Raw genomic sequence first — 144,179 nt, forward strand, 5'->3', positions numbered from 1 at the left:
ATACGGGTTGAGTCAGATACCGGCCGGGTCAAATATATACCGGGTCTTGGGTTAGGTCAGGATCAGAATACGGGTCAAATAAAAGTTTATAACGTCGTTTATTTCACCATTTTCAGCAAAAAAACATGCCTTTTAAAAGTAAATCATATTTAATTTTAATAATATAATTATATTAATTACATATCGTAATTATATCAAAATATTATAAAAATAAAGTTATTTTATTATTAAATGATATAAAAGTTATATAAAATTGATTTTAAAATTTGTTTACGGTCAAGATTTACGGGTCCTAGACCCTGAAAAACCGGGTCGATCTGCATAGATTGGGTCAAGTTACGGGTCAAATTGGATTTACGGATCGGGTCAAGCTTTGACAGGTTTAAATGGACTGATGCAATAACCATTCCCACATATCATTCATGACAAGTAGTATATTTTAAATAAATTGTACGGATTATAATATAATATTTAATAGGGGGTATTTTCTTAAACTCATAAGTTATAACTATAGTATTAAATTTAAACAACAAATATTATATAACACATACCCAACCCTAATTCGTTGTTATTACTTTTCCAATGATTGTTTGTATAAATCATAACTACTAATTTTTGAAATTTATACTAACATGTTATTTATAAACAAATTAAATTGTAATCTCGTGAATTTCACGGATTTAAAACTAGTTAAGTTTAATTTAGTTCAGCTCAGATCTTCAGGTTGTGTCGAGCTTACTATTAAACTGATGATTATATGAAGAACATGATTGAAGAGATTGTATGAATAAAAGTGTGTATATTATTGATCATATAAAAGTAAGTTATATTTGGCGGACTAAGTCAGTATATATACACGAGCATACACCGACCTATTCTAAGCTAACTCTAGTTTACAACTTCTAACCAAAAGTCTAACTAACTAACTAATTCAGTTAGTGATTCTGTAACTAACTCTTTGCTTGGTTAGTTAATAACCGTCTGTCTAACATTCCCCCCTCAAGCTTGATTTAGCAGAGAAGACTAAACTAAGCTTGGTTGCTAGGAAATGATGTTGATCAGACCCCAAAGCTTTGGTCATTATATCTGCAACTTGTAAGCCTGATCTGACATGCTTGGTCAGTAGAAAGCCATCTAACTGTTTTTCTCTCACGTAATGACAATCTATACTCAGATGTTTCGTTCTCTCATGGAACACTGGGTTCTGAGTAAGATGTTCAGCTGCCTTGTTATCACAGAACAAGGTGATTGGTGTTGGGACAGTAACTCTTAAGTCCTACAGTATGTTATCTAACCAGACCATCTCTGAGGCTGTATAAGAAAGACTCCTATATTCAGACTCTGCTGAACTTTTGCTGACCGTGCGCTGCTTCTTAGTCTTCCATGATATTAGGGAGCTACCCAAAAAATATGCAATAGCCACTCAATGACTTACATGTGAAGGCACACTGACCTCAATCTGCATCACTAAATGCTGTGAGATTTAAATCTGATGATGCACTGTAGAAGAGGCATGTGTTGATAGTTCCCTTTAAATACCTTAGGACATGTATGACAGCCTGTAGATGAGGTGCCCTTGGTGTACTTATAAAATGGCTCAAATGCTGAACTGAATATGACAAATCAGGCCTAGAGGAATTTAAATATAGCAATCTGCCAATGAGCCTTCTGTAAACTTCTGGTTGTTCTAGTAATTCCCCTTCATCAATGGACATCTTTAATCCCCTGACCATGGGAAAAGATGATGGCTTGCAATCCTCCATATCCATGTCCCTAAGAATATCTAAGATGTACTTTCGCTGGTTGATCATAATACCTTTGTCATTCCTTGATACTTCTAGACCCAAAAAATACCTCATGTAACCCAAGTCCTTGATAGAAAACTTGTTGTCCAAACCCTTCTTAATCTGATTTATCTCATGGTCACTTGTGCCAGTCAGGAGCACATCATCCACATAAACTAAAGCCACAATGAAAGACTTGCTGTGCTCATTATACCTGGTGAACAATGAATAATCATTTATGGACTGTTGAAAGCCAATGCTGACCAAATACTTACTGAATTCCTTCTTCCATTGTCTACTTGCTTGCTTTAGCCCATACAACGATCTTTTGAGCTTGCACACCTGACCAGGCTTGACTGAATACCCCTCAGGAGGTGTCATGTAAACCTCTTCCTCCAAAAAACCATGGAGAAACGCGTTATTTATATCCAACTGATGCAATTGCCAATTATTTGCTGCTGCAATAGTAAGTAATGCTCTGACAATGGTAAACTTAGCCACTGGTGAAAAAGTGTCTGTGTAATCTTTGTCTTTGATCTGGTTATATCCTTTGGCAATTAATCTTGCCTTATACCTTTCAATGCTGCCATCTGGCTTGTACTTGATCTTGAAAATCCACTTGGAACCAATTGGCTGTTTACCAGTTGGTAAATTCATGACTTCCCATGTGTGATTGTCCTCTAATGCTTTTATCTCTTTTTCCATAGCCTGAACCCAGTTGTTATCAAGACTGGCTTGTTTGAAAGTATATGGCTCATCATGACTCATGGTTGTTGCCAAAGAAGCAACATAATTTGTAGAGAAATCATGGAAGTTCTTCAAACTGGATTGCAGTATTGGAGCTTGCAGGAGTAGAACTTGGCAGCTTGACAGGACAATGATATGGCTGAAGATGAACAGAGAGCTGTCTAGGCCTAGAAGACCTTCTAATCTTGGCTGGAGAATGTCGAAGAGGACCAGATTGAGTCTGTCCAGTATTTGTACTAGTACTACTTGAAATATTATTGTTTGGACTGGTGTTTAAAGAATGCTCATTATCATTTGTGTTCATAATATTTTCAGGTGATGTTGTATCATTAATATTTGGCATAATAATATTGTTTTGAGTTTGTGGTACCAACACAGTGGAAGATGCTGGATTAACCAATAAATGATTGGGTGTATTATTGGATGACTGTTGTTGAAAGGGAAAAATGTCCTCTCTAAACAAGACATCATTAACAAAAATTTTCCTTGACTGTATGTCATATAATCTGTATCCTTTTTGTTGATGAGGGTAGCCAAGAAAAACACATTTCCTGGCTCTAGTCCCTAGCTTATCAGTGTATGTGGGAGGCATTGTTGTATAGCAACAACAGCCAAAAACTCTAAGTGTTTCATAGGGTGGGTCTTTCCCAAAGATCATTTTGTAAGATGTTTGCCAGTTAATAACAGAAGAGGGCATCATATTAATCAAATGTGTAGCAGTGAGCAAGCAATCCCCCCAGAATTTTATTGGCAAATCAGATTGTATCTTAAGAGTCCTAGCAGTCCCAAGGAGGTGCCTATGCTTACGTTCAACCCTCCCATTTTGCTGGGGCCTCCCTACCACACTAGTCTGATGCAACAAACCCATAGTTTTAAATAAATCACTACAGACATGGTAAAGAAACTCAGAGCCATTATCATCTTATGATCTTTAATTTGGCCTGAAATTGAGTAACAAGATAGGCAAAGAAATATTTAATTAATTTAAAAACTTGGTCTTTTGTTTGGAAAAGGACAATTCATGTGTTTCTGGAAAAATCATCCAAAATAATAAGAAAATATTTGGCGCCTGTGACAGTGGGAGTATTATATGGTCCCCATACATCCATATGCAACAATTCAAAAACATAAGAAGCTTTAGAAGAACTAATAGGAAAAGGAAACTGATGATGCTTAGACAAAACACAAATCTCACAAGGCAAATTCTCTTTTATTATCCCATTATTAGTATTTACAAACTTGAGCTTATCATAGCCCATATGACCTAGCCTAGCATGTAATAGTGCTGCAGAAATGCTGCTTGTACTGCTATTTACAGAATGGAAACCATGTTTATTATCTGAACAACTATGACACTCAAAAACTTTTGAAACTAAAGAAACCACTTTATCAACTAGTGCTTGTGTATTAAAATTTTGAAATCTGTAGAGGTCCCCTATCCTTTGTCCAGTAGCTATAACTTTCTTAGTTGAAAGGTCCTGAAATTCACAAGCAGCAGTAGAAAACACAACACATAATTTGTTATTGTCAATCAATTTACTAATAGACAACAAGTTTTGTTTAAAATCTGGTACGAACAGAACATTAAGTAGAACAATATCATCAGTTAAACAAACATCACCTATCTTGGTCACATATTTGACAGTGCCATCTGGTAATCCTATGGATAGTGGCTTGGGTAAGACTCTAACATTGTGTAATAATGCAAAATTAAAGGTCATGTGGCCAGACGCACCAGTGTCAATGATCCAATCATGCAATAAAAAACTATGATGCACAACATTAGCATGAGAGATAGGAAGTATACTTGCAAAGTTGGATGTTGACAAAGAAGTCACGTTATCATTGATTCTCTTGAGGACTTGATCAACAACAGAGGAGACCAAACCATTCATGACATCAGGATCAACAAAAAACCCTTGAGAACTGCTGGCATGGGATGATCCAGTTGCTAAGGGATTATCAGAAACAGGAACTTCTTCTTCCATAACATTAACATTGTTTGCAGATTTCTTGAAACCTTTCTTGCCATCAAAGGTCTTTGGCTTGGCTTTAGAATACTTATTAGAAGTCTTGGTACCTTTATCAGAAGGAAAACCCACAAGTCTATAGCATTTCTCAATCTTATGCCCAGGCTTCCCACAGTATGCACAACCAGTAACCCAGAAACACTCATCTAAATTGTGATTATTCATATTACAGTGACTACAATGTTTCTTTGATTTCTTATCAGTTTGATGAGACTCAGCAGGCTTGTACGCAGCATATGCAGATGTTTCAGCTAAAACCTCAACAGACTCAACAACTTGTTTTTGCTTTTCAATCTTTTGTAACAATCCTAAGGCTCTATTAATGGTGGGTAAAGGATCCATGGACAAAACTTGAGTCCTAACATGATCATAACCACTATTGAGACCCATGAGGAACTGAATCAATCTTGAATTATTTTCACGAGTAATAACTCTCTTCATAAGGGTACAAGTACACAGAGAAATCTTGCCACAAGAACATTGAGGAATTGGGTCTAAACTATTTAAGGTTTCCCAGTAATTCTTCAATTTATTGTAATATTCAACCAGAGATAGATTAGCCTGACTTACAGCATCAAGATCTTTCCTCAGCTGATATACTTCAATGGCATTGGCTTGACCATAGTGCTCAAGCAACTCACCCCATAACTCTGCAGCAGACCTGACATACTTAAGATTATCACGAATAGACTTGTCCAAGGAGTTAAGAATCCACTTCATCACCATCAGATCACAACGAACCCACTGATGATATTTCTTGTCAGTCTTGGGTGGTTATGGCAGTGTCCCATCAATAAAGCAATCTTTGTTTTTAGAAGCAAGAGCCATTAAAACATCTTGTTTCCAACCCAGAAAGTCGTTCCCATCAAACAGTGGTGAAACCAGATGTGAAAAAGGCTGATCAGAAGAAGAAAGGTAAAGTGGATCATCATAGTAATCATAACTATGATTATTGTGATCATCAGAATTCTCAGGCATTTTTGATGTTTATGATGATCAAAATTTGATCAAAAAGATTGTATATTGATGATTCTTGGAAGAAAATTTGATTGCGGAAGCGTTTTGAAGATGAAGATATGAAAGAATGGATCGAAAATTTAACTGGTAACTGATATCATATTAAACTGATGATTATAAGAAGACCATGATTGAAGAGATTGTATGAATAAAAGTGTGTATATTATTGATCATATAAAAGTAAGTTATATTTGATGGACTAAATCAGTATATATACACGAGCATACACCGACCTATTCTAAGCTAACTCTAGTTTACAACTTCTAACCAAGAGTCTAACTAACTAACTAATTCAGTTAGTGATTCTGTAACTAACTCTTTGCTTGGTTAGTTAATAACCGTCTGTCTAACACTTACGATTTGAGGATTCTAACCCATGAACCTGTACTAGAGTTATAGTACCACGTTGACATGATTACAGAAATTAGGGCTGAGCAAAACTGGATATCTAGTACGGTTTTGTATCACATATCCGTTTTCAAAATCTTCATTTTGAGTATCCTTATCCGATACGGGTTTTCCATATATATAGAAAACGTATATCCGGTTTTTCCGTATATCATATCCTATTAGAATATACTTATGTATATTCTCCTTTTGTATTTTAGTAAATATTATTAGGTGCAAATAATTAGGATGTTGTTTCCATATTTGTAGGTTGTGATTGTTGTATTCTGTAACCAACCTCATGTATATATTGAGATGCTAATCAATAGAATAATTCAAGGGAAATACATTTCTTATATGGTATCAACCCTAAATCGATCCCCAACATCTTCCGCTATTCTCTGTCTTCTTCGTTTTCCCTTCACATCGCAACCATGACAAACGATACTGTCTCCAACAAAGCTCCTTTTTACCCGGCCTATTCCGTCTCCAATATCAAAAACTATGTCCAAATAACCCTCGAGTCAGAGAACGTCCACTATGCGTCATGGGTAGAACTTTTCCTCAACAGTGCCCGTGCGTTTGATGTAATCGATCATATCGCTCTTCCTAAGGACGCTGTGATTAACAAAGACGCTCAATGGACACGTCTCGACGCGATCGTTAAACAATGGATCTATAGTACTATCTCACTTGACCTCCTTCACACTATACTTGAACCAGGTGCCACGGTTCAGGCCGCGTGGGACCGTCTCAAGGATATTTTTGTTGATAATCAACATTCTCGAGCCGTGCTATTGGAGCAACAGTTCTCTAGTATCCACATGGATAACTACCCCGGCGTATCGTCTTTTTTTCAGGCCCTCAAGATGATCGCTGACCAACTCGCTAATGTTGGTGCTCCGGTCTCTGACACTCGTCTTGTTCTTCAAATGGTTACCAAGGTTTCCGATGGGTACGATGGGATCGCGTCTATTATTCAACAGTGTGACCCTCTACCATCCTTTTATAAGGATCGCTCCATGCTATCACTCAAGGAGAAACGTCGTGCTAATGTCTCGGGTTCGAATACCACTGCTCTCCATGTCTCTCACACAAACGCCTCCGCCTCCGATTCTGATTCACGATCTAATTCAAACAACCAGGATGGGTCGTCAAATTCGAATAAGGGGAAAGGTGGCCGTAATAATCGCAAGCACAATCGTGGGAAGAATGGCCGTGGTGGGTCCTCGAACAGCCAGCAGTCGGGTGGTAATGGGGCGGCCGTGGAAATCAGCAGCAACCAGGAACGTGGACGTGGGTTCCCCTGTCACCTTGGCAGGCCCCACAGCAGCAGGGGTGGACCGTACCACCCTGCCCATATCCCACAGCCGGCTGGACAACTCCCCCTCCGCCTCGTGCACCAGGTATTCTTGGCCCGCGCCCCAATCGAGCTTTAATTGCGCAACCAGGGACTTCGGGTGCAACTCAGGGAGCATTTGTCCCTACAGATATCGCTGCGGTTATGCAATCCTTATCGCTTCAACAGCCGGACGATACCTATTATATGGACACGGGTGCGTCGTCTTACATGACATCCAATAATGGTAATCTCTCATCTTATTCTAAGTTAAGTAGCAATCGTCACATAGTTGTCGGAAATGGTCATTTGATTCCTATTGTCGGTCGTCGTGCTGTGTCCCTCCCCCCTAACCAATCCCTCACTTTAAATAATGCGCTTCATGTTCCCAACATAATTAAAAACTTGGTATCCGTACAAAAATTTACTACTGATAACCTTGTCTCTGTTGAATTTGACCCCCTCGGTTTTACTGTGAAGGATCTCAAGACGGGGACGCCGATTATGAGAAGTAATAGCACGGGGGACCTATACCCTCTTCACCCTGCGTCACCTTCTCCGTCATCAGCCCACGCCCAAGCCCTCACTGCCATTGACGCCCTCATTTGGCACGGACGCCTAGGACATCCCGGCTCCGACATTTTTAATTCCTTGTGTGCTCACAAAAACATTGCTTGTCGTCCCATTAATAAATTTGTTGTTTGTCATTCTTGTCAATTAGGAAAACACATTAAACTACCGTTTCATGATTCTTTATCCAGTACTTTGTTACCTTTTGATATTATGCATACAGATTTATGGACGTCACCTGTTTTGAGTACGCTTAATCACCGCGACTATATTTTATTCCTTGACGATTATACTTATTTTTTATGGACCTTCCCTCTCACAAATAAATCCCAAGTCACACAACTATTTTCCACATTTTATGAAATGATTAAAACCCAATTTAATCTACCCATAAAAATATTACAATGTGACAATGGTCGTGAGTTCAATAATTCCCCTCTCCACAAATTTTTTGCGTCTCGTGTTCTTTTATTTCGGTTTTCATGTCCCCATACTTCTCCTCAAAATGGGAAGGCGGAACGCAAAATCCGAACCATAAATAACACTATTCGCACCCTCCTTATTCATTGCTCACATGCCCCCCCTGTGGACAATGGGCCCACGGGGGCGCTTGGGAGAGAGAACAAGCGTTTGCATTTTGTGGAGTCGCCACCAATTTTTATGGGAAATTGGAACCATTCGAATACCTCGTGCCATGTCAAGACACAAAGTAGAGACATGAACACCAAGCAATCGTTATCCTTAGCATTCTATGTCTAGAATGACTCTCGTGGATGCCAATGAACACGGATGTTCACAGAGATCTGGAGTAAGGGGTGAGGGTACGTATTAGGAAGCTCTTTTGATCGAACACCTAATCCCGTCCGCCTCGATAGCGGCCTCTAATAATGATTAGGGACATCATCTATACTCGATATATCGTCGATTATATGCACGCAATGCAACATCCAACGTTTTAATCCTAACATGTGAAAATTAGCTAAGTCGGTGAACAATTAATTTAGCATACAATTAATGTCGAGGTAGGATTTAATGTTCAATTACATGTGAAGACATACAAATGATACAAGAAATATGATAAATACAATAAAATAAAATTACAATAATGAAAATTACAATAATTACATTGGGTTTATTGATTTATGTCGAAAATACCTTTAAAATGGATAATTTGAGAAAAAAGAATAAAAGAAAGAATTAACGAACAAATCAGTAGGCGATAATACGGATAATAGTCAATCATACGTAAGCTAATTAAACTAGGTCAAGCAACAACGGAGTTCAGAGGCAGAAATCATCCTGGAACAGGCGCAGCAGAGCTGCGCCCTCTGGAAGAGGCGCAGCAGTTGCTGCGTCTGTTCCAAGGGTGAGTTCTGGCTGTGAAGCCGAAACTGCAAATCGTTAATGTTCGTTGGTGAATTTAAGGATTAAAAACGATATTTACTCGGATGGAAGTGATTAACAGGTTAATTACATGCAATTAAGGTCATAAAAGCAATAAAACATGGATGAGACGGAATTAAGACGAATTAATTACAAGATTAAAGAGAGATTAGTGACATGGGTGAACAAAATAGGTTAAACATGATGAATTAATGACAAGTTAATGACGAAAGACAGATGGAAATATATCAAAGATCGAATTCCAGAAACCCGATATGAACAAATCGAATTTCTACAACCCGGATTAATTTAATGACAAAAACCCGCAAATATGAGATTATAAGGGATTTAAGTCGGATTTAATGATGAATTATACGTGTTAATGAATGATAAATTATATACATGAAATTATTAGACTATTGTATCGAAGAATTAAAGAAAACAAACGAAACAAATAAAAGTTTGACGAATTACAGAGGACGAAGGAAGAAGAAAGGAAGTAGGAACTGCGGCAGCCTCACGAAGAGGCGCAGCAGGTACTGCGCTCCTTTGAAGAGGCGCAGCAGTTGCTACGTCCTTTCTCGACGGTTATCTTCTGGTAATCCGTTAAAAGGATTTTAAAGCACGGTTTTAGAAATCGGTTTTAAGAGATGTTTTCGACATAAACCTTACATTAATGATACAAAAAGTAAATAACAATAAATAAAAGAGAGATTATACACCCTCAGACTTACATGTTTGACGAAACGAGATGAACTAAGTTTACAATTAGTGATGCTCGACTCGAACGTAACGAAAGTGCCCTCGTAAGAGGAAAACGATTAAGATTAGTTAAGTTGATTGATTGTGGAGTTGGTCAAATTGGTCGGTCATGAAAACGAGGCTGGTACTCAGAAGGATTCGAGCTTACGTGTGTAGATACCTCATTTCTGCACCTCTCGCAAACCACCCGGTGATGATTGGGCCGCATGTTTGGTACGCGGAACGATTTCTGACAATTCGTAAGATTATCGTCAAGTAATTGCTCAAATATTAATATTTACCTCTTAGTTGTCATCTACGTCCCGATACGGTCGTTTTGACAGTAATTAGAGTACATTCGGAGTCCGGGCCTAAAACCGTCTCCATTTTCTGATAACCGTTAAATCCCGAGTCAGAATGTTCTGGAATGTTCCGGATATTTCTATTCCATATTTCATAATTTTTGTCTTTTGGTAAACAATTTCCCGTAATATTCACATAAGATATTAAGGAAAACCGAATTATTTCCGTCCTACCATAACTCAAACACAGAAATCTTTCTTCCGCAGGAGGAAACCCCTTGGGAACAGACGCAGCAGGTGCTGCGCCTCTTCCAAGAGACGCGGTGGCTGCTGCGCCTCTTCCCAGGCCCTTTTTTGCGTATTTCTCGTATCTTTTTCATATCTTTCCGAGATTCACTTCCAAAGAGTCTCCGAAACCCTAATTCCTCCACGTGATTAGTATAAATAGGAGCCTTCGCTCCTCATATTTCTGACGCGAGTGTCCGCCCTTCTCTTCTCCCTTTGCATTCTAGACCTTTGTTCTTACTTTTTGGCGTCTACGTGCTTGAACATTCGACCACGTAAGCTCGGATCCTTCTGAGTACCAGCCTCGTTTGCATGACCGACCAATTTGACCAACTCCACATCAATTAACTTAATTAATCTAATCGTTTTCCTCTTACGAGGGCACTTTCTTTGTATCCGCGTCGAGCATCACTAATTGATATCTTAGTCCTTCTCGTTTCGTCAACATGTAAGTCTGAAGGTGTATAATCTCTCTTTTATTTATTGTATTTATTTCTTGTATCATCAATTGTAAGGTTTATGTCGAAAATACCTCATTAAAACCGATTTCTAAACCGTGCTTTAAAACCTCTTTTTACGGATTTCCAGTAGACAAACTGTCGAGAAAGGACGCAGCAACTGCTGCGCCTCTTCGAAGGAGCGCAGTTCCTGCTGCGACTCTTCGTGTGGCTGCCGCAGTTCCTGCTTCCTTTCTTCTTCGTTCGTCCTCTGTTATTCGTCAAAATTCTTTTACTTGTTTCGTTTGTTTGTTAATTCTTCATCGTGATAGCACATTAATTTCACATGTATATCATTAATCATCATCATTAATATGTTTTAATCATCACAAATCCGACTTAAATCCCAAATAATCCAATATTTGCGGGTTTTCGTCATTAAATTCAATTCCGGGTTATAGAGATTCAATTCATCAATATTGGGTTTCTGGAATTCGTCTTTGATATAGTTTTCATCTGTCTTTTGTCGTATTTATCACATATTCGTCATTAATCCATTGTGTTTAACCTAATTAATTGATTTAATTTGTTTAGCTTGTTAATATCTTTCACTCCTGTAATTAATCCATCTTATATTAATTCGTTTAATTCCGTCTTATTCATGTTTTATCGTTTCTATGACCCATTCATATGTAAATAACCCATTAATCACTTTCATCCGAGTAAATAATTTTAATCAATCATTAAATTCATCAATGAATATTAACAATACGCAATTCCGGCTTCACAGCCAGAATTCAGGTCAGGAACAGACGCAGCGCCTGCTGCGCCTATTCCAAAGGACGCAGCTCTGCTGCGCCTGTTCCGGGATGAATTCTGTCCCTGAACTCCGTTTTTGCCTTGACCTAGTTTATTTAGTTTACGTATTAATTGACTATTAATCGTATTATCACCTTCTGATTTGTTCGTAATTTTATTCTTTTCCTCAAATTATACGTTTTAAAGGTATTTTCGACATAAATCGCCTAATCCGTTGTACTTATTGTAATTTTCATTATTGTAATTTGTAATTATTGTGTTTCTTCTATTGCTTGAATGTTTTCACATGTAATTGAGCATTAAATCCCTAATTCGACCCAACTGTATGTTAAATTACGTGTTTACCGACTTAATTAAATCTTCACATGCTAGGATTAAAACTTGGATGTTGCATTGCATGCATACAATCGACGATATATCAAGTACGAATAACTTCCCTAATCATTAGTAGAGGCCGCTATCGAGGCGGGCGGGATTAGGTGTTCGATCAAAAGAGCTTCCTAATACGTACCCTCACCCCTTACTCCAGATATCTGAAGGAAATGTAGATTCATATACAAACTTAACATACTCATATATGTCTAAATAATTTGTCATAAAATTAAAACGGATTTTATGCATGCAAACAATAATAAAATAGAGGAGAAATCATGTCCTTACATTGAAGATTTCGGTTATATTGGGCACAAGAGAGATCACCTTTCTCTCTTGTTCTTGAGCTTTCCCTTATGGATGAACAAGATCTAAGTATAAGATCTCTCCCTAAGCTTTATACCCAAGGCTTCTCTTAATTTAATTAATATTACAAATACTAGTATAATATTAATCAAGGTAGAAAATTGAACCAAAATAATATTTAACACTTGAACATTTCGGTTTTTATGAGAGAGGAAGAGGAGGATTTTTCTTCTCACTAGAACTCTAATTTTTGGATGAGTAAAAGAATGAATCCTCACTAACACATTTTAGTGTAATATTAGGTAAAATTGGATGAAAAACCAATGATGGTTTTTTCATCAAAAACCGGGTGGAGGGGGGTTTATTGGGTAGCCAATGCATGCATACATTTGTCTTCACAATGTTTAGTAGGCTTGCATGGCTACTAAAGCATGTAATGATTGTGTTTACCACTTAATAAAACAACCACAATATTAGCTAAAACCTCCTCTTATTTTCGGCACATATGTTAATATGGTATCCATATTATTTTTGTCAATTGTCAATATGTCACATGTCATATGTGATATAAATTTGTTATGTATTTTTAACATATTAAAAATCAACGTATTAAAAAACATACGTCACAAACAAAAATCGACTTAGTAATTTCATAATTACTTGTGCAAAAATATTTTACCATTTATAAATTACAACCGATTGTATTTATAACAATTCATTCAAATTTTAATTGTTACATTAAACAATTATTTCATCCGAGTAATGATACAATTCATTACTCAGACCGTATCTCATTTAATCATATTTCAATTTGATACGTAAATTTTACTTCCAAAATCGTCCGTCAATTTTCAAGTAATTCAATTAACTCGCAACATTATACGATTAATTAAATAATCAATTAAGAGTATTGCCCTTTAGGTATGACCTAGGGGGTCAACTGATCACCACCGTCACACGACAGTAATGTCAAACTCTAGTCAGCCAATCATTACCGATATATGTTGACCAGTTGACAGTAACAATATTACTTCCCAATTGTATTCTTAAAATGAGATTTAATAATGATATTTAAATCATGTGATCGCACTATTGTTGAGGACACATTTCCCAACAATCTCCCACTTGTCCTCGACAAGTGTGCGTCACCAATTCTCTTGTCCTATTACTATCTCCCACTCAATGCAAGGTGTTTTTCAGGTCGTACTTGCAAGTGATCATATCAAGAATGGTTTCCTCGATCTGGAGAATAACTGATTGACCGGATTTATCCACTCTGGATACCTTACGAGCGTGGCCACGCATTTCCAGTTCATTACTCCTCGAGTGGCCCTGAGATATTGTTATAACCCTGACAAGGGGATGGACAATTCCTATCGCACTCATTCCCTTCGACTAGCCACAGCCATCATAACCCAAAATATGCCCATTTGACCCCATTTACGAAGGTCGTAGTAACACAAATCAAAGTTAATCAAACCGAGCCATCTTAGGTGAATAGTCTTTAGTCAAAAGAATCGACTCATTTGAATACTATAGTAGCTCTCGCCACGACCAGGCTATATAAATTTGCCAAACTCTATAAGCGGTCATAAGGCCCGACAAAATGTTCCTAACAGATCGCCTATGTGATCGACTAGTCATCTCACATGACTCTATGGCATTTGAACTTGCCATCAATCGCCTCACACTCTAGTCACTTCGAGACGTCACCTCATACAAGTGACTATGGGCAAATACTATGTTAATCCGTGTTCACTTTAACGGGGTTCAATTGTCTCTACAACCCGTTTGGATGTAACAAGGTATAATAAAAGAGTTTTAAAGTAAAACTCGAACGACAAATGCGATTATCATATGTGAATAGTCAATGCTTGATTACTATTTCATGTTCTATAATCTAATTTGATCTTGTATGTAGTTGTTCATTTCAATTCAATTGAAATGACATGACTCATCATGTTTAGCCTTTGAGAAGGCTTTGGTTAGTAGGTTTTATCAACTTCTTGTACCTTACTCAACCTTACTACATACTCGTTTTCCTTGGTAATGTATACATTTGCATCACAAAACTTTCTGAGTACGTGTCGAGATCCAATCAAGACATAGGCCCTCTTAGCCTAAGAATAGCTCCCACTGGTTTCACAGTGTGCGGGACTCATCCTCTTGCACATCTCATGATTGCAAGTGTACTCAATTTCCGTTATAAATATCTCTCATTGTTCTTTATTGCCTAGAACGATTCTAGAAAATCTACTTCTTAATTATCATAGCAACAATGGTATCTTAACCATCCTAATGTGTTTTGATTATGGTTTTGTCGGAAACCATGCGCAACCTCAATTGTCAATTGTCACTTGTGTAACACCCTTACACAATATTGCATCATAAACACTTTGCTTTACTTCCTTAATGCTTCTGCAAGCACTTAAGGGTAATCTTTATAGCTTACTTGGTAAAGATTACTTAAATTCGATTTTTGAAAAACAATTCATCATACTCAAAGCATATGAAGTGTTATACATCATTTCTTTTTAATTGATTCGGCAGCGGAAGCAAATGAAATCAATCAAATATGTTCAATTTAATTGAACTAGTCATGAATCTTATCAACATAAGACTTCTTACTGACGCTAATATCATGTGGATTTATCTTCATAAATCCGGATATTCAAGATGTATTATAATACTCCAAAAGTCTTAAATCATTCGCAATGATCAATATGTCATCCACATATCGGACTAATTAAAATTTCCGTAACTCCCACTAAACTCCATGTATAAACACAACTTCTCGACTTATCGAGAAATGTTTTATCACATGATCCAAAATGTTGATTCCAACTCATTGATGTCCTACTTAAGACCCTCTCTTAAGTTTCACATTATCTTAGGATTGCAAGAATCTTCAAAACTCAAGACATGTATTGAATACATTCCTTCTAAATGAAGAAGTGGGTTTTAGATTCACTTGCTATGTATTTCATAATAATCACTAGTAGAAAAAGTCTCATTGACATCGGTTATTTTACCCTATTTACATCGCTTTTGTTGCGATGTTTCTGGGGGCGACGTATTTAGTATTTTTAGCTAAACATCGGTTTCAGAACCGATGTAAATAGTATAAAATTAACATCGATTATGGGTAAAAAGCGATGTTACTAGTGTTTAATTACATCGGTTTTGGTCTAAAACCGATGTAAATAGTATATTATTAACATCGGTTATAGGTGAAAAGCGATGTTAATAGTGTCTCAATTACATCGGTTTTGGTCTAAAACCGATGTAAATAGTATATTATTAACATCGGTTATAGGCAAAAAGCGATGTTAATAGTGTCTCAATTACATCGGTTTTTGTTTGAAACTGATGTAATATAAATGGCATTTTACATCGTTTTGTCTGAAACTGATGTATGAAACTGATGTAGTATGATTCGAATGAGGATTTACTCTTAAGCTATTTGTGAATTTTTACCTTTGTTAGGGGCCTGCAAAATGAATCAATATAAAAATAACAACCTTGCATATCATTCCTTCCAACAATTTTAAACACAACTACATATTTATTATACCAAAAAAATATCATAGCGTATACAATTCCGTCCATTCAAAATAATTTAAAATGTACACTACAAGCTTCTACGACGCAAAATGTGTATTTTCAATTACAATTTCTAGAAATCTAAATCATACATACTCTAGACGTTCTTTCCACAATAAAGCGACCAAAGCTCTCGAACCTCGTTCATATGTTCAATTGTCATTTGCAAACCTGAAACACACTACATACAAAAACAAGTATTATTAGGCCACACTTAGAAAATACGAACAATATCTATACATGGACATTCTATACGAACAATATCTATACACTAGCCTCTACGACAAAAAACAATATATTACATTCGATGTTTTTTTCCCACTAAAGTGATCCAAGTTAATAGATATAAGATCAGTCCATAGTTATTTGAAATCCATCATATATAACAGATATAACTCCAGTTACGAAATTGTCTTCATCACAACACTAAATAAATTCACACAGCCAGAGATATTACGTTCTACCAAAGCAATTCTCGATTTTAATTCATGATGCAACTAATATTATTAAAAAATATGCTCAACAATAAACCATCGAGTACTCAAATCTCGATATCATTAGAGAAATAGCGCGGACACTGGTGCTAGCTCGATGCTCACTTGAAACCGGCAGGACTCCCATCTCCCATCACCAATACAAGCCCCTTCGAAAACATCATCAAGCACAAAATTAATTGATCAAAAGCAAAAAAAAATGTTTTGAACAATGAAAAGGATGTCAAAGAAATAGAACAAAAGTAATAGATTTCAGGAGTATAATCAAGATAGCATTAGAATTAAGATTAATTGGGGGGTATTGTATTCACGAAAGGAATAACAGGTGATTATAAATTATAATAAAACTATACAAACCCCAATCTTGCAGAACTGGAGTAAAGCTAATATGCTCAACAATAAACCATCGAGTACTCAAATCTCGATATCATTAGAGAAATAGCGCCAGACCTGGTGCTAGCTCGATGCTCAGCTTGAAACCGGCAGGGACTCCCATCTCCCATCACCAATACAAGCCCCTTCTAAAACATCATCAAGCACAAAATTAATTGATCAAAAGCAAAAAAAAAATGTTTTGAACAATGAAAAGGATGTCAAAGAAATAGAACAAAAGTAATAGATTTCAGGAGTATAATCAAGATAGCATTAGAATTAAGATTAATTGGGGGGTATTGTATTCACGAAAGGACTAACAGGTGATTATAAATTATAATAAAACTATACAAACCCCAATCTTGCAGAACTGGAGTAAAGCTACACACTCTTGAAATCATTTGGGAGTTTGCTAGTTTGCTACTATATCCTAAAGTGATTAAAAATCCATCCATGGTCAATTAAGTTATGATTAGAAATTGATGATTCCATTACAAAGGATATACACATTAGTAGTTAGTCTCCTTCAGTGGAGAAGCACATGACACTTGATGTCATAAACAAAGTTAAGGCAAAATAACTAAGGCTATATGACTACAATACTTTTCAAGCAGTTACGTAACACTGCTGACATTGTTATCTGCGTGCTTATCTCCATTATAAATTTCACTAGAATGCTGAACTGAACAAAAAAAAACGAATTAATAAAGCCTAAACAAAAAAATGTACAGAGGTGTTACTCTTTACTTATTAAACAATTTATATAACTTTCTCATTAACACAAACATAAAACAATGGTATTCAAACTCTGTGATGAACATGTAACACTACATATACCCAAGTCAGATGCCTAATTTATTTATCAAAAATAAACATTGTGCTTAACCTCGCAGGCCAGCCTTAACATTTGTCCGCCTCTCAAATTTTATCAATTCAATTTCACTATAACAAGGAAAGTCATATTTATGGAGTAATAATAAAAAAAAAAACTACATAATCAAATATTTTAAAGAAAAATGCCACCCTATCACCAAACTATTCTAAAACTTTAATGGTTTAGTATACTGTCATATTAGTAACCATTGCTAATCTTAGCATAACTTTAAGAGAGACAACAAATTCGACTAAACAGTTAAGTTGTATCAACTTAGGAACAACCCTGCATAATCTAGTTTAAGACAAAACTCCATTAACTGTAGCGAAGTAATAGAAAATACCAATTGTAGACATATGTTGAAGAACGAAACATCACTCCTTACATCGTCCATCAGGCATGCATTGTACCCTGTTATTCATTATGAACAAACCTGCATAATAAAATTTACTTTCATTATTTGTTAATTGCCGAACTGCTGTTTTCACTACCTGAAACTATCACCCCTTACCTTAACCTGCATCCAATTGAATAACTATGGCATCAAACCAAGGGAGCAAAGCAAGGATACAAAAAAACCTAACATGAGACAGTAAAATCATTCTAATTCAAATTCTACATAAACTTATCACACCAACTATACCATAAATTAACCCTAATTCACATTCTACCTAAAATCCCCAAATTAATATAAACCTTAACAACAAAATTCGACATAATTAGTCAAAATAAATTACCAATCCTAATAAATTTTGAAAAACTAAGACGGAAAATTTTTCGTTTCATGTATAATTAACAAGTAACACAAAAAATATTTCCAATAGAAAAAAGGAAGAGGGGAAACACACCTAATTGGGAAGGATAGCAAACTCAGACGATTATAGTTGTTGGCAAACGCGGCGGGTTGTGGCAGTTGGGGCGAAGTTGACGGTGTGGCGAGATGATTGTCGAGGATAAACTAAAATGGGGTGTTAACTGTAAAAGGAGATGGGTAATCTGATTTCTAGGGGTGTTCAATGTTAGGGTTTAGGGAGATGAATGCATATACATCGGTTTAGGGAGATGAATACTAGGGGTCAATTTGTACATAAACCAAATTATTTTACTTCGTTTATGTCAAACCGATGTTAATGAGAATTTTTTACATCGGTTTTTAGTAAAACCGATGTTCAAATCGATGGCACAAATAAAAGTAACAAACAAAAACAAAAAATTGCACCCAATTGACATCGGTTTTTGAAAGAACCGATGTTATTTACGAACATTTACATCGTTTTCACTAAAAGCGATGTTATTATGGCGATGTCAATAGGACTTTTTCTACTAGTGAATGAAACACAATCCCTAAGAAGATCCAAATAGACTTAAGCACTTCAATTGGTGTAAAAACCCTTTGCAACCAATCATCCTTGAAATCTCTCTTTATTAGTGCAAAACCCTTTGCAACTAATCAAGCCTTGAAATCTCTCTTTATTAGTGCAAAACCCTTTGCAACTAATCAAGCCTTGAAATCTCTCTTTATTAGTGCAAAACCCTTTGCAACTAATCAAGCCTTTTTATTTCGGATTTTCATGGCTCTAAGCCTTATATTGAGTTGTGACTTAAACACTCTTATGTAAGTCATATGTTCATTACTTTCTAGAAGTAATCAATTTGAATCAAACGATTTCTTTGTAAGTTATAAGCTCTTTACTTTCTTAAAAGTAGCATGAATCCATCATTTTCAACAATTTGACGAATTTAACCTCCTAGGTTTTAAAGAAACAATATCTTACACAAAACGTCTCATGTAGCCAAGAAAGACCAGTTTCTTGCGACATAACATTCTTTGTGGCTCTTGAATAAATTCTCCCACTCTGTCTTCTAGAAATAAACTTGTATTTTAGAAAGACAGCTTCATGAGCCGCAAAACCGTCGTGCTCGTGATAATTGCAAGGGAAAAATGAGCATTTGTTTCTTGTGAAAACTTACAAACATGGTACCCTTACCATTTCATATCGTCCAAGCCTCAGTCAAAGTGGGGGCTCTGTAGATACCTCATTTCTGCACCTCTCGCAAACCACCCGGTGATGATTGGGCCGCATGTTTGGTACGCGGAACGATTTATGACAGTTCGTAAGTTTATCGTCAAGTTATTGCTCAAACACTAATGTCTACCTCTTAGTTGTCATCTACGTGCCGATACGGTCGTTTTGACAGTAATTAGAGTACATTTGGAGTCCGGGCCTAAAACCGTCTTCATTTTCTGATAACCGTTAAATCCCGAGTCAGAATGTTCTGGAATGTTCCCGATATTTCTATTCCATATTTTATAAATATTTCATAATCTTTATTCTTTTGTAAACAATTTCCCGTAATATTCATACAAATATTAAGGAAAACCAAATTATCCCTTTATTCCATAATTTAAACACGGAAATCTTTCTTCCGCAGGAGGAAACCACTTAGGAACAGACGCAGCAGGTGTTGCGCCTCTTCCAAGAGACGCAGTGACTGCTGCGCCTCTTCCCATGTCCTTTTCTGCGTATTTTTCGTATCTTTTTCATATCTTTCCGATATTCACTTCCAAAGTCTCTCCGAAAACCCTATTCCTTCACGTGATTAGTATAAATAGGAGCCTTCGCTCCTCATATTTCTCACGCGAGTGTCCGCCCTTCTCTTCTCCCTTTGCATTCTAGACCTTTGTTCTTACTTTTTGGCGTGTACGTGCTTGAACATTCGACCACGTTGTGGACAGCGGGGGCCCACGGGGGCGCTTGGGAGGAAAAGAGAAACAAGCGTTTGCATTTTTGTATAGAGTCGCAACCAATTTTTATGGGAAATTGGAACCGTTCGAATACCTCGTGTCATGTCAAGACACAAAGTAGTGACATGAACACTAAGCAATCGTTGCCCTTAGCATTCTATGTCTAGAATGACTCTCGTGGATGCCAATGAACACGGGTGTTCACAGATATCTGGAGTAAGGGGTGAGGGTACGTATTAGGAAGCTCTTTTGATCGAACACCTAATCCCGCCCGCCTCGATAGCGGCCTCTACTAATGATTAGGGAAGTTATTCGTACTTGATATATCGTCGATTGTATGCATGTAATGCAACATCCAAGTTTTAATCCTAGCATGTGAAGATTTAACTAAGTCGGTAAACACGTAATTTAACATACAGTTGGGTCGAATTAGGGATTTAATGCTCAATTACATGTGAAAACATTCAAGCAATAAAAGAAACACAATAATTACAAATTACAATAATGAAAATTACAATAAGTAATACGGATTAGGCGATTTATGTCGAAAATACCTTTAAAACGGATAATTTGAGGAAAAGAATAAAATTACGAACAAATCAGAAGGTGATAATACGATTAATAGTCAATTAATACGTAAACTAAATAAACTAGGTCAGGCAAAAACGGAGTTCAGGGACAGAATTAGACCCGGAACAGGCGCAGCAGAGCTGCGTCCTTTGGAATAGGCGCAGCAGACGCTGCGTCTGTTCCTGACCTGAATTCTGGCTGTGAAGCCGGAATTGCGTGTTGTTAATATTCATTGATGAATTTAATGATTGATTAAAATTATTTACTCGGATGAAAGTGATTAATGGGTTATTTACATATGAATGGGTCATAGAAACGATAAAACATGAATAAGACGGAATTAAACGAATTAATATAAGATGGATTAATTACAGGAGTGAAAGATATTAACAAGCTAAACAAATTAAATCAATTAATTAGGTTAAACACAATGGATTAATGACGAATATGTAATAAATACGACAAAAGACAGATGAAAACTATATCAAAGACGAATTCCATAAACCCAATATTGATGAATTGAATCTCTATAACCCGGAATTGAATTTAATGACGAAAACCCGCAAATATTGGATTATTTGGGATTTAAGTCGGATTTGTGATGATTAAAACATATTAATGATGATGATTAATGATATACATGTGAAATTAATGTGCTATCACGATGAAGAATTAACAAACAAACGAAACAAGTAAAAGAATTTTGACGAATAACAGAGGACGAACGAAGAAGAAAGGAAGCAGGAACTGCGGCAGCCTCACGAAGAGGCGCAGCAGAATCGCGCTCCTTCAAGAGGCGCGCAGCGATTCTTTGCGTCCTTTCTCGACAGTTTGTCTACTGGAAATCCGTAAAAAGAGGTTTTAAAGCACGGTTTAGAAATCGGTTTAATGAGGTATTTTCGACATAAACCTTACAATTGATGATACAAGAAGTAAATACAATAAATAAAAGAGAGATTATACACCCTCAGACTTACATGTTGACGAAACGAGAAGGACTAAGATATCGATTAGTGATGCTCGACGCGGATGCAAAGAAAGTGCCCTCGTAAGAGGAAAACGATTAGATTAATTAAGTTGATTAATGTGGAGTTGGTCAAATTGGTCGGTGATGCAAACGAGGCTGGTACTCAGAAGGATCCGAGCTTACGTGGTCGAATGTTCAAGCACGTAGACGCCAAAAAGTAAGAACAAAGGTCTAGAATGCAAAGGGAGAAGAGAAGGGCGGACACTCGCGTCAGAAATATGAGGAGCGAAGGCTCCTATTTATACTAATCACGTGGAGGAATTAGGGTTTCGGAGACTCTTTGGAAGTGAATCTCGGAAAAATATGAAAAATATACGAGAAATACGCAGAAAAGGGCCTGGGAAGAGGCGCATCAGCCACTGCGTCTCTTGGAAGAGGCGCAACACCTGCTGCGTCTGTTCCCAAGGGGTTTCCTCCTGCGGAAGAAAGATTTCTGTGTTTGAGTTATGGTAGGACGGAAATAATTCGGTTTTCCTTAATATCTTATGTGAATATTACGGGAAATTGTTTACCAAAAGACAGAAATTATGAAATATGGAATAGAAATATCCGGAACATTCCAAAACATTCTGACTCGGGATTTAACGGTTATCAGAAAATGGAGACGGTTTTAGGCCCGGACTCCGAATGTGCTCTAATTACTGTCAAAACGACCGTATCGGGACGTAGATGACAGCTAAGAGGTAGATATTAATATTTGAGCAATCACTTGACGATAATCTTACGAATTGTCACAAATCGTTTCGCGTACCAAACATGCGGCCCAATCATCACCGGGTGGTTTGCGAGAGGTGCAGAAATGAGGTATCTACAGAGCCCCCACTTTGACTGAGGCTTGGACAAGGAGAAAGTCAAAGTATAGCCATCAGGTCAATCGAAGATTACAACCTGACGACTATGGCGACGCGAGGCGGCTCAAGGGGTCTGAGCCAAGGACTTATCGTCGGGAACATTTTAGAGTCTGTCGACTATCGGGGAGGGTCGTTTAAAGTCCATTAGACTACGTAAGGAGGCTCGCCAGCCATAAGAAGAGACCATACCTGAGACTTCTTCTCGAGATGCTTCCGGAGGTGCGTGGGAGCTAAGGTTGAGCATGGGAGCTAAGGTTAAGACCTAAAGGATATATAAGGATCGGTGATAGGGTGTGGGAACTTAAAGGAAAGCATTGACGAGAAGGAGGCCAAATATAAGTTCAACTTAAGGGGTAACTAAAGCTTGGGTATAAGAACTCTATTGGTTTGGGAACATCTGGAGAACGACTCCTTTGTCGAACCCCGCGGGGAAACACGAAATATTGTGAGTAGCAGGACACAGGCGGGAGCTGCTGAGGGGAAATCTGCTTAGGTAGATGTCAATCCTCATGTCTTGAGAGGGACAGTACGTCCGCTTACTCTCGCTGGAGACATGATTGGGAATTATTCTTCTTGTCATGAGAGGGAAAGTGTATCCGCTTACTCTCGCTGGAGACATAATGAAGGTGTGTCGAATTCTGTGAAGGAATAAATGCTCGTTGCGACAGGCAAAAGGTATTGGAAGGAATAAATAACATGCGACAGTTCTCTGCTGGCTGAGGAATGCGGGCCGGAACGAAAGAAAATCGCCAAACGGACCAAGAGAATAAAATAGCATCGGGGAAGAAGCGCACCAAAGATGGGCCCACAAATAACGAATTCATAACGAATTTTTGAAAATCCGTATGGAGGGAACACAAGGAAGAGGCGCAGCAAGAGCTGCGTCTCTTGGAAGAGGCGCAACGCCTGCTGCGTCTATTCCCCAAAGTGTTATTTCTGCGTAAAAACGCGATAATCAGAGGTTTATGTTCATTATTTCGAAACACAAATCACACAATTTCTCTCTCAAATCTTCACCATTTCCGCCAAGGTTTGATCCAAAAGCTTGCATTAATCATGACTAATCGAGGTATGTGTCTCATTCTTGCATTAATCGTCTACATTTACTCAATTTTGAGCCGAAAAAATTAGGGTTTATGACCCATTTGATCGAAATTTTGGGGCTTTTCCCCTAAATGCATTTGCCTTGTCAAATTGACATTAGAAATGGATAATAGGTAATATTAGGAACATAACCATGTATTTGTCTCGAATTTTCGTTGAGTTTTGAGCCTTTGAATGAAATTTGAGACGGTTTTACATCTAAACCGTAAATTGCTTCGAAAATAGCCTAAGGATTGCCCATTTGCGATAAAACTTGATATTTGGGATCCTTGAACGATGGGTAAACTTTCTATCATCTCGGAATTTTGGTTTGTGATGGCTTTTTCAGGACACGTTTCTAGGGCATAACCGCTGTTATAACGAAATGCTGCCGAAATTTTGGCTCGAACCCGGAACTAGGCTTCAGATTAGGCTTGACTTGACCCAAATTACCACATGAGTGATCGGGTTGGTGGGAATATGGCCAAGGATGGCGAGAAAAGGGCGGTTTCAGGGCTTTGAAGGCTCGAAAATCCCTTAAACAAGGCTTGTCGTCACGTGACGCGGCCTAAATTTGCTTTAATGTTGCAGGTGATGAGGCTTCTACTTCTGGGAGAGCTCCCAAGGAGATAGACGCTGCTACTGTCGAGGAGGCTTTAGAGCAGGCCTTTACCGCTGCGGTGATGGCTGTTGGGGACGAGGTTCACGAAGAGGAGGCTGTCGAGGAGGAGGAGGCCCCGAGACGGGCCAACGTCGGGCGAGGAGGTCGTCAGCTGAGAGGAGCTCCTGTGTGGGCTGAGACTTGGGAGTGCAGGCACCTGCTGTGGGCTGCAGAGGGTCACCTGTCCTACAGGACGGTGAAGAGCTTGGTAAATAGGAATTCACTACTCATTACTCATCCTCTTTCATTCATTTGTTCAAATTCCTTTCAAATTTTATTCAAAATTAAAGATAGCTTTTGTTTCAAATCAAAATAGGAGGCCGGGAACATCAGGTCGTTCTCGCGTTACACGACAGCGATGGAGCACTACGAGCGGCTATCGGCGGAGGAGCAGGCCATGATCGAACGTGGAGCGTTCGGCCCTTTGGTGCAGGTCTGGAGGGACATCGCGAAGAGGAAGCTGCGGGCTAACCTTAGCCTGGTCCGCGCTTTCATGGACCGATTCTGGGATACGATTTCCACGTTTCACATGCCTTTCGGTGAGGTGGGAGTCACTCTGGAGGACTACGGCATGATATCTGGTCTGTCGTGCGGGACCGAGGAGGTGTAGTGGCCGAAGACTGCCATGAGGGTGGACTCGGCCGAGGCGAGGAGGTTGATCGGCTGGAACTTGTCGCCGAAGGTGCATTCTGATCTTGCGGGTTTGATACCCAGCTCCTACGTTCGAGACTACTTTGCGGGAAAGATCCCGGCGCTGGTGACGATCGACGGGAGGGAGACGGCTCCTCCTCCCTGTACAGCTGAGTAGAGGGCTCGTTTGTGGCGCTGGTGGTTTCTGTCTTCGATTTACCTCGGAGACAAAGGCGAGAGGCTGTCGACGAAGCTTCTTCCCTTCCTTTCTGACCTGAGTTCCCTAGGGCGTTGGGACTGGGTCACTGCTGGTTTCACGGTCCTCATTCGCTTCATGAGGGCCATGGTTCGTCCGGAGTTGATGGAGAAGGGGACTTCTCCTGGTGCTGTCGGGCCTGGACTACTGCTGGAGGTATGAACCTTCCTTTAGACCAAAGTTATTTCCTTTCTTTATCAAATCACGAAATATCGTCATTGATTATTCCGCTTTACAGGCGTGGGTGTACTCCTACTTCCCGGGCCTCGCGCCCAAGAGGACGGAGCCGCTGGAGAAGGCATATCCCGTAGTGAGGGATTGGGTGATGTGCAGGACGAAGAGCAAGCGTTCTTCTCACAGTGTCTATCGGCGGGACGTGAACGCTCTTCAGCTGGACAGCGTAAGTGTCCTACTTATATTCATTTGCTTCTTATATTGTCTTTCAATGGATCATAGGGATGATCTTTGTTTATCTTGTCACAGTGGGTGCCCAGACCTTGGGCGGAGTACACTGGAGCGCCTCCTTTTGTGGCTGAGGTCCTTCGACCCAGGAGCTCGAGCCGACTACTGTTGAGGACGTCGATGGGTCCTGTGTGGTAATTGGGCGAGCGCTTGGCTCGTCAGTCCTCTCGGGACGTGTTGACGGTTCCCGTCGATCCTCCCAGGACGATGTTTAGGGAGCCTTCTGAGGCCGAGAGGGAGGTGGACTTGGCTGGTGCCAATGGTGACGCCCTTCTTCTTCCTGGCGAGGACTACTCGGCGTTCCTTTACGGGAGGTTGGCGTATTGGCCGGTAGTGGTGAGCATCTTTTATTTTTCCTCCTGATTTAATTTTGAGAATTATGATGAAAGATCAGCGATTAATGAGAACCATTTGACTTTGCAGGAGGTCGAGGCGGCGGGCATCGAGCCCCCAGAGTACCCCGAGACCCTCGAGTACACTGACGCGACCGGGAGGAAGACGATCTCCGAGCTGCGTGACTTTGATGTAGCTGTGACGGATGATGGCCTGGACGACTGGCAGCATCTGATTCGGAGGGTAAACCCTCTAACTTGTATAACTTCTGTGTAAGAACACATTTGATTGAGTTTGTTCAATTGTTGAAAACTTCTTTTTGAAAATGCAGGTTGCGCCGTCTCGGTTTGTGACGTTGTGGAGGGTGGCCAACCGGCTGCGAGCTACTACCGTCGAGGCACTTGTCGGCGCTCGAGGTCGTCAGGTATGAACCTTGCGCCTATTTCATTTTTGATTTTTGATTTTCCGGATTTTGCTTGAATCGATTGACATGAGCCAATTTATTGTTTACAGGGTGACTGCGAGCTGGAGCGAGAGTTGACCCAGTCTCGGGAGGAGACAGCTCGCTTGTTGAGGGAGCTCGAGGTTCGGGACGCCAAGATCGCCGTTCTTGCGGCAAGAGTTGCAGAGTTGGAGGGCGCCCAGCACTAGTTTTGTGTAGCTTTTTGTTTGTTGGCCGTATTTTGTACATTTGTACATTTGGACATTGATTTGGACATTTTTGGACTTTGTTTGGGGCGAGAGCCCCCAGTTTGTTGTATATTTCCTTTGTTTGGTGTATATACGACGGCCTGAGTGCCTTTGTTGCTGGGTTGCGTTGCTTGTATCTGCAGGTTAGTTTTGAACAGGTTTGGTAGATGACGGTTTACGCCGTCATGCTGCCGAAATTTACATAGAAAATACGCAAAGCATACATTTATATATACATATGGCCTTAATTAGCGCAAAACGAGTGACTCAAAAGAATGCAAAGAATGCAAAAATTTTGCCGGAAATGACCGGACGGTAGGGAGGGTTACCCCCTAAAAAAAGAAAAAAAAAAGAAATCTATAAGTTAGAAATTAAATGCAGAAATGAAATTAAGAAATTGAAATTAATATATAAATGTTGAGATTCGGTAAGATAAATGAATTAAATGAGAAATATAAAACTAAAATGAATTCAAACGAAAATTATTCTCTAAAATGATGAATTAAAATGAAAATTTCTTCCTAAAATGAAAATATACAAGTGTGATAAAATGGCAAAAATGTCGATGTCACCTCGAAATGCGTGCCCGCAAAATTAGGAAACCTGAAACATGGTAATCTTCTCGTATTTACCAAAATAATAATCCGTAAGAATAGGAAATTATTCGTCATGGAATTAGGAAAGATCCAACGCGGAAAATCACAGAAGTGAAGCTGAAGAAGAGGCGCAGCATGAGCTGCGTCCCTTTGAAGAGGCGCAGCAGTGCCGCGCTGTTGTTCCAAGGTGTTCTGTTCTGACGGATTTTTGGAAACAGAAATTAGTATAAATAGAAACGTCGATGGAGCTTTTATTCACATAATTCTTCCGTCTCTTCTTCGTCTACTTACATAAAATTCTCAAAATAAATTTTTCATCATGAATACTTTGGAGATCCGCTTGAAGGAATGGACCAACGAATTTTCGAACATGGAGAAACATGATATGGGTGCTTATAATTTTGGGTCACTGTTGAGTTTAAAACTCATCAAGGTTGTTAAACCGTTCTTGGATGCTTGCCTTGACTATTGGGACCCGAATTACCATGTTTTTGCGTTCCCTGGAGGTGATATTTGCCCATTTCCTGAAGAAATTGCCGTTATTGGAGGGTGGGATCCCGAACACTTGCCTGCCATTCTTTCTACTTCGCAAGGGTACAAGAGCAAATTTAGAGACTTGCTTGGATTGACTAGACTTGAGGTGGACCGTCTAGTTACCTCGAAGGGCGTGAGGGTGCTGGACTTCATAAATCGATTCATCAACAAGGCCGACCCCACCGTTTCTCATGTTGCTAGGCGGAGGGCATTTGGCTTTTGCTTATTGGACGTGTATGTCTTCCAAGGGGATGTTGATGAAAACTTGAGAGGTGATCCCCGTCTTCTGGGCTTTGTTGAGCAGATGGAGCTGCGCAGGAGCCCAGCTTGCTTATGCTTAGGAGAGATTTTTTTGGGCTTGGATAGTAGGAAATCCAACCGCGATCTACCGTATTTGGGGAGTCCCGTCATTCTGCAGGTAAAAGACATTTTTCTTTTTCTGTTTTTCTTTTTTTTTCGTTTTTTTTTTTTGTTTTTTCGTTTTTTTTTTTTTTTTTTTTTTTTTTTTTATGTCTAATACCCGCTTTTGGTAGGTTTGGCTTATGGAACGGCTCCGATTGATCGAGCCCCCAGTTCATGTGCTTTCCTATCATGCCCGCTCGATTGCGATGAGGACGAGGTTGTACATGGTGGACTTCACTCGGTCCGTGATTACCGGGAGAACAAGTCTGAAGAGCGACGATGGCCCGCCTGATTAGGTGGGTCGCACCGTGGTGGCACCTCAAACCGTCACCGGAGGGTCTTCTTTGGATCCCACTAGGTCCGTGCGCATTCCTGGATTGGAGTTTATGGTGTGCATCTTCCCGGAAAGGCTGATGAGACAAGTTGGGCTGAAGCAGACGATCTCGAGGCTTGGTACCGTCCCGCAGACTGCTATGGCGCTTACTACGGAGAGCCGAAGAGAGTGGGCCATTAAATGGGCTCAAAGAAACATGTGGTACTTGAATTTCTCCGCCAATGCCTTGTGGGTGTCGAATTCTTATCTGAGATGGAGAAAGGCTACTACTCCGGAAGAGCGCGAGAGACTGAGGAAGCGCGAGCCCGTTGACTACAAGGTGCGCGAGGTAGAGAAAGAGAAGGAGAAGCATCTGACAGAGGGAGAAGAAGAAGTCGGGTTTCAAGTTGCTCATCCTTCGAAGAAATCAAAGACTACTCCTGTCGCGGAAATGGTGATTGGCAAGAATGGAAAAGCTAGGCCTCGAGAAAGACCGTTGGTTATTAGGTCTGAAGTGGCGCAAGAGCGTCCGGCTCGAGGCCGTGACAAGAAATATGATAAGAATGACAAGGGCAAGGGGAAGATGGAGGAATAGCCCGAGTCTTTAATTATTCTTTGATTATTATTATTATTTATTGTTGTAATAAAAAGGTGGGGTTTTTAGAATCCTAGCCTATTTTATTATGTAGCTTACTATTATTATTAGAAAATGGATGAAATAAAAAAGGGTTAAATGGTTATGAAACCGTCGTGATTTTCTATTTATTATTCTTGTCGAATTCCAAATGCAATGCAAATGTCCTTCTATTTACATTTTAGGTATAATGGGTTGAATATTGTGAAGGATTGCCTACGTATTCACTTAAAAAAATGAAATCAAACCCTTGTGCGTAGTTCGAGTAAATGTAAAAGAATAATTGTTCTAAGCAAGAGCTTGTAATGAACTTAGAAAATAAGCATGAGCTTTTGCTTACTCTGAAGGTGCATATTAGTTTATTTGATGATATAAGGATGACGAATTTGTCAAAATGCAAGAGCACAGTGACATTAGCTTATTTCAGCTTGGCCAGGGGCCGTTTATTTAGTGCCACAAGAGCGACACGTGGGATTACGCGAGGCGCGTTTTTGTTCCTATTCTAGGCATAGTATCGTTTTAGTTGGTCGAGGTTTGTTGGGTTTGAAAACTCATTCCCGTCTAGGTCTGTTATTCTAACCGCACCCCCTGGGAGTATGGATTTGACTAGAAATGGTCCGGCCCAATTAGGTTTGAATTTTCCCCGTGGGTCAACAGGTAAAAGAGCTCTAACCGATTTAAGTACTAAGTTTCCTTCTTTCATGTTTCTTGGCCTAACCCTTTTGTTGAAAGCTCGTTTGATACGTGCTTGGTATGTTTGGACATTATGCAAGGCGCGTAGCCTACGTTCATCCAGGAGGATGAGTTCTTCATATCTATCCCTCTTCCAATCGGCTTCCGGGATTTGACTTTCTAGTAAAATACGCAAGGATGGTATTTCTAGCTCGACTGGTTGTACAGCTTCCATGCCGTAGGTCAAATAGAAAGGACTAGCCCCAGTGGGCATCCTAACAGATGTACGATACCCCCACAAAGCAAAGGGTATCTTGCTTGGCCAATCTCTATAGTTGTCAATCATTTTCTTGAGAATCGTGACAACATTCTTGTTTGTCGCCTCTACCGCGTCGTTAGTCTGTGGCCTATATGGCGAAGAGTGGTGGTGCTTAATCTTGTATTTGGCTAGCAATTGCTCGGTCTCAGCTTGGAAATGTGATCTGTTATCACTGATGATCTCATGTGGACAACCATATCGACAGATGATGTTGTTTTGTATGAACTTTGCCACATTTTTAGCTGTAAGACTAGTGTAGGAAGCCGCTTCTACCCATTTGGTGAAATAGTGAATTGCTACTAGGATGAAACAGTGACCTCCTGTTCCGGCCGGGGTTATCTTCCCGATTATGTCAATTCCCCAAGCAGAAAATGGCCAAGGGGATGTCATTGTATAGAGCAATGAAGGAGGGACATGTTGTACATTCCCGAAGATTTGGCAATTGTGGCAATGTCTTACATATTTGATGCAATCGGATTCCATTGTGGTCCAATAATACCCCAAACGTGTGATTTTCTTCGCCATCATGGGCCCACTCATGTGAGGACCGCATTCTCCGTCGTGGACTTCTTCCATCACCTTTCGTGCCTGTGAATGATCAAGGCAACGTAGGACTACACCAAGAGGTGTTCTTTTGTATAATTCCTCTTGCATGAGAACGTATTGGGAAGCGAGTAGGCGTATAGCACATTGTACCCTTTTGTCCATATCCGGTGGATAGGTACCATTAAGCTTAAAATTCAGGATTGCTTGGAACCAGGGTTCCTGCGCGATCTCTTCTTCATCGGTGATTTGGTGGACATAAGCCGGCTCCGACCGTCGTTCGAGGCACAAAGGCATTTCCACCATGTGATCCGGCATGTTAATCAAAGATGCAAGTTTCGCAAGAGCGTCTGCAAATTGATTTTCTTCCCAAAGTAGGTGTAGGTAGGTTACGTGATCAAAGAATTGAGCGACTTAGTCTATTCTAGCCTGATAAGGTGCGAGGCTTTCGCTTCGGATTTTCCAAGATCCTGTAACTTGGTTGATGATCAGTGATGAATCCCCATGTACTCGGAGGTTTTTAATGCCTAAGCTCACTGCCGCTTGTAGTCCAATGAGACAAGCTTTGTATTCTGCAGCATTGTTTGTCACCTCGAAATCGAGTTTGACAGCAATTGGTGTATGCTCGCCTTCAGGAGAAATGAGCAACACTCCTATTCCGAATCCTCTTAAGTTCGATGCTCCATCAAAGTACAGGTCCCAGGAGTCTACATCAGTTTGGAGTATATCCTCGTCTGAAAATGACCAAGTATCTATTGTTCGTGCGTCATTGATAGGATTTTCTGCGAAAAATTCGGCGACGGCGCGACCTTTTATAACTTTCAGTGGCACGTATTTGAGGTCGAATTCTTAGAGCATCAGGGTCCATCTTGCTAGACGTCCGTTGAGGACGGGTTTCTCGAAGAGGTATTTGACTGGATCCATTTTGGAGTATATTTTGACGGAGTAGCTAAGCATGTAATGGCGTAGCTTCTTCGTTGCCCACACAAGAGCGAGGCATGTCTTTTCGAGTTGTGAGTATTTGCACTCGTACTCCAAGAACTTCGTACTAAGATAGTAGATAGCTCTTTCTTCACTTCCTACAGTTTGAGCCAGCATGGCACCCATGGTCTGTTTTTGATTCTTGTGAGATATAAACCAAGAGGTTGATCTCGTTGTGGTGGCATGAGCACTGGTGGTTTAGCCAATATCTCTTTGATTCGATCGAATGCCTTTTGACAATCATCATCCCACATGGTGTGGTCCGTTTTCTTGAGCTTCTTGAAGATAGGCTCACAAATCATCGTGAGTTTCGATATGAATCGACTTATATATTGCACTTTTCCCAAGAATCCTCTGACTTCTTTTTCTGTTTGAGGTTGTGGCATTTCGATCAGAGCTTTGATTTTGGAAGGATCTATTTCTATACCTCGTTGGCTAACAACGTATCCCAGGAGTTTGCCAGATGTTACCCCGAATGTGCATTTCTGAGGATTGAGTCTCATGTTGTACTTTCGTAGCCTTGTGAAGAACTTGCGAAGGTTCGCAATATGCCCCTCTCTTTCCTTGGATTTGACAATCATGTCATCTACGTATACCTCAACTTCTTTGTGCATCATGTCATGTAGGAGTGTAGTTGCGGTGCGTTGATATGTAGCTCCGACGTTGATCAATCCAAACGGCATTACCGTATAGCAATAGGTTCCCCATTGAGTGACGAATGCGGTCTTATGCATATCTTCCATGGCCATCTTGATTTGGTTATAACCCGCATACCCATCCATGAAGGATAGTAACGCGTGGTCAGCGGTATTGTCCACCAATATGTCGATGTGAGGCAGAGGGAAGTCATGTTTTGGACTTGCTTTGTTTAAGTCCCTAAAGTCAACACAAACACGGATTCTCCCATCCTTTTTGGGTACAGGTACTATGTTGGCTACCCAGTCAAAATACTCGGAAACTTTGATGAACCCGGCTTTGAATTGCTTGTCACCTTCTTCCTTAATCTTTAGAGCCCATTCTGTTCTCATTCGTCGAAACTCTACGTCTCTTAGAAGAGGCACAGCGCCTGCTGCGTCTATTCCTGAAGGTGTCTTTTCTGCGTAAAAACGTGATAAACAGAGGGATTTCAATCTTTTGTTCGAAACACAAATTCCTCAAATTTTCTCTCAAATCCTAACCATTTCCGCCAAGATTTGATCCAAAAGATTGCAGTCATCATGACTAATCGAGGTATGTATATCATTCTTGCATTAATCTTCTATATTTGCTTAATTTGGATCGAAAAAATTAGGGTTTTCAACCTAATTAATTCGAAAATTTGGGGCTTTTCCCCCAAATGGATTTGCCTTGTAAAATTGGTATGAGCAACGGATAATTGGTAATACAAGGAGCATAACCATGTATTTGTTTCGAATTTTCGTTGAGTTTTGAGCATTTGAGTGAAATTGAGACGGTTTCACAGCTAAACCGTAAATTGCTTCGAAAATAGCCTTAGGATTGCCCATTTGCGATGATACTTGATATTTGGGATCCTTGGATGATGGGTAAACTTCCTACCATCTCGGAATTTTGGTTTGCGACGGCTTTTTCAAGACACTTTTCTAAGGCATAATCGCCGTTATAACGAAATGCTGCCGAAATTTCGACTCGAATCCATGACCAGGCTTTAACTTAGGCTTGACTTGACCCTAATTACCACATAAGTGATCGGATTTGTGAGAATATGGCCAAAGATGGCGAGAAAAGAGCGATTTCAGGGCTTCCGAAGGCTCGAAAATCCCTTAACTAAGGCTTGTCGTCGCGTGACGCGGCCTAAAATTGTTTTAACGTTGTAGGTGATGAGGCTTCTACTTCTGGGAGAGCTCCCATGGAGATAGACACTGCTGTTATCGAGGAGGATTTGGAGCAGGCTTTCACCACCGCGGTGATGGCTGCTGGGGACGAGGTCCACGAGGAGGAGGATGTTGAGGAGGAGGAGGCCCCGAGGCGGGCCAACGTCGGGCGAGGAGGTCGTCAGCTGAGGGGAGCACCCGCGTGGGCTGAGACCTGGGAGAGTAGGCACCTGTTTTGGGCTGCAGAGGGTCATCTGTCCTACAGGACAGTAAAGAGTTTGGTAATTTTGAATTCATTACTCATCACTCATCTTCTTTCATTTGTTTGCTCATATCCTTTCCAACTTTCTTTCAAAACTAAAGATAGCTTTTGTTTCAAATCACAATAGGAGGCCGGGAACATCAGGTCGTTCTCGGGTTACACGACGGCGATGGAGTGCTACGAGTGGCTGTCGGCGGAGAAGCGCGCCATGATCGAGCGTGGAGCGTTCGGTGCCTTGGTGCAGGCCTGGAGGGATATCGCGAAGAGGGAGCTGCGGGCTAACCTTAGCCTGGTCCGCGCTTTCTTGGACCGATTCTAGGACATGACTTCCACCTTTTACATGCCTTATGGTGAGGTGGGAGTCACGTTGGAGGACTACGACATGATTTCTGGTCTGCCGTGTGGGTCTGAGGCTGTGGAGTGGCCGGAGACTACCATGAGGGTGGACTCGGCCAAGGCTAGGAGGTTGATCGGCTGGAACTTGTCGCCGAAGGCTGTTACAGTGCCTGGTTTGGTGCCCAGTTCCTATGTCCGAGACTACTTTGAGGGGAAGATCCCGGCGCTGGTGACGATTGACGGGAGAGAGACGGCTCCTCCTCCCTATACAGCTGAGCAGAGGGCTCGTTTGTGGCTTTGGTGGTTTCTGTCTTCGATCTACCTCGGAGACAAGGGAGAGAGGCTATCGACGAAGCTTCTTCCCTTCCTTTCTGACCTGAGCTCCCTAGGGCGTTGGGACTGGGTCACTGCTAGTTTTCCTATCCTCATCCGCTTCATGAGGGCCAAGGTTTGTCCGGAGTTGATGGAGAAGGGGACTTCTCCTGGTGCTGTCAGCCCTGGACTGCTGCTGGAGGTATGAACCTTCATTTAGACTAAAATCAATTCTTTTCCTTATCAAATTACGAAAGATTGTCATTGACTATCTCGCTTTACAGGCGTGGGTGTACTCCTTCTTTCCGAGCCTCTCGCCCAAGAGGACGGAGCCGCTGGAGAAGGCCTATCCCGTGGTGAGGGATTGGGTGATGTGCAGCACGAGGAGCAAGCGTTCCTCTCACGCTATTTACCGGCGAGACGTGAACGCTCTTCAGCTGGACAGCGTGAGCATCTCACTTATATTCATTTTGCTTCTACATTGCTTTTAATCGATCATAAGAATAATTCCTTGTTTGTCTTGTCCCAGTGAGTGCCCAGGCCTTGGGCGGAGTACGCTGGAGCGCCTCCTTTTGTGGCTGAGGTCCTTCGACCTAGGAGCTCGAGCCGGCTGCTGTTGAGGACGTCGATGGGTCCTGTGTGGTACTTGGGCGAGCGCTTGGCTCATCAGTGCTCTCGGGACGTGTTGACGGTTCCCATCGATCCTCCTAGGACGATGTTCAGGGAGCCTTCTGAGGCTGAGAGGGAGGCTGACTTGGCTGACATTGGTGGTGACGCCCTCCTTCTTCCTGGCGAGGATTACTCGCCGTTCCTCTACGGGAGGTTGGCGTACTGGCCGGTTGTGGTGAACATATTTTCTCTCCTTTATTCTTGATTTTAAAACTACGATGAAAGATCATCGATTAATGAGAAATATTTGACTTTGCAGGAGGTTGAGGCGGCGGGCATCGAGCCCCCAGAGTACCCCGAGACCCTTGAGTACACTGACGCGACCGGGAGGACGACGATCTCCGAGCTGCGTGACTTTAACGTGGCTGTGACGGATCCGGCCCGGACGATTGGCGCAAGATCGATTCGGAGGGTGAGCCTCTAATTTGCATAATTTTTGTGTAAGAACACATTTGGTTGAACTTATTCAATTATTGAGAACTTCTTTTTGAAAATGCAGGTTGCGCCGTCTCGGTTTGTGGCGTTATGGAGGGTGGCCAACCGGCTGCGAGCTACTGCCGTCGAGGCACTTGTCGGCGGTTGAGGTCGTCAGGTATGAACCTTGTGTCTATTTCATTTTTGAATTTTGATTTTCCAACTTCTCTTGTAATTGCTTGAAATGATTGACATGAGCCAATTTTGTTGTTTACTGGGGGACCGTGAGCTGGAGCGAGAGTTGACTCAGTCTTGGGAGGAGACATCTCGCTTGTTGAGGGAGCTTGAAGTTCGGGACGCCGAGGTTGCTGCTCTCGTGGCAAGAGTTGCGGAGCTAGAGGGCGACCGGCAGTAGTTTTGCTTAGTTTTTGTCTGTATCTTGCACATTTGTACATTTTGGACCTTCATTTTGGACATTTTGGACTTTGCTTGGGGCTCGAGCCCCAAGTTTGTTGTACATTTCCCTTTTTGGCTGTATATATGATGGCCTGAGTGCCTTTGCTGCTGGGTTGCGTTGCTTCTATCTGCAGGTTAGCTTTGAACAAGTTTGGTAGATGACGGTTTATGCCGTCATGCTGCCGAAATTTACATAGAAATCACGCAAAACATACATTTGTATATACATATGGCCTGAATTAGCGCAAAACGAATGACTCAAGAGAATGCAGAAATGCAAAAATGCAAAAATTTTGCCGGAAATGACCGGACGGTAGGGAGTGTTACCCTAAAAAAGAAAAAAATTAGAAACCTATAAGTTAGAAATGAAATGATTAAAAAGGAATAAAAGAAGTATAAATGAAATAAATATATAAATTTTGAAATGAATTAAAATTATTTCCTAAAATGAATTATATTAAAATGAGAATTATTTCCTAAAATGAAAATGTACAAGTGTGATAGAATGACGAAAATGGTGATATTGCCTCGAAGTGCGTGCCCGCGGAATTAGGAAACATGAAATATGGCAATTTCCACGTATTTACCAAAATAATAAACCGTAGGAATAGGAAATTATTCGTCAAGGAATTTAGGAAAGATCCAACGCGGAAAATCACAGAAACCTAGCTGAGGAAGAGGCACAGCATGAGCTGCGTCCCTTTGAAGAAGCGCAGCAGGTGCTGCGCCTGTTCCCAGGTGCGTCGGCTCTGGTAGATTTTAGGAAACAGAAATTAGTATAAATAGAGACGTCGATAGAGCTTTTATTCACATAATTCTTCCGTCTCTTCTTCGTCTTATTACATAAAATTCTTAATATAAGCACTCAACATGAATACTTTGGAGATTTGCCTGAAAGAGTGGACTAATGAGTTTTCCAACACGGAGAAATACGACATGGGCGCCTATAATCTTGGATCTTTGTTGAGTTTGAAGCTTATCAAGGTTGTCAAACCATTCCTAGATGCTTGTCTTGATTATTGGGACCTGAATTATCATGTTTTTGCGTTCACTGGAGGCGTCATTTGCCCATTTCCTGAAGAAATTGCTGCGATTGGTGGGTGGGACCCAGAGCACTTGCCTGCTATTCCTTCTACTTCGCAAGGGTATAAGAGCAAATTTAGAGACTTGCTTGGGTTAACAAGACTTGAGGTGGACCGTTTAGTGACCTCGAAGGGAGTGCGAATGTTGGACTTCATTGATCGATTTATTAACAGGGCCGACCCTACCGTTTCTTATGTTTCTAGGCTAAGGGCATTTGGATTCTGCTTGTTGCATGTGTATGTCTTCCAAGGGCATGTGGATGAAGACTTGAGAGGTGATCCCCGTCTTCTGGGCCTAGTTGAGCAAATGGAGCTGCGCAGGAGCCCAGCTTGTTTATGCTTAGGAGAGATCTTCTTGGGTTTGGATAATAGGAAAGCCAATCGCGACCTACCGTATTCGGGATGTCTAATAGCCGCTTTTGGTAGGTCTGGCTTATGGAACGGCTTCGATTGATCGAGCCCCCAGTTCATGTTCCTTCTTATCATGTTCGTTCGATTGCAATGAGGATCATGCTTTACATGGTGGATTTCACTCGAGTGTGCAATTATTGGGAGAATAAACTGAAGAGTGATGATGGCCCCTTGATTAGGTGGATTGTACCATGGTGGCACCTCAAATCTGTCACTGGAGTGTCTTCCTTGGATCCTACTTGATCTGTGCGCATTCTTGGCTTGGAATTCATGGTGTGCATCTTCCCGGAAAGGCTGATGAGACAGGTTGGACTAAAGCAGACGATCCCGAAGCTTGATACCATCCCGCAGACTGCCGTGGCGCTTACTACTGAGAGTCTAAGGGAGTGGGCCATTAAATGGGCCCAAAGAAACATGTGGTTCTTGAACTCTTCTGCTAATGCCTTATGGGTTTCGGATTCCTATCTGCGATACAGGAAAGCTTCTACACCGGAAGAGCGCGAGAGATTGAGGAAGCGCGAGCCCGTTGAATACAAGGTGCGCGAGGTGGAAAAAGAGAAAGAGAAGCATTTGACTGAGGGAGAGGAAGAAGCCGGGTTTCGAGTTGTTCATCCTTCGAAGAAACCGAAGACTTCTCCTGTCGTGGAGATGGTGATTGGCAAGAATGGTAAGGCTAGGCCTCGAGAAAGACCGTTGGTGATTAGGTTTGAAGTGGCGCAAGAGCGTCCGGCTCGAGGTCGTGACAAGAAATATGACAAGAATGACAAGGGCAAGGGGAAAATGGAGGAATAGCCCTAGTCTTTATTATTATTATTATTTATTATTATTATTATTATTATTATTATTATTATTATTATTATTATTATTATTATTATTGTTGTAATAAAAAGGTGGAGTTTTTAGAATCCTAGCCTATTTTATTTATTTTTATTATGATTTTATTATGTGACGTATTATTATTAGAAAATGAATGAAATAAAAAAGGTTAATTGGTTATGAAACTGTTGTGATTTTCTGTTTATTATTCTTGTCGAATTCTAAGTGCGATGCAAATGTCCTTCTATTTACATTTAAAAATAATGGGTTGTATCCTGTGAAGGATTGCCTACGTATTCATTAAAAAAATGAAATCAAACCCTTGCGCGTAGTTCGAGTAAATGTAAAAGAATAATTGTTCTAAGCAAGAGCTTGTAATGAACTTAGAAAATAAGCATGAGCTTTTGCTTACTCTGAAGGTGCATTTTAGTTTATTCGATGATATCAGGATGACAAATTTGTCAAAATGCAAGAGCAGAGTGACATTAGCTTATTTCAGCTTGGCCAGGGGCCGTTTATTTAGTGTCACAAGAGTGACACGTGAGGTTACGCGAGGCGCGTTTTTGTTCCTATCCTAGGCATAATACCGTTTTAGTTGGTCAAGGTTTGTTGGGTTGGAAAACTCATTCCCATCTAGCTCTGTGATTCTAACCGCACCCCCTGAAAGTATGGACTTGACTAGAAACGGTCCGGCCCAATTAGGTTTGAATTTTCCCCGTGGGTCAACAGGTAAAAGAGCTCTAACCGACTTGAGCACTAAGTCTCCTTCCTTGATGTTTCTTGGCCTAACCCTTTTGTTGAAGGCTCATTTGATACGTGCTTGATATGTTTGGACATTATGCAAGGCGCGTAGCCTACGTTCATCCAGGAGGATGAGTTAATCATATCTATCCCTCTTCCAATCGGCTTCCGGGATTTGACTTTCGAGTAAAATATGCAAGGATGGAATCTCTAGCTCGACTGGTTGTACAGCTTCCATGCCGTAGGTCAGATAGAAAGGTGTGGCCCCAGTGGGTGTCCTAACAGATGTGCGATATCCCCACAAAGCAAAGGGTATCTTGCTTGGCCAATCTCGATAGTTGTCAATCATTTTCTTGAGGATTGTGACAACTTTCTTGTTTGCTGCCTCTACCGTACCATTAGTCTGTGGTCTATAGGGCGAGGAGTGGTGATGCCTAATTTTGTACTTGGCTAGCAATTTCTCAGTCTCAGCTTGGAAATGTGATCCATTATCACTAATGATCTCATGTGGGCAACCGTATCGACAAATGATATTGTTTTGTATGAACTTTGCCACGTTTTTGGCCGTGAGACTAGTGTAGGAAGCCGCTTCTACCCATTTGGTGAAGTAGTCGATTGCCACTAGGATGAAACAGTGACCTCCTATTCCGGCTGGGGTTATCTTCCCGATTATGTCAATTCCCCAGGCAGAAAATGGCCAAGGATATGTCATTGTATAGAGCAATGAGGGAGGGACATGTTGTACATTCCCGAAGATTTGGCAATTGTGGCAATGTCTTACGTATTTGATGCAATCGGATTCCATTGTGGTCCAATAATACCCCAAACGTGTGATTTTCTTTGCCATCATGGGCCCACTCATGTGAGGACCGCATTCTCCATCGTGGACTTCTTCCATCACTTTCCGCGCCTGTGAATGATCAAGGCAACGTAGGATTACACCAAGAGGTGTTCTTTTGTATAACTCTCCTTGCATGAGAACGTATTGGGAAGCTAGTAGGCGTATAGCACGTTGTCCCCTCTTGTCCATATCCGGTGGATAGGTATCGTTGAGCTTGAAATTTAGGATTGCTTAGAACCAAGGTTCATGCGCGATTTCCTCTTAATCTGTGATTTGATGGACATAAGCCGGCTCTGACCGTCGTTCGATACATAAAGGCATTTCCACCATGTCATCTGGCATATTGATCAAAGATGCAAGTTTTGCAAGAGCATCTGCAAATTGATTTTCTTCCCGAGGTAGGTGTAGATAGGTCACGTGATCAAAGAACTGGGCAACTTGGTCTACTCTGGCTTGATAAGGTGCTAGGCTTTCGCTTCGGATTTTCTAAGATCCCGTAACTTGATTGATGATCAGGGATGAATCCCCATGTACTCAGAGGTTTTTAATGCCTAAGCTCACTGCCGCTTGTAGTCCAATGAGACAAGCTTCGTATTCTGCAGCGTTATTTGTCACCTCGAAGTCGAGTTTGACAGAGATTGGTGTATGCTCACCTTCAGGAGAAATGAGCAACACTCCTATTCCAAATCCCCTTAAGTTTGATGCTCCATCAAAGTAAAGGTCCCAAGAGTCTACGTCAGTTTGGAGTATATCCTCGTCTGGAAATGACCAAGTGTCTATCGTTTGTGCAGCATTGATGGGATTCTCTGCGAAGAATTCGGTGACGGCGCGTCCTTTTATTACTTTCAGGGGCACGTACTTGAGATCGAACTCTGAGAGCATCAAAGTCCATCTTGCTAGACGTCCGTTGAGGACGGGTTTCTCGAAGAGGTATTTGACTGGATCCCTTTTGGAGTATATTTTAACGGAGTAGCTAAGCATGTAATGGCGTAGTTTCTTCGTTGCCCACACAGGAGCGAGGCATGTCTTTTCGAGTTGTGAGTATTTGTACTCGTACTCCAAGAACTTCTTACTAAGGTAGTAGATAGCCCTTTCTTCGCTTTCTACAGTTTGAGCTAGCATGGCACCCATGGCTGTTTCGGTTACTGTTATAAACCAAGAGGTTGATCCCATTGAGGTGGCATGAGCACTGGTGGTTTAGCCAATATCTCCTTTATTCGATCAAATTCCTTTTGACAATCATCATCCCACATTGTGTGGTCTGTTTTCCTGAGTTTCTTGAAGATAGGCTCACAAATCATGGTGAGTTTCGATATGAATCGACTTATATATTGCACTTTCCCTAGGAATCCTCTGACTTCTTTTTCTGTTTGAGGTTGTGGTATTTCGATCAGAGCCTTGATCTTGGAAGGGTCTATTTATATACCTCGTTGGCTAACGATGTATCCCAGGAGTTTACCAGATGTTACTCCGAATGCGCACTTCTGAGGATTGAGCCTCATGTTGTACTTTCGTAGCCTTGCGAAAAATTTGCGAAGGTTCGCAATATGCCCCTCTCTATCCTTGGACTTGACAATCATGTCGTCTACGTATACCTCAACTTCTTTGTGCATCATGTCATGTAAGAGTGTAGTTGCGGTGCGTTGATATGTAGCTCCGGCGTTGATTAACCCAAACGGCATGACCGTATAGCAATAGGTTCCCCATTGAGTGACGAAGGCGGTCTTATGCATATCTTCTATGGCCATCTTGATTTGGTTATAACCCGCATACCCATACATGAAGGATAGTAATGCGTGGTCTGCAGTATTGTCCACCAATATGTCGATGTGCGGTAGAGGGAAGTCATCTTTAGGACTTGCTTTGTTTAAGTCCCTGAAATCAACACAAACACGGATTCTCTCATCCTTTTTGGGTACAGGTACTATGTTGGCTACCCAGTTAGAATACTCGGAAACTTTGATGAACCCGGCTTCGAATTTCTTATCGACTTCTTCCTTAATCTTGAGAGCCCATTCCGTTCTCATTCGACGAAGCTTCTGTTTTACGGGCCTGAAACCTGGCTTAATCGGGATTCTATGTTCGGCGATATCCCTGTCAATCCCTGGCATGTCTTTGTAGGACCAAGCGAAGACGTATTTGAACTCGTTTAGGAGGTCTATGAAATCGGCCCTTTCGGTAGAGCTCAAGGTAGTCCCTATCCTAAGTTCTTGGGGTTCTAGTTCGGTTCCTACATTGATGGGTTCGGTGTCCTCTATTACCGGTCCCCCTTCCCCTTCTTGTAGTATTTCTTTGGCTACGTAGGGAGGTATTTCAATTGAGTCTCGGTCTTGGTCATCCTCAGTATCATCGTAAACAGAATTGCACTCAAGATAACACAAAGAGTAAGCAGAACCTGATTTATTCATATTAAAGTTTGAGAAAAGTTGAAACAAAGAAGCCATCTGATTTGTGCTCAGTGGCGGTAAAGGGACAGTGGTTGGGACATTTCCCGAACTACTGTAACTACTCGAGGCTAAGCTAGGAGAAACAAAGGAAATGGGGATGACGACAGGAGGAGACTCCCTAGTGACTTCTCTAGACTCTGACTCTGACTCCGACTCCGACTCTGACTCGAACTCATCGTCTTCTGTTTCTCCCTTGAACATCTATCTTTCTCCAGTGGTGAGCTTGAAGAGTCTTCCTTGATTGTTGGTCCACTTGATTGATTTTCTCCATCCTTTCTGCTGACTCGCGTTTGTTTCTGTGATTAACGCGATAGGGATGAAGTGATCGTCTTGAAGTATCATGGTAATGATCTCATCCTGCGCGGCTCTAACAAATCGATCCTCTCCAAACAATAGACTCATGGTGATGATTAGAGAAATGGTGGAGTAGTTCCCTTCATTCTCGATTGCGTAGATCTCATCTTTAATTGGAGAAATGAGGTGTGAACAATCTAAGGTAGATTCTTCACTTGTGATCACTAGAATCCCAAGAGGGTTCTGAGTGTTGTTGGGTTTACCTCCCGGCGGTATTGGTAGTCGGCCATCTTCAATCATGTCTTGAAGCACATTTTTCAATTTGTAGCATGTTTCTGTGTCATGCCCCTTGCCCCTATGGTATTCACAGTACGAGTTCTCGTCCCAGAATTTGGATTTCTTTTCGGGTTCGGGAGTAGGTCCTATGGGTTGGAGTTTGCCTTGTTTCATTAACCTTTTTAGAGCGTTGGAGTAAGTATCCCCAAGATTTGTGAATTTCCTTGGTGGGGTACTTTTCTTGGATGGCTCTAGAAGGTTAACCTCATCGGTATTTCTAGTGGAGCCGTATGAACGACTCGTTGAGCCTTGATATCCTTGACCTACCGTTTTGGACAAGAGTCCTTTACGGATGTCATCTTCAATCCTTGTTCCTAGTACGGTTAAGTCCTTGAAAGTTTTGATGTTTTGGTATCCCAAATGATTGGCATAGATGGGTTTGAGATTATCCACGAACTTCTCCACAAGGGTAGCCTCATCCGGGCGTTCAACTAGTTGGGTACTAGTCTTCCTCCACCTACTTAGGAAGTCGGTGAATCCTTCTTTGTCATTTTGGTTAAGAACCTCTAGAGTGCGCATGTTAACTTGGATCTCGGCATTATCCACATATTGCTTAGCAAACTTGATCGCGGCATCTTCCCAAGTAGCGATATTCTTGTGTTCTAAAGAGTAGAACCATTGCTTTGGGATGGTGTCAAGAGATGAAGGAAAGATCCTTAAGAACATCTCGGGTTTGATGCCTTTGATAGACATGTAATCTTTGAAGGCACGGATGTGGTTCAAAGGGTTTTCGTGCCCCTTGAATTTAGGGATATCCGTCATATTGAAGTTGGTTGGCAATTTGGAATTTACGGCCTCATACTTGCGGTTGTTCTCTCTATAAATGTCATTCCCTTTAAGGTACATCAATTGCTCCTCTAAGTATTGGAGTCTTTTCTCGGCTACAGTCATTCCCATGGGAGGATTTTCGTCCTTGAATTCACTCGCGAAGTCACCTATTACTTCACTTTCTTGAGGAGGCAACCTCCCCTCTACGGCGTAGATCCGGCCCTCGATGGTGTCAAGGCGATCATACACTTGATCTTAGGTAACTTGGATTTGAGCTAACGCGGCTAGGATTCGATCATTACCATCTTGAAGTTGGTTGAAGTTCACGTCGCTTTCAGGCATCTTGAAAACTGGATAAGAGATCGATGACGAATCAAAATACGATCGACCATTCTAACACACTTGCTAAGAGAAGAAAAGTTTTGACTTATGAAGTGGGTGTGTGCCACTTGTGTTGAGTGAGCTTTGAAGAAAATACAAGATTTTGAAAATGTGTATCCTAGTCAACCATAGTGTAGTTGTAGGAGTAGACTCGAAGTGAGGTTTTGAAATGGGCTTGGGCCTGACATTTGACTCGAAAACGGACAGAATTTTGACTGGGTTTTGCGCTAATCAATGGCCTTTTCGAAATTTTCATTTAAAAAAGGGGTTTTGATTTTTACAAAAATCGTCATGGTTTCGTTTAGAAATGGTGATCACGTAAGGTACAAACATTTATACAAGCATTATAACGGGATGATGAGTGCCATTTCAAAACGAAACCATGATGATTTTTGTAAAAATCAAGCATTATAACGGGATGATGATCGCCTTTTTTAAACAGAAATTTCGAAAAAGGCACTCATCATCCCGTTATAATGCTTGTATAAATGTTTGTACCTTACGTGATCACCATTTCTAAACGAAACCATGACGATTTTTGTAAAAATCAAAACCCCTTTTTTAAATGAAAATTTCGAAAAGGCCATTGATTAGCGCAAAACCCAGTCAAAACTCTGTCCGTTTGTCGAGTCAAAATTCGGGCCCAAGCCCATTTCAAAACCTCACTTCGAATCCACTCCTACAACTACACTATAGTTGACTAGGATACACATTTTCAAAACTTTGTCCTTTCTTCAAAGCCCACTCAACACAAGTGGCACACACCCACTTCAAGAGTCAAAACATTTCTTCTCTTTGCAAGTGTGTTAGAATGGTCGATCGTGTTTTGATTCGTCGTCGATCTCTTATCCAGTTTTCAAGATGCCTGAAAGTGACGCTAACTTCAATCAATTTCAAGATGGTAATGATCGAATCCTTGCCGCATTAACTCAAATCCAAGTTACCCAAGATCAAGTGTATGATCGTCTTGACATCATCGAGGGCCGGATCTACGCCGTAGAGGGGAGGTTGCCTCCTCAAGAAAGTGAAGTAGTAGGTGACTTCGCGAGTGAATCCAAGGACGAAAATCCTCTCATGGGAATGACTGTAGCCGAGAAAAGACTCCAATACTTAGAGGAGCAATTGATGTACCTTAAAGGAGATGACATTTATAGGGAGAACAACCGCAAGTATGAGGCCGTCAATTCCAAATTGCCAACCAACTTCAATATGACGGATATCCCTAAATTCAAGGGGCACGAGAACCCTTTGAACCACATCCGTGCCTTCAAGGATTATATGTCTATCAAAGGCATCAAACCCGAGATGTTCTTAAGGATCTTTCCTTCATCTCTTGACACCATCCCAAAGCAATGGTTCTACTAACACAAGAAGATCGCTACTTGGGAAGATGCCGCGATCGAGTTTGCTAAGCAATATGCGGATAATGTCGAGATCCAAGTTAACATGCGCACTCTAGAGGTTCTTACCCAAAATGACAAAGAAGGATTCACCGACTTCCTAAGTAGGTGGAGGAAGACTAGTACCCAACTAGTTGAACTCCCGGATGAGGCTACCCTTGTGGAGAAGTTCGTGGATAATCTCAAACCCATCTATGCCAATCATTTGAGATACCAAAACATCAAAACTTTCAAGGACTTAACCGTACTAGGAACAAGGATTGAAGATGACATCCGTAAAGGGCTCTTGTCCAAAATGGTAGGTCGAGGATATCAAGGCTCAACAAGTCGTTCATACGGCTCCACTAGCAAGACCGATGAAGTTAACCTTCTTGAGCCATCCAAGAAAAGTACCCCACCAAGGAAATTCACAAATCTTGGGGACACTTACTCCAACGCTCTTAAGAGGTTAATGAAGCAAGGCAAACTCCAACCCATAGGATCTACTCCCGAACCCGAAAAGAAATCCAAGTTCTGGGACGAGAACTCGTACTGTGAATACCATAGGGGCAAGGGGCATGACACAGAAAAATGCTATAAATTGAAAAATGTGCTTCAAGATATGATTGAAGATGGTAGACTACCAATACCGCCGGGAGGTAAACCCAACAACACTCAGAACCCTCTTGGAGAGGAACGATTTGTTAGAGCCGCGCAGGATGAGATCATTACCATGATACTTCAAGACGATCACTTCAACCCTACCACGTTAATCGCAGAAACAAACGCGAATCAGCAGAAAGGATGGAGAAAATCAATCAAGTGGACCAACAATCAAGGAAGACTCTTCAAGCTCACCACTGGAGAAGGAGAGATGTTTAAAGGAGAACCAGAAGACGATGAATTCGAGTTAGAGTCAGAGTCGGAGTCAGAGTCAGAGTCTAGAGAAGTCACTAGGGAGTCCCCTCCTATCGTCATCCCCATTCCCTTTGTTTCTCCTAGCTTAGCCTCGAGTAGTTACAGTAGTTCGGGAAATGTCCCAACCACTGTCCCTTTGCCGCCACTGACCACAGATCAGATGGCTTCTTTGTTTCAACTTTTTTCAAACTTTAATATGAATAAATCAGGTTCTGCTTACTCTTTGTGTTATCTTGAGTGCAATTCTGTTTACGATGATACTGAGGATGACCAAGACCCAGACTCAATTGAAATACCTCCCTACGTAGCCAAAGAAATACTATAGGAAGGGGAAGGGGGACCAGTAATAGAGGACACCGAACCCATCAATGTAGGAACCGAACTAGAACCCCAAGAACTTAGGATAGAGACTACCTTGAGCTCTACCGAAAGGGCCGATTTCATAGACCTCCTAAACGAGTTCAAAGACGTCTTCGCTTAGTCCTACAAAGACATGCCAGGGATCGACATGGATATCGCTGAGCATAGAATTCCGATTAAGCCAGGTTTCAAGCCTGTGAAACAGAAGCTTCGCCGAATGAGACGGAATGGGCTCTCAAGATTAAGGAAGAAGTTGATAAGCAATTCAAAGCCGGAGTTCATCAAAGTTTCCGAGTATTCTGACTGGGTAGCTAACATAGTACCTGTACCCAAAAAGGATTGGAGAATCCGTGTTTGTGTTGATTTTAGAGACTTAAACAAAGCAAGTCCTAAAGATGACTTCCCTCTACCGCACATTGACATATTAGTGGACAATACTGCAGACCACGCATTACTATCCTTCATGGATGGGTATGCGGGTTATAACCAAATCAAGATGGCCATAGAAGACATGCATAAGACCGCTTTTGTCACTCAATGGGGAACCTATTGCTATACGGTAATGCCGATTGGGTTAATCAACGCCGGAGCTACATATCAACGCACCGCAACTACACTCTTACATGACATGATGCACAAAGAAGTTGAGGTATACGTAGACGACATGATTGTCAAGTCCAAGGATAGAGAAACGCATATTGCGAACCTTCGCAAATTTTTCGCAAGGCTACGAAAGTACAACATGAGGCTCAATCCTCAGAACTGAACATTCGGAGTAACATCTGGCAAACTTCTGGGATACGTCGTTAGCCAACGAGGTATATAAATAGACCCTTCCAAGATCAAAGCTCTGATCGAAATGCCACAACCTCAAACTGAAAAAGAAGTTAGAGGATTCCTGGGAAAAGTGCAATATATAAGTCGATTCATATCGAAACTCACCATGATTTGTGAGCCTATCTTCAAGAAGCTCAAGAAAACGGATCACACCATATGGGATGATGATTTTCAAAAGGCATTTGATCGAATAAAGGAGATATTGGCTAAACCACCAGTGCTCATGCCACCTCAATGAGATCAACCTCTTGGTTTATAACAGTAACCGAAACAGCCATGGGTGCCATGCTAGCTCAAACTGTAGGAAGCGAAGAAAGGGCTATCTACTACCTTAGTAAGAAGTTCTTGGAGTACGAGTGCAAATACTCACAACTCGAAAAGACATGCCTCGCTCTTGTGTGGGCAGCAGGACTGCGCCCTCTGGAAGAGGCGCAACAGATGCTGCGTCTGTTCCAAGGGTGAGTTCTTGCTGTGAAGCCGGAACTGCAAATCGTTAATGTAAATTGGTGATTTTAATGGATAATTAATATACTTACTCGGATGAAAGTGATTAATACATTATTTACATGTGATTAAAGATCATAAAAGGAATAAACATGGATGAGACGGATTTAAACAAATTATTTACATGAAAGAATGATTGATTAGTGACATAGGTGAACAAAATAGGTTAAACATGACGAATTAACGACAAATTAATGACGAATACGACAAAAGACAGATGAAAATATATCAAAGATCGAATTCCAGAAACCCGATATGAACAAATCGAATTCCTACAATCCGGGTTGAATTTAATGACGAAAACCCGCAAATATGAGATGATAAGGGATTTAAGTCGGATTTAATGATGAATTATACGTGTGAATGAATGATAAATAATATACATGAAATTATTAGACTATTGTATCGAAGAATTAAAGAAAACAAACGAAACAAATAAAAGTTTGACGAATTACAGAGGACGAAGGAAGAAGAAAGGAAGCAGGAACTGCGGGAGCCTCACGAAGAGGCGCAGCAGGAACTGCGCTCCTTCGAAGAAGCGCAGCAGTTGCTGCGTCCTTTCTCGACGGTTTGTCTTCTGGAAATCCGTAAAAAGGGGTTTTGAAGCACGGTTTTAGATCTCGGTTTTAAGAGGTGTTTTCGACATAAACCTTACATTAATGATGATACAAAAAGTAAATAACAATAAATAAAGAAGGAATTACACCCTCAGACTTACATGTTTGACGAAACGAGAAGAACTAAGTTATCGATTAGTGATGCTCGACTCGAATGTAGACGAAAGTGCCCTCGTAAGAGGAAAAAACGATTAGATTAATTAAGTTGATTGATGTGGAGTTGGTCAAATTGGTCGGTCATGCAAACGAGGCTGGTACTCAGAAGGATACGAGCTTACGTGGTCGAATGTTCAAGCACGTAGACGCCAAAAAGTAAGAACAAAGGTCTAGAATGCAAAGGGAGAAGAGAAGGGTGAACACTCGCATGAGAAATATGAGGAGCGAAGGCTCCTATTTATACTAATCACGTGAAGGAATAGGGTTTTCGGAGAGACTTTGGAAGTGAATCTCGGAAAGATACGAAAAATACGCAGAAAAGGACCTGGGAAGAGGCGCAGCAGTCACTGCGTCTCTTGTAAGAGGCGCAGCACCTGCTGCGTCTGTTCCCAAGTGGTTTCCTCCTGCGGAAGAAAGATTTCCGTGTTTAAGTTATGGAAGGACGGAATAATTTGGTTTTCCTTAATATTTTGTATGAATATTACAAGAAATTGTTTACCAAAGAATAAAGATTATGAAATATTTATAAAATATGGAATAGAAATATCCGGAACATTCCAAAACATTCCGACTCGAGATTAAACGGTTATCAGAAAATGGAGACGGTTTTAGGCCCGGACTCCAAATGTACTCTAATTACTGTCAAAACGACCGTATCGGCGCGTAGATGACAACTAAGAGGTAGAGATTAGTTTTTGAGCAATAACTTGACGATAAACTTACGAACTGTCACAAATCGTTCCGCGTACCAAACATGCGGCCCAATCATCACCGGGTGGTTTGCGAGAGGTGCATAAATGAGGTATCTACAGAGCCCCCACTTTGACTGAGGCTTGGACAAGGCGAAAGTCAAAGTATAGCCATCAGGTCAATCGAAGATTACAACCTGACGACTATGGCGACGCGAGGCGGCTCAAGGGGTCTGAGCCAAGGACCTGTCGTCGGGAACATTTTAGAATCTGTCGACTATCGGGCAGGGTCATTTAAAGTCCATTAGACTACGTAAGGAGGCTCACCAGCCATAAGAAGAGATCATACCTGAGACTTCTGGACGAAACGGGACTGAAGGCGCTTCGACAAAACTCTTGGGGTCTGAATATGACTTTGTGTCTGAAAATACGAAGGCTTATTCTTGAAAAGGGGTATCTGAATGATATGAGGAAACGATGATTCTGAGGAAAGACAGCAGGACACAGTCTGGAACTGCTGGGAGAAATTTGTTTGTGTTCAGCTTCAAACAAACTTTGGAAGAATTCGGGGTCGATGTTGATCTCCATGTCTCGAGAGGAAGTGACTGTCGGTCGTGAACTCTCGTTGGGGAACATAATCTTGAACTAATCTCCATGTCTTGAGAGGGAAAGTCTATCCGTGTACTCTCCCTGGGGATATAATGGAGGCGTGTCGAAACACCTGTGAAGAAATATCTGCTCGTTGTGACAAGCAAGGTCTTGGAAGCGATAAATAACGTGTAATAGTTTGATGTTGGCTCAGAAATGCGAGTCTTAACGAAAGATAATTGTCAAACGGACCAAAAAGATAAAATAGCGTTGGGGAAGAGGCGCACCAAAGATGGGCCCACAAATAAAGAACTCATAACGAATTTTTGAAAACTCGTATGGAGGGAATACCAGGAAGAGGCGCAGCAAGAGCTGCGTCTCTTGGAATAGGTGCAGCGCCTGTTGCGTCTGTTTCTGAGTGTGGCTTTTCTGCGTAAAAACGCGATAAACAGAGGGTTTGCAATTCATTTACTCGAAACACAAATAATCCCTTTCTCTCTCAAATCTCAACCATTTCCGCCAAGATTTGATCCAAAAGCTTGCATTAATCATGACTAATCGAGGTATGCGTCTCATTCTTGCATTAAACTTCTATATTTGCTCAAATTGTATCGAAAAAATTAGGGTTTTCAACCCAATTGATTCGAAAATTTGGGGCTTTTCCCCCAAATGCACTTGCCTTGTAAAATCGATACTAGAAATGGATAATTGGTAATATAAGGAACATAACCATGTATTTGTTTCGAATTTTCGTTGAGTTTTGAGTATTTGAGTGAAATTGAGACGGTTTCACAGCTAGACCGTAAATTGCTTCGAAAATAGCCTTAGGATTGCCCATTTGCGATGAAACTTGATATTTGGGATCCTTGGATGATGGGTAAACTTCCTACCATCTCGGAATTTTGGTTTGTGATGGCTTTTTCAGGACACTTTTCTAGGGCATAATCGCCGTTATAACGAAATGCTGCCGAAATTTTGACTCGAACCCGGAACTAGGCTTCAAATTAGGCTTGACTTGACCCTAATTACCACATGATTGATCGGGTTTATGAGAATATGGCCAAAGATGGCGAGAAAGGAGCGATTTCAGGGCTTCCGATGGCTCGAAAATCCCTTAACTAAGGCTTGTCGTCACGTGACGCGGCCTAAATTTGCTTTAATATCGCAGGTGATGAGGCTTCTACTTCTGGGAGAGCTCCCATGGAGATAGACGCTGTTGTTGTCGAGGTGGCTTTGGAGCAGGCTTTCACCGCCGCGGTGATGGCTGCTGGGGACGAGGTCCACGAGGAGGAGGCTGTTGAGGAGGAAGATGCCCCGAGGCGGGCCAACGTCGGGCGAGGAGGTCGTCAGCTGAGAAGAGCACCCGCGTGGGCTGAGACCTTGGAGAGTAGGGACTTGCTTTGGGCTGCAAAGGGTCACCTGTCCTACAGGACGGTGAAGAGCTTGGTAATTTTGAACTCATTACTCACCTTCTTTCATTTCATTTGCTCATATCTTTTCCTATTTTCATTCAAAACTAAAGATATCTTTTGTTTCAAATCACAATAGGAGGCCGGGAACATCAGGTCGTTCTCAGGTTACACGACAGCGATGGAGTGCTACGAGCGGCTGTCGGCGGAGGAGCGCGCCATGATCGAGCGTGGAGCGTTTGGTGCCTTGGTGCAGGCCTGGAGGGATATCACGAAGAGGAAGTTGCGGGCTAACCTTAGCCTGGTCCGCGCTTTCTTGGACCGATTCTGGACACGACTTCCACTTTTCACATGCCTTTTGGTGAGGTGGGAGTCACTCTGGAGGACTACGGCATGATTTCGGTGCAGGTGTGGGATCGAGGCGGTGGAGTGGCCGGAGATTGCCATGAGGGTGGACTCGGCCGAGGCTAGGAGGTTGATCGGCTGGAACTTGTCGCCGAAGGCTATTATAGTGCCTGGTTTGGTGCCCAGTTTCTATGTCCGAGACTACTTTGCGGGAAAGACCCCGGCGCTGGTGACGATTGACAGGAGAGAGACAGCTCCTCCTCCCTGTACTGCTGAGTAGAGGGCCCGCTTGTGGATTTGGTGGTTTCTGTCATTGATCTACCTTGGAGACAAGGGAGAGAGGCTGTCGACGAAGCTTCTTCCCTTCCTTTTTGACCTGAGCTCCCTAGGGCGTTGGGACTGGGTCACTGCTGGTTTTGCGGTCCTCATCCGCTTCATGAGGGCCATGGTTCGTCCGGAGTTGATAGAGAAGGGGACTTCTCCTGGTGCTGTAGGACCTGGACTACTGGTGGAGGTATGAACCTTCATTTAGACTAAAATCAATTATTTTTCTTATCAAATTACGAAAGATCGTTATTGACTATCTTGCTTTACAGGCGTGGGTGTACTCCTACTTTCCGAGCCTCTCGCCCAAGAGGACGGAGCCGCTGGAGAGGTTCTATCCCGTCGTGAGGGATTGGGTGATGTGCAGGACAAGGAGCAAGCGTTCCTCTCACGGTGTTTACCGGCGCGATGTGGACGCTCTGCAGCTGGACAACGTGAGCATCTCACTTATATTCATTTTGCTTCTTCATTACTTCTAACCGATCATAAGAATGATTCCTTGTTTGTCTTGTCCCAGTGGGTGCCCTGGCCTTGGACGGAGTACGCTGGAGCGCCTCCTTTTGTGGCTGAGGTCCTTCGTCCTAGGAGCTCGAGTCGGCTGCTGTTGAGGACGTCGATGGGTCCTGTGTGGTACTTGGGCGAGCGCTTGGCTCGTCAGTGGTCTCGGGATGTGTTGACGGTTCCCATCGATCCTCCTAGAACAATGTTCAGGGAGCCTTCTGAGGCTGAGAGGGAGGCTGACTTGGCTGGTGTTGGTGGTGACGCCCTCCTTCTTCCTGGCGAGGACTACTCGGCGTTCCTCTACGGGAGGTTGGCGTACTGGCCGGTTGTGGTGAGCATATTTTCTCTCCTTTATTCTTTGATTTTGAGAGTACGATGAAAGATCATCGATTAATGAGAAACATTTGACTTTGCAGGAGGTTGAGGCGGCGGGCATCGAGCCCCCAGAGTACCCCGAGACCCTCGAGTACACTTACGCGAGCGGGAGGATGACGATCTCCGAGCTGCGTAACTTTGACGTGGCTGTGACGGATACTGGCCTGGACGACTGACAGCATTTGATTCGGAGGGTGAGCCTCTAATTTGCATAATTTTTGTGTAAGAACACATTTGATTGAACTTATTCGATTATTGAGAACTTCTCCTTTTTGAAAATGCAGGTCGCGCCGTCTCGGTTCATGGTGTTATGGAGGGTGGCCAACCGGCTGTGAGCTACTGTCGTCGAGGCACTTTTCGGCGGTCGAGGTCATCAGGTATGAACCTTGTGCCTATTTCATTTTTGAATTTTTATTTGTCTTGTAAATTGTTTGAAATGATTGACATGAGCCAATTTTGTTGTTTACAGGGGGACCGTGAGCTGGAGCGTGAGTTGGCCCAGTCTCGGGAGGAGACAACTCGCTTGTTGAGGGAGCTTGAGGTTCGGGACGCCGAGGTTGCTGCTCTCGCGGCAAGAGTTGTGGAGCTAGAGGGAGACCGGCAGCAGTTTTGTTTTGTTTTTGTTTGTATCTTACACATTTGTACATTTTGGACCTCCATTTTGGACTTTGCATGGGGCTCGAGCCCCCAGTTTGTTGTACATTTCCCTTTTTGGTTGTATATATGATGGCCTGAGTGCCTTTGCTGCTGGGTTGCGTTGCTTGTACCTACAGGTTAGCTTTGAACAGGTTTGGTAGATGACGGTTTACGCCGTCATGCTGCCGAAATTTACATAGAAATCAAGTAAAACATACATTTGTATATACATACGGCCTGAATTAGCGCAAAACGAATGACTCAAGAGAAAGAAAATGCAAGAGAAAATGCAAAAATGCAAAAAAATTGCCGGAAATGACCGGACGGTATGGAGGGTTACCCCCTAAAAAAAAAAGAAAAATAGAACCCTATAAGTTAGAAATGAAATGACTAAAAAGACATAAAAGAAATATAAAAATGAAATGAATATATAAATTTTGAAATGAATTAAATTGGAATTGAATATTATTTCCTAAAATGAATTACATTAATAATGAAAATTATTTCCTAAAATGAAAAAGTACAAGTGTGGTAAAATGACGAAAATGTTGATATCGCCTCGAAATATGTGCCCGCGGAATTAGGAAACACTAAATATGGTAATTTCCACGTATTTACCAAAACAATAACCCGTAGGAATATGAAATTATTCGTCACGGAATTTAGGAAATATCCAACGCGGAAAATCACATAAACCATGGTGAGGAAGAGGCGCAGCATGAGCTGCGTCCCTTTGAAGAGGTGCAGCAGGTGCTGCGCCTGTTCTCAGGTATGTCTGCTCTGGCAGATTTTAGGAAACAGAAATTAGTATAAATAGAGACGTCGATAGAGCTTTTATTCTCACAATTCTTCCGTCTCTTCTTCGTCTTATTACATAAAATTCTCAAAACAAGCACTCATCATGAATACTTTGGAGATTCGCCTAAAAGAGTGAACTAACGAGTTTTCCAACATGGAGAAACATGACATGGGCGCCTATAATCTTGGATCATTGTTGAGTTTGAAGCTCGCCAAGTTTGTCAAACCATTCTTGGATGCTTGTCTTGATTACTGGGACCCGAATTATCATGTTTTTGCGTTCCCTGGAGGCGACATTTGCCCATTTCCTGAAGAAATTGATGCGATTGGTGGGTGGGACCCTAAACACTTGCCTGCCATTCCTTCTACTTCACAAGGGTATACAAGCAAATTTAGAGACTTGCTTGGATTGACTAGACTTGAGGTGGACCGTCTAGTGACCTCGAAAGAAGTGCGAATGTTGGACTTCATTGACCGATTTATTAACAGGGCCGACCCCACCGTTTCTTATGTTGCTAGGCGAAGGGCATTTGGGTTTTGCTTGTTGCATGTGTATGTCCTCCAAGGGCATGTTGATGAAGACTTGAGAGGTGATCCCCGTCTTCTGGGCCTAGTTGAGCAAATAGAGCTGCACAAGAGCCCAGCTTGTTTATGCTTAGGAGAGATCCTGTTGGGATTGGATAATAGGAAAGCCAACCGTGACCTACCGTACTTGGGAAGTCCCATTATCTTACAGGTAAAAGAACATTTGCTTCTTCTTTTTTTTTTTTTTTTTTTTTTTTTTTTTTTTTTTTTTTTTTTTTTTTTTTTTTTTTTTTTTTCTTCGATGTCTAATACCCGCTTTTGGTAGGTGTGGCTTATAGAACGGCTTCGATTGATCGAGCCCCCAGTTCATGTTCCTTTCTATCATGCTCGTTCGATTGCAATGAGGACCAGGTTGTACATGGTGGACTTCACTCGAGTCTGCGATTACTGGAAGAATAAACTGAAGAGTGATGTTGGCCCCTTTATTAGGTGGATTGTACCATGGTGGCACCTCAAATCTGTCACTGGAGTGTCTTCTTTGGATCCTACCCGATCTGTGCGCATTCCTGGCTTGGAATTCATGGTGTGCATCTTCCCGGAAAGGCTAATGAGACAGGTTGGACTAAAACAGACGATCCCGAAGCTTGATACCGTCCCGCAGACTGCCATGGCGCTTACTACTGAAAGTCGAAGGGAGTGGGCTATTAAATGGGCCCAAAGAAACATGTGGTTCTTGAACTCTTCTGCTAATGCCTTATGGGTGTCGGATTCTTATCTGCGATGGAGGAAAGCTACTACTCCGGAAGATCGCGAGAGATTGAGGAAGCGTGAGCCTGTTGACTACAAGGTGGGCGCGGTGGAAAAGGAGAAAGGGAAGCATCTGACCGAGGGAGAGGAAGAAGCCGGGTTTCGAGTGGTTCATCCTTCGAAGAAACCGAAGAGTTCTCCTGCCGTGGAGATGGTGATTGGCAAGAATGGTAAGGCTAGGCCTCGAGAAAGACCGTTGGTGATTAGGTCTGAAGTGGCGCAAGAGCGTCCGGCTCGAGGTCGTGACAAGAAGTATGACAAGAATGACAAGGGCAAAGGGAAGATGGAGGAATAGCCCAAGTCTTTATTATTTATTATTATTATTATTATTATTATTATTATTGTTGTAATAAAAAGGTGGGGTTTTAGAATCCTAGCCTATTTTCATTTTTATTATGTGGCGTATTATTATTAGAAAAATAATGAAATAAAAAAGGTTAAATGGTTACGAAACCGTTGTGATTTTCTATTTATAATTCTTGTCGAATTCCAAATGCAATGCAAATGTCCTTCTATTTACATTTTAAAATAATGGGTTGTATCCCGTGAAGGATTGCCTACTTATTCATTTAAAAAAATGAAATCAAACCCTTGCGCGTAGTTCGAGTAAATGTAAAAGAATAATTGTTCTAAGCAAGAGCTTGTAATGAACTTAGAAAATAAGCATGAGCCTTGCTTACTCTGAAGGTGCAGTTTAGTTTATTTGATGATATGAGGATGACAAATTTGTCAAAATGCAAGAGCAGAGTGACATTAGCTTATTTCAGCTTGGCCAGGGGCCGTTTATTTAGTGTCACAAGAGCGACACGTGAGGTTACGCGAGGCGCGTTTTTGTTCCTATTCTAGGCATAGTACCGTTTTAGTTGGTCGAGGTTTGTCGGGTTGGAAAACTCATTCCCATCTAGGTCTGTGATCCTAACCACACCCCCTGGAAGTATGGTTTGACTAGGAATGGCCCGGCCCAATTAGGTTTGAATTTTCCCTGTGGATCGACAAGTAAAAGAGCTCTAACCGATTTGAGTACTAAGTCTCCTTCTTTGATGTTCCCGGGCCTAACCCTTTTGTTGAAAGCGCGTTTGATACGTGCTTGATATGTTTGGACATTGTGCAAGGCGTGTAGCCTACGTTCATCCAGGAGGATGAGTTCTTCATATCTATCCCTCTTGCAGTCGGCTTCTGGGATTTGACTTTCGAGTAAGATACGCAAGGATGGTATTTCTAACTCGACTGGTTGTACAGCTTCCATGCCATAAGTCAAATAGAAAGGGGTGGCCCCAGTAGGCGTCCTAAAAGATGTGCGATATCCCCACAAAGCAAAGGGTATCTTGCTCGGCCAATCTCGATAGTTGTCAATCATTTTGTTGAGAATTGTGACAACATTCTTATTTGCTGCCTCTACCGCGCCATTAGTCTGTAGTCTATATTGCGAAGAGTGGTGATGCCTAATTTTGTACTTGGCTAGCAGTTGCTCCGTCTCAGCTTGGAAATGTGTCCGTTATCACTAATGATCTCATGTGGGCAACCGTATCGACAGATGATGTTGTTTTGTATGAACTTTGCCACGTTTTTAACCGTGAGACTAGTGTAGGAAGCCGCTTCTACCCATTTGGTGAAATAGTCAATTGCCACTAGGATGAAACAGTGACCTCCTGTTCCGGCTGGAGTTATCTTACCGATTATGTCGATTCCCCAGGCAGAAAAAGGCCAAGGACATGTCATTGTGTAGAGCAATGAAGGAGGGACATGTTGTACATTCCCGAAGATTTGGCAATTGTGGCAATGTCTTACGTATTTAATGCAATCGGATTCCATTGTGGTCCAATAATACCCCAAACGTGTGATTTTCTTTGCCATCATGGGCCCACTCATTTGAGGACCGCATTCTCCATCTTGGACTTCTTCCATCACTTTCCGTGCCTGTGAATGATCAAGGCAACGTAGAATTACACCAAGAGGTGTTCTTTTGTATAAATCTCCTTGCATGAGAACGTATTGGGAAGCTAGTAGGCGTATAGCACCTTGTCCCCTCTTATCCATATCCGGTGGATAGGTACCATTGAGCTTGAAATTTAGGATTGCTTGGAACCAGGGTTCCTGTGCGATTTCCTCTTCATCGGTGATTTGATGGACATAAGCCGGCTCTGACCGTCATTCGATGCATAAAGGCATTTCCACCATGTCATCTGGCATATTAATCAAAGATGCAAGTTTTGCAAGAGCATCTGCAAATTGATTTTCCTCCCGAGGTAGGTGTAGATATGTCACGTGATCAAAGAATTGGGCAACTTGGTCTATTCTGGCTTGATAAGGTGCTAGTCTTTCGCTTCGGATTTTCCAAGATCCCGTAACTTGATTGATGATCAGGGATGAATCCCCATGTACTCAGAGATTTTTAATGCCTAAGCTCACTGCCGCTTGTAGTCCAATGAGATAAGCTTCGTATTCTGTAGCGTTATTTGTCACCTCGAAGTCGAGTTTGACAGAGATTGGTGTATGCTCACCTTCAGGAGAAATGAGCAACACTCCTATTCCAAATCCCCTTAAGTTTGATGCTCCATCAAAGTAACGGTCCCAGGAGTCTACGTCGGTTTGGAGTATATCCTCGTCTGGAAATGACCAAGTGTCTATCGTTTGTCCATCATTGATGGGATTCTCTGCGAAGAATTCGGTGACGGCGCGTCCTTTTATTACTTTCAGGGGCACGTACTTGAGATCGAACTCTGAGAGCATCAAAGTCCATCTTGCTAGACGTCCGTTGAGGACGGGTTTCTCGAAGAGGTATTTGACTGGATCCATTTTGGAGTATATTTTGACGGAGTAGCTAAGCATGTAATGGCGTAGCTTCTTCTGTTCGAGGATGAATTCTGTCTCTGAACTCCGTTGTTGCTTGACCTAGTTTAATTAGCTTACGTATAATTGACTATTACTCGTATTATCGCCTACTGATATGTTCGTTAATTCGTTCATTAATTCTTTCTCTTATTCTTTTTCTCAAATTATCCGTTTCAAAGGTATTTTCGACATAAATCAATGAAACCCGATGTAATTATTATAATTTTTATTGTAATTTTCTATCATTGTAATATTTATCGCATTTGTATGATTTGTTTACGTGTTTTCACATGTAATTGAGCATTAAATCCTACTTCGACCCAATTTTATGCTAAATTAATTGTTAACCAACTTAGTCTAATTCTCACATGTTAGGATTAAAACTTGGATGTTGCATTGCATGCATATAATCGACGATATATCGAGTATAGATGATGTCCCTAATCATTAGTAGAGGCCGCTATCGAGGCGGGCGGGATTAGGTGTTCGATCAAAAGAGCTTCCTAATACGTACCCTCACCCCTTACTCCAGATCTTTGTGAACATCCGTGTTCATTGGCATCCACAGTACTGCGCTCCTTTGAAGAGGCGCAGCAGTTGCTGCGTCCTTTCTCGACGGTTATCTTCTGGTAATCCGTAAAAAAGGTTTTAAAGCACGGTTTTAGAAATCGATTTTAAGAGATGTTTTCGACATAAACCTTACATTAATGATACAAAAAGTAAATAACAATAAATAAAAGAGAGATTATACACCCTCAAACTTACATGTTTGACGAAACGAGATGAACTAAGTTTACGATTAGTGATGCTCGACTCGAATGTAACGAAAGTGCCCTCGTAAGAGGAAAACGATTAAGATTAGTTAAGTTGATTGATTGTGGAGTTGGTCAAATTGGTCGGTCATGCAAACGAGGCTGGTACTCAGAAGGATCCGAGCTTACATGGTCGAATGTTCAAGCACGTAGACGCCAAAAGGTAAGAACAAAGGTCTAGAATGCAAAGGGAGAAGAGAAGGGCGGACACTCGCGTGAGAAATATAAGGAGCGAAGGCTCCTATTTATACTAATCACGTGAAGGAATAGGGTTTTCGGAGAGACTTTGGAAGTGAATCTCGGAAATATATGAAAAATATACGAAAAATACGCAGAAAAGGACCTGGGAAGAGGCGCAGCAGTCACTGCGTCTCTTGGAAGAGGCGCAGCACCTGCTGCGTCTGTTCCCAAGTGGTTTCCTCCTGCGGAAGAAAGATTTCCGTGTTTAAATTATGGAATAAAGGGATAATTTGGTTTTCCTTAATATTTGTATGAATATTACGGGAAATTGTTTACCAAAGAATAAAGATTGAAATATTTATAAAATATGGAATAGAAATATCCGGAACATTCCAGAACATTCTGACTCGGGATTTAACGGTTATCAGAAAATGAAGACGGTTTTAGGTCCGGACTACAAATGTACTCTAATTACTGTCAAAACGATCGTATCGGCACGTAGATGACAACTAAGTGGTAGACATTAGTGTTTGAGCAATCACTTGACGGTAAACTTACGAACTGTCATAAATCGTTCCGCGTACCAAACATGCAGCCCAATCATCACCGGATGGTTTGCGAGAGGTGCAGAAATGAGGTATCTACACCCCCCCCCTCCCACTATGTGGCACCACGCCCTTGCCATGGCAACCTACATTCATAATATCCTACCTAGCAAAGCCAACCATTATGAATCGCCCACCTCTAGTCTATACAAACGAGTCTCGTCCTATGATACTCTCCGGACTTTTGGATGTCTTTGTTATCCCCACATAGCCCCCACTACTATACACAAATTGGCCCCCCGTGCTACTCCTTGTGTATTTATCGGCTATCCGTCAAATCATCGTGGATATAAGTGTTTGGACCTGGTTACTCGTAAGATTATTATTTCCCGTCATGCAACGTTTTATGAAACGGTGTTCCCCTTTGCTACCACACAACCGAACTCGGCCTCATCTTACCAATTTCTTGACCCGGACCCCAATCCTTACACACAGCTCCAGCTTCTCCAAACATCATCCCACGCCCACGAAGAAGACGACCCAGCCTCCCCTCCTCATGACAACCCTGGCCCAGCTTCCCCCGGCCCAACTTCCCCTCACCATGACACCCCTCCGTCGACTGCCAGTACCCAGTCGACGCCCGCTTCCCCTCCTCACACACCACCACCTCAGCCTTCCCCACAAATGACAACCTGCGCTCAACACGGTATCTTCAAACCCAAGCCGCAATTTGATCTTTGTGCTACAACCGCTCTGTCTCCATTACCCAAAAGTCCCATCGATGCACTTAAAGACCGTTATTGGAATCAGGCCATGAAAGATGAATATGACGCTCTACTTAAGAATGAGACTTGGGTTCTTCTGCCTCGACCACCCAACGTTAATATTATGCGGTGTCTATGGTTGTTTAAGCATAAATTCAAAGCTAACGGTGATTTGGAGCGATACAAAGCTCGGCTTGTTGTTAATGGCAGGTCACAGCAGGTGCGAGTTGACTGTGATGAGACTTTCAGTCCCGTTGTGAAACCGACGACGATTCGTACGGTGCTTAGCCTTGCGGTCTCTAAACAGTGGCCAATACATCAACTTGACGTCAAAAAATGCGTTCCTTCATGGACGTCTAGATGAGACAGTTTATATGCACCAGCCACCCGGGTTTCGAGACCGTCAGCGCCCGGACCATGTTTGTCTCCTAAAGAAGTCCCTTTATGGACTTAAACAAGCCCCACGCGCATGGTACCAACGGTTCGCCTGTTTTGCTTCCACTCTCGGTTTTACTCATAGTAAGCCGGACAACTCGCTATTTATTTATCGACACGGTGATAATGTGGCTTATCTTTTGCTTTATGTGGACGATATTATACTCACCACCTCGACATCCAAACTTCATGACGAGATACTCGCTCTTCTAGGGAAAGAATTTGTCATGACCGACCTCGGGCCTCTCAATTACTTCCTAGGTGTTTCGGCTGTTCGTCATAAGTCCGGACTATTTTTACATCAAAAGAACTATGCCACTGATATTATTGCCCGTGCAAACATGTCTTCATGTAAGCCTGCCCGTACCCCTGTCGACACCAATCCCAAACTTGGTGCCAACTCGGGAAAGCCAATCTCGGACCCCTCTGTTTTTCAAAGCTTGGCAGGGGCATTACAATATGTAACGCCCCCAAAAAAAAAAAATAGCTCTTTTTATTAATAATAGACAGCAGCGGAATTACAAGGGCGTCACCGCCGTATTTTCCATCCGGAGAATACAAGGCTTTTTACAAGAATAAAGATAAATACACTTGTTAAAGCTAAAAACTAATAACTCTATTACATATTCATCCTATTCGGTCATTGATCCTATCTGAAATTCCTCACACTTGTCATTCCCCAACACTTGTACCTGAAAAAGAATGAAAGTAACGGAATCAGCCAACCACAGGCTGAGTATGATTTTGGTCACCTCCACCAGCCCTACTTACCTCCTTTTAATATTTTACTTCTTCCTGGTCGCACAAGTACTATAAAATAGGTCACATGAATACAGTCAAATAATTATAAATAGACATGCATAACCTGTCATTTCAGAATGCAATAAACTCACTTTACAATTATACCGGTCTACCATTACTGAATAGAGAGACATTACGGAGTAAAACTCCCCTAGGTTAAGCCCTCCTCTATGTACACAGGATCCCAGATCTAAGACCCGTGTAAACCCTCTGGCACTTTCACCAGTAATAATCAGAACCTTAGTTCACATGGGGACGTGCCCCCTTCCATGTACACAGGATAAATTTATAATGTCATCTCTCCCCCGTAATCGTATCCCGAATGCTACAATTGGCCAATAGTACATTATAACAGAAGTACGGACATGACAGTCACATTTTCATATAACGACAGTTAATATAACATGTGAGTAACATAATAATAATATAACATTATACGGTCGATAATACTATACAATAATCACTACATTATTACTTATTTCTACGATAAAGGATCCCGAAATCATACTTATAAATCATGTATATGGAGTAGTAGCTAATCATAAGTAAAATGTTTGTATTATGTGACTCTTCATATCACTCGTATACTTTATTTTTTGTTCATTTATAAGGAATGATGAAGGCTATTTATAGTACTTGTGAGGCGGCTCATCACCAACAAACATGCATGCTTCACGTCATCTCAATCTATTACTAAACTTAAAAATTTAGTAAGCTCATGCATATCCAAAATGATAACTATCCATTCAAATATTACTTAACCACTAAGTAAAATCATAGATAACTATGTACGAGTTACATTACACGTTTAAAGGGTGACTCAATCGAGATAGTTTTCAACTCGGGTTAATACATATCCAACTATACCAAAGATATGTTTAATTTAATCGGATATTAGTCTATACAGGTAATAACAGTCTTATTTTTCTCGGGATATTACACAATATTTGACATTCACACGTCCCGACATCTCGTATGCGGTCCAGCAAGTTTGCTTGTATATGCATGATCCACGCGAAGCACATTTCGGAGCCCTTAAACGCATCATTCACTACTTACAAGGTACTACTCACTATGGCCTTCATTTATGCGCTTCTAAAACTGTCTCTCTTTGTGCCTATAGCGATGCCGATTGGGGTGGTTGTCCGGATACCCGACGATCCACTTCCGGCTATTGTATTTACCTTGACGATAATTTAATTTCATGGTCCTCTAAACGGCAAGCAACCATTTCCAAATCAAGCGCCGAAGCCGAATATAGAGGAGTGGCCAATGTTGTAGCCGAGTCTTGTTGGATTCGGAATTTACTACTTGAACTTCATTGTCCTATCAAAAAGGCCACCGTGGTATATTGCGATAATGTTTCAGCTATTTATCTATCCGGAAATCCTGTTAATCATCAGCGCACCAAGCATATTGAAATAGATATACACTTCGTCCGCGAAAAAGTTGCCATTGGTCAAGTACAGGTTCGTCACGTTCCATCACGATATCAGTACGCTGATATCTTTTCCAAGGGGCTACCTAAAATTCTATTTGATGATTTCCGGTCCAATCTCAGCATCCGTCCTCCTCCCGCTTCGACTGAGGGAGCATATTAGAATATACTTATGTATATTCTCCTTTTGTATTTTAGTAAATATTATTAGGTGCAAATAATTAGGATGTTGTTTTCATATTTGTAGGTTGTGATTGTTGTATTCTGTAACCAACCTCATGCATATATTGAGATGCTAATCAATAGAATAATTCAAGGGAAATACATTTCTTATATATCCGAAAACCGTATATACGATATCCGGTTTTCAGTTTCATTTATGTAATTTTATATCTTATTTTCATTTTCTTTGGTGATTTTATGATTTTTATTAATAACTTAGAAGAGTGTTAAATCTTCTAAGAGTACATAGCTTTAAAATGTCGAAGAGTAATACCCGTAGGGTAATGTTAAATACTTGATGTTTCATGGTTTTATAACTTTATTTTAATATTTTCTATTAAAAAAAGAACTGTATCGAAAACCGTATATCCGAATTTAAATTTGTCGATACATATTGTATATACGAAAATTTGTATTGGACATACGGAAATTAAAATTGTATGCCGTATTGTATATGTATAACAAAATCGTATTGGATATTTTTCTCAATCCTAATTGGAATCACATTTCTTGACTTTTAGTGTACGAATTTGTGATGAATGAAATATTATTAAAGGCATGGAGATTTTGGCGACAAAGTCCTCTTAAAGCGGGTGTAAAAGACACTAGAAACAATTAAAAACGAGCAAAACGAGGTTCCGTGAGATCAGCCAAAGACTGAAATGGTATCCGTCTATAACTATAGTATATAGACGGATAGTATCCCTCTCACAAAATTAAAGTGGGTAGTGCAAATGGGTGGGAAATGGATACCCCCACTTGCACTATCCACTTTAATTTGTGAAAAGAACACTATCCATCTATAACTATAGACGGATAGTATCCGTCTATAATGAGACGGACTGATGATGAAATTGCTGTAAAATCACCAATCTAGGTATATGACCAGCATGATCCTCTTAATTAATAAACATTCACTTACTTTTAGTCTACAGAGCTTATTATAATTATTGTTTTATACAGAGTATTTATTAGGAAATTAGGCCCATTAGATCCGACTATCATTAGGGTTTAGAGTATTAGGGTTCAGATTGTTGATTCTATAAATATATGTATTGTTATCATAGAAGAACCCCGAACCCTAATACTCTAAACCCTAATGATAGCCGGCCCTAATGGGCTTAATATATTAGGATATTAGGCCCATTAGGACCGGCTATCATTAGGGTTTAGAGTATTAGGGTTCGGGTTGATCCTATAAATAAATGTATTGTTATCATTACAAGAACAACGAATCAATAATATAATACAATTCTCTCTTATGCATTCATCTTCCTTCTATAATCTTAACATGGTATCAGGCCCTCTTTCCAGAGGACTCTAAAAAAAACCGCTTCCGCATTCTTACCGGTGGGTGAAAATTTATGGTACAAAGTCACCCACCGGTGGGATTCCCGATCAACAGAAATCTCACAATAACTCTTGTTAAGAATTCAAAGTAAAAAAAAAACAAAATACGCACAATGTTTTATGTTCAGCAGCACAAGCAAGATTAGAGTATTGTATGTGTGGTGCTTATCAAGGATACAAGGACCCAATAAGTTCAACATCTCTTCTATTGCAGCAAAAATATTATCGAGACTTATTGTTTATGGCTCTTTCTTTGAATCACGATTTAAAATTCTTTTCTTCGATTAAGGTGGTATTTAAATTGATTCATTTGGTGTTTGAAAAACTTAACGTTCTCCAGATCTTGAAATTAATGGATAATTTTCCGTTCTATTGATATTTGCCAGGTTCGATTAGGGTTCCTACAAATTAACTCATACCTTTGACAAGTCCGAAAAAATTAACGTTCTTGTTCGAAGAAATTTTCTAGCGAGTCTTATACTCGTTTATCAGCCTTGCGGAGACGGAGATCTTTAATGAAGATAAAGAAGAATAGCTGACGATTTCTTTTTATTTTATTTTTTCTTTGTATTTCTCCAATCGTAAAGTTCGTACTATGTACTGCCTTTACGATTGCGGGAGGGTATTAGGATATTAGGCCCATTAGGGCCGGCTATCATTAGGGTTTAGAGTATTAGGGTTCGGGTTGCTGATTCTATAAATACATGTATTGTTATCATTAGAAGAACAACGAATCAATAATACAATTCTCCCTTATGCATTCATCTCCCCCTATAATCTTAAAAGTATTGTATCATATTTTGCATATGAATTACTCCATAGTAAATCCATTTTCTTTATAGGTGTTATATATAGTGGTGTTTGTAGGATTGTAACAATGGGGGTTCGAGTTTTGAATAATTTTTTATATGGGAAAGAATGATTAAAATTTTGCTCTCAACAAAAATAATTTTATACTCCCTCCTATACTAGATAATCGTCTCATTGTCCATTTCCGTCTAGTCGGGTAACTGTCCTATTGTCTATTTTTGGTAAGTGTTGTGTGGTCTAAATTCAATTCCATTTCCATCTATTCACATAATTGTCCCATTGTCCGTTTTGTGTGGTCTAAACTCACTTTCTTAATTCTTGTGCCATTTTCACAATGGGACGGTTATGTAGAATAGGAGGGAGTATATGTTTACTAAGAAAAAAAATTAAAAGTGACAATATATCAACTTTATCTCATTACATGCGGACCTTTTGAACCAAATGTCGCGTAGTGATTAACTATCAAGAATCAAGTTAAATGCAATATACATCTATAAAATATAATTAAAAGGCTAATGTGACATGACAAATTAATTGTGACGTGGCAAATTAAATTGTGACGTGGCATGTGACATAGCAAATTAATGTGACATTATTATTATTATTCTTAAATTATGTATGTTTATTAAATACTCCATATGACGTTGTTATTATTATTATTATTATTATTATTATTATTATTATTATTACTATTATTATTTATTATTTACTATTATTATTTACTATTATTACTACTCCGCATTATACTTTACTATTAAGAATAACACATGCGAAGTCAGAAATAACGGGTTGTTAATAAGCTCATTCCCATTCCTAGTGATAGTATCCAAATAAATAGGCCAATCTAAGAATTATCATTCTTAGGAGAGAAAACTACTAAAAGTTTTATTCTCTTAGCAGTAGAGAGAGATTAAATTCTATTCTTTTAATTAAATTTATAATTAGTATTTTTTTCATTAAAATAAAATAAAATTGGTATTAAACTATAAATTATAAGTTGTGAAATTTTTCAGTAATGAAATAATTTTTATTGTAGAGAATAACTTGACACATACTTACTATTAGCTTTATAAAAAAAAACAATTTAATTAAAAAAAAAATGACTTAACATAATTTTATGTTATGAGTTTTCCATTTCAATTTTTTTGTTTCATGTCAAAATACAATGGAGTTAAATATTAAATATTAATGAGGTTTAAATTTAAAAATCCCCTATCTACTAAAAGAATAGGAAATTTCTATGTTTTTCCCGCCTAAATCGCTTCTCCTATAATTAGACAATTTGTTGGCTCAAACACTAATTTTTTTTTTTTTTTTTTTTTTGAGAATCACACTAAATATATTTTAAATATGGAATATATTTAACACAAATGAAATTTCAATATTGTGGACACAATCATTACTATAATTAAAATTTTCTGTATGTTTGACTTTTTTAAAATAGGAAAATTTGACTTTTATAAAATTAAATCGTTATAGTTTGGGATGATAAAAATGCATGAATATACATTTCATGACATTTAATTTTCTTGATTGATTTTGCAGTTTATTTTTTTCTCCATATCAAAATATAATGAGGCGAAATATGAAAAATTACTAACTGTGTCTATTCAAGTAATAAATAATACACCCAAAAGTTAAAGTACTATAAATACCGTGCATTCATTGCACGGGATTTAACCTATTTATAAATAATACACTAATAAAAATAATCACTCTATATTTACTGCACATGCATTGCACGAGATCTATACTACTTTAACTTCCATAACATAAAAATATTATTTAGTCGACCAAAAAGCCTTTTGTTTTGGGTGGGATGTGCTCATAGATACGAAGTACTTTACTTAATTCAAGTTACAAGAAATAATTGATGAATACCCATTGATCACTTATTGCGACAAGATCAAAGAAAAAGCAGCCATTGCAAAAAGCACATAGGATGTCTTACCCTACTACGGCTATGAGTAACAATAATGTGCCTATTCCCCGTGAAAATAAATGTCAAAATTATAATGGAAAAATGGGCGAAAAATTTGAAGGATGGCGGACAAGTAATAACATAAGATATACTTGAAACATGTTTTGAAAAATTTAACTTAATGCTCACTTGTGAATAGTGTTCAAAAATGAAAGTGGTAGAGTGAAGTTTGAAGGAATGTAATGCTTAATTATTATTGATAACCCAAGGTAGTATATATACATGAGCGAGATAAGATACACTAAGATATGATATCCTAATTACATGAGATACTTGCTAGGATTACATTATACACAATCAAAGGGAATATTTACACAATATTCTAACATATTCTAACACACCCCCGCAGTCGAATCGGGAGGTTTACGAACATGAAGACTGGTTCGAAAGTCATCATAGAGAACACGAGGTAACCCTTTGGTGAAAATGTCAGCCACCTGAGAGCGAGATGGGCAGATGGCACATGATGCACACGGACATCACCACGAGTGACCTTTTCACGGACAAAGTGGATGTCAAGTTCGATGTGCTTAGTCCGTTGATGGTGGACGGGGTTGCCAGATAGATAAATTGCGCTTACATTATCGCAATAGACAAGAGTAGCCTTAGGCAACGGGTGATGAAGTTCAAGTAGCAAGTTGCGAAGCCAACAAGATTCGGACACAACATTTGCTACTCCCCTGTATTCAGCTTCTGCGCTAGAACGAGATAGAGTGGGTTGACGCTTGGATGCCCATGAGACGAGGTTGTCCCCTAGAAACACGCAGTACCCACTAGTCGAGCGACGAGTGTCAGGACACCCGGCCCAGTCGGCATCAGTGTATGCCATGAGAGTGTCGGCTTTGGATTTCCCAATCCAAAGACCATAAGGTAAAGTACCCTTAACATAACGCAAAACCCGTTTGAGAGCATTCATATGTTGTTCCATAGGATTATGCATGAATAGACATACCTGTTGAACGGCATAGGAGATGTCGGGACGGGTAAACGCGAGATATTGCAATGCCCCAGCAAGACTACGATACAAAGACGAATATTTATACAATATTCTAACATATTCTAACAAAGTTGAATGGAGGAAGTATGTTCTTTGGTTCAGTTTTTCGATTTTATTTCTATGTTGTAGTTTTTTAAGAAAAATGATAAGGTGTATTTATGAACTTTATATGATTGACCTTATTGATTATCTTCGCTAACTTAGTTTACTAGTTGATCTATTAAATCACCTTTCTACCATTCCAATTACCTATTAACCTACTTATACCTGTTACTCTGTTGGTCCACCGAATTATCAATTAACCTACCCAATAGTAAACGAATCCAACTAACAATTTATGTAAACTCCATTATCAACCTCCCCACCCCAATAGTCATGCTTCATATTGATGTTTTTTAATAGTAATTTATGTTTATTAAAAATAATTTGTGATGTTCCTCATATATAGAGTGGTTATTTATACGACATTAATGAGTTTTTTTTTTCCTTTTTGATAAGGTAAGAAAATTAGGTTGATCCTCTAGGGTAGGACCAACCTATCTCATCCTTTCGAATAAGTGAGGTAAGTTAAAGCCAACGGCTTTCAAACCACCTCGAAAGAGTTGGACATTCATGTCTAATAGAAGCCATGAAGTCAACAACCTTGTTGGCTTCACGAAAACAATGTTTAATTATCACTTCATCGAACAAATGAAGGTCTAATTTTACATCCTTGATAATACTAGAGATTTCCCAAGGAATTTGCCAAATACTATACGGAGTGAGTTAATAACACATAAATTATCACTCTCCACAATTAACTTGGAGATTCCTAAGTGTTTAGCGCCCAAGACACCTTCTTTTAAAGCGAGAGCTTTCGCAACAAGAATACTATTAGATGCGCACTTTTTTGCTCCTAACACAACGACTTTCCCATATGATCTCTTATACAATATCCTGAAGAAGCTTTATTGCCTTCCATTCTCGAACCGTCAAAATTTAGCTTTATGAAATCGTTTCTAGGTTTCTCCCACCAGATTTCTTCCTTACTAGAATCGATTCTAGTTGACTTATCTTTTTCAGGGTTGTTGAGATCCTTATGTCTAGTCTCATTCCACATCTTAATGCTATTATTACATAAAATAATAATTTTGCTGATATTGAAATGAACATTGTTAAAGATAATGTCATTTCTATAAAACCATACATTCCACCAAATAAAGATAATTAATGAGTTAAAGTTGGAGGTCGAAGTATGATTATTTGAGGAGGGATAAAGTTAGTTAGAAGTTGAAACTCATATTTGCCATAATTAATGATCTAATCTTGAAAATCTTTCCCTACTTAGCTTATTATCATATGACATAAGGGCACATAACACATGTTAGAAAAACCTTAAGTAATATACTAAACGATATTACATATAGTTGACGTCTTTTCCTTATTTTACAGTTGTATAAGACAACGTAACACACCGGATTAGTAGTATACTGAACGATATTACATATCTTTCTAGCAATTTCCTTTATGTTTGTGTAAGTTTATGTATTACAAAACTTAAAAGGAATAGCGTACAAAATAGCTAACAAGGTTATAAAGACGTAAATTATTTAACAACTTTTTAGATATGGAGATGTAAGTTTAGGCCGAATTCTTGTATAATATGGATATATTCGTCTCAAAAATTTAGAAAAGGGTTAAATAGAGATACAAGCAAAATGTTCAAGGACTATTAAAAACCTTGTTCAAGAACTTCCTTCTATCCAAATGAAATACATATATTTTATTTTAACCCATTTTAATCTTAATACGGACATATCCGTTAATAAATTACTGCAGCTGGTATTACTTACAGTCCCTAATCACACATTAACACGTCATTAGCCGTACAGCATGCATGAGAGGCAGAGAGCGCAGACACGTTCAAAGAACGAAGGCCAGTGGTCTAAAATTACTCTAGTAATTATTTTACGGAGCATTATCAATTATCAAGAATAAAAGAGGCAGGAAACACGTGATCTCACGTAAAGCCAACGAAGATGCAATTAGATCAACAAATTAACGTTACTCAAGACCAGCCTACGAGATTAATATATTTAACAGTACGACTAGCCTTTTTTCAATAATAATTGGTAGGGCAAGAATAAAATCCCTATTACAGACTTCCAGTTATTGGTAGTAACAAAAATCTTTGAATTATTGTGTTCTCAAACTATAAATCTTTTTAAATTTTAATTAATGACGTTGATATGCATAATTCAAAAAGGACACGAAAATTTTGTTTCCATGTCTCCAAATAAAGACGGTTATACAAGTTAAAGTGACAAGCTATGAACACTTAGACACGTGGGCGTTTTTAGTGGCGGTTTATAGGGTTCCATCGAACCCCCGCCCATCACCATGAACATATATACTCTTTAAGTAAGAATGATAATAGACTAGTAAGATATTGTCGGTATATTGGTTTGTATGCAGTGGTGGAGCTAGGGAGGAGCTAGCGCCGCTCGCCCACGCTGGCAGATAGAAATCGTAAAAGTTTTAGTTGAAATTTTCGAAAATTTTTCGAGTTCTCCCTATACCATAACCCGTTCGCCCCCGCTGGATTCAAATCCTGGCTCCATCACTGTTTGTATGTGATTTTTATCGAGGGTGTTAGGGTTCGGTTTCCTTACCTAACAATTTTTCCTTACCATTTTTACTTCTTAATTTATTTTTAATTGACTTTTACTTACAATTTTAATTTAATTAAACTAGTTTAAATCACGTGCAATAAATGTGCGGTATTTATAGAATTATTAATATAGACCCCGTGTAATATATGTACGGTATTTATAGAATTTTACTTTCTAGTGTATTATGTATAAAATTTAAATTGACAATTCACTTATTTTTCATGTTTCTCCTTAATGTATTTTGATTGGAGAAATAAATAAAAATTTAGATTGTAAGAAGTAATAAAATGAGTATTTTTTTTACCGAGAAATTAATGATGTTAATTTAAAAATATTTGCTAATAACATATTTTTTAGCTTCGAATTTTTATCATAAAAAGTCAATGAATTTTTAACAAATATTTACAATACCATATTTTTTAGCCGCAATTTCTTATCTTAAAAAGTCAATAAATTTTTATCATTAAGTTCTTTAAAAAAAGAATTTTCTTATCCTAAAAATATCGGAGATAAATTTGTGTAGAATGTGAAATATTAAATGATGTAAATATTTAAATACAAAGATTATGTCCATTTATAACTTATTATATCCACATCTATAGTATATGCTAAAAATATCACGCACTATTTTAGGAAATATCTTTTAGGCGGGAAAAGTGGGAGCTTCGCCTATTCATTTAGTAAATAGGGGATGAGAACCCCTATTACGAGCATCCTAGAAATGCCAATGTTTAGACAACTAGTAAGTGATTGTTCTAGTTTAAGTAAAAGTTTTGGTTCAAGCCCTGAAAACCTAGACTATGTGATTTATAAGTATAAGTATACAATATAAAACAAGGCCGACCTATAAGAAAACAGCAAAGTAAACTATTATTCAATAAATTTCGTTATACTCCCTCACATTCACTACAAAGGTAAAAGTTACTTTATCGCACTTGTTGAGTCAAGTATTGCAACGTGAATATCTTTAGTTACACATTATTAAAAATTATAAAATAAGATATTCTTATATCTTTCATGACGATAAATCAAATAAGATCTCACATTATTACAAATATAATATCAAAAATTTTCTTCAATCATGAATAATACCAAAAAATAAAAGTTACCTTTAACGTGGATGTGAGAGAGTAATATTACGAGGCCATTTGCGTTATAAGAAGTTTTCTCATCTCTTTAACTTTCTCCTTAGTAGTGGATGAATATAGATGAATAGAGATATAACTTCTTGCAAAATAAAATCCAATTTACAGTTACTGCAATAGAAAAATTAAGATTTAAGTTTTACAAGAATATATTGTAACAAAGCGTTTTGCTTGTGACGGTCACTATCCATCACAAGTTTGTGATGGATAGTGACCCTCTCACAATATGCAAGTGGGAGGGCAAGTGGGGCGCTTCATATTCGTCCCACTTGCCCTCCCACTTACAATTATGTGAGAGGGCCACTATCCGTCACAAGCTTATGACGGAATCCGTCACAAATGAGAAATTGTCATATTGTAAAGTGTAGTAGTAGAGTAGTACGGAGTTGTAAATAGTAATAATGATTCAATAAATACATCCCAAAGTCTTAGGGAGAGTTTTTATGCTACTTTGATATATTCTGTTTTGTACTCCTTTTGTCTCGGTCGCTAGTTTACATTGTTCCTTTTTAGGTGCGTTGGTGCTAAAGAAGCAGTAACAATGAAAAGATAAGGAGACCAGAAAATTACAACCGGTTTCGTAGTGACGTGGTATGAGAGCCGTTGCCTTGAAAACTATTTCGGTACGACCGTGGTGGCGATCACCAATTACCGGTAGTCCCCCAAGGTTTTACACTACTGCACTCAGGCACGCCCACTCGAGAGTCGAGACTGAGAGCACTGAAACGATTTTAGAAACTTTACCCATAAACATTTAGAGAAGAAAAGAGAGGAGAATGTTTGATATTGTCTGTTTTTTGGTTGAGAACACTACTCTATTTACAGCAATAATAGAGCAGTTAAGGAGCCAAAACAGCTCCACCAAAAGCCGAAGTCAAGGTATGATTAGTGGCCTAAGACTCAGCCTTAATCACAAGAGTATAAAAGTCACATTTGACTGACTGTTATCACACACACAAACAGATATACTGAATGCAGTCACTCTACTTCACACAAGCCCAAAAAGGTTAAAGATGGGCCAATGCCCGCACCATAAGTGCTCTAACCGAGACCCACAAGCCCAACAAAAGCCTCCTTGGTCCACACAGTTGACTAGTGAAGTACATAAGTCAATATAAACAAGAGAAAGAGGGAGTTACCCACCGATGTGGGACAAGAAATAAACCAAATGTTGGTTTATTTGGCTATTTCAGCGCCATCATTTCCAACAATCCCCCACAGATGGCAAAGAAAGAAAGAAAAATTCTGGGTAAAGGAAGGATTCTATACTTAGGTATCAATATCTTTCGATTTGACTTGACACTTTAGTGAAATGAGGAAACAACTTACTTACAGCAAGAGAATATCTTACGATTTGAAATCCTAGCTCAGCATCGGTCGATAGCCCCCCCCCCCCCCAACAACAACAACACATATCATAACTTCAGATTCAGATCGTTCCGCAATTTCAAAGTGCAACGTGCTATTTTAGAGTCTTGCATTTACCTTGGTACTAATAGATGTGTTCACAAGACTTCTCATAGTCTTACGATCATCACACCTACGTAGGTGGCTCAAGTGCTTCTCAATAACACTTCTCACGCGAGCCATTAAGGACATATGCCCAACCGGTGTATAATTCATCAAGTGCGTCTCAAAAGCACCACTATTTAAGGCTATGAATCATACAACGCCATAGGAATAGAGCCTTTAGACCTAGTCACCCTTGACTTAAGGACTTAAGTCTCATCCCCCTTGACGTTTCAACGACTAGTCTCCTAACCAACCCCTTTGTAAGGGGATCAACAAGGTTACTTTTGGACTTCACATAGTCCAAAGTAATAACTCCATTACCGAGGAGTTGTCTAACTGCAACGTGCCTGATTCGAATGTGTCGTTTTTTCGCATTATAGACACTATTCTTAGCAACACCAATAGCTGCTTGTGAGTCACAGCGTAAGGAGGCCGATACCTGCCGTCCTCCCCACACTGGTACATCTGCTAATAGGTTTTTCAACCAATCAACCTCTTGTCCTGCCAACTCAAGAGCTATGAACTCCGATTCCATGCACTACTACAAATCCAGGCAACTACAACGGCCCTTTAACAATGTTTTTTCACGAAAATCACCATAAGACGTTGTAGAATGGATGGCGCGAATTTTACAAAAATTAATTACAATGGTTATGTGTTGTTAACCGTTGTTATTGGTTTTAACAATGGGTCAAACTTGCACAACCGTTGTTAATATAAAAACTAATAACAACAGTTTACTCTGTAATACATTATAACCGTTGTTAATAATTTGGCGCAAAATTAGTGAAAAGTAATTACAACGGTTATATTAGAACTCGTTGTTATTAGGTTTTAACAACGGTTGTAGACGCAATAACCGTTGTTATTGAAGTTATGAAGATCTAAATAACAACAGATCGCTTTATTCTGCTATACGTTACAAAATACAAACACAAGCTAATATTGCTACACAAATATCATCCTCCATTTCTCCTTGATCGTCTCTCTCTATCTTCATCTTCGTCACTGTTGTCACCGTCTTCTCTCCCTCACCGTGTTTATCAATCAGGTATATATGTTTCTTAGCTTAGTAACTATTTCTTATTAAGATTTTCAAGCTATATATAGATATAGGATTGTTCAATTTCCTGGCCTATGAATGTCGATTATTTTTGAATTTGTGAATTTGTTGGGTTATTAACTAATTTGTTGATAGTTTAGCTTAATTGATTTCCTGAATTTCCTTTATTTGTTTGCCTATTATTGAATTTTCTGAATTAGTTGCCTATATATTACGAATGTAGAAAAATGACTCGAACTTGGATGATTGCTGCAAATATGAGTGACCCTAACTATAAGGATGGTTTAGCTGAATTTTATGAAGTCGTTGCGAACAATTTGAAAGGTTCTTCTAGTATTCCATGTCCTTGTGAAATATGTGGTAATATTAGTTATATGGCTTTTCCGGAAGTTAAAATACACCTATAAAAGTGGAAATTTAGTCGATCCTATACACGTTGGATTTTTCATTGGGAACCATTAGAGGACGAGAATAGATTTGAAGAAGATGATGTTGAGGTATACGAAAGGCTAACTGATGATCCTGAGTTTGCCGAGTTTTTTGAGTTGGAAGAGTTGGAAGCAGACAAGTTGAATGTTGGGTTTATAGATAATGAAGAGAATGATGATGAATCGAATGCTTTTCAAGATGTAGGTGATGACACTATTAATTGGGATGACCTTAACAACATGTATGAGAAGTTTTGTGAGTTTGAAGCACCTCTATATCCTGGTTGTAAGTTCACAAAAATGTCGGCTGTGGTGAAGTTGTATAATATCAAGAGGGCAAATGGGGTGAGTGACACGTGTTTCACTAGTTTTTTAGCCTTGATAAAGGAGTTGCTTCCAGATGGTAATGTTCTACCTGTTAAGACATATGAGGCTAAAAAATCAATAAAAGGAGTGGGTATGTCTAGATACCTCATTTCTGCACCTCTCGCAAACCACCCGGTGATGATTGGGCCGCATGTTTGCTACGCGGAACGATTTGTGACAGTTCGTAAGTCTATCGTCAAGTGATTGCTCAAACACTAATGTCTACCTCTTAGTTGTCATCTACGTGCCGATACGGTCGTTTTGACAGTAATTAGAGTACATTTGGAGCCCGGGCCTAAAACCGTCTTCATTTTCTGATAACCGTTAAATCCCGAGTCAGAATGTTCTGGAATGTTCCGGATATTTCTATTCCATATTTTATAAATATTTCATAATCTTTATCCTTTGGTAAACAATTTCCCGTAATATTCACACAAAATATTAAGGAAAACCAAATTATTCCGTCCTACCATAACTTAAACACGGAAATCTTTCTTCCGCGGGAAGAAACCACTTGGGAACAGACGCAGCAGGTGCTGCGCCTCTTCCAAGAGACGCAGTGGCTGCTGCGCCTCTTCCCAGGTCCTTTTCTGCGTAATTTTCGTATTTTTTTCATATCTTTCCGAGATTCACTTCCAAAGAGTCTCTGAAACCCTAAATCCTTCACGTGATTAGTATAAATAGGAGCCTTCGCTCCTCATATTTCTCACGCGAGTGTCCGCCCTACTCTTCTCCCTTTGCATTCTAGACCTTTGTTCTTACTTTTTGGCGTCTACGTGCTTGAACATTCGACCACGTAAGCTCAGATCTTTCTGAGTACCAGCCTCGTTTGCATGACCGACCAATTTGACCAACTCCACAATCAATCAACTTAATTAATCTAATCGTTTTCCTCTTACGAGGGCACTTTCTTTACATTCGCGTCGAGCATCACTAATCGATATCTTAGTCCTTCTCGTTTTGTCAAACATGTAAGTCTGAGGGTGTAAATTTTCCTTTATTTATTGTTATTTACTTTTTGTATCATTAATGTAAGGTTTATGTCGAAAATACCAATTAAAACCGATTTCTAAAACCGTGCTTTAAAACCCTTTTTACGGATTTCCAGAAGACAAACCGTCGAGAAAGGACGCAGCAAGAATCGCTGCGCCTCTTGAAGGAGCGCAGCATCGCCGCGCCTCTTCGTGAGGGTCGCGATTCTCGCTTCCTTTCTTCTTCCTTCGTCCTCTGTAATTCGTTCGTTTCCTTTTATTTTGTTTCGTTTGTTCTTTAATTATCTAATAGCATATATAATTTCACATGTATATTATTCATCATCATTAGCACATGTTTAATTTGTCATTAAATTCCGACTTAAATCCCAAGTAATCTCATATTTGCGGGTTTTCGTCATTAAATTCAATACGGGTTATAGAAATTCGATTTGTTCATATTAAGTTTCTGTAATTCGATCCTTTGATATATCTTCATCTGTTTATTGTCATATTCGTCATTAATTTGTCGGTAATTCATCTTGTTTAGTTTATTTCATTCACCCATGTCACTAATCCATCATTCGTTCATGTAATTAATTAGTAATATTCCGTTTCATCTATGTTTTATTGTTTTATGACCCCTCAATCACATGTAAATAACCTATTAACCACTTTCATCCGAGTAAATAATTTAATCAATCATTAAATTTACCAACGAGTATTAACAACACGCAATTCCGGCTTCACAGCCAGAATTCAGGTCAGGAACAGACGCAGCAATTGCTGCGCTATATTCAAGGACGACGCTACTGACTCTGCTGCTTTATTCGGTTGAATTCTGCCTCTGAACTCCATTGTTGCCTTGACCTAGTTTAATTAGCTTACGTATAATTGACTATTAATCGTATTATCACCTTTTGTTTTGTTCGTTGTTTCATTTTTTTATTCGTTTTCTCAAATTATCCGTTTTAAAGGTATTTTCGACATAAATCGCCTAATCCATTGTAATTATTGTAATTTTCTTTATTGCAATTTTCTTTATTGTATTTATCATTATTTCTTGTATCATTTGTATGTTTTCACATGTAATTGAGCATTAAATCCTACTTCGACCCAATTGTTTGCTAATTACGTGTCTTTCTAGACCGTTTTATTCGGCCTTCCTAGGCCCAACCCAACCCATTCGACCAATCGTCCCGTCTAAACGGTCCTAATTCTTATTTGGGCCTAAAGATGGATATCAATTGACGTCATCCATATCATGATGCTTATTCTTGTTTGTATCAAGGGCCTTCACTACTTGAGGAAATGGACTAGGAATCGGCATTACTCTTGTTTGGTACGAGCCTCTCCACAGACTTCGGGTTTGATGGTTCGGTATAGCAACCCACCCTTTAAACCAAAACCCTTTTAAATGCACCCAGCATCCCGTTATAATGCTTGTATGAATGTTTGTACCTTACGTGATCACCATTTCTAAACAAAACCATGACGATTTTGCAAAAATCAAAATCCTTTTTTAAATCAAAATTTCGAAGAAAAAAAAAAAGGCCATTGATTAGCGCAAAACCCAGTCAAAACTCTGTCCATTTGTGGAGTCAAAATTCGGGCCACAAGCCCATTTCAAATCCTCACTTCGAGTCCACTCCTACAACTACACTATAGTTGACTAGGATACACATTTTCAAAACCTTGTCTTTTCTTCAAAGCTCACTCAACACAAGTGGCACACACCCACTTCACGAGTCAAAACATTTCTTCTTTTAGCAAGTGTGTTAGAATGGTCGATCGTGTTTTGATTCGTCATCGATCTCTTACTCAGTTTTCAAGATGCCTGGATCCAGCAAAACAAACCTCCACAAACTTCAAGATGGTAATGATCGAATCCTAGCCGCGCTAGCCCAAATCCAAATTACCCAAGACCAAGTCCATGATCGCCTTGAGACCATCGAGGGCCGGATCTATGCCGTAGAGGGAAGGTTGCCTCCCCATGAAAGTGAAGTAATAGGTGACTCCGCGGATGAATCCAGGGATGAAAATTCTCCCATGGGACTAACTGTAGCCGAGAAAAGACTCCAATACTTAGAGGAGCAATTGATGTACCTTAGAGGGGATGACATTTACAGGGAGAATAATCGCAAATATGAGGCCGTCAATTCCAAATTGCTTACCAACTTTAATATGACGGATATCCCTAAATTCAAAGGGCACGAGAACCCTTTAAACCACATCCGTGCCTTCAAGGATTACATGTCTATCAAAGGCATCAAACCCGAGATGTTCTTAAGGATCTTTCCTTCATCTCTCGACACCATCCCGAAGCAATGGTTCTACTCCTTAGAACACAAGAAGGTCGCTACTTGGGAAGATGCCGCAATCGAGTTTTCTAAACAATATGCGGATAATGCCGAGATCCAAGTTAACATGCGCACTCTAGAGGTTCTTACCCAAAATGACAAAGAAGGATTCACCGACTTCCTAAGTAGGTGGAGGAAGACTAGTACCCAACTAGTTGAACGCCCGGATGAGGCTACCCTTGTGGAGAAGTTTGTGGACAATATCAAACCCATCTATGCCAATCATTTGAGATACCAAAATATCAAAACTTTAAAGGACTTAACCGTACTACGGACAAGGATTGAAGATGACATCCGTAAATGACTCTTGTCCAAAACGGTAGGTCGAGGATATCAAAGCTCAATAAGTCGTTCATACGGCTCCACTCGTACTGTGAATACCATAGGGGTAAGGGGCATGACACAGAAAAATGCTACAAGTTGAAAAATGTGCTTCAAGACATGATTGAAGTTGGTCGACTACCAATACCGCCGGGAGGCAAACCTAACAACACTCAGAATCCTCTTGGAGTTCTAGTGATTACAAGTGACGAATCTATCTTAGATTGCTCACATCTTATCTCCCCAAAAGAGAAGGTGATCAATGGGATATGGGCGGATAACGAGGAAGATGTCTACCTCCAAGATCTTCCCTTAATCAAGAGCGCCGAAAGCATCATAGATTAGATCATTGCCACACTAGACACAGAAACCAACGCAAGTCAGCAGAAAGGATGGAGAAAATCAATCAAATGGACCAACAATCAAGGAAGACTCTTCAAGCTCACCACTGGAGAAGGAGAGATGTTCAAAGGAGAACCGGAAGACGATGAGTTCGAGTCGGAGTCGGAGTCAGAGTCGGAGTCTAGAGAAGTCAATAGAGAGTCTCCTCCTATCGTCATCCCCACTCCCTTTGTTTCTCCTAGCTTAACCTCGAGTAGTCACAGTAGTTCGGGAAATGTCCCAACCACTGTCCCTTTGCCGCCACTGACCACGGATCAGTTGGCTTCTTTGTTTCAACTCTACTCAAATTTTAATATGAATAAATCAGGTTCTGCTTACTCTTTGTCTTATCTTAAGTGCAATTCTGTTTACGATGATACTGAGGATGACCAAGACCCAGACTCGATCGAAATACCTCCCTACGTAACCAAAGAAATACTACAGGAAGGGGAAGGGGGACCAGTAATAGAGGACACCGAACCCATCAATGTAGGAACCGAACTAGAACCTCAAGAACTTAGGATAGGGACTACCTTGAGCTCTACCGAAAGGGCCGATTTGATAGACCTCCTAAACGAGTTCAAAGATGTTTTCGCTTGGTCCTACAAAGACATGCCAGGGATCGACAGGGATATCGCCGAACATAGAATCCCGATTAAGCCAGGTTTCAAACCTGTAAAACAGAAGCTTCGACGAATGAGAACAGAATGGGCTCTCAAGATTAAGGAAGAAGTTGTTAAGCTCAATGGTACCTATCCACCCGATATGGACAAGAGGGGACAACGTGCTATACGCCTACTAGCTTCCCAATACGTTCTCATGCAAGGAGAATTATACAAAAGAACACCTCTTGGTGTAATCCTACGTTGCCTTGATCATTCACAGGCGCGGAAAGTGATGGAAGAGGTCCACGATGGAGAATGCGGTCCTCACATGAGTGGGCCCATGATGGCAAAGAAAATCACACGTTTGGGGTATTATTGGACTACAATGGAATCCGATTGCATCAAATACGTGTAACATTGCCACAATTGCCAAATCTTCGGGAATGTACAACATGTCCCTCCTTCATTACTCTATACGATGACATCTCCTTGGCCATTTTCTGCTTGGGGAATTGACATAATCGGGAAGATAACCCCAGCCGGAACAAGAGGTCACTGTTTCATCCTAGTGGCAATCGACTATTTCACCAAATGGGTAGAAGCAGCTTCCTACACCAGTCACACGGCTAAAAATGTGGCAAATTTCATACAAAACAACATCATCTGTCGATACGGTTGCCCACATGAGATCATTAGTGATAATGGATCACATTTCCAAGCTGAGACTGAGCAATTGCTAGCCAAGTACAAGAATAAGCATCACCACTCTTCGCCCTATGGACCACAGACTAACGGCGCGGTAGAGGCGGCAAACAAGATTGTTGTCACGATTCTCAAGAAAATGATCGACAACTATCGAGATTGGCCAAGCAAGATACCCTTTGCTTTGTGGGGGTATCGTACATCTGTTAGGACGCCCACTGGGGCTACTCCTTTTTATTTGACCTACGGCATGGAAGTCGTACAACCGGTCGAGCTAGAGATACCATCCTTGCGTATCCTACTCGAAAGTCAAATCCCAGAAGCCGATTGGCAGAGGGATATATATGAAGAACTCATCCTCCTGGATGAACGTAGGCTACGCGCCTTGCATAATGTCCAAACATATCAAGCACGTATCAAACGAGCTTTCAACAAAAGGGTTAGGCCAAGAAACATTAAGGAAGGAGACTTAGTACTTAAATCGGTTAGAGCTCTTCTACCTGTCGACCCGCGGGGAAAATTCAAACCTAATTGGTCCGGACCATTTCTAGTCAAATCTATACTTCCAGGGGGTGCGGTTAGAATCACAGACCTAGACGGGAATAAGTTTTCAAACCCAACAAATCTTGACCAACTAAAGCGGTACTATGCCTAGAATAGGAACAAAAACGCGCCTCGCGTAACCCCACGTGTCGCTCTTGTGGCACTAAATAAACGGCCCCTGGCCAAGCTGAAATAAGTTAATATCACTGTGCTCTTGCATTTTGACAAATTTGTCATCCTCATGTCATCAAATAAACTAAATTTGCACCTTCAGAGTAAGCAAAAAGCTCATGCTTATTTTCTAAGTTCATTACAAGCTCTTGCTTAGAACAATTATTCTTTTACATTTACTCGAACTACGCGCAAGGGTTTGATTTCATTTTTTTAAGTGAATACGTAGGCAATCCTTCACAGGATACAACCCATTATATTTAAAATGTAAATAGAAGGACATTTGCATCGCATTTGGAATTCGACAAGAATAGTAAATAGAAAATCACAACGGTTTCATAACCATTTAGCCTTTTTTATTTCATTTTCTAATAATAATAGTACACTACATAATAAAAAAGAATAGGCTAGGATTCTAAAAACCCCACCTTTTTATTACAACAATAAAATAGTAATAATAACAAATAATAAATAAAGACTCGGGCTATTCCTCCATCTTCCCTTTGCCCTTGTCATTCTTGTCATATTTCTTGTCACGACCTCGAGCCGGACGCTCTTGCGCCACTTCGGACCTAATCACCAAAGGTCTTTCTCGAGGCCTAGACTTTCCACTCTTGCCAATCACCATTTCTACGACAGGAGAGGTCTTCGGTTTCTTCGAAAGATGAACGACTCGAAACCCGACTTCTTCCTCTACCTCAGTCAAATGTTTCTCTTTTTCTTTCTCTACCTCGCACACCTTATAGTCAACGGGCTCGCACTTCCTCAATCTCTCGCGCTCTTCCGGAGTAGTAGCTTTCCTCCATCGCAGATAAGAATCCGACACCCACAAGGCATTTGCAGAAGAGTTCAAGAACCACACATTTCTTTGAGCCCATTTAATAGCCCACTCCCTTCGGCTCTCTGTAGTAAGTGCCACAGCAATCTGCGGGACGGTGTCAAGCTTCGGGGTTGTCTGTTTTAGTCTCACCTGTCTCATCAGCCTCACCGGGAAGATGCACACCATAAACTCCAAACCAGGAATGCGCACGGACCGAGTAGGATCCAAAGAAGACACTCCAGTGACAGATTTGAGATGCCACCACGGCACAATCCACCTAATCAAAGGACCATCATCGCTCTTCAGTTTGTTCTCCCAATAATTGCAGACTCGGGTGAAGTCCACCATGTAAAGCCTAGTCCTCATTGCAATTAAACGAGCATGATAGGAAGGAACACGAACTGGGGGCTCGATCAATCGGACCCGTTCCATAAGCCAAACCTACCATGTTTCAGGATTCCTAATTCCGCGGGCACGCATTTCGAGGCGACATCGACATTTTTGCCATTTTACCACACTTGCACATTTTCATCTTAGGAAATAATTTTCATTTTAGGAAATAATTTTCATTTTCATTTTCGGAATTAATTTTCATAATTCATTTTAGGAAATAATTCTCATTTCGATTTACATTTATTTCATTTCTTCTAACTTATAGATTTCTATTTTTTTCTTTTTTTTAGGGGGTAACCCTCCCTACCATCCAGTCATTTTCCGGCAGATTTTTTGCTTTTTGCATTCTTTTGAGTCACTCATTTTGCACTAATTAAGGCCATATGTATATGCAAATGTATGTCTTGCGTGATTTCTATGTAGATTTCGGCGGCATGACGGCGTAAACCGTCATCTACCAAACCTGTTCAAAGCTAACCTGCAGGTACAAGCAACGCAACCCAGCAACAAAGGCACTCAGGCCATCTTATATACAACCAAAAAGGCAAATGTACAACAAACTGGGGACTCTAGTCCCAAACAAAGTCCAGAATGTTCAAAATGAAGGTCCAAATGTACAACTGTGCAAAATACAGCCAACAAACAAACAAAAACTGCACAAAACTACTGCTGGTCGCCCTCCAGGTCTGCAACCCTTGCCGCAAGAGCAGCAATCTCGGCGTCTCGAACCTCGAGCTCCCTCAACAAGCGAGTTGTTTCCTCCCGAGACTGGGTCAACTCTCGCTCCAGCTCGCGGTCACCCTGTAAATAACAAAATTGGCTCATGTCAATCATTTCAAGAAAAATTAAAAAATCAAAAATTCAAAAATGAAACAGGCACGAGGTTCATACCTGACGGCCTCAACCGCCGATAAGTGCCTCAACGGCAGTAGCTCGCAGCCGGTTGGCCACCCTCCATAACGCCACGAACCGAGACGGCGCGACCTGCATTTTAAAAAACAAGTTCTAAATAATTGAACAAACTCAATCAAATATGTTCTTACACAAAAAGTTATGCAAAATTAGAGGTTTACCCTCCGAATCAGATGCTGCCAATCGTCCAGGCCAGCATCCATCACAGCCACGTCAAAGTCACGTAGCTCGGAGATCGATGTCCTCTCGGTCGCGTCAGTGTACTCGAGGGTCTCGGGGTACTCTGGGGGCTCGATGCCCGCCGCCTCAACCTCCTGCAAAGTCAAATATTTCTCATTAATCGATGATCTTTCATCATAGTTCTCAAAAAATCAAGTAAAGAAGAAGGGTAAAAATGTTCACCACTACCGGCCAGTACGCCAACCTCCCGTAGAGGAACACCGAGTAGTCCTCGCCAGGAAGAAGGAGGGCGTCACCACTAGCGCCAGCCAAGTCCGCCTCCCTCTCTGCCTCAGAAGGCTCCCTGAACATCGTCCTAGGAGGATCGATGGGAACCGTCAACACGTCCCGAGAGCACTGACGAGCCAAGCGCTTGCCCAAGTACCACACAGGACCCATCGACGTCCTCAACAGCACCCGGCTCGAGCTCCTAGGTCGAAGGACCTCAGCCACAAAAGGAGGCGTGTCAGCGTACTCCGCCCAAGGCCTGGGCACCCACTGTGACAAGATAAACAGAGGAATCATTCTTATGATCAATTTAAAAGCAATATAGAAGCAAATGAGTATGAGATGCTTACGCTGTCTAGCTGAAGAGCGTTCACATCCCGCCGTTAGACACCGTGAGAAGAACGCTTGCTCTTCGTCCTGCACATCACCCAATCCCTCACCACGGGATAAGCCTTCTCCAGCGGCTCCGTCCTCTTGGGCGCGAGGCCCGGGAAGTAGGAGTACACCCACGCCTGCGAGGCAAGATAGTCAATGACGATCTTTCGTAATTTGGTAAGGAAAGGAATTGATTTTGATCTTAATGAAGGTTCATACCTCCAACAGCGCCGGGAGAAGTCCTCTTCTCCATCAACTCCGGACGAACCATGGCCCTCATGAAGCGGATGAGAACCGCAAAACCAGCAGTGACCCAGTCCCAACGCCCTAGGGAGCTCAGGTTAGAAAGGAAGGGAAGAAGCTTCGTCGACAGCCTCTCGCCCTTGTCTCCGAGGTAAATCGAAGACAGAAACCACTAGAGCCACAAACGGACCCTCTACTCAGCTGTACAGGGAGGAGGAGCCGTCTCCCTCCCGTCAACTGTGACAGCCCTCAGCGACAAGTTCCAGCCGATCAACCTCCTAGCCTCGGCCGAGTCCACCCTCATGGCAGTCTCCGGCCACTCCACGGCCTCAGACCCACACGGCAGACCAGAAATCATGCCGTAGTCCTCCAGAGTGACTCCCATCAACCAAACGGCATGTGAAACGTGGAATTTATATCTCAGAATCGGTCCAAGAAAGCGCAGACCTGGCTAAGGTTAGCCCGCAGCTTCGTCTTCGCGATACCCCTCCAGGCCTGCACCAAAGAACCGAACGCTCCGCGTTCGATCATGGCGCGCTCCTCTGCCGACAGCCGCTCGTAGCACGCCATCGCTGTCGTATAGCCCGAGAACGACCTGATGTTCCCGGCCTCATATTATGATTTGAAACAAAAGCTATCTTTAGTTTTGAATGAAAATTGAAAGAGATATGAACAAATGAAAGAAAGAAGATGGGTGATGAGTAGTGAATTCCTATTTACCAAACTCTGCACCGTCCTGTAGGACAGGTGACGCTCTGCGACCCCACAAAGAAGTGCCTACTCTCCCGTGTCTCGGCCCCACGCAGGAGCTCCTCTCAGCTGACGACCTCCTCATCCAACGTTGACCCGTCTCGGGGCCTCCTCCTCCTCGACAGCCTCCTCCTCATGGACCTCGTCCCCAGCAGCCATCACCGCGGCAGTGAAGGCCTGCTCTAAAGCCTCCTCGACAGCAGCGACGTCTATCTCCATGGGAGTCCTCCCAGAAGTAGAAGCCTCGTCACCTGCAACATTAAAGCAAATTTAGGCCGCGTCACGTGACGACAAGCCTTGGTTAAGGGATTTTCGAGCCTTTGGAAGCCCTGAAACCACTCTTTTCGCGCCATCTTTGGCCACATTCTCACCAAACCGATCACTCATGTGGTAATTTGGGTCGAGTCAAGCCTAATTTGAAGCCTAGTTTTGGGTTCGAGTCGAAATTTCGGCAGCATTTCGTTATAACGGCGATTATGCCCTAGAAAAGTGTCCTAAAAAAGCTGTCGCAAACCAAAATTTCGAGATTGTAGGAAGTTTACCTATCATCCAAGGATCCCAAATATCAAGTTTCATCGCAAATGGGCAATCCTAAGGCTATTTTCGAAGCAATTTACGGTTTAGCTGTGAAACCGTCTCAAATTTCACTCAAATGCTCAAAACTCAATGAAAATTCGAGCCAAATACATTGTTATGTTCCTTATATTACCAATTATCCATTTATAATATCAATTTGACAAGGCAAATGCATTTGGGGGAAAACCCCAGAATTTTCGATTAATTGGGTCATAAACCCTAATTTTTCGATCCAAAATTGGACAAATACCGAAGATTAATGCAAGAATGAGACACATACCTCGATTAGTCATGATTAATGCAAGCTTTTGGATCAAACCTTGGCGGAAATGGTGAAGATTTGAGAGAGAAATGTGTAATTTATGTTTCGAACAAATGATTTTCACCTCCTTCTGATTATCGCGTTTTTACGCAGAAAATACACTTTGGGGAATAGACGTAGCTCTTGCTGCGCCTCTTCCTTGTGTTCCCTCCATATGAATTTTCAAAAATTCGTTATGAGTTCGTTATTTGTGGGCCCATCTTTGGTGCGCCTCTTCCCCGATGCTATTTTATCCTTTTGGTCCGTTTGACGATTTTCTTTCGTTCCGGCCCGCATTTTCCAAGCCAGCAGCAGACTGTTGCATATTATTTATTTCTTCCAAGACCTTTGCTTGTCGTAACGAGCATTTATTCCTTCACAAGTGTTTCGACACGCCTTCACTATAACGAGCGTAAGCGGATATACGTTCCCTCTCACGACATGGAGATTAATTCCCGATCATGTTCCCCAACAGGAGTAAGCGGATACACATTCCCTCTCAAGACATGGAGATCAGCATTGTTTCCTCTCAGCAGTTCCCGCCTGTGTTCTGCTATTCGCAATTATTTCTCGAAGACTACCAAGCGATTTTCTCTCGGCGGTTCCACTTTGTGTCCCGCTATTCGCAATTATTTTTCGAAGACTACCCAAGCAGTTTTCTCTCAGCAGTTCCCGCCTGTGTCCTGCTATTCGCAATTATTTCTCGAAGACTACCCAAGCAGTTTTCTCTCAGCAGTTCCCGCCTGTGTCCTGCTATATGCAATTATTTCTCGAAGACTACCCAAGCAGTCTTCTCTCAGCAGTTCCCGCCTGTGTCCTGCTACTCACCTTATTTAGCCCCCACGCTTGACCTTAGCTCAATAGCTCCCATGCACCTCCGGAAGCATCTCGAGAAGAAGTCTCAGGTATGGTTTATTCTTATGGCTGGCGAGCTTCCTTACGTAGTCTAATGGACTTTACCGACCCTCCCCGATAAGTCGACAGACTCTAAAATGTTCCCGACGACAAGTCCTTGGCTCAGACTCCTTGAGCCGCCTCGCGTCGCCATAGTCGTCAGGTTGTAATCTTCGATTGACCTGATAGCTATACTTTGACTTTCGCCTTGTCCAAGCCTCAGTCAAAGTGGGGGCTCTGTAGATACCTCATTTCTGCACCTCTCGCAAACCACCCGGTGATGATTGAGCCGCATGTTTGCTACGCGGAACGATTTGTGACAGTTCGTAAGTCTATCGTCAAGTGACTACTCAAACACTAATGTCTACCTCTTAGTTGTCATCTACGTGCCGATACGGTCGTTTTGACAGTAATTAGAGTACATTTGGAGCCCGGGCCTAAAACCGTCTTCATTTTCTGATAACCGTTAAATCCCGAGTCAGAATGTTCTGGAATGTTCCGGATATTTCTATTCCATATTTTATAAATATTTCATAATCTTTATCCTTTGGTAAACAATTTCCCGTAATATTCACACAAAATATTAAGGAAAACCAAATTATTCCGTCCTACCATAACTTAAACACGGAAATCTTTCTTCCGCAAGAGGAAACCATTTGGGAATAGACGCAGCAGGTGCTGCGCCTCTTCCAAGAGACGCAGTGGTTGATGCGCCTCTTCCCAGGTCCTTTTCTGCGTAATTTTCGTATCTTTTTCATATCTTTCCGAGATTCACTTCCAAAGAGTCTCTGAAACCCTAAATCCTTCACGTGATTAGTATAAATAGGAGCCTTCGCTCCTCATATTTCTCACGCGAGTGTCTGCCCTTCTCTTCTCCCTTTGCATTCTAGACCTTTGTTCTTACTTTTTGGCGTCTACGTGCTTGAAAATTCGACCACGTAAGCTCGGATCCTTCTGAGTACCAGCCTCGTTTGCATGACCGATCAATTTGACCAACTCCACAATCAATCAACTTAATTAATCTAATCGTTTTCCTCTTACGAGGGCACTTTCTTTACATTCGCGTCGAGCATCACTAATCGATATCTTAGTCCTTCTCGTTTCGTCAAACATGTAAGTCTGAGGGTGTAAATCTTCCTTTATTTATTGTTATTTACTTTTTGTATCATTAATGTAAGGTTTATGTCGAAAATACCAATTAAAACCGATTTCTAAAACCGTGCTTTAAAACCCTTTTTACGGATTTCAAGAAGACAAACCGTCGAGAAAGGACAAAGAATCGCCGCGCCTCTTGAAGGAGCGCAGCACTGCCTACGCCTCTTCGTGAGGCTGTCGCAGTTCCTGCTTCCTTTCTTCTTCCTTCGTCCTCTGTAATTCGTTCGTTTCCTTTTATTTTGTTTCGTTTGTTATTTAATTATCTAATAGCATATATAATTTCACATGTATATTATTCATCATCATTAGCACATGTTTAATTTGTCATTAAATTCCGACTTAAATCCCAAGTAATCTCATATTTGCGGGTTTTCGTCATTAAATTCAATACGGGTCATAAAAATTCGATTTGTTCATATTGAGTTTCTGTAATTCGATCCTTTGATATATCTTCATCTGTTTCTTGTCATATTCGTCATTAATTTGTCGTTAATTCATCTTGTTTAGTTTATTTCATTCACCCATGTCACTAATCCATCATTCGTTCATGTAATTAATTAGTAATATTCCGTTTCATCTATGTTTTATTGTTTTATGACTCCTCAATCACATGTAAATAACCTATTATCCACTTTCATCCGAGTAAATAATTTAATCAATCATTAAATTTACCAACGAGTATTAACAACACGCAATTCCGGCTTCATAGCCAGAATTCAGGTCAGGAAGAGACGCAGCAACTGCTGCGCCTATTCCAAGGGACGCAGCTCTGTTGCGCCTGTTCCGGGTTGAATTCTGCCTCTGAACTCCATTGTTGCCTTGACCTAGTTTAATTAGCTTACGTATAATTGACTATTAATCGTATTATCACCTTCTGTTTTGTTCGTTGATTCATTCCTTTATTCGTTTTCTCAAATTATTCGTTTTAAAGGTATTTTCGACATAAATCGCCTAATCCATTGTAATTATTGTAATTTTCTTTATTGCAATTTTCTTTATTGTATTTATCATTATTTCTTGTATTATTTGTATGTTTTCACATGTAATTGAGCATTAAATCCTACTTCGACCCAATTGTTTGCTAATTACGTGTCAACCGACTTAGTTAATTTTCACATGTTAGGATTAAAACTTGGATGTTGCATTGCATGCATACAATCGACGATATATCAAGTATAAATGATGTCCCTAATCATTAGTAGAGGCCGCTATCGAGGCGGGCGGGATTAGGTGTTCGATCAAAAGAGCTTCCTAATACGTACCCTCACCCCTTACTCCAGATCTCTGTGAACATCCGTGTTCATTGGCATCCACGAGAGTCATTCTAGACATAGATTGCTAAGGGTAACGATTGCTTGGTGTTCATGTCTCTACTTTGTGTCTTGACATGGCACGAGGTATTCGAACGGTTCCAATTTCCCATAAAAATTGGTGGCGACTCCAACAAAAATGCAAACGCTTGTTCTCTTCCTCCCAAGCGCCCCCGTGGGCCCCTCGCTGTCCACAGTATGAAATATGAAAAACTACATGCATGTCCAAATGATTGCATATTGTATCGGAAATTATATCAAAACTTAACCAATTGCCCTAAATGTTTGGAGTGGCGTTATAAGGATAAGGAAGGGATCCCGGCTAAGGTGTTATGGTATTTTCCAGTGATACCAAGATTCATAAGGATTTATGCGAATCTCGATGATTCAAAAATGTTAACATGGCATGAAACTGGAAGAATAAATGATGGAAAGCTAAGACACCCGTCAGATGGTATTCAATGGAAATCGTTCGACGCTAAGTATCCCGAGTTCGACAATGAACCTAGAAACTTACGTCTAGCGTTGTCCACTGATGGAATGAACCCACACGGAAACATGAGTAGCCAACATAGTACTTGGCCAGTAGTGTTGGCTATTTATAACTTACCTTCATATGTGTGCATGAAAAGAAAGTATTTGATGTTGTCGTTGTTAATTTCCGGCCCTAAACAACCTGGAAATGATATAGATGTCTATTTGGAACCTCTTCTAGATGATTTGCGAATGTTGTGGGATAGTGGGATAGAAGTATTTGATGCATATAAGAACGAAACTTTCAATTTGAGAGCGATGTTATTGTGTACAATATTTGATCGGCTTATGGCGACCTTTCTGGGCACACAGTTCATGGGAAAGAGGCTTGTCCATTGTGTGGGGAGGATATCGAGTCTGAATACTTGAAGTCTTCTCGTAAGTATGTGTATATAGGAAATATGAGGTTCTTGTATCATGACCATTGTTATCGCAAGATGCAGAAAACATTCAATGGAAGACAAGAACTTCGTCAACCTCCTAGAATTTTGAGTGGGCATGAAGTTTATTAGAAAGTAAAGCATATTGAGATAGATTATGGGAAGAAGAGCGGCTCTAAATTGTCTACTCGTGGGTATAAGAAAAGATCCATATTTTTTTGATAAACTTCCATATTGGCCTGACCTGGAGGTCAGGCATTGCCTCGATTTCATGCACATTGAGAAAAATGTTTGTGATAATATTATCAATACCCTTCTGAATGTTCCCGGTAAAACAAAGGATAACGCCGCAGCAAGGGAAGATATGAAAATGATGGGTATTAGGCTAGAGTTGGCACCACAGAAGAGAGGTAATCGTATATTTTTACCGCCAGCAGCTTATACCCTTTCACGGAATGAGAAAAAAGAGTTATGTGCATACTTGAATGGAATTAAAGTGCCACATGGTTATTCGTCGAACATCAAAAGCCTAGTGTCGATGCAAGACCTAAAACTCGCCGGATTAAAGTCACATGATTGTCACACTTTGATGCAACAATTACTACCTGTGGCTATTCGTTCCATTTTACCTAAAAAGGTAAGATATGCTATAACTAGATTCTGTCTCTTATTCCAGTCCATATGCGAGAAAGTCATCGATCCCGATGACGCGGATTCATTGCAAGACCTCGTTGTAACCTCTCTTTGTCAGTTGGAAATGTATTTTCCACCCTTTTTCTTCACTATCATGATTCATCTGACCATTCACTTGGTTAGGGAGATTTTGTACCTTGGGCCCGTGTACTTGAGATACCAGTATCCTTTCAAAAGATTGATGAAAGTCTATAAGGACTATACATCTAATCGGTATCGTCCGGAAGGTTGTATTGATGAACGCGCTATTTTAGACGAAACTCTTTCATATTGTTACGCTCATCTCTCCCCTATAGTGGCTGTATGACCGGAAAAGGTATTAGGGGCCGGGTTGAAAAAAGTGTGACACGTGAAATGTTGCATTTAGCACATACGTATGTGCTAAACAACGAAGATGAGGTGCAACCTTATATTCAACAACACAAAGATGAGCTCAAATACGATCACCCAAACAAGACCGAGAAGTGGATTGCAAACGAGCATACGAAGACGTTTGGAGAGTGGTTTAGGAATATTGTCTTAGAGTATACGAATCAAACTGGTGATGACATCTCTCCTAGGTTACTACGTCTTGGTTTAGGTTCAAATTCTAGGGTCACCTTTTACAACAGTTTTGCCATTAGTGGATATACTTTTTACACCCGCGAGCAAGATGAGTTGAGCACAATGCAAAATAGTGGTGCGAGTTCTGAATTTGAGGCAATGCACTTTGCTACTTCAAAAGATAAAAAGCCTATTTGGGAAAAATGCCTTTATTATGGTGTTATTCAAGAAATATTGGTTTTAGATTACATTGATTTCACAATGCCTTTGTTTCGATGTAACTGGGTTGATAACAACATCCACTGTGTCCGAAAGGATAAGATGAGATTTACGTTGGTCAATCTGGGTAAGGTTGGCAATAATAAGGATGATCCTCTCATAATGGCATCCCAAGCTAAACAAGTGTTCTATGTCACCGATCCTATGGATAAGAAGTGGTCTGTTGTACTGTCTATAAGGAGTAGAAGGAGTAGTGCATCCGATAATGGTGATGATGATCATGATGTCGTTTTTGAGGGAATGGATCACTCTACCACAGTATCTTATTTCCACGATATTGACTTTGATCATGAGGACACTGAAAGCATCTATATGCGTGATGACCATGGTGAAGGTATTTGGGTTAACGAAGAAACTATGACATCCAAGAAACGTCCCCGATCCTGAGATGGTCTATAATGTAAGTTATTAGCTTTTATTTTTATTTTTATTTTTTAAATATATATATCTTCCTTTTAGTTTTTTTTTTTAAATAACTATTTCCACTGAACAGATTTGCATTTAGGAACTGCATATTTAATACAAACGTAATTCACTGATACTCTCGACGCCACTTATACAACAGTACTGGAAATCTTACAAGACCACAGAGTTACACATTACCTTTATTTAAGTTGCCTTTTCATACAGGCTCACGACACTGCTTATGATAGGCGGATACAGACACACACAGTTTGACACTCAAAAAATAACACACGATGTTGCTTGGAAGTTTCAACCACAGACACAGACACATTTTGTAGGGGTTTAGGGGTACATTGCTTGGAAAACAGCCACAACCTGATTGTGGGCATCGACGCTTTCTGACCTGGCCGACTGCTGTCCATCAAAGATGGTCGCCTACGGCACTTGGACATAGTCCACGGTATTCTTCAGAAGCTCGGCATCCTCGTCTACGGCTACCCAGAGGTATGGTTCGAGTGTTGATCTATTCGGAGCATTCCAGTCGTTCCTGCCATGGCCTCTGAGTTGAAACATCATGTCAAGCTTAAATGCTGATTCTGCATGTGCAGGTGATGTTCCAAACTGAATGAGTAGACTCCCTTTAAATCCCCATGGCCCCCATCGTGGCTTAATTTTGCTGACCGAGTATCCCAACTCAATAAGCTTATTCCTCAAAGGATTAAAGCTTTTGGCAGCAAATTTTCCATTGTTTATATCTATGTGGCCTTGGGCATTCATCAGGACACAATGATATGGACGACCAATATTTTGATTCATTTCCAGACCAGTAATTTGATGGTTTATTTGTGAGTTGTGGGGAGCTAATGGATACTGAGCTAATGGGATGCCTCTTTTCTGAATTTATAGCAAGTTTGAGATGTGTTGCTGGAGTGTATGTATGTTGTCTTTAGCTTTTGGTAGCTTTAAAAAGCCAATAGAAGCAATGATCATTGTTAAAGATTCCCAAATTTGGCATGGTAAATCCTGTAGATATGCAGTATGCATGCTGTTGTTGTTATCTTATTTTATTGATCTTATTATTAGATGTGGATGCTGTTGTTGAAATTGCTGATTAATGTTGCTGTTTCTGCTATTACAGTTGTGATGATGCTGTATTGTTACAGGTTTGGACTGTAATGCAATTACAGTAATTTTAAAAAAAAAGAGTTAAACAATAACAACGGTTATATTGACATTACCCGTTGTTATTACGTTCAACAACGGGTTATAACACAGGAACCGTTGTTATTGGTCTTATTAGATTAAAAAAATGAGATAGGAAGTGACAACGGTTGTAGTACTTCTACCCGTTGTCATTGCTTTTTTTAGACATTTCATTTTGGCGCAAATTGGGTGAAAATATATTACAACGCGTATATTTTAACTGTTGTAATAAAGTTATGACAACGGTTGACTTTTATTGACCCGTTGTTATTAAAATATCACAACGATTTTGTTTTAAGGGCCCGTTGTTAATAGTTTGTCTTAATAAAAAACTAATTTACAAATAGATACAGGTATACAGCATACCACACAAACACACACAATAGTTCAATCGTTGGTATCCTGAGTTTATTCTCTCTCCCCCGCTTTCTACATTCTCGTTGCCGACCGTCGCCCAGTTTCCGACGCCCAGGTTCCGTCGTCTTCCCTTATCATCCTGCTCATTCTCTTTATCATCATCATCAGGTATGTTCACTTTTGTGTTTTGTCAATAGGGTTTTAAGATCATCTTTTTTGTTTTTTATCTGTTTGTTTTTCGTCTTCTTTGTTATCTTTATCATCCCGCATCATCTACTTCATTCTTCTTATTAGAGTTTTAGGATTTTAGAAGCTCAAACTGTTGTTTTAAATTTTTATCCCTCTTTAGGGTTTTAGATATTCTGCATGTCGTTGTTCATTTCCTATTTCATTCATATTTAGGGTTTTAGGATTATCATGGGTGAAAAACGGAAAAGAAGTCAAAAGGATAATAAGCCTGGGGATAATAAGCCTGGCGAGAGGGGTGCTACGAAGTGCCCTGCAGCCCTTACAGCTATAGCGGCTAAACAGCCGCTTGGTATAACATGGAACGCGAAGGGTTTCCCAACTGGTCCAAATGCGAAGGATTTATCCACTTGGATTGGATGTTACACAAGACAGTTTGTGTCTATCCATTTAGGTGAAATTAGGAATTTGAATCCAAAATTGGCGCAGTTATTCTTGGATCGTATAAAGCTATGATAACTTATGTAGCGAATCAACATTTTATTTTGGAGGTAAATTGAATGCTATGTATTGGTTGTATGTGGACAAGGAGATGGGGGAGATGCGTAAGAGCCCACCGTTAAACAAGTGTCCCACCATCACTCAGGAACAATGAGATCTTTTCAAAGCGATTCGAGCTAGTGAGAAGTTTGAGGTTAAGTATCCTCGCCTTTTAATGATTTACCCAATGTTGTTAGGATCGGAATTCTAATTTGAATCGATGGGAAAGGTAGGATCGGATCGTAGAATCGTAATATTCTACAAATTCACTAAATATAATTTTTTATTTGGTAGAAATATATAATTGAAAATCAAAACACTTATTTATACACAAAATATTGATAATTAATAATTTTAGTATCATTTCATGAATATGTTACTACAAATTACATGAAATTTGGATTTTTTACGATGTTATTATATAAAAATATATTTTAATATGTTTACTATAGAGTCGGATCGTAGGATCGTAAGATCGTAGAATCGTATTCTGATCCTACCTCTAGAAAATTTCGAATAGATAGGATCGTAAGATTCTAGAAACATGATAGAATCGTAGGATCCGGGATCGGTCAAGCATTTTTGGATCGTAAAATCGTAGAATCATAAGATCGAATCGGGATTCTAACAACAATGGATTTACCTATCATTTTTTTTAATTAATGAGTTCTCTATAATTTTTTTATTATCACATCTACTTGCGCTTTTATATAATTTGAAGGCCGTTAGCAAAAGAAATCATGCTAACATTTCATGCAAGAACGGAAAATGGTATGGTTCTCGAGGCGGTTACAGATTGATAGAAGACCAACTCGTAAGTAGCATGCATCCCCCTGTTTATTTGATTTTTATAATCACACTTGGACTTGATACACATTTATATATATATAACTGTTACCATGCTAATGTGTAGGTGGGAAAGGGAGTGACCGACTTGAATCGGCACGTAACTTATAAAGAAGGGCACACGCCTAAAGGATGTCGGCCGCGTGACAAATATGATCAGGAAGTGTTGACCAACATAGTAAGCATTATTTTAATAAGACGAGTTCATTACTAACTTTGTTATTTTAGTCACAAATATAATTTGAAGTTTATTTAATATATTATAGGAGAAGGTATTGAAGGAGGTACAAGAAGGGAAATTCACTCCCAATGGCCGTGATGACGTTCTTGGTAAAGCGATCGGCCGACCCGAACATCCAGGTCGATTGAGGGGCGTCCCGTTACATGTTGGAGTCACGAAATATTATGGGACAACTGCCCCGAAAAAGAAAAGGAAGGTTAAGGCTGAGAAGGCTGACATGGTACCATTTATTCTATTATTTTGATTTAAGTTCACATGTTATTGTTTTAAACAAATTGCTTAAACATTACATTTTTGGCACGCAGGTTCAGTTATTGGCATCCGTGATACTAAAGATGAATTCTGGAGGCAAGCCTTCCGAAGAAGAATTGAAGATGATGGAGGATGTCATTAAAGGGGGTAAGGTACAACAGATTGGTCAAGAGGCCGAGAACACTACTACCTTGGCAATACATGAGGAGGAAGTATCGGTCAACGAGATTCAGAAAGATCAGGTACATACTGCTTCTAAAGTTTTAACAACTAAAGTCGATAAGGTAAATATATGACTTCCTTATTTTTCTTTTCTTTTTTTTGGGTAAGATCAGGGGGTGTGTTCCCTGCCAGCTCTAATGATATAACTTCTGACATCATGCCATTGGTTAATTTTATTAGGTAAATGAGTCTGAAAAGGGGACGCAACTTGAGTTATCCACCACAGCTGACAATAATCAGGGGATGCAACTTGAGAAGACGGCTGATGAAAAACATCAGCATACATCCCCTTCAAATCAGTTCCCAGTTTTCGGCAAGGTATGCATGAAGTCTTTATTAGTGAAATTTATATGAATTCTATTAAATTTTGGGATACAATATATAATGTATGTGTATTCTTCAGGCCATAAACAGGAAGGTAGTTATTCTTACTGACCCTAATTCCGCGAAACCTGTGCGTGTTGGCCAGGGTCTAGTAGACTTGCCCACCAAATCAGCGGAAACTTTATTGGTTCATGGCGAATCACTTTTGCCGAGCCATAGAAAAGTGGAGATAACTGAAGTCTTTGAAGGCCATGAAAAATTTCAACTGCCCGTCCCAGTTCATGACGACATTACCATTCTGGCAGATGCGGTTGGAAGTTTCATCCAATGGCCTAATTCTCACATCTTCCTGGCTTGTTCGTTTCCGCCTCAACCGAAAGCAGTTGGGGTTAGAAAAATACCTTTATATGTTAAATTTTTATGTGTTAAATGTTTTTATATGTTATTTTTTTTATAGGGAACAAAAAACACGGATAAGTCGGATAATCCTAAGTCCCCAGACATGCCAACTACCTCGTCGAAACAACAACTTGATGAGGTATTTAATTAACTTCTCCATTTTTTTAAAAACCTCTCTTTATTTATATTTTTTCTGTATTTCTAAAAAGCATGGAAATTTTGTGTAGGGGACAAAAAAGACGGATAAGCCTAAGTCCCCAGACATGCCAACTACCTCGTCGAAACAACAACTTGATGAGGTATTTAATTAAATTCTCCATTTTTTTAAAAACCTCCCCTTATTTATATTTTTTCTGTATTTCTAAAAAGCATGGAAATTTTGTATAGGGGACAAAAAAGTCGAATAAGCCTAATAAGTCCCCAGACATGCCTACTACTGCCTCATCATTGAAAGAGCAGGTTGATGAAGTATTTAGTTAAGTACTCTTTTATTTTTATTACTCCAACTAGGATATGTTACCTTTGGAATTTTTATTATTTTATTTATCTACATGTATAGGCTGGTACTAGCACAAAAAGAGAAAAGCATTATTTCCTCGAACTGAAAGATGTTAGGAGTATAACCTCCACTAATTTTTGTGGAAGCGAATACATGAAAAAAGTAAGAACGCTGACGATGAGACAACTGTATTTAGAGGCTTGTCGTCGCATAGCAAACGAGCAATTGATAATTATTTCGCTCGATGAGGATATTTTAGGGATTGAGCGCGAAGCAATTCTGTCATGGGAGCTCCTAGCCATTTGGTCTGGCCTTCTCGAGATTGATGTCCAACACCTATTTGTTTGGATGAAGTAAGTTTCTTAATAAATCATTTCATATTCTAATATTCTGACTAGATAGTGTTTTAAATACCGGAATTAATACCGTAATATTGTAGGTTCTTGAAATCGAGAGTGATCCCCGAGAACAAGATTCCATGTGATCAATACGGATTCCTGTGCCCCTATATTTTATCTATGCATATCACGTTGATTTCGTACGAAGATCTGGTAGATTATATTGCTCGGGAATTGGCGACAAACAAAAAGCTCATCTTTGCCCCTTATAATGAAATCGGGTAATAAACAAATTAATATTATGATTCCACCTACAATTGCATTTTCTTAACTAATATATGTACTTGTTAATAATGATGATGTCTCTTGATGTAGGAGTCATTGGGTGCTAGCAGCCATCATGCCGACCAAGAAGAAAGTTTTTTGGTTGGACTCTTTGCATAGAGAACCAAACGAGGCCTTTAAGGGCTTGATTATTAAGTAAGTTTATAATACTGATTTATTTATAATAACATTAAGTTTCAATTTTTATTTATAGCAAAAAACTCATTTTTGCCCCAAAAATATGAGATTCTGCCTCCTTTTTTTTTATAAAAAAAGGACCTTTGTGAAGAAAAGAGCTAACGAGGATCAACCCACGAAAGATTCTGAAGATGGCCCTACTTTTATTACGATAACAGGGGTACGTGCTCAAATACAATACCTTAAGTGCAAAAATCTGTCTTTAATAATAATACGTGCGCAAATACAATACCTAAAATGCAAGATTCTGATGTGGGCCTTCTTGTCTCTTCGTTTTTTATGTAATAGTAGGTCCCTCGCTAGCCGGATAGCATACAAAATGGATACTACGTTTGTCGGTTCATGTTGGAGGTTATTATGCGAAGATATATCCTTATTCCATAAAAGGTTAGTAGTTTAATAATGTGTTTATTACTTTTTTTAAATTAGAGCTGATGTTGTCTTGCTTGCTGTTATACCATGATGTTGCTATGCTGAATGATGTATGTTGTAACACTAATGAACAACACTAATGCCAATGAATAATGTCTTGTCTTTGTTTTTCCGCAGTATGTAATCAACGCGCCACAAGTACCTCAGTACAAAGTGTTGGAGCTTGTGTCCTCCACAAATTAGTGTGATAACATTTGTAAATCTCTTAAAGGTTCACAAGGGTATACTTCGTATTTTAATCAGTTGATTAACGATTACCTAATAACGGTTGGCTTGCTAGAAAGTTTGACGTTATTATCATACAGATGGCGGTGATCAACTGGTCCCTAAAGGTCACAACTATAGGATGTGTTTGAGAGATGTGGTTATAGAAATATAATCACATTGATGCCTTATATGACTAAACAGTTAGTCAATGTGTTGATGAGACAATTATTTAATGAAAATTAAATAATATTAGTTGAGACGAATTAACTGTCAATTCGTAAATTGAATATAATAAGTTATATTTATTTAAATGTATGTAATGTTAGCTTGGACGAATTAATCTGTTAATTCGTAATTAAATGTAATCGGTTATATTTAATATCAACAAGATGAATGTGTCATAGTGGTAATAATGAGGGTACTCAAACCAATAGGTCATGGGTTCGATCCTCACTAGATGACAATTTACATTTAACACGTTTTTATGCGATATTGTTCTTAGGCCGAATTTGCTAGGACCGAATGTTGTTTCTTAATCCTTTATGCTATTGTTTATGCAATTTAGTTTTATGACTCGTAATCATCACTTTATTATTCGTTATAATCCTTAAATTTAAAGGGATGCATACAGATAAATTCCCACAAGTGGTATCAGAGAAAAGGCCACGAATTTTAATTTTGATGATTTTCATAAAATTGTTTATAAACAATAATTAGGGTTTGCGAGAAAAAAAATATAATCGGCTGGATTTTTTTTAGCCGTGGAATTTTTTTTTTCCGTTTCCGTTACTGTTCACGGATGAACAGTATTCTTAAAAAAAAAAATTTATTTTCTGTTTTTTTCTTTCGGTTTCTCCTGAAAAACCGATTAAAGTTTTTTTTTGCGGCTGTTTTTGTTTATGCCTGTGGACAGCGGGGAGCCCACGGGGGCGCTTGGGAGGAAGAGAACAAGCGTTTGCATTTTTGTTTGAGTCGCCACCAATTTTTATGGGAAATTGGAACCGTTCGAATACCTCGTGTCATGTCAAGACACAAAGTAGAGACATGAACACTAAGCAATCGTTACCCTTAGCATTCTATGTCTAGAATGACTCTCGTGGATGCCAATGAACACGGGTGTTCACGGAGATCTGGAGTAAGAGGTGAGGGTACGTATTAGGAAGCTCTTTTGATCGAACACCTAATCCCGCCCGCCTCGATAGCGGCCTCTACTAATGATTAGGGACATCATTTATACTTGATATATCGTCGATTGTATGCATGCAATGCAACACCCAAGTTTTAATCCTAACATGTGAAAATTAGCTAAGTCGGTTGACACTTAATTAGCAAACAATTGGGTCGAAGTAGGATTTAATGTTCAATTACATGTGAAAACATACAAATGATACAATAAATATGACAAATACAATAGAGAAAATTACAATAATGAAAATTACAATAATTACAATGGATTAGGCGATTTATGTCGAAAATACCTTTAAAACGGATAATTTGAGAAAACGAATAAAAGAATAAATCAACGATTAAATCAGTAGGCGATAATACGATTAATAGTCAATTATACGTAAGCTAATTAAACTAGGTCAAGCAACAACGGAGTTCAGAGGCAGAAATCAACCCGGAACATGCGCAGCAGAGCTGCGTCCCTTGGAATAGGCGCAACAGTTGCTGCGTCTGTTCCTGACCTGAATTATAGCTGTGAAGCCGGAATTGCGTGTTGTTAATACTCGTTGGTAAATTTAATGATTGATTAAATTATTTACTCGGATGAAAGTGGTTAGTAGGTTATTTACATGTGATTGAGGGTCATAAAACAATAAAACACGGACGAGACGGAATTAAACGAATTATACATGAATGAATGATTAATAATTAGTGACATGGGTGAATGAAATAAACTAAACAAGATGAATCAACGACAAATTAATGACGAATATGACAATAGACAGATGAAAATTTATCAAAGGATCGAATTCCAGAAATCCGATATGAACAAATTGAATTCCTACAACCCGGATTGAATTTAATGACGAAAACCTGCAAATATGAATTACTTGGGATTTAAGTCGGGTTTAACGACGAATTAAACATGTTAATGAATAATGTACATGTGAGATTATTATGCTATTATGTCGAAGAATTAACGAACAAACAATATAAAATCAAATAACGAACGAATTTACAGAGGACAAAGGAAGAAGAAAGGAAGCAGGAACTGCGGCAGCCTCACGAAGAGGCGCAGCAGGTACTGCGCTCCTTCGAAGAGGCGCAGCAGTTGTTGCGTCCTTTCTCGACGGTTTGTCTTCTGGAAAACCGTAAAAAGGGTTTTAAAGTACGGTTTCAGAAATCGGTTTTAAGAAGGTATTTTTGACATAAACCTTACAATTGATGATACAAAAAGTAAATAACAATAAATAAAGGAAGATTTACACCCTCAGACTTACATGTTTGACGAAACGAGAAGGACTAAGATATCGATTAGTGATGCTCGACGCGAATGTAACGAAAGTGCCCTTGTAAGAGGAATTTAAAACAAATTGATTAAGTTGATTGATTGTGGAGTTGGTCAAATTGGTCGGTCATGCAAACGAGGCTGGTACTCAGAAGGATCCGAGCTTACGTGGTCGAATGTTCAAGCACGTAGACGCCAAAAAGTAAGAACAAAGGTCTAGAATGCAAAGGGAGAAGAGAAGGGCGGACACTCGCGTGAGAAATATGAGGAGCAAAGGCTCCTATTTATACTAATCACGTGAAGGATTTAGGGTTTCGGAGACTCTTTGGAAGTGAATCTCGGAAAGATATAAAAAAGATACGAAAATTACGCAGAAAAGGACCTGGGAAGAGGCGCAGCAGCCACTGCGTCTCTTGGAAGAGGCGCATCACCTGCTGCGTCTGTTCCCAAGGAGTTTCCTCCTTCGGAAGAAAGATTTCCGTGTTTGAGTTATGGTAGGACGGAATAATTTGTTTTCCTTAATATCTTGCGTGAATATTACGGGAAATTGTTTACCAAAGGATAAAGATTATGAAATATTTATAAAATATGGAATATAAATATCCGGAACATTCCAGAACATTCTGACTCGGGATTTAACGGTTATTAGAAAATGAAGACGGTTTTAGGCCCGGGCTCCAAATGTACTCTAGTTACTGTCAAAACGACCGTATCGGCACGTAGATGACAACTAAGAGGTAGACATTAATATTTGAGCAATCACTTGACGATAGACTTACGAACTATCACAAATCATTCCGCGTAGCAAACATGCGGCCCAATCATCACCGAGTGGTTTGCGAGAGGTGCAGAAATGAGGTATCTACAGAGCCCCCACTTTGACTGAGGCTTGGACAAGGCGAAAGTCAAAGTATAGCCATCAGGTCAATCGAAGATTACAACCTGACGACTATGGCGACGCGAGGCGGCTCAAGGGGTCTGAGCCAAGGACCTGTCGTCGGGAACATTTTAGAGTCTGTCGACTATCGGGGAGGGTCGTTTAAAGTCCATTAGACTACGTAAGGAGGCTCGCCAGCCATAAGAAGAAACCATACCTGAGACTTCTTCTCGAGACGCTTCCGGAGGTGCATGGGAGCTATTGAGCTAAGGGTAAGCATAGGGGTTAAATAAGGTGAGTAGCAGGACACATGCGGGAACTGCTGAGAGAAGACTGCTTGGGTAGTCTTCGAGAAATAATTGCGAATAGCAGGACACAGGCGGGAACTGCTGAGAGAAAACTGCTTGGTCTCCATGTATTGAGAGGGAAAGTGTATCCGCTTACTCTCGTTGGGGAACATGATCGGGAATTAATCTCCATGTCGTGAGAGGGAAAGTATATCCGCTTACTCTCGTTATAACGAAGGCGTGTCGAAACACCTGTGAAGGAATAAATGCTTGTTGCGACAAGCAAAGGTCTCGGAAGAAATAAATAATATGCAAACGATCTGCTTTGGCTTGGAAAATGCGGGCCGGAACGAAAGAAAATCGTCAAACGGACCAAAAGGATAAAATAGCATCGGGGAAGAGGCGCACCAAAGATGGGCCCACAAATAACGAACTCATAACGAATTTTTTAAAATTCGTATGGAGGGAACACAAGGAAGAGGCGCAGCAAGAGCTGCGTCTCTTGGAAGAGGCGCAGCGCCTGTTTCGTCTATTCCCCAAAGTGTATTTTCTGCGTAAAAACGCGATAACCAGAGGAGTGGAAAATCATTTGTTCGAAACATAAATTACACATTTCTCTCTCAAATCTTCACCATTTCCGCCAAGGTTTGATCCAAAAGCTTGCATTAATCATGAATAATCGAGGTATGTGTCTCATTCTTGCATTAATCTCCGGTATTTGTCCAATTTTGGATCGAAAAAATTAGGGTTTATGACCCAATTAATCGAAAATTTAGGGCTTTTCCCTCAAATGCATTTGCCTTGTCAAATTGACATTAGAAATGGATAATTGGTAATATAAGGAACATAACCATGTATTGTCTCGGATTTTCGTTGAGTTTTGAGCCTTTGAGTGAAATTTGAGACGGTTTCACAGCTAAACCGTAAATTGCTTCGAAAATAGCCTTAGGATTGTCCATTTACGATGAAACTTGATATTTGGGATCCTTGGATGATGGGTAAACTTCCTACCATCTCGGAATTTTGGTTTGCGACAGCTTTTTCAGGACACTTTTCTAGGGCATAATCGCCGTTATAACGAAATGCTGCCGAAATTTCGACTCGAACCCGAAATTAGGCTTCAAATTAGGCTTGACTTGACCCAAATTACCACATGAGTGATCGGGTTGATGAGAATGTGGCCAAAGATGGCGCGAAAAGAGCGGTTTCAAGGCTTTCAAAGGCTTGAAAATCCCTTAACCAAGGCTTGCCGTCACGTGACGCGGCCTAAATTTGTTTTATTGTTGCAGGTGATGAGGCTTCTACTTCTGGGAGGACTCCCATGGAGATAGACGTTGCTGCTGTCGAGGAGGCTTTAGAGCAGGCCTTCACCGCCGCGGTGATGGCTGCTGGGGACGAGGTCCATGAGGAGGAGGCTGTTGAGGAGGAGTCCCCGAGACGGGCCAACGTTGGACGAGGAGGTCGTCAGCTGAGAGGAGCTCCTACGTGGGTTGAGACCTGGGAGAGTAGGCACTTGCTGTGGGCTGCAGCGAGTCACCTGTCCTACAGGACGGTGAAAAGTTTGGTAAATAGAAATTCACTACTCATCACCCATCTTCTTTCATTCATTTGTTCATATCTCTTTCAATTTTCATTCAAAACTAAAGATAGCTTTTGTTTCAAATAATAATAGGAGGCCGGGAACATTAGGTCATTCTCGGGCTACACGACAGCGATGGAGTGCTACGAGCGGCTGTCGGCGGAGGAGCGCGCCATGATCGAGCGCGGAGCGTTCGGTTCTTTGGTGCAGGCCTGGAGGGGTATCGCGAAGAGGAAGCTGCGGGCTAACCTTAGCCTGGTCCGCGCTTTCTTGGACCGATTCTGGGATACAACTTCCACGTTTCACATGCCTTTTGGTGAGGTGGGAGTCACTCTGGAGGACTACGACATGATTTCTGGTATGCCGTGTGGGTCTGAGGCTGTGGAGTGGCCGGAGACTGCCATGAGGGTGGACTCGGCCGAGGCTAGGAGGTTAATCGGCTGGAACTTGTCGCCGAGGGCTGTCATAGTACCGGGTTTGGTGCCCAGCTCCTACGTTCGAGACTAATTTACGGGAAAGATCCCGGCGCTGGTGACGATTGACGGGAGGGAGACGGCTCCTCCTCCCTGTACAGCTGAGCAGAGGGTCCGTTTGTGGCTCTGGTGGTTTCTGTCTTCGATTTACCTCGGAGACAAGGGCGAGAGGCTGTCGACGAAGCTTCTTCCCTTCCTTTCTGACCTGAGCTCCCTAGGGCGTTGGGATTGGGTCACTGCTGGTTTTGCGGTCCTCATCCGCTTCATGAGGGCCATGGTTCGTCCGGAGTTGATGGAGAAGGGGACTTCTCCTGGCGCCGTCGGACTCGGACTATCGCTTGGAGGTATGAACCTTCATTTAGATCAAAATCAATTCCTTTCCTTACCAAATTACGAAAGATCGTCAATGACTATCTTGCCTCGCAGGCGTGGGTGCACTCCTACTTCCCGGGCCTCGCGCCCAAGAGGACGGAGCCGCTGGAGAAGGCCTATCTCGTGGTGAGGGATTGGGTGATGTGCAGGACGAAGAGCAAGCGTTCTTCTCACGGTGTCTACCGGCGGGACGTGAACGCTCTTCAGATAGATAGCGTAAGCATCTCATATTTATTTGCTCCTATATTGCTTTTAAATTGATCATAAGAATGATTCCTTTGTTTATCTTGTCCCAGTGAGTGCCCAGGCCTTGGGCGGAGTACGCTGACGTGCCTCCTTTTGTGGCTGAGGTCCTTCGACCTAGGAGCTCGAGCCGGCTGCTGTTGAGGACGTCGATGGGTCCTGTGTGGTACTTGGGTGAGCTCTTGGCTCGTCAGTGCTCTCGGGACGTGTTGACGGTTCCCATCGATCCTCCTAGGACGATGTTCAGGGAGCCTTCTGAGGCAGAGAAGGAAACGGACTTGGCTGGCGCGAGTGGTGACGCCCTACTTCTTCCTGGCGAGGAATACTCGGCGTTCCTCTACGGGAGGCTGGCGTACTGGCCGGTAGTGGTGAGCATTTTTACCCTTCTTTTTTACTTGATTTTTTTGAGAACTATGATGAAAGATCATCGATTAATGAGAAACATTTGACTTTGCAGGAGGTTGAGGCGGCGGGCATCGAGCCCCCAGAGTACCCCGAGACCCTCGAGTACACTGACGCGACCGGGAGGACGACGATCTCCGAGCTGCGCGACATTGACGTGGCTGTGACGGATGCTGGCCTGGACGACTGGCAGCATATGATTCGGAGGGTAAACCTCTAATTTTGCATAACTTTTTGTGTAAGAACACATTTGATTGAGTTTGTTCAATTATTGAGAACTTCTTTTTGAAAATGCAGGTCGCGCCGTCTCGGTTCGTGGCGTTATGGAGGGTGGCCAACCGGCTGCGAGCTACTGCCGTCGAGGCACTTATCGGCGGTCGAGGCCGTCAGGTACGAACCTTGTGCCTGTTCTATTTTTGAATTTTGATTTTCCGATTTTTCTTGAAACGATTGACATGAGCCAATTTGTTGTTTACAGGGTGACCGCGAGCTGGAGCGAGAGTTGACCCAGTCTCGGGAGGAGACAGCTCGCTTGTTGAGGGAGCTCGAGGTTCGTGACGCCGAGCTTGCTGCTCTTGCGGCAAGGGTTGCGGAGCTGGAGGGCGACCATCAGTAGTTTTGTGTATTTTGCACAGTTGTACATTTAGACCTTCATTTTGAACATTCTGGACTTTGTTTGGGGCTCGAGCCCCCAGTTTGTTGTACATTTCCCTTTTTGGTTGTATATAAGATGGCCTGAGTGCCTTTGCTGCTGGGTTGCATTGCTTGTACCTGCAGGTTAGCTTCTAACAGGTTTGGTAGATGACGGTTTACGCCGTCATGCCGTCGAAATTTACATAGAAATCACGCAAGACATACATTTGCATATACATATGGCCTTAATTAGCGCAAAATGAGTGACTCAAAAGAATGCAAAAAGCAAAAAATCTGCCGGAAAATGACCGGACGGTAGGGAGGGTTACCCCCTAAAAAAAGAAAAAAATAGAAATCGATAAGTTAGAAGAAATGAAATAAATGTAAAACGAAATGAGAATTATTTTTTCCTAAAATGAATTATGAAAATTATTTCCGAAAATGAAAATGAAAATTATTTCCTAAAATGAAAATTATTTCCTAAGATGAAAATGTGCAAGTGTGGTAAAATGGCGAAAATGTCGATGTCGCCTCGAAATGCGTGCCCGCGGAATTAGGAAACCTGAAACATGGTAGGTTTGGCTTATGGAACGGCTCCGATTGATCGAGCCTCCAGTTCGTGTTCCTTCCTATCATGCTCGTTCAATTGCAATGAGGACTAGGCTTTACATGATGGACTTCACCCGAGTCTGCAATTATTGAGAGAACAAACTGAAGAGCGATGATGGTCCTTTGATTAGGTGGATTGTGCCGTGGTGGCATCTCAAATCTGTCACTGGAGTGTCTTCTTTGGATCCTACTCGGTCCGTGCACATTCCTGGCTTGGAGTTTATGGTGTGCATCTTCCCGGAGAGGCTGATGAGACAGGTGGGACTAAAACAGACAATCCCGAAGCTTGATACTGTCCCACAGACTGCTGTGGCGCTTACTACAGAAAGCCGAAGAGAGTGGGCCATTAAATGGGCTCAAAGAAATGTATGGTTCTTGAACTCTTCTGCAAATGCCTTATGGGTGTCGGATTCTTATCTGCGATGGAGGAAAGCTACTACTCCGGAAGAGCGCGAGAGATTGAGGAAGTGCGAGCCCGTTGACTACAAGGTGCGCGAGGTAGAGAAATAAAAAGAGAAACATTTGACTGAGGGAGAGGAAGAATCCGGGTTTCGAGTCGTTCATCCATCGAAGAAACCGAAGACCTCTCCTGTCGTAGAGATGGTGATTGGCAAGAGTGGAAAGTCTAGGCCTCGAGAAAGACCTTTGGTGATTAAGTCCGAAGTGGCGCAAAAGCGTCCGGCTCGAGGTCGTGACAAGAAATATGACAAGAATGAAAAGGGCAAAGGGAAGATGGAGGAATAGCCCGAGTCTTTATTTATTATTTGTTATTTATTATTTATTGTTGTAATAAAAAAGGTGGGGTTTTTAGAATCCTAGCCTATTCTATTTTTATTATGTAGCGTACTATTATTAAAAAAAGAATGAAATAAAAAAGGCTAAATGGTTATGAAACCGTTGTGATTTTCTATTTATTATTCATGTCGAATTCCAAATGCAATGCAAATGTCCTTCTATTTACATTTTAAATATAATGGGTTGTATCCTGTGAAGGATTGCCTACGTATTCACTTAAAAAAATGAAATCAAACCCTTGCGCGTAGTTCGAGTAAATGTAAAAGAATAATTGTTCTAAGCAAGAGCTTGTAATGAACTTAGAAAATAAGCATGAGCTTTTTGCTTACTCTGAAGGTGCAAATTTAGTTTATTTGATGACATGAGGATGACAAATTTGTCAAAATGCAAGAGCACAGTGACATTAGCTTATTTCAGCTTGGCCAGGGGCCGTTTATTTAGTGCCACAAAAGCGACACGTGGGGTTACGCGAGGCGCGTTTTTGTTCCTATTCTAGGCATAGTACCGCTTTAGTTGGTCAAGATTTGTTGGGTTTGAAAACTCATTCCCGTCTAGGTCTATGATTCTAACCGCACCCCCTGGAAGTATGGATTTGACTAGAAATGGTCCGGACCAATTAGGTTTGAATTTTCCCCGCGGGTCGACAGGTAGAAGAGCTCTAACCGATTTAAGTACTAAGTCTCCTTCCTTGGTGTTTCTTGGCCTAACCCTTTTGTTGAAAGCTCATTTGATATGTGCTTGATATGTTTGGACATTATGCAAGGCACGTAGCCTACGTTCATCCAGGAGGATGAGTTCTTCATATCTATCCCTGTTCCAATCGGCTTCTGGGATTTGACTTTCGAGTAGGATACGCAAGGATGGTATCTCTAGCTCGACTGGTTGTACGGTTTCCATGCCGTAGGTCAAATAAAAAGGAGTAGCCCCAGTGGGCGTCCTAACAGATGTACGATACCCCCACAAAGCAAAGGGTATCTTGCTTGGCCAATCTCGATAGTTGTCAATCATTTTCTTGAGAATCGTGACAACATTCTTGTTTGCCGCCTCTACCGCGCCGTTAGTCTGTGGTCTATAGGGCGAAGAGTGGTGATGCCTAATTTTATACTTGACTAGCAATTGCTCAGTCTCAGCTTGGAAATGCGATCCATTATCACTAATGATCTCATGTGGGCAACCGTATCGACAGATGATGTTGTTTTGTATGAACTTTGCTACATTTTTAGCCGTGAGACTGGTGTAGGAAGCTGCTTCTACCCATTTGGTAAAATAGTCGATTGCCACTAGGATGAAACAGTGACCTCCTGTTCTGGCTGGGGTTATCTTCCCGATTATGTCAATTCCCCAAGCAGAAAATGGCCAAGGAGATGTCATTGTATAGAGCAATGAAGGAGGGACATGTTGTACATTCCCGAAGATTTGGCAATTGTGGCAATGTTTTACGTATTTGATGCAATCGGATTCCATTGTGGTCCAATAATACCCCAAACATGTTATTTTCTTTGCCATCATGGGCCCACTCATGTGAGGACCGCATTCTCCATCGTGGACCTCTTCCATCACTTTCCGCGCCTGTGAATGATCAAGGCAACGTAGCATTACACCAAGAGGTGTTCTTTTGTATAATTCTCCTTGCATGAGAACGTATTGGGAAGCTAGTAGGCGTATAGCACGTTGTCCCCTCTTGTCCATATCGGGTGGATAGGTACCATTGAGCTTAAAATTCAGGATTGCTTGGAACCAGGGTTCCTGCGCGACCTCCTCTTCATCGGTGATTTGGTGGACATAAGCCGGCTCTGACCGTTGTTCGATGCACAAAGGCATTTCCACCATGTGATCTGACATATTAATCAAAGATGCAAGTTTCGCAAGAGCGTCTTCAAATTGATTTTCTTCTCGAGGTAGGTGTAGATACGTCACGTGATCAAAGAATTGGGCAACTTGGTCTATTCTGGCTTGATAAGGTGCTAGGCTTTCGCTTCGAATTTTCCAATATCCCGTAACTTGGTTGATGATCAGGGATGAATCTCCATGTACTCGGAGGTTTTTAATGCCTAAGCTCACTGCCGCTTGTAGTCCAATGAGACAAGCTTCGATTCTCAAAGCGTTATTTGTCACCTCGAAGTCGAGTTTGACAGCAATTGGTGTATGCTCGCCTTCAGGAGAAATGAGCAACACTCATATTCCAAATCCTCTTAAGTTTGATGCTCCATCAAAATAAAGGTCCCAGGAGTCTACGTCAGTTTGCCTTAATCTTGAGAGCCCATTCTGTTCTTTTTCGTCGAAGCTTCTGTTTTACAGGTTTGAAACCTGGCTTAATCGGGATTCTATGTTCGGCAATATCCCTGTCGATCCCTGGCATGTCTTTGTAGGACCAAGCGAAAACATCTTTGAACTCGTTTAGGAGGTCTATGAAATCGGCCCTTTCGGTAGAGCTCAAGGTAGTCCCTATCCTAAGTTCTTGGGGTTCTAGTTCGGTTCCTACGTTGATGGGTTCGGTGTCCTCTATTACTGGTCCCCCTTCCCCTTCCTGTAGTATTTCTTTGGCTACGTAGGGAGGTATTTCAATTGAGTCTGGGTCTTGGTCATCCTCAGTATCATCGTAAACAGAATTGCACTCAAGATAACACAAAGAGTAAGCAGAACCTGATTTATTCATATTAAAATTTGAGTAAAGTTGAAACAAAGAAGTCATCTGATCCATGGTCAGTGGCGGCAAAGGGACAGTGGTTGGGACATTTCCCGAACTACTGTGACTACTCGAGGTTAAGCTAGGAGAAACAAAGGGAGTGGGGATGACGACAGGAGGAGACTCTCTAATGACTTTTCTAGACTCCGACTTTGACTCCGATTCCGACTCGAACTCATCGTCTTCTGGTTCTCCTTTGAACATCTCTCCTTCTCCAGTGGTGAGCTTGAAAAGTCTTCCTTGATTGTTGGTCCACTTGATTGATTTTCTCCATCCTTTCTGCTGACTTGCGTTGGTTTCTGTGTCCAGTGTGGCAATGATCTCATCTATGATGCTTTCGGCGCTCTTGATTAAGGGAAGATCTTGAAGGTAGACATCTTCCTCGTTATCCGCCCATATCCCATTGATAACCTCCTCTTTTGGGGAGATAATATGTGAGCAATCTAAGATAGATTCATCACTTGTGATCACTAGAACTCCAAGAGGATTCTAAGTGTTGTTAGGTTTGCCTCCCGGCGGTATTGGTAGTCGACCATCTTCAATCATGTCTTGAAGCACATTTTCAACTTGTAGCATTTTTCTGTGTCATGCCCCTTACCCCTATGTTATTCACAGTACGAGTTTTCGTCCCAGAATTTGGATTTCGTTTCGGGTTCGAGAGTAGGTCCAATGGGTTGAAGTTTGCCTTGCTTCATTAACCTTTTTAGAGTGTTGGAGTAAGTGTCCCTAAGATTTGTGAATTTCCTTGGTGGAGTACTCTTCTTGGATGGCTCGAGAAGGTTAACTTCATCTGTCTTGCTAGTGGAGCCGTATAAACGACTTGTTGAGCCTTGATATCCTCGACCTACCGTTTTGGACAAGAGTCCTTTACGGATGTCATCTTCAATCCTTGTCCCTAGGACGGTTAAGTCCTTGAAAGTTTTGATATTTTGGTATCTCAAATGATTGGCATAGATGGGTTTGAGATTGTCCACAAACTTCTCCACAAGGGTAGCCTCATCCGGGCGTTCAACTAGTTGGGTACTAGTCTTCCTCCACCTACTTAGGAAGTCGGTGAATCCTTCTTTGTCATTTTGGGTAAGAACCTCTAGAGTGCGCATGTTAACTTGGATCTCGGCATTATCCGCATGTTGTTTAGAAAACTCGATTGCGGTATCTTCCCAAGTAGCGACCTTCTTGTGTTCTAAGGAGTAGAACCATTGCTTCGGGATGGTGTCAAGAGATGAAGGAAAGATCCTTAAGAACATCTCGGGTTTGATGCCTTTGATAGACATGTAATCCTTGAAGGCACGGATGTGGTTCAAAGGGTTCTCGTGCCCCTTGAATTTAGGGATATCCGTCATATTGAAGTTGGTTGGCAATTTGGAATTGACGGCTTCATACTTGCGAATGTTCTCCCTATAAATGTCATCCCCTTTAAGGTACATCAATTGCTCCTCTAAAAATTGGAGTCTTTTCTCGGCTACAGTTAGTCCCATGGGAGGATTTTCATCCCTGGATTCATCCGCGGAGTCACCTATTACTTCACTTTCATGGGGAGACAATCTTCCCTCTACGGCATAGATCCGTCCCTCGATGGTCTCAAGGCGATCATGGACTTGGTCTTGGGTATCTTGGATACGGGCTAGCGCGGCTAGGATTCGATCATTACCATCTTAAAGTTGGTATAGGTTTGTTTCGCTGGATCCAGGCATCTTGAAAACTGGATAAGAGATCGATGACGAATCAAAACACGATCGACCAATCTAACATACTTGCTAAAAGAAGAAATGTTTTGACTCGTGAAGTGGGTGTGTGCCACTTGTGTTGAGTGAGCTTTGAAGAAAAGACAAGGTTTTGAAAATGTGTATCCTAGTCAACTATAGTGTAGTTGTAGGAGTGGACTCGAAGTGAGGTTTTGAAATGGGCTTGTGGCCCGAATTTTGACTCGATAAACGGACAGAGTTTCGACTGGGTTTTGCGCTAAACAAAGGCCTTTTTTCGAAATTTTGATTAAAAGAGGGTTTTGATTTTTGCAAAATCTTCATGGTTTTGTTTAGAAATGGTGATCACGTAAGGTACAAACATTCATACAAGCATTATAACGGGATGCTGAGTGCATTTAAAAGGGTTTTGGTTTAAAGGGTGGGTTGCCATACCGAACCATCAAACCCGAAGTCTGTGGAGAGGTCGTACCAAACAAGAGTAAGGCCGATTCCTAGTCCATTTCCTCAAGTAGTGATGGCCCTTGATACAAACAAGAGTAAGCATCATGGTATGGATGACGTCAATCGCTATCCATCTTTAGGCCCAAATAAGAATTAGGACCGTTTAGACGGGACGATTGGTCGAATGGGTTGGGTTGGGCCTAGGAAGGCCGAATAAAACGGTCTAGGAAGACCGAGTTATGAAAACCGACAATTGTCTTGTACAAATTATTCCCTAACCTTGTTCAAGTTTCACCCTTGCTACACGTAAGTGTATTATCCCCAGTGAGAGTCGCCAAACCGTGGGACAGGGGGCCCACGGGGGCGCTTGGGAGGAAGAGAACAAGCGTTTACATTTTTGTTGGAGTCGCCACCAATTTTATGGGAAATTGGAACCGTTCGAATACCTCGTGTCATGTCAAGACACAAAGTAGAGACATGAACGCTAAGCAATCGTTACCCTTAGCATTCTATGTCTAGAATGACTCTCATGGATGCCAATGAACACGGGTGTTCACGGAGATCTGGAGTAAGGGGTGAGGGTACGTATTAGGAAACTCTTTTGATCGAACACCTAATCCCGCCCGCCTCGATAGCGGCCTCTACTAATGATTAGGGACATCATTTATACTTGATATATCGTCGATTGTATGCATGCAATGCAACACCCAAGTTTTAATCCTAACATGTGCAAATTAGCTAAGTCGGTTGACACGTAATTAGCAAACAATTGGGTCGAAGTAGGATTTAATGTTCAATTACATGTGAAAATATACAAATGATACAATAAATATGACAAATACAATAAAGAAAATTACAATAGTGAAAATTACAATAATTACAATGGATTAGGCGATTTATGTCGAAAATACCTTTAAAACGGATAATTTGAGAAAACGAATAAAAGAATAAATCAACGATCAAATCAGTAGGCGATAATACTATTAATAGTCAATTATACGTAAGCTAATTAAACTAGGTCAAGCAACAACGGAGTTCAGAGGCAGAAATCAACCCGGAACAGGCGCAGCAGAGCTGCGTCCCTTGGAATAGGCGCGGCAGTTGCTGCGTCTGTTCCTGACCTGAATTCTAGCTGTGAAGCCGGAATTGCGTGTTGTTAATACTCGTTGGTAAATTTAATGATTGATTAAATTATTTACTCGGATGAAAGTGGTTAGTAGGTTATTTACATGTGATTGAGGGTCATAAAACAATAAAACACGGACGAGACGGAATTAAACGAATTATACATGAATGAATCATTAATAATTAGTGACATGGGTGAATGAAATAAACTAAACAAGATGAATCAACGACAAATTAATGACGAATATGACAATAGACAGATGAAAATTTATCAAAGGATCGAATTCCAGAAATCCGATATGAACAAATCGAATTCCTACAACCCGGATTGAATTTAATGACGAAAACCCGCAAATATGAATTACTTGGGATTTAAGTCGGGTTTAACGACGAATTAAACATGTTAATGAATAATGTACATGTGAGATTATTATGCTATTATGTCGAAGAATTAACGAACAAACAAATAAAAATCAAATAACGAACGAATTTACAGAGGACGAAGGAAGAAGAAAGGAAGCAGGAACTGCGGCAGCCTCACGAAGAGGCGCAGCAGGTACTGCGCTCCTTTGAAGAGGCGCAGCAGTTGCTGCGTCCTTTCTCGGCGGTTTGTCTTCTGGAAATCCGTAAAGAGGGTTTTAAAGTACGGTTTCAGAAATCGGTTTTAAGAATGTATTTTCGACATAAACCTTACAATTGATGATACAAAAAGTAAATAACAATAAATAAAGGAAGATTTACACCCTCAGACTTACATGTTTGACGAAACGAGAAGGACTAAGATATCGATTAGTGATGCTCGACGCAAATGTAACGAAAGTGCCCTCGTAAGAGGAATTTAAAACAAATTGATTAAGTTGATTGATTGTGGAGTTGGTCAAATTGGTCGGTCATGCAAACGAGGCTGGTACTCAGAAGGATCTGAGCTTACGTGGTCGAATGTTCAAGCACGTAGACGCCAAAAAGTAAGAACAAAGGTCTAGAATGCAAAGGGAGAAGAGAAGGGCGGACACTCGCGTGAGAAATATGAGGAGCGAAGGCTCCTATTTATACTAATCACGTGAAGGATTTAGGGTTTCGGAGACTCTTTGGAAGTGAATCTCGGAAAGATATGAAAAAGGTACGAAAATTACGCAGAAAAGGACCTGGGAAGAGGCGCAGCAGCCACTGCATCTCTTGGAAGAGGCGCAGCACCTGCTGCGTCTGTTCCCAAGGAGTTTCCTCCTGCGGAAGAAAGATTTCCGTGTTTGAGTTATGGTAGGATGGAATAATTTGGTTTTCCTTAATATCTTGTGTGAATATTACGGGAAATTGTTTACCAAAGGATAAAGATTATGAAATATTTATAAAATATGGAATATAAATATCCGGAACATTCCGGAACATTATGACTCGGGATTTAACGGTTATCAGAAAATGAAGACGGTTTTAGGCCCGGGCTCCAAATGTACTCTAATTACTGTCAAAACGACCGTATCGGCACGTAGATGACAACTAAGAGATAGACATTAATATTTGAGCAATCACTTGACGATAGACTTACGAACTGTCACAAATCGTTCCACGTAGCAAACATGCGGCCCAATCATCACCGGGTAGTTTACGAGAGGTGCAGAAATGAGGTATCTACAATGCCGATTTAAAAAGTATCCGAGAAAAGAAATTTTTTTTTCTGTTACTGTTCACATGGCTACTGTTCACAGAGGACATATTTTAAAAAAAAAAATTGTCTTGTTTCGGTTTTTACAGATAAAACCGTGTACAAAATAAGAAACGGGCTGTTTTTTTTGTTTTTGCTGTTATTGCCGAAAAAAAAAAGGCTTGTTTTGTTTTTTCCTTGGTTTAGCTGAGACATATATAAAAAAAGGATTTTGTTTGTTTTGGCCAATATTAATTATACATTACCTTTACAATGTATGATGAATTGTTGTTGAAATTAATGTGATTAGTTTAATTTACGTATTTTTGCAATTGGTTGTAATTTGTAATACTTAGTGTGGCCTTAGTTATTTATGTTTTCGTAATGAATGAAAATTTTCAAAGAAGACTAAAGATGGAGATTGGAGCTCACTCCCGCTACATGGATCAAGATGGAACATCAAGACAAGCTTCTCGGGTCCAAGGATGGATTCCAAACTTGTATTTATGTTCGTTTTGATAGGATAGGCCACACTAGGACTTTTATTGTTTTACATTTTCATTCATATTGCTTTTCATTCACATGATAGTGTATGCATCATATTCCGCCTAAAACCAAACCACCTACTACTAAAATGCATGAAAATTGACACATATAGATTGTATGTTAGTTTTCATAGACATACAGATGTCACATGTTTATTAAGCCATCATCTTAGTTTATTCATTCACGCATGCTACATATTAGTTCACTTAAAATGAATTAAAATTAAGTTGATGGGATCTTCCTCTAAAACGGAAATTGAGATTAGTCTTTATAAGGGCAAACAACTATGAATCCCTTCTTCGTCGGTAGGCATAATATGACCCCTTCTACGTTGGATAAATAGTTTGTGTTGACTTAGTTTATCTCAACATTATAGTCCGAAGAGTTTCTCGTGATTATGATGGACTAAAGATAGAATTTACATAAATTTATCGACCAAGAATTCTAACGGTAGAATTAGGTAAAAGGTTAGCTTATCAATTTACAGATAATTGAGTCTTGGGATCATTTATATAATTCTTGAGGAAGGTCAATTGTATAAATGTTTTGAGTCTTCGTGTTATGACAGTAGTTCATTAGACTTAAAAATATAAACGATGCACATGCTTATTATTTATTCTTCTTTTCGCAGTGTAGAACACGTTTATTTTACTGTTACAACAAAATGTCTGGAAATAACGCAATCCAAATGCCTAGTGCCACACTTGATCGCGCGTCCTGGCTTAAAGTTTTTATGGACCAAATGAATCAGTTCACACGTCTAAAAAACGACGGGTCCAACTTTGCGGATCGGGAGGCAAAGCACTACGGAATCTCGCCATTGCTGACGGTAAGCTCAGGTACTTAACTGAGCCAATACCGGTAAACCCAGGCCCCAATGCAGGAGTCAACGAGTCACTCGCTTATAGTGACTTCGTTGTGGAAGCGGGTGCGATAAAGAACGTACTCATATTTGCAATGGAAACCAATTTGCAGAGACGCTTCATTGCCCAAGGTGCGAACAATATTTTCACCACGCTCACTAACGAGTTCTCAAAAGCACCGAGAATCGTTACATATGAGCATAGCTGTCGCTTCTTTGATGCGAAACTCCAGAAGGGCCAACCGTTTAGCCCACACATTCTTCACATGATTGAGAATGTCGAGAAGCTGGAGGCTCTTGATTGCAAAATCAGTGAGAGCATTGTCATTGACCGAATGCTTCATTCTCTTCATGATGGCTTTGCCCTTTTCAGGGCGAACTACTACATGAATGACTTGAAAAAGAGTCCTCATGAGCTACACTCCCTTCTCGTACAGACCGAGAAGGATATGAAATTGAGTGGGAGCATGAAGCAGGATGTTCTCACGATTTCCAACAAGGGTAAAGGTAAGGGCAAGGCTCATGGCGAACTAGCTGTAGGTAAGCCAAAGTTTAAAAAGCCAGGAAACGGTAAGAGTGCGCCTGGTGAGACTAGTGGCTCACAGGGCAAGGCAAAGAGCAAGGGCGGTGACATTGAGTGCCACCATTGTCACAAGACTGGACATTGGAGGAGGAACTGTCCCGTCTACCGTGAGGACATCAAAGCAGGCCGCGTCGTTCCTGTTGGTATGTCATCTTATATTCATATGATTGAGATTAACCATGCAAGTTTCGAAACTTGGGTACTTGATACTAGTTGTGGTTCTCATCTGTGTAATCATTTGCAGGGCCTAAAGAACATCATACCTCTCGAAAAAGGTGATGTGGACCTGCGAGTCGGGAATGGAGCACGAGTTGCTGCTGTCTCGAAAGGAACATATGTAATCCAACTTCCTAGTGGTTTTGAGTTATTTTTAAATAACTGTTACTATGTACCCAGTTTGTCTAAGAACATTATTTCTATTTCCGTACTTGCTAAAGACGGTTTTGCATTTTCAATAAAGGATAATAGCTGTATTTTCTCTTTCAATGAAATGATTTATGGTAAAACAGTTTCCATGAATGGAATTTACATCTTAGATCAAACCACGGAAGTATTACACATGAATAATAAGAAATTAAAGGTTGGTGACAAAGATCAAACCTATCTATGGCATTCTCGAATGGGACACATAAATGAGAAACGCGTAAAGAAACTCGTCAATAATGGTACTATTCCCGCATTCGAATTTTCTACATATGGCACGTGTGAATCATGTCTCATTGGCAAAATGACTCGAATTTCCTTCAAAGGTGTTGGAATGCGCGCTAGTGACCTATTAGGACTCATACATACTGATGTTTGTGGACCTATGTCAATTACCGCTAGAGATGGCTATAGATATTTTATCACTTTCACGGACGATTTAAGTAGATGCGGATATGTCTACTTAATGAAGCATAAAAGTGAGTCCTTTGAGAAATTCAAGGAATACCAGAATAGGGTACAGAACCAACTGGGTAGAAAGGTTAAAGCACTCCGTTCAGATCGGGGTGGCGAATATCTTTCAAATGAGTTTGATCAACACCTGAAAGACTGTGGAATCGTTTTACAGTTAACTCCACCTGGAACACCTCAATTGAATGGTGTGTCCTAACGGAGAAATCGAACCTTACTTGATATGGTTCGATCCATGATGAGTCACACGGTAGTGCCTGATTCATTATGGGGTTTTGCTCTTTTGTCAGCTGCTCTTATACTTAACCGAAATCCGACTAAAGCTGTCGACAAGACTCCATATGAAATGTGGTAGGGAACGGTCCCTAACTTGTCCTTTATTCGGGTTTGGGGATGCGAGGCTTATGTCAAGTGGAGACACGAGGATAAGCTCGGCCCACAATCGGTCAAGACATACTTTATAGGTTATCTAAAAGGAACATTTGGTCATTACTTCTATTCGCCCACCGAACATCGAGTTTTTGTTGCGGCTAGTGCGACGTTCTTAGAGAAAGAATTTCTCGAGAACAAGACGAGTAATAGAACCTTCGAGCTGTCGCAGATTCCAGAACCAACAACCAAGGAACGGATGGAGGAAGTTGTTCCTCCAACTGATGACACGGTTCATATTCCTGAGGAACCCAGGAGGTCGGGTTGAGTCTTTAATCCTCCGGACAGATACATTGGTATGGTCGAGGAGAATGACGTTTTACTTCTAGAAAGTAATGAACCCGCTACCTATAAAGGTGCTATGACATGTTCCGACTCAAAGCTATGGCTTGAAGCCATGCAATTCGAGATGGACTCCATGTATGAGAATAACGTATGGGATCTAGTTGATTTACCTAATAAGGTAAAACCTCTACAGTGCAAATGGCTTTACAAAATAAAGCATTCTGTAGACGCGCAACCAGATACCTATAAGGCACGACTTGTTGCAAAAGGTTTCACTCAAGTGCACGGATTGCATTATGATGAAATTTTTGCACCTGTAGTCATGCTACGTTCCATTCGGATAATCTTAGCGATTGCCGCTTTTCATGATTATGAAATTTGGCAAATGGATGTGAAAACCGCCTTCTTAAACGGTTATTTGGAGGAAGATTTGTACATGATGCAACCCGAAGGTTTCATAGATCCTGAACATCCTAAGAAAGTATGCAAGCTTAGGCGTTTCATTTATGGACTTAAGCAAGCTTCTCGGAGTTGGAATCATCGTTTCGACCAGGTGATAAAAGAGTATGGCTTCACTCGATCGGTTGAGTAACCATGCTTATATATCAAGTCGAGTGGGAGCAAGATTGTACTCTTAATATTGTATGTCGATGACATACTCTTGATTGGGAATGACATTCCTCTCCTATCTTCGGTTAAAGGATGGTTGAAGAACCATTTCCAGATGAAAGATCTGGGTGAGGCACAACGCATTTTGGGAATCCGTATCTACCGAGATAGATCACGACGGACCTTCCAATGACGACTGGGATGCAGTTGAGCAAGTCTCAGTCACCCACGACGCCTGAAGGGATTGAGCGCATGAGTCGTGTTCCTTATGCATCTGCAATAGGATCAATCATGTATGCCATGATATGCACACGTCCAGACGTGTCATATGCATTGAGTATGACGAGTCGGTACCAAAAGAATCCAGGTGAAACACACTGGATAGCTGTTAAAAATATCCTCAAGTACCTACGGAGGACTAAGGATAGGGTATTGACTTATGGAGGCGATACTAAGCTATGCGCAATCGGTTGCGCAGATGCTAGCTTCCAAACGGATCGAGATGATTAGAAATCTCAGTCTAGATTCGTTTTTACTCTTAATGGTGCTGCGGTCAGCTGGAATAGTTCCAAACAGGAAGTTGTAGCAGATTCTACTACCGAGCCATTGAAATATGATAAGCATGGAGGGCACGTTATTTTCATGAGAATTAAACGTTTACCTAAGTTATAGCAGTTGATTATGAATTCGATACGTTATCTTTTTCATATACTATTTATAACTTCATCGTTTTAATATAATATTTTGTTTTTCATGTGGATTGTACTGACAACATTGAACGCCACAAAGTGAACTGAATTACATTATATTTTGTTTGGTCCGTAATCGCCTTAAAGAGCCGATAACTCGGCTATTATATTGTGCGATCGATTGATGGTGGGTTCAACGAGCCATAAGTCAAACGGTTGACTGATCGTTCACAAATACGAGATTATAACGATACCTCGTAGGACAAATTTTTTTGTGACAACGTAATGGAGTCCTAAATGTTTAAAAACATTCGGTGCCAGGTCGTGGATAGGACATCCATTGTGTTCCTAGAGTCGATTCTTTTGACTATCGACTGTCTCTTGAGATTAAGGCAGTTTTTGGGTGACTTTGGTTTCTTTCTCACGGTCTGCCGTAAATGGAGGCTAAGTAGATTTTTTCTGGGTCATTTCATACTGTGCTTACTTATGCAGGATTTGAGTTGAGGAAAATATCCAACCCTTATTAGGATAGTTATTTCTCAGGGCCACTCGAGGAGTTGTAACTGAAATGCATGGCCATGCTCGAATGTTGATTCGTTTATCAGTTAAGTTACTCTCTAGTCGGGGAAACCACTCTTGATAATGATCGCTTGTAAAATACGACCTTTGTGAATACGGATTTGCAAATTGTTTTACATTGAGTAGGAGAAATTTTAGGATATGAGAATCGGTTATCGCACATACACTTGTGAGGACAAGTGGGAGTTTGTTGGAGCTTGTGTCCTCCACAAATTAGTGTGATAACATTTGTAAATCTCTTACAGGTTCACAAGGGTATACTTCGTATTTTAATCAGTTGATTAACGATTACCTAATAACGGTTGACTTGCTAGAAAGTTTGACGTTATTATCATACAGATGGCGGTGATCAACTGGTCCCTAAAGGTCACACCTATAGGATGTGTTTGAGAGATGTGGTTATAGAAATATAATCACATTGATGCCTTATATGACTAAACAGTTAGTCAATGTGTTGATGAGACAATTATTTAATGAAGATTAAATAATATTAGTTGAGACAATTAATCTGTCAATCAATTCGTAAATTGAATCTAATAAGTTATATTTAATTAAATGTATGTAATGTTAGCTTGGACGAATTAATCTGTTAATTCGTAATTAAATGTAATCGGTTATATTTAATATCAACAAGATGAATGTGTCATAGTGGTAATAGTGAGGGTACTCAAACCAAGAGGTCATGGGTTCGATTCTCACTAGATGACAATTTATATTTAACACATTTTTACATTTTTGGAAACCGAAAATAAGGAATTAAAACTCCTTATTGTTTCGGTAATTGGGCCGGAAATTAGAGGATGAAAAATCCACCCTAATCTACCCTTATACACGGTTTAAGAGGGTGAGATGGGTGAATTCATTCTAACCTAATTTTTGCCCTAACTCAACCTTGCCTCCTCTCATCGAACAAAAAAGCACAAAAAAAAACCTAAAAATTAATCAGTTAATTTTTGGATTGATTCTAGCAAAATCAAAGGGCATTTCTCATATCGTCTTGGGTGCAACTGATAGGCGAATATCATTGCGATATTGTTCTTAGGCCGAATTTGCTAGGACCGAAGGTTGTTTCTTAATCCTTTATGCTATTGTTTATGCAATTTAGTTTTATGACTCGTAATCATCACTTTATTATTCGTTATAATCCTTAAATTTAAAGGGATGCATACAGATAAATTCCCACACAAAGGGAACCAAATAGACGAAGTAAGGGACTTGTTGGGCAAATACGTCTTAGAACATTGCAATAAAGACTAAATGCATGATACTTAGAGCTTAGATCAGCTTAGTAAATTTTTTGTTGAAGTTAGGGAATGATCTTTGTAGATAGAGCTAGGGGGATGCACAATTTTAGGAATCTTAGTTCATGTAAAGTGATCAAATTGTTAGTATGAATTAATCTTAAAGTGAAACAAATTGTAAGTATGATGTTGCTGTTGTGGTTGAATTGTATCTATTGAGTTCTGATGAACCCAGCTGTGATTTATGCTGCTGCTGATATATGCAGGATTTTGAATGGCATGAAACAAATTTAATTTAAAAAAAAATTACGAAAATGTAATAAAAACGGTTACTAAAACAAAAACCATTGTAAATACCTTTCCCGCGCATAATATTCAATAACAGGTTTTAAAAGAAGAACCATTGTAAATACCTTACCCGCGCATAATATTCAACAACAGGTTTTAAAAGAAGAACCGTTGTTACTAACAATTTCAACAATGGTTATATTCCGTATACCCGTTGTTACAAGTCTTCACAATTTTGGTGGGAAAGATACAACAACGGTTTTTATATTGTAACCGTTGTTATATCTTTCCCACCAAAATTTTGTCAAACTTTCCACAACGACTTACTCGCAACAACAACGGCTTTTAACCGTTGTGAATAATTTCCACAACGGTTTTAGTAAATAACTTAACCGTTGTAAATACCTCTTACAACGGCCGCTTTGACAACGTCCGCTTTTTGTTTTAACAACGGTTTTTACTCGTTGTTATAGCTTGTATCTGTAGTAGTGATGGTAGAACTTGCAAAATACAAGTTTGTTTGGAAGACTTCTACGATATAGCACCTCCACCCATGGTGAAGACATAAGCACTAGTAGAACAGATCTCATCGTTACCTGAAACCCGATTTGCATCCAGGGACGAAGCTAGAACGAAATAATGACCGGGGTCGATTTGATCAATTATGTCGATGTTTATCCTCATCTATCATTGGTGGTGACACTATTATTTAGCACAGTCGATAAATATTTCTCCCAACTATTTACTTTTTATATTCTTTGTGAGAGATATTTTAATTAAAAGATAAACAAATGATTGGAACCAGGTAAGTATGATTAAAATTAAAAGTATTATATATTTTATAAACAAATACTATTATGTAGCACCGTCGATAAATATTTCTCCCAACTATTTACTTTTTATATTCTTTGTGAGTGATATTTTAATTAAAAGATAAACAAATGATTGGAACCGGGTAAGTATGATTAAAATTAAAAGTATTATATATTTTATAAACAAATACTTGTATTATTATGTGATGAAAAAAGAATTAGAAACAATAACAAAAAAAAAGGCTGAAGATATAGGAGAAATCAAGAGTCGAACACATGGTCTTTCATGGGCATCCTCAATCACATTTGACAAGTAACTGCCGAGCCATTACAAAATATTGAGTAATATTGCACTTTTATACTATATGTTCTTACTAAGCTCGCCCGGGCCGTGGCCTGTCTGGCTCAGGCGTAGCTCCGTCTCTGTTTGCATCACAATATCCTTCCAACACAGCAGGAAATTTACTATAATGCAAACATAGATCAACTGTTCCTTTTAGGTATTTTAGTAAACCACGAAGATCATTCCAATGTTCATTACTAGGGTTATGTGTATAACGACTCAGTCTACTAACAACATATGCAATATCTGGTCGGATACAGTTCATAAGAAACATCACACTACCTAGGATCTTAGCATACTCTTCTTGGGATACACTCTTACCCAAGTTCTTACATAAATGTATACTAGCGTCATAGGGTGTTCTAGCAGACACTTCATCAAAGCACTTAAAATTTTTCAACACCTTTTTCACATAATGAGATTGACTCAAAGCAATACCTTTAAGGTTTCGGATTACCTTAACCCCTAGGATTAAATCAACTTCTCCTAAGTCCTTCATCTCAAATTGTGATGACAAAAAATCTTTGGTTTTAATTATTACCTCCAAATTATTACCAAGAATTAACATGTCATCAACATATAGGCATATAATAACACAATCAGATTCTACCACTTTGGAATGTGCACATGAATCAGAATTGTTAACCATATAGCCATTACTTACCAAGGTGTTGTTGAATTTCTCATACCACTGTTTAAGTGCTTGTTTCAGACCATATAGTGATTTGTTCAGTTTACACACTTTATTCTCTTAACCCTTTACCACAAACCCTTCAGGTTGAGACATATAGATCTCTTCCCTTAGTTCACCATTCAAAAAAGCAGTTTTAACATCCATCTGGTGTATAAATAGGTTATGAATGACAGCTAAGGCGACAATATTATGGTCTATATTTTAGTCACAGGAGAATAAGTATCAAAATAATCAATATCTTTATTTTGTGTAAAACCTCTAACCACAAGTCTAGCTTTGAACCTTTCTATTGTACCGTCAGGTCTCATTTTCTTTTTGAAAATCCATTTACTAGTAATGGGTTTACTACCTTTAGGTAAATTAGTCAACTCCCAAGTCTTATTAGACACAATAGAATCAAGTTCACTTTTAATAGCATCTTTCCAAAAATTAGCATCGATAGATTTCATTGCCTTATTATATGTTTTTGGATCATCTTTTATTAAAAAGACCGAAACAAATTCATCATTATGTAGTCAAACGTGTATCCATGTTTAGACAGCAAAGTTGAAACAACAAAATCATCTCCAAATTTCTTTGGACATCTAGGTCTCTTAGTCCTTCTAGGTTCAGCAGTATGATCAATAGAAGTGCTACTACTAGCATGTGAAGAGATATCATTAGATGCAACAAGTAAACATGAAGATGATGCAACAGTCTCTTTTAATGGAAAAACATGCTCAAAAAATTTAGCATCTCTTGCTTCAGACATAGAACGATCACTCAAAGACATGAATCTATAAGCAGAGCTATTTTGAGCATAACCAATAAAAACACAATCACAGGTTTTTGGTCCAACGATAGGTCTCCTAAAGTCAGGTAAACCCACTTTGGCCAAACACCCTCATACCCTAAGGAAGCTCAGGTTAGGAGGATAGCCCTTCCAAATCTCGTAGGGTGTCTTATCAATTTTCTTATGAGGTACACGGTTAAGAATATGATAAGCCGGCAAAATTGCTTCCCCCCCACATATCGTCAGATAGGCCAAAACTTAAAAGCATAGCATTCATCATCTCTTTTAATGTCCTAATTTTCCGTTCAGCTACTCCATTTGATTGAGGTGAGTAAGGTGGACTAGTCTCATGTATTAAACCATTTTTCGCACAAAAATCAACTAGATAATTAGACTTATACTCGCCGGCCTCATCTGTCAGACCTTACCCTTTTGATTTTCCTGTCGAGTTGATTTTCGACTTCAGTTTTTAAATTTATAAATGATTGTTCTGCTTCATCTTTAGTTTTAAGCAGTCGTTTATAAAAGTCACATAATAATTTTTCCCGCCACTACTTGCAATATTCTTGAAGTCAGCTAGGTCGGTGTGAATCAGTTCAAGAAGACTCGTATTCCTAGGGTTAACTAGTCTACTAGATTTCTTTGTAAATTTAGTTTCAACGCAGCTAGCACATTTAGAGAATTCTTGACTCGTCAAACTTGGAATTAAACTCATAGTTCTAAGTTTTTTAATATAATCAACATTCACGTGACCTAATCTACCATGCCAAACATCAAGAGACTCAGCGATATAAGCAGAAGTAGATGCAATATTATTAGAAACTGAATCAGAGTTCAAAACAAATAAAACCCCAGAAAGATAACCCTTACCCACAAATTCCCCATTACGCGACATTACAACCTTGTCAGCCTCAAAAACAAGTTTCAAACCAGCTTTGTTTAATAAGGCACCAGACACGAGGTTTCGACGCAATGAGGGTACATACAAAACATTGTTTAGAGCAAGTGTTTTCCCTGAGGTGAGTTTGATAAAGATCTTGCCTTTTCCTGTGATCATTGCGGATGAAGAATTACCCATGTAGACATAATTCCCTATCAGCTACCGAGCATGTAGACCCATTCCCCATCAGCTACCTCCTCGAACTCAGCAAATAACCCCTTATCAGCACAAAGGTGTCTAGAAGCACCAGTATCCAAGACCCATTCAACAACATTACCCACCAGATTTGCTTCGACAACCACAGAAGCAATGACATCGTCAGTTATAACAACATTGGCTTCGGCAGTTTTCTTTTCAGTACATTGAAAGGCTTTGTGACCAGCTTTTCCACAGACATAGCATACAAGTGGACCCTTTGATTTCTGGATCTTCGCAACTGGTTTAGTGTGTTTTCCTGGACTATTCTTCTTAGCAGGGCCCTGTCCCTTAGCCTGACCACCCTTGGCCTTACCCTTACCCTTGAACTTTTCAGCATTAGATGGACCACCAGACTCAACTAGATTAGCAGCAACAGTAGCATTCATAGTTTGACTAACAGGTTTATCCTTGAGACGGTTTGCCTTCTCGGTCCTCATGTGACTCACTAGTTCTTGGAGTGAAAGGTCTTTTTTCTTATGCTTTAAGTGGTTCCGATATTCAGACCAAGAAGGGGGAAAACGTTCTAAGAGAACATTGGCCAGTAAAATGTCATCTAATTTCATCCCCTCATTTACGACATCAGCACATAAATTTTCATAGACATGTACTTGTTCCATGATAGGTTTCCCATCGACCATCTGAAATCTCAACCACTTACCCACAACATATTTCTTTTTTCCTGCGTCATCAGCCTCATATTTCGTTTCCAACGACTCCCAAATGGTACGGGCAGACTTATGAATCATAAACAAATCAAACAGGATATCGGTCATGTTGTTCAGTAGACTGTAGTTAGCAGTTTTATTATTCTTATCAAATTTCTTAATAGCCTCTTCATTTGACTTAACTGCAGAAATAACTGGAGGGGTTTGTTCTGCAGTAGCAGTAGTCTCGGTAACAGTAGGAGGAGGGTCACTAAACATCACATAATCAATTTCGAGTTGTTCAAAGAACATCAGCCATTTTTGTGACCAACGTTTGTAGTTGTTACCATCTAGACGCCAAGTTTAGGCAAATTAGGAAGATTTTTGGACAATACAGACGACATTGTTACAACAAAAACAACAACAAAAAATAGTTTTCAAATTGTTGGTGCTAAAGAAGCAGTAACAATGAAAAGATAAGGAGATCAGAAAATTACAACCGGTTTCGTAGTGACGTGGTATGAGAGCCACTGCCTTGAAAACTATTTCGGTACGACCGTGGTGGCGATCAACAATTACCGGTAGTCCCCCAAGGTTTTACACTACTGCACTCAGGCACGCCCACTCGAGACTGAGAGCACTGGAACGATTTTAGAAATTTTACCCAGAAACATTTAGAGAAGAAAAGAGAGGAGAATGTTTGATATTGTGTGTTTTCTGGTTGAGAACACTGCTCTATTTATAGCAAAAATAGAGCAGTTAAGGAGCCAAAACAGCTCCACCAAAAACCGGAGTCAAGGTGTGATTAATGGCCTAAGACTCGGCCTTAATCATAGAAGTATAACAGTCACATTTGACTGACTGTTATCACACACATAAATAGATACACTGAATGTAGTCACTCCACTTCACACAAGCCCAAAAAGGTTAAAAGTGGGCCAACGCCCGCACCGTGGATGCTCTACCCGAGATTGAGTCGGGCCGGGCCGGCGCGCGTGTGTTTGGAACTAAACCCACAAGCCCAACAGTCCCAACAAAAGCCTCCTTGGTCCACACAGCTGACTATTGAAGTACACAAGTCAATATAAACAAGAGAAAGAGGGAGTTACCCATTGATGTGGGATAAGAAAGAAACCAAATGTTGTTTTATTTGGCTATTTCACAGCCATCATTTTAAACAAGGTGTTTCAGCTAATAATTTACATTTTTCTTTGTTGAATACTTTATCCATTCAACTCCACACTACTACATTAGACATTTATTTTTTTCATGTTTGTCAACTTATGTTTTATGCGGATATTTATCTCTAACTACGTATTTGCAAAAATTATAAAAGTTATATATTTTTAATGTACTCCTAAAAACGTATCAAACAAGATCTCACATGCATGAATATATTTTCACTTATGTATTTAGAGAAAATTAAAATTGAATGCTCATTTGTGAATATCGTACAAAATAGAAATGTGTAGTGTGGAGTTGAATGGAGGGAGTATATTTTACTCTGGACTTTATCTTTTAATAATATTAAAAGCAATTCGTCGCGCTTTCTACCCTATTCTTTACGTGTAAAACATATATAAACATTTCACTAAGACGGAATGAGTAATTCTTTTTCTTGAGAACCTATATTACGATATCAAATTTGTGTCCCAAAAATAAAGGCCTTATGTCATCGCTCCTCTCACACACGGAGGTGATAATCGGCCAGTTCGGCTGGGTTTGGATCGGGTCAAGTCAAATCAGGTCGGTCATATCAGGTCAGCCTACCGCCCTACCCTATCGGATTGAGTCGGGTTCGGAACGGGTTGTTATCGGGTCATTATTTCGGATTAAATGATGTGTTGGTCGGACTGGGTTCGGGTCGGGTCATTATCGAATTCGGTTATTTTATCGCACTACTTCAACTTTTGACCATTAAATTTAGTTTTTAACCATATTTGGTTTAGGTACTTCATTATTAAGTCAAACGTGTCAATCTAAACACAAAATCACTTTCCTTTTGATTAATATTAAGCTTAGTAATTGTGGGGTCATAATTTACTCGGTCAGTATCGGAGCGTGTCAATATCGTTTTAGGTCTGGTAGTTTGGGTCACTGATCATCGGGTCGTGTCAGTCATGGGTAGTCATCGGGTCTGGTCGATTTCGGGTTGCAATATTCTCAAATTCTGTAGGATCAAATTTGCTCGAAGTCAAATAAAAACACTCGGCCGGATCAAACTTCCCAACTCCACATATATTGTGCACAAATTTTCATTATAGACGGACACTATCCGTCTATAGTTATAGATAGATAGTGTCTCTCTCACAAATGAAAGTGGATATTAAAATGGGTGGGAAATTGATATCCCCACTTACCCTCTCACTTTAATTTTATAAGAGGACTATAAATGAATGGTGATTGTCTATAATGAGACGTACGGTTTATTGTGTTACTCATGTTAGACATCCCTAGTCCACTAACCTTATTATTACTTTGCTTGAATGAAATATTCATAGTTTAATTTGTGTACGAGTAGTATCTAAAGTTGGTGGTGGCATGTACTAACAACACGTACAAATGTAAACAATAAATTTTATAAAAAAGAGAAGTGTTGACTGTATCTAGGGAAGGGTTATTTCAACACATCACAAGTTGCAACCTTACACTTTCTATAAAATAGAAGAGCTAGAAACCGCTTTGTTCCCATATTAACTCTAATCATCGCTTCATCAATCACACAAGAAACTACGACACTCAAGCTTTCAAGGCTCCTACACCTTTGTTCTCAAGGTACATTATATCGGAAATAGATCATCTCCGTTTTTTTTCTCTCCATTTTCTCTCACAAATTATTTGAATAATAATTATCCCTTTCACTCCCATATTCCCTTAATTTTTATATGTAAATTTAGAACTGTTAGATATTGCCAAAATACAATCCGCACCATCAATAGAAACCTGCCTGTCCATTTCTTTTTAGGAAATGGAGAGAAAATGGGCTCCATTATATCATACCCGTAGTTACTCTACTCCGTTTAATAATGTACTCGGTAAGAGTTTGAATCATCTTCAATAACGGAGTTTTCAGTATCCAAAGTAGTTCTTTGTATTATTTAATCATTTATTTATCTTTAACTAAAATACAAATGATAAAACTGAGGTAGACTCAACCTTTTGTTGTATTAGGGTACTGTGCGTTATTTGCGCCTCATTTTCGCATTCAATTGCAAATTTAAATTTCTTGAAGATAAATAATGTTAATAAGAATGGTGGAATGAGTAATACATTTTGATTTTATGTAATTAATACGGAGTATTTAATAGTTATTCTTTCTTGTATCATGACATCATATACAGGGAATATATATACTACGTACGTACGTGCTGATCATGGAAGCTTGGTTATCAGAATTGGTAATTTCTATCACCCCATTGTATCATTTAAATATTTCAAAGTATAGTAATATTTTCTGTTGAAAATATTTGTCTATATTTATTTTAGATATTGTGAGACTAATTTTTAATAAAAATAAACAAATACTCCGTAACTAACTGAAATGAGTGCTTTGTATCCTAATAATGCTCATATAATTCTTGATTTTCGAGGTTTTTTACCTTTAAGATATACAATGATCACAAATCAGGAAAAAATAGGTAGAACTAAGGTATGGAAAGAGAACAGTTATTATTCTTACCGACATTTCAATGTTTTCTAACCTTCTTTTCTTACAACCGTTTGAAAAATTATACTCCCTCCTATTCACCATTTTCTTCCTTATTTCCTTTTATGGATTATTCACGTTTTTTCCCTATTTTCTTTTTTGGGTTGATTTGTGTGGTCCAAATTCAATAGCATGTGAGTTTGTGTGTTTTATGTGATCCAAATTCAATTTCTTATTTCTTGTGCAAATAGAAAAAAGAAAGAAAATAGTGAATAGGAGGGAGTACGAGTATTTGTTCTTCTTGGAATAATGTCAACTAAGATATTGAGATTTATGTTAGCTTAACAGTGTATCATTCAAAAGAAAAGATCGATAACATTGAATGAAATATTAAATTATTTTGATAGTAAATACACCCTCTAATTGACAATAAATCTCCCTATTTTCTTTTTCGGTTATTCATAATAACCTCCCTATTTTCTTTTTTGGTAAGTGTTTGTGTGGTCCAAATTTAATTGTATGGTGGGGTAGTGTATTTGTGTGGTCCAAATTTAATTATATCTAGTGTGTTTCCTTAATTTTTGTGCCAAAATAAAATGAGAGGTTTATTGTGAATTGAAGGGAGTATATAGAGAATAGGAAGTACGGATAAATTAATAATTAAGCTAAGAAGCTTTTATTACAAAACTTTGTATGGAGTCGCTATACGTATGTCCCGTCCCGTCTTTATTTTACTCAAAAGGGAATTAATTAAGCACGACATTTATTTCATTCTGTACTCTACGTCTCTACACCTGAATAAATCTACGTGGCTACGTTATTAAGGCAAGAGGATCCTCTCCCGTTCATAGAAAAACTGGAGGGTCCACTACCTCACTCATAGTACTATGCCAAACAATATAATATTTAGATTAATTATTTAATAAATCAAAGTAATAGGGTAAGATGCATTTTTGGCCCTTAAATTGCACTGGATGGTCCAGTTTCTCATAATAACTGGAAGAATCCTGCCTCGTTATTAAGTTAGTACTTCCTCCATTCAACTCCACTCTACCATGGTATAATTTGCACAAATGTTAAGAAAATAATAAAGTAGTAATAAAAGTACAATGGAAAATGGGATGGATGATTAATTTGTCCATAAAGTGGGTAATTATGTGGGCCAACTAGTGGCATTTTGTGTAAATAATTGTTTGCCATGAGGATAAAAGGGTCATTTTACTTGCTTTTTATGGAAAGTGGTAGAGTGGAGTTGAATGGATGAAAAAGGAAATATGGTAGAGGGGAGTTGAATGGAGGAAGTATTTATTTAGCATAGTATCAGCGCAAACTTTATTGTGAGACTGTCGTATGTGCGATGAGTAATATGTGACCATTTTTTTTGGTAAATATATAGTAATTATGTTTGGGTAAATAAGAATTACTTTTTATGACTAAAAAATTGGGTAAATAAAGATTACTTTTTATGAACAAAAAATGAGTAGTTTTTTCAAAGTGGTCACTATTTATCATAAAGTGGTCATTTTTTTTGTCAAAATACACAGAAAAGACGGTCGTACCTAGAATCATTGATAGTATCAAATAGCTTCCTTCACCGTAATTTATAATCAGTAAAGATCCTCTTTATTTCCCAAAAAAAATGGAGGTCCATTACTTCACAACGGTCCGGATTAAATCTGGCTCAATCGGTGGTTGTAGATTTATTGCCCGTACTCTCGAAAGGAAAAAATAAAGAACACGAAACTTTTATTTAGTAAAGTTCTTACCTAAGATGAAAGGTCGTTTACAAGTAAAAACATAGATAACTTTCACCAGCTCAGCTCGTCTCTCTTAATTAAGACGACTAAATACGAAGTATGTTTAGGTATAAACAGATCATATACAATACTAGTTTCTATAAATGGATGAGATAAAAGTTTGTTATTTCTATGCATTCTGTTTTTTATTCTTTATTAGATCCGTTTTATTATTTGAGATGAATATATCTTTACACTCACCCTCTCTCTTAAACAAAAACAAAAAATTTGTGATCTACGTTTGAGAACGAGTAAGTAGTATATGGACTTAATTTGCAAATCCGATCCCCTTTTTTCTTGTGTCTAGGTTGATAGCTCGCTCGTGTGAATCTTATTAATTAAAGTCCTGTTATATAAGACTTATGTTAGCCATTTTCCCAAAAAAAAAAAAAATAAGACTTATGTTAGCCATGTTTATAAGGGAAATCATTAAATGCATAGAGATATTGAAGACACAGCTGCCGCTTAAAGAGGTAGTAAAAGACACCGGAAACTATTGAAAAATGAAAACAAGCAATAATTTCCGGGAAACCAGCAAAGATCAACTTCAAAAATTAAAGAGGAACTAACTACATTGATTACTGCATGCACCAATTAGCCTTGCACAACGTATTGTTTGTGACCGTCACAAGCTTACGAGCTTCTCATAATCTCTCTCCTAATTAGCATTGTGGGGTCTTTTTGTACACACAATTACTTGTATTAGAATAAGGTTACCTCACAGCATGAAACAACATTTTATTGATAGATCGTCTTACACTAGTATAAAGCAATCTTATACAATGATTATTGTATTTTGGACGTAAATAAATATCCATCTTTGTTATAGGTGTCGTATACCCATTCGGCCATTCTGCGGATTTAACGCGTTCACTCATTTCTTGAAAATTGGTTAAAATTTATAACTATATAGCCCCTTCATACCAGATTAATGGTAACACTTACCTAATACGATCGTACCACGCCAATAGTAACATACTATAGATGAAATGTTTTTTTTCCAATAATACCCTTATATCTTTCTTATATTTACACAAATGCCAAGTAGTGAGCATCTTACCAACCCAACATTAATCGTTATTATATTCAACTTATTTTCCATATTTCCCCCGGTTTTATCCTATTTTCTTAAATAAAAAAAATCTCATTTTTTAACATGTTACCATTGGTCTGGTATAGAGGGAGTATATCTCTTAAATAGTTTTGTTTTTATTAGGGAATGGCATGGAATGAAGGCACAAATCTAAGCAACAATAACACTCATGAGGAAGACATGGACACAATTAGTGAAGAGCTAGCAGCCGTGCTTGGAGATGACTTCGCTTTCACTAATTTTAATGAAGAAACAACCATGTCTTCACTACTTAATTGCACCATTATTGATCAAAATCCTACTAATAACTTATTAGGTCAATGTGATCAACAACTTCCTCCACTCTCTAATAATGATTATTCTCCAACTTCAATTGAACCAATTATCACAAATGATCAAATCACAAATATTAATAATATTGCTACCAAAAATTCTAGTGTTTTGAGTGATGAACATGTAGCGGCTAATACGAGTGGGAGAAAGAGGAGAAGAGACCCAGAGCAGGTTCAAGGTCATATTCTAGCTGAGAGAAAACGGAGGGAGTTGCTTTCACAGCGCTTTATCGCTCTTTCTGCCATGGTTCCTGGCTTAAAGAAGGTACTCGTTTTTCTAGCGTATATACTCCCTCCATACCATACAAATGGTAACGTGGTAAAAAATGGGGTTTTTAAGAAAAGAGGGTAAAAGAGGGGTAAAGAGGGAAGAAAATAAGTGGGATATGTAATTGTGGGTTTAATTGTGAGTTGGTAGGTGGGGTATGTAGTGGCATTTTATTTAAATATCAAATGGGTATAAGGATAATTTGGTAATGTTGTGGGCCAAATAAGGAATGTTACCATTAGTATGGTACGACCGTATTAGGTAAGTGTTACCAATGGTGTAATACGGAGTGAGTATTATCTTGTCACACATGTTAAAGTAACTTAAAAGCGACAATATGACAAATTTTGAAAAAGTATGACCTAAGAAACATTGTGACGAAATATTTATATAATACTCCTTATATTTCATTTAGAATCCCTTCATTGGATTGCCTTTTTTAAATATGTTGTATAGTAAAATAAGGTTAAATACAAATAAGAAAGAGACATTATGTAAAAGTAAGTAGACCTCATTTTTATTTTTTTTGTAAAAGTAGGTGGATAGAATTTACTTGTCAATTCACCTAGTCTTAATTACTCCGTATTTATTTACTTTTAATTAAAATAAAAATATAATTTAGTTAATGAGCTCGTGTTGATAATTTAGTTTATTGATGAAAAGTTTCTCTTTTTGGGCGGGGGTGGTTTCATAGATTGATCACTTATTTCACGAAAGGCAAATCCCATGATTTAGGTCAATTATTAGAAGGAAAATGACAGTCATTACAAAAACAATGTGGAGTAATATTCTATGTCTCTAATTCTCTATGCACTAAAACTTAGGAGAGACGGTCTTTCACTGAGTTATGGAGAGACCAATCTTTCGTACTCTTTTATTTGTATTTCGTACCCTTTTTATTGTTGATCGTGACATCGTAATTCCTTACCTATTTACATAATAAATGTACCCATTTTATCATTAATCATGATTTGTACCTATTTTATTGCCTTTAGTACCACATTTTCTTAAAATTGTGCAATGATCTCAAAAACTTAATTAAGAGACCGTCTCTGAGGAGACCTACTCTTCTCTATGACCCCATGCGCAATAATAATGGGACTATTATCAAATTAAATACGGAGTATCAATTACCTTGATAGTCGATAAATGATTAAAAGTGAATTTGTAATGGGGAATTTCACAGTTAATAGGATTTGAACTCAGATCATAAAATAGTAGTACCCCTTATAAATTTACCAGCTAACTGATATTTGCACGAGCAATATCGTTAAAACTTCTATATATTTATAGAAAAGCTTATTTTTAAACTTCTAGATATGTAACTTTGGTAAAATCATGGTTACCGAATTCGCTATGAATACGTCCTTACCAATTCGCAATTCGCTCCTATAGAATGTGTGTTATATGTATTTTTAGTAAGCAACATGATAGAATTCGCTTTTAGCAATTCGCGATTCGCAGGGCACCGAGCGAATTCGGTAACCATGGGTAAAATTGTTTTTAAAAAATGTACTCCATAAATTATTAAATAATGACTTCTACAATTTATGGACTATATAACCAGTTGTATATGTTATACGGTGTAGAATCTGAGCTTTGTGATAAAGTATCCGAGCTTTATATATGTTAAAGAATATGAGATTTATTAGAAAGTATTAAACACATCCATTTACACATTAAAAACATGAACTTTGAATTAGCTCAGAACAAATTCATATAAGCTCGGATTCTTATATCTTGGTTGTACAATAATGCTTATGGTACAATTGGATGTATAATCATATTTGTGTATACAGATAGACAAAACATCGATTCTGGAGGAGGCGATCAAGCACTTAAAACAAATGCAAGATAGAGTAAAGATACTAGAGGAAGCCACATCGAAACAAGTTGCGGAATCAATAACAGTGGTTAAGAGAAAGCAAATAGTTATGATCAAAGACACTGAAACTAGTAGTGTTGTTGAAAATGTTAACGGTTCAGTAACCTCTTCTGGAGGAAGTGACGACGGCGACAACGGTAATCAGGTGGCTGAACTCCCGGAAATAGAAGTTAAAATGACGCCCAAAACACTTCTCTTGAAAATTTGCTGCGTTAGAAGGAAAGGTATCTTGGGTACAATTTATAAAGAGGTGGAAATTCATGGCATGATTGTTCTTAATAGTAACATCATGGTTTTTGAAGCGGCAACCTTGGACATTACCATCCTTGCCAAGGTAATTTTTTTTACACAAATTCTCATTTAAAACGGATACTATATGTCTTCCAAATCATATGACAAATTGTCTAGAAAATGCAAAAAATGTCATCTCAAACAAGATTTACTGTTTTTTTTATTTATGATAAATTTTTCTAATCCGCGTTTAAATGGCTACAGATTGAAAAAGCAGAGGGGTATGACAAACAAGTGAAGGATCTTTTAAGAACTCTATATTCAATCCTTCGAGTTTAATTTTCTGATAACCCCGGTGTTTGAAGTATGTTTACATCGTTTATTTTTCAAATAAAGCACTGCCCGAAGCAAGGATTGCTCTAGCTTGGATTGAACAAGGATGATCCAAGATTTGAAGGGATATGTGCTTCTGTTGTTTACGCTTTTTGTTAGATTTGTTTTCTACTGTTTTTCGCTTATTTGCTTGTTGTAGGACGGACATGCACCATTTGGAATTTTTTTGGATTAGTAGGGTTAATTAGCAAACTAATTAGAGAATTAGAGGCCATTTCAAACTATTTTGGACTAATGGGTCCACGTCATCACGTTATTTTTTTTCCAGTTTTTCTACAAAGCCGCTGATGTTCTTAGCGGCTTACCTTAATTGCACCTAAAATTTCACCCCCTTCAAATCCAGTACCTAGTTCAGTCCCAAAATTTTAGAAAACGATGTAAGCCGCTGAAACTCTTAGCGGCTTATATACTTAGCGGAAAAGACGATGTTGAATTTTAATGTTGTTGGCTATGGAAGCCGCTAAGAAAAGCAGCGGCTTAGCTAGTGATATAAAAAAAAAAAATCGCGAATCTCACTCACTCTCTCATAACGACTAAACACAAAAAAAATCCCCAATTAAATCCCAAACCCTAGAAACCCGAAAAACCCAATTTCTCACTCACATTCTACCAAGTTTCTTTCAATCAATTAATCTCAATCAATCTAATTCATCCTATATTCAAGGTACTAATCATTCTATTGTAATTTAGCATTGTTGTTTAATTGATTTTGTGCAAAGTTGACAAATCTCGTTTTAGCTTAGTTTAGAACTATAAAAATTAGTTTAGTTTAGTTTATTTCGTTTTAGCTTAGCTTAGTTTACAAATTAGTAGCTTACTTGTTCAACTTAGTATTTCACATTAATTTTTAACAATGGAGATAAATAATTATCCATTGATTTGTTGATGGAATGGTGAAATAGTGGTAAATGGTAAAAATATTAGTTATAAAGGTAGTTGTGAGAGCTTTGTTATTGATAATAGTAATATTAGTTTTAATGAGCTCAAGAATGAAATATATGAGTCTTTAGAGGTAGATAAAACAAAATTTGAGCTTAATATCAAAATGAAATTCCCAAGTGTAAGAGGTTACAAATTGTTATCCTTGAGTAATGATCGTAGTTTGAAAGCTTTATGGGCAAGTGTGTGTCAATCAAAAGCCGCATCCATGGATTTGTTTATTGAGTTGAATCCTCTTGAACAAGCTCTTGAAATTAGTCAAACAACTTTACAACCCTTTAATTTGTCATTCACAAATATGCTTAATCAAATTGAGGATCCCAATTGATATGTGTCTTTGTCAACTAATAATGTCGACGAAGCGGCCATAGATAGTAATATTTTTGGAGATGAAATTGAAAATGGCATTGAAGAGGAGGATACTATGTTGTTGTTGAGTGAGGATGAGGATGCTATGGTAGATCTTGTCTCTCAAACATGTACTAACCAGGGGCGGATCTAGGTAGAAGGCTGTGTGGGCTTGAGCCCAACCAGTTTCTAAGAATAAAATTAACTTATGTTACGAGATGTTCACTGATTCAATGTATCTCAATTGATCTAAGTACTGACATGAAGAATTTGCTTCTATTTTGATAGTTGGGGTTCAAACCCCATAACAAGCATTTTGTTTTCCTCATAATATCCCACGAGTTGGTTGACATTTCATCATAAATCTTAATAATATTTTTTTTTTTGGTGCGAAAATCTTAATAATGTTTATGATAAATTGTTAATACGGTGCACATAATAATTTGATCGTTGTTAAAATTAATTTAAAAAAAAATTGTACACACCCGCCTATTCGAGAATACAAAAATATCATATTTCAAAAAGACGGAGATAATAGGACGTCTTCGTTTTTTTCATGATGGTTGTTAAATTTAACGGAACTTTGAAAATAATTTGTAAACAAGTATAAAATTTGCAATATTTAATCATATATTTTTACAAGATAATATTTATTCCGTATATTGTAATTCTCCCCAAAAAAAATAGCTTTGCCTAGTTATGCTATACACTATGTGCGACTCCGATTATACGGTTTGCCGGTTTCACAAGTCTAATCACTGCGGATGTTAACCTAGCTAGCCCAACCTACTTCTGAATTCTGGATCCGCCCCTGGTACTAACACTCAATTTATTAAGGTTCATGCTTTAGATGTTGAGCATGTAAATATTTGGTATAAATCAAGTGTGGCTCCATTTATGAATGGTGGGGAGTTTAGTGTTGCGCAAGAATTTGCAAGCAAAGAGATTTTGCGACAAGTTATCACATCCTACAACGTCCTTAGACCCCAAGTTTATAAAACTACCGAATCAAAACCTCACACCGTGACGTTTAAATGTAATAGAAAACCCTTAGCTTGTAGTTGGTATTTAAGAGCGAGTAAAAAAAATATTTCAATGGATGTCTTCTCAATTGTGTCATACAAAGGTCCACATGAAGCGTCTTGTGTGGTTCGCAAACCATCTCTTGATCATCCAAACTTAAGGGGGGAGTTTATTAGTAATGCTATTAAGCATCTCGTGAAAGAAGATTGGGAGGCTAAGGTGAGTTTGTTAAGGGCATCCATAACAAAGGAATTCAACTTCAAGATATCTTATTGGAAGACATGGATGGCAAAACAAAGAGCGTTGGCAGAACTTTATGGAGATTGGGAGGATTCTTATCCTTTTCTTCCTCGTTACTTAGATGATTTAAAAGAAGCAAATCCGAGAACCATTGTCCATTTTGTCAATAAACCCACTAATGATCCCAATGTTGAAATATTTGTTAAAGTCTTTTGGTCATTTGGTCCCTCCATCAAAGGTTTTCATCATTGTAGGCCCATTATTACCATAGATGACACTCATCTTTATGGCAAATATCGCGGGGTCTTGATGATTGCAATGGGAGTTGATGCCAATGACCAACTATTTCCATTAGCATTTGCCATTGTTGAGAAAGAGGACTATGAGAATCGGGGTTGGTTTTTGGCTTGCATTAGGCATTGTGTCACGCGGCGTAGAGGTATTTGTGTCACTATAAGAATTCAGCGCTCGGGCGACTAAAATTGGCTACTGATTTCAGTCGCTAAAGTAAAATTGGCGACTGAAATCAGTCGCCACATCTGAGTCGCAACGCTTAGTCGCCTTTTTAGGTTCGGGCAACTGATATCAGTCGCCAAAATTGGCGACGACAAAGTAGTCGCCAAATAGACAAAATGGCGACTGACATCAGTCGCCAAAATTAGCGAGTAGTCGCCAAATTGGCGACTGAAAACAGTCTCTAATGAATTTTCCGTCGGTCGCCAATTTGACATTAAAAAATAAAAAAAAAAGCTGTGTGTTGCTTTTAAGAAAGACTACTCTCAAAAGTAACCCCTGGCCCACTTCACCTCTCACACTTTTTCTCAAAAGCTGCACAAAGTTTATTAAATTTACATATCTAAAATACTAAAATTACATAAAAAATATGTTCACCAGTCATCATCTTCAATATTACAATCGTTTCGTATTTCAATATAAATTTACATTACAATATATCACTCTAAAATACTAAATTTACATTAACATATTTCAAAAGCCATGAAAAACACCTAAGATCAAAATTTCAAATGTAAACTAAAAAAATTAACATAAAACTACCCAGAATAATCAAGCTCAGAAACAAACAATGTCAATATGACATCAATAATCAAAGCCATTTTCAGTGCCAAATTGTTGGAAAAGCCCGATGTGTCTTCCGTCCGCTGTTTCCTCTTCCTTTGTGGCTGAATCAATACACAGTACTAATCTACTATAAATACAACAACAACAACAACAACAACAACAACAACATCAGAGCCTTAATCCCAAAATGATTTGGGGTCGGCTGACATGAATCATCCTTTCGAACCGTCCATGGGCGAACGCACACCTCAAAATGCGAATAAAAAAAGGGAAGATGAAAAACAAAAAGGAAGAACGAAAATGTAATGGAAAGTCAAGGTAAACTTAGGGGTTTTAAAATCGAATTCCGTCTTTCTTTTATAAAAACTTAAAATTTAAATCGAGAGAAAATATTAAAACGATTTTTAAAAACCGAAATAGAGTTAAGGATCCGGAATGAACCAGGTAAAATCTATAAGAAAGTGGTTGGTGAAAAAGTGTAATAAAGGAGAGAAAAATAAATAATTTAATTTCTTTAAATTAAATAAAAAAACACTAAATCTGTCAAAAAACATCAAATACTAAAAATCCACATGTATCCTTTCCCTCCATTGTGCCCTCTCTGTCACCATACTCTCCTTAAGCCCCAGTACTCTCATATCGTGCTCTATCACTCTCAACCATGTCTGTCTCGGTCTTTCTCTGCCTCTAGGGACCTTTTCTGTTCTCCAAGTCTCCAGCCTCCTAACTGGTGCGTCCATAGGTCTCCTTCTCACATGGCCAAACCATCTTAGTCGGTTTTCCATCATCTTGTCCTCTATTGGCGCCACTTTTACCTTTTCCCTAATCACCTCATTCCTTAACCGATCTTTCCCTGTATGTCCGCACATCCATCTCAACATGCGCATCTCTGCCATACTCATCTTTTGAATGTGACAATGCTTCACGGCCCAACACTCGGAGCCGTAAAGTAGGGCATGCCTAATTGTCGTGCGATAAAATTTTCCCTTTAATCTTTGGGGCATATCTTTATCGCACAGAAACCCTGAAGCACTCTACCATTTCACCCATCCCGCTTTAATTTTGTGAGCCACATCTCCGTCTAACTCCCCATCTTTTTGAATAATAGATCCTAGATATCTGAAGAAAACTGAACCCTCAACAACATTCCCATCGAAAATAATACTCCCCGCCTCTGTCGATCTCAACCTCGCCACCTTAGTGAACTGACACCTCAAATACTCAGTCTTACTCCTGCTCAGCCTGAACCCACGAGTCTCTAAAGTCTGCCTCCACGATTCCAACTTTCTCTCCACCCCCTCTTTTGTCTTATCAATCAACACAATATCATCAGCAAACATCATACACCAAGGGATGTCGTCCTGAATATCCCTTGTCAACTCATCCATAACTATAGCAAAGAAAAAAGGACTAAGTGCGGAACCTTGATGTACCCCGATGGTAATAGGAAATTCTTCCGTTCTCCCAACATTAGTGCGAACACTTGCACTAGCCCCCTCATACATGTCCTTTATGAGGTCAATATATTTTCGCGACACACCCTTTCTCGCCAAAGCCCACCAAAGAACTTCTCTTGGTACCCTATCATATGCCTTTTCCAAGTCAATAAAAACCATATGTAAGTCCTTCTTTTTGTCCCTATGGTATTCCATCAACTGTCTCATGATAAAAATCGCATCCATAGTCGATATCCCGGGCATAAATCCAAATTGGTTTTCCGAGATGTCTACACATCTCTTAAGCCTTTGCTCGATTACTCGCTCCCATAACTTCATCGTATGACTCATAAGTTTAATTCCCCGATAATTGGAACACTCTTGAATATCACCTTTGTTCTTGTACAAAGGGACAAGAGTGCTTCTCCTCCAAGCCGATGGCATCTTGTTGCTCCTCCAAATCTTGTTGAAGAGCATGGTTACCCATTCGATCCCTTTCTCCCCGAAGCACCTCCAAACTTCTATGGGTATACCATCCGGTCCCTCTGCTTTCTTTGACCCCATCTTCCTTAACGCCTTTCTAACTTCACTCTTTTGTATTCTACGCACAAATTCCCGATTTACCATGCTTGGTGTTACCTCTACTTTCCCAAAACCTTGTTCCTGATGTCCATTGAATAAATTATCAAAGTAAGAACTCCATCTAGCCTTTATTTCGTTATCCTGAACCAGAACCTTGTCGTCCATATCTTTCACACACCTAACTTAGAAATTAAAATCAGAAAAAAATAATTTAATTAATTCGTTTTTTAAAGATTATTTTTGAATTAAAATCGTTTTCAAATAAGATCTAAATAGAACTTGACATACATGTTAATTTATAACCAGAAAACTTAGAAATTAAAATCAGAAAAAATAAATTTAGAAGGTGACCAATAATTCTGGGGAAAATAAAATTTAACTTCCATGTCTCAACACTAATTAATTAATTAACTACACACAAAATAAAATACCTAGATAATCAACAATCTTTTATCGCCTATGAACCAACGACTTTGATTTCTCTTCTCTTTGATTTTGGACGAAGATGCTCCACCAATAATTGTTGTTCAAAAATTTTGATTTTTTTTATTGAATTTGTGCGGTTTTTGGAAGAACAGTCATTTTGGAAGACGAGTGATATTAATGGAGTTTGATTATTGATTTTTGTTGTTTTTGATCTTGGTAAAGTAATAAATGAAAGAGAAAGGTTGAAAGGATGAGGAAAGGTTAAAAAAATGAGGAAAAGATGAGGAAAGTATACGAGGGAGGTTGGAAAGTGAGTGATTTGTTTATGTAAAGTGAGTGTTCGGTGAGGGACGTGGGCCATGTTTTGTTTATGTCCACCCAAAATGGCGACTGAATTGTTTCAGCCGTTAAATTGGCGACTGATTTCAGTCGTTCG

General features: G+C 39.8%; 3 protein-coding genes and 2 long non-coding RNA genes across 5 annotated transcripts; 3 read left to right on the forward strand and 2 right to left on the reverse strand.

Annotated features, from left to right (window-relative positions):
• Positions 1 to 3,550: 3,550 nt before the first annotated feature.
• LOC141641711 (uncharacterized) lies at positions 3,551 to 5,287 on the reverse strand. Its single transcript, XM_074450363.1, has one exon. The coding sequence runs from the start codon at positions 5,285 to 5,287 to the stop codon at positions 3,551 to 3,553; it is 1,737 nt and encodes a 578-aa protein (XP_074306464.1).
• A 10,816-nt stretch (positions 5,288 to 16,103) lies between these two features.
• Positions 16,104 to 17,136, reverse strand: LOC141631402 (uncharacterized). The gene is made up of 2 exons (XR_012537625.1): positions 17,067 to 17,136; positions 16,104 to 16,303 (listed from the first exon to the last, which is right to left on the reverse strand). It is a non-coding gene; the product is annotated as an uncharacterized LOC141631402 (long non-coding RNA).
• A 9,569-nt stretch (positions 17,137 to 26,705) lies between these two features.
• On the forward strand, positions 26,706 to 107,541 carry LOC141631408 (uncharacterized). Its single transcript, XR_012537626.1, has 3 exons — positions 26,706 to 26,724; positions 36,076 to 36,168; positions 107,462 to 107,541. It is a non-coding gene; the product is annotated as an uncharacterized LOC141631408 (long non-coding RNA).
• A 23,154-nt stretch (positions 107,542 to 130,695) lies between these two features.
• Positions 130,696 to 137,932, forward strand: LOC141643499 (transcription factor bHLH18-like). The gene is made up of 5 exons (XM_074452684.1): positions 130,696 to 130,800; positions 131,367 to 131,423; positions 134,684 to 135,157; positions 136,960 to 137,379; positions 137,541 to 137,932. Exons 2-5 carry the CDS (start codon positions 131,400 to 131,402, stop codon positions 137,613 to 137,615), a joined length of 993 nt encoding a protein of 330 aa, XP_074308785.1. The 5' UTR covers positions 130,696 to 130,800; positions 131,367 to 131,399; the 3' UTR covers positions 137,616 to 137,932.
• A 2,119-nt stretch (positions 137,933 to 140,051) lies between these two features.
• On the forward strand, positions 140,052 to 140,699 carry LOC141641712 (uncharacterized). Its single transcript, XM_074450364.1, has one exon. The coding sequence runs from the start codon at positions 140,052 to 140,054 to the stop codon at positions 140,697 to 140,699; it is 648 nt and encodes a 215-aa protein (XP_074306465.1).
• Positions 140,700 to 144,179: the final 3,480 nt, after the last annotated feature.

This window comes from Silene latifolia, chromosome 2 (assembly GCF_048544455.1).
Source record: "Silene latifolia isolate original U9 population chromosome 2, ASM4854445v1, whole genome shotgun sequence".
Classification (NCBI taxonomy): domain Eukaryota; kingdom Viridiplantae; phylum Streptophyta; class Magnoliopsida; order Caryophyllales; family Caryophyllaceae; genus Silene; species Silene latifolia.

Coding starts and splice junctions, on each gene's coding strand:
- LOC141641711 (XM_074450363.1), bottom strand. CDS start 5,287: ATGGTGATGAAGTGGATTCTTAACTCCTTGGACAAGTCTATTCGTGAT.
- LOC141643499 (XM_074452684.1), top strand. CDS start 131,400: ATGGAAGCTTGGTTATCAGAATTG. Junction 135,158..136,959: donor TGGTTCCTGGCTTAAAGAAG/GTACTCGTTTTT, acceptor TTGTGTATACAG/ATAGACAAAACATCGATTCT. Junction 137,380..137,540: donor ACATTACCATCCTTGCCAAG/GTAATTTTTTTT, acceptor AAATGGCTACAG/ATTGAAAAAGCAGAGGGGTA.
- LOC141641712 (XM_074450364.1), top strand. CDS start 140,052: ATGGATGTCTTCTCAATTGTGTCATACAAAGGTCCACATGAAGCGTCT.